At 37.0% G+C, this 144,179-nt stretch overlaps 10 protein-coding genes, 1 long non-coding RNA gene, 1 other non-coding gene and 3 pseudogenes across 18 annotated transcripts in view; 6 read left to right on the top strand and 9 right to left on the bottom strand.

Moving 5' to 3' along the window:
* Positions 1 to 340, bottom strand: part of LOC110760800 (uncharacterized) — a 9,027-nt gene extending 8,687 nt beyond the window's left edge. The window contains exon 1 of the mRNA XM_021963124.2: positions 1 to 340. This exon is cut by the window's left edge and continues 111 nt beyond it. Coding sequence (XP_021818816.2) covers positions 1 to 112 — 112 coding nt within the window. The 5' untranslated portion in view covers positions 113 to 340.
* Positions 341 to 10,888: 10,548 nt separating this feature from the next.
* Positions 10,889 to 22,564, bottom strand: LOC110760817 (pyruvate kinase 1, cytosolic). The gene is made up of 16 exons (XM_021963145.2): positions 22,378 to 22,564; positions 21,814 to 21,910; positions 21,261 to 21,358; positions 20,833 to 20,988; positions 18,852 to 18,929; positions 18,052 to 18,183; positions 17,019 to 17,099; positions 16,724 to 16,795; positions 16,397 to 16,486; positions 15,741 to 15,885; positions 15,342 to 15,430; positions 13,910 to 14,005; positions 13,685 to 13,752; positions 13,341 to 13,440; positions 12,423 to 12,482; positions 10,889 to 11,281 (listed from the first exon to the last, which is right to left on the bottom strand). The coding sequence occupies exons 1-16, from the start codon at positions 22,444 to 22,446 to the stop codon at positions 11,129 to 11,131; spliced, it is 1,584 nt and encodes a 527-aa protein (XP_021818837.1). The 5' UTR covers positions 22,447 to 22,564; the 3' UTR covers positions 10,889 to 11,128.
* A 16,322-nt stretch (positions 22,565 to 38,886) lies between these two features.
* Positions 38,887 to 42,558, bottom strand: LOC148296741 (uncharacterized). The gene is made up of 3 exons (XR_015833565.1): positions 42,436 to 42,558; positions 42,241 to 42,327; positions 38,887 to 39,351 (listed from the first exon to the last, which is right to left on the bottom strand). It is a non-coding gene; the product is annotated as an uncharacterized LOC148296741 (long non-coding RNA).
* Positions 42,559 to 43,078: 520 nt separating this feature from the next.
* On the top strand, positions 43,079 to 47,130 carry LOC110760820 (BRAP2 RING ZnF UBP domain-containing protein 1-like). Its single transcript, XM_088249547.1, has 11 exons — positions 43,079 to 43,753; positions 44,183 to 44,291; positions 44,390 to 44,504; positions 44,623 to 44,720; positions 45,097 to 45,203; positions 45,369 to 45,621; positions 45,731 to 45,784; positions 45,886 to 46,029; positions 46,165 to 46,229; positions 46,560 to 46,614; positions 46,704 to 47,130. Exons 1-11 carry the CDS (start codon positions 43,440 to 43,442, stop codon positions 46,863 to 46,865), a joined length of 1,476 nt encoding a protein of 491 aa, XP_088105673.1. The 5' UTR covers positions 43,079 to 43,439; the 3' UTR covers positions 46,866 to 47,130.
* A 2,487-nt stretch (positions 47,131 to 49,617) lies between these two features.
* On the bottom strand, positions 49,618 to 51,546 carry LOC110760821 (cytochrome P450 86A8 pseudogene; annotated as a pseudogene).
* A 6,578-nt stretch (positions 51,547 to 58,124) lies between these two features.
* Positions 58,125 to 80,960, bottom strand: LOC110760818 (origin of replication complex subunit 5-like). Of its 6 annotated transcripts, none has more exons than XM_021963146.2 (5): positions 80,820 to 80,960; positions 60,213 to 61,057; positions 59,713 to 60,126; positions 58,845 to 59,157; positions 58,125 to 58,737 (listed from the first exon to the last, which is right to left on the bottom strand). In XM_021963146.2, exons 1-5 carry the CDS (start codon positions 80,877 to 80,879, stop codon positions 58,690 to 58,692), a joined length of 1,680 nt encoding a protein of 559 aa, XP_021818838.2. In that variant the 5' UTR covers positions 80,880 to 80,960; the 3' UTR covers positions 58,125 to 58,689. The 6 variants fall into 6 exon arrangements, with proteins under 6 accessions (XP_021818838.2, XP_088104485.1, XP_088104482.1 ...); XM_088248359.1 differs by having other exon boundaries at positions 60,213 to 61,050; positions 80,820 to 80,959; XM_088248356.1 differs by lacking the exon at positions 80,820 to 80,960 and adding an exon at positions 80,048 to 80,188.
* On the top strand, positions 64,300 to 68,143 carry LOC148296740 (uncharacterized). Its single transcript, XM_088249603.1, has 7 exons — positions 64,300 to 64,326; positions 64,412 to 64,609; positions 64,722 to 65,593; positions 67,097 to 67,181; positions 67,292 to 67,387; positions 67,472 to 67,920; positions 68,002 to 68,143. The coding sequence occupies exons 1-7, from the start codon at positions 64,300 to 64,302 to the stop codon at positions 68,141 to 68,143; spliced, it is 1,869 nt and encodes a 622-aa protein (XP_088105729.1).
* Positions 71,768 to 72,367, bottom strand: LOC148296739 (uncharacterized). Its single transcript, XM_088248202.1, has one exon. It carries the CDS (start codon positions 72,365 to 72,367, stop codon positions 71,768 to 71,770), a length of 600 nt encoding a protein of 199 aa, XP_088104328.1.
* Positions 75,066 to 76,132, top strand: LOC148296738 (DNA repair protein XRCC3 homolog pseudogene; annotated as a pseudogene).
* On the bottom strand, positions 76,246 to 80,961 carry LOC148296737 (uncharacterized). Of its 2 annotated transcripts, none has more exons than XM_088248355.1 (2): positions 80,820 to 80,961; positions 76,246 to 78,880 (listed from the first exon to the last, which is right to left on the bottom strand). In XM_088248355.1, the coding sequence occupies exon 2, from the start codon at positions 78,876 to 78,878 to the stop codon at positions 76,413 to 76,415; it is 2,466 nt and encodes an 821-aa protein (XP_088104481.1). In that variant the 5' UTR covers positions 78,879 to 78,880; positions 80,820 to 80,961; the 3' UTR covers positions 76,246 to 76,412. The 2 variants fall into 2 exon arrangements, with proteins under 2 accessions (XP_088104481.1, XP_088104480.1); XM_088248354.1 differs by lacking the exon at positions 80,820 to 80,961 and adding an exon at positions 80,048 to 80,189.
* Positions 80,962 to 82,999: 2,038 nt separating this feature from the next.
* Positions 83,000 to 85,075, top strand: LOC148296736 (uncharacterized). Its single transcript, XM_088248613.1, has one exon. The coding sequence runs from the start codon at positions 83,000 to 83,002 to the stop codon at positions 85,073 to 85,075; it is 2,076 nt and encodes a 691-aa protein (XP_088104739.1).
* A 281-nt stretch (positions 85,076 to 85,356) lies between these two features.
* On the bottom strand, positions 85,357 to 86,239 carry LOC148296735 (DNA repair protein XRCC3 homolog pseudogene; annotated as a pseudogene).
* Positions 86,240 to 89,092: 2,853 nt separating this feature from the next.
* LOC148296734 (uncharacterized) lies at positions 89,093 to 89,692 on the top strand. The gene has a single exon (XM_088248211.1). The coding sequence runs from the start codon at positions 89,093 to 89,095 to the stop codon at positions 89,690 to 89,692; it is 600 nt and encodes a 199-aa protein (XP_088104337.1).
* A 3,792-nt stretch (positions 89,693 to 93,484) lies between these two features.
* LOC148296733 (uncharacterized) lies at positions 93,485 to 120,641 on the bottom strand. Its single transcript, XM_088248612.1, has 9 exons — positions 120,313 to 120,641; positions 95,230 to 95,314; positions 95,024 to 95,119; positions 94,491 to 94,939; positions 94,267 to 94,409; positions 94,115 to 94,186; positions 93,787 to 93,875; positions 93,681 to 93,689; positions 93,485 to 93,604 (listed from the first exon to the last, which is right to left on the bottom strand). The coding sequence occupies exons 1-9, from the start codon at positions 120,639 to 120,641 to the stop codon at positions 93,485 to 93,487; spliced, it is 1,392 nt and encodes a 463-aa protein (XP_088104738.1).
* Positions 120,642 to 138,439: 17,798 nt separating this feature from the next.
* Positions 138,440 to 138,546, top strand: LOC148296732 (small nucleolar RNA R71). The gene has a single exon (XR_015834178.1). It is a non-coding gene; the product is annotated as a small nucleolar RNA R71 (small nucleolar RNA).
* Positions 138,547 to 144,179: the final 5,633 nt, after the last annotated feature.

Here is a 144,179-nt window from a genome sequence, read left to right as displayed (position 1 = left end):
CTGTTGGGTGGAACCTGAAGCCTGGAGCCAAAGCCGTTGGCGCTGGCGGCGGCGTGGCTGGGGCTGTGGCTGCGAGTACTATTGCTTTTGGTTGCTCTGCTTCGCGACCCATGAGTCCAAAAGCCCAGAGACGGGTCTGGTTTTTGGTCTGGTCCTTGATATGGAGGCTTCTGGGGATTTGGTGGACGGGAAAAGCAAGCGATAGGGCTTTGATTGGTGTCGAAGAAATGATGGGAATGCCTTAGTTTACAAGAAACTGTTTTCGATTTAATTTTTATTCTGATCTGTTCCCTTTTATTTGTGTCATGGCTTTTGGGTTTGGTTTGAGTGAAATGGCAGAAAATTGTGCCTACTTATACAACAAGTTCCTCAGATGGAAATATCAGCCCCAATAAAGTGATATAATATTCTAGTAATTTTTATTTCTTTTTTACTTCTATTTTTATGTTTTATTTTCTCCTTCATTGCTATTATTTATAAAGAGAAAATTGTTAAGAATTGGTGAAATTTTTGAAGTTTTAACATCCTAAAATGTCATTTGCTAAAGAAACTGTTCAAACAAAACTGTGACTATGGAGGTGAAACTTATCTCTCTTTTTTTCTAATTTCTTAATTTAATTATTTTTATTTTATTTAAAAACTTTTATGAACGTGTATCAAGAGGCTAGTATGTTTTTTCGAAAAGAAAATGTTATTTGTATTAATTCTTTTAGAATTAATATAATAGTGTAAGTTAGCATGTACCACTGTGACGTTATTCTACGTTAATAATACTCTATAATTTTTAGACCATCAAAGTTTTCTATAAATAAATTAAAATAAAGAAAAAACAACTACAAGTAGATAATAGTTACAAATACAATGAGTTATTCTTGCTAAGTAGTTACCCATAGTTGCTGCGTGTACTTTTCTTCAATTTTAAAAAGTCGTTATACACCAAAAGTGCAGTTTTCCGTCATCACGTTGAGATAGTAGTTATCGTTATTTTCCGAGCATTCTTTGTCCATAACTAATTTTAATTCACCTATTCGAGCTACAATCGTACACTTTACTCAAAATTTTGAATATTATCATTTATATATCTCCTATAAATAAATAAAAGAATTAGAATGCGGGATTTATAAGAGAAATAAAAATAAAAATAAAAATTCCTAAGCCCAACCAAGCAAATCCTACTCGTCATATATGTCAGTTAACTTAAGAGTGAAAACAAATTTAGTAAAACTTATTTCCATATCTGTATAGATGCTAAATAAAAAAAATTATCCATTTATGAAATTTATACTATTCTAGATTTATAAAATACTAATTCTGAAAGTTTAAAATTTATGTGATTTATTTTAAAATGGATAAATTCCATATTTACTTTTGAAAAGAATTACATTTTATCTTTGCAAGGTAATTGGGGTCACAAAAGCTGTGACTCAAAACCCAGCTGGTGTACTGGTCCTTTCACCATTTGCCACCACACACAGCATAGAAACCCGCGTCAGTTGCATAAAACCTTGTGCACATTGTCAAAAATTATAAACCTTTACCCAAAGAGAAAAAGAAAACAATAGTTTAAAAAAAACCAAAAAACAAAAAAGGGGGTAAGACTGGGTTGCAATTTCAATTCCGTATAAAAAATTAATAGTATTATGTTTACTTATCAGAAATGGGTATTAAAATATTTCGATTTTTGAGTTTTATGTGTTTACTAACACATGGGTATTGAAACGATTTCAATTTGAATTATTCCTATTCATGATTTTAACACACTAAGAACCAAAAATTATGTGAGTTCCACGTTAAAATTCGTAATCAAATACTCTGAAAATCATGAATGGAATCTGAATAAGGGAGTGGTTGATCCAATTCCAATTCCTTAAGTCCTCATCTAAGTTTCCCGACTCATGGTTTCCCCATTCCTGATAAGTAAACATACAATAATTATATTTATATCTTTTTCAAGTGACAGTAAAAAGATATTTCTTAACCATTTTTATAACACATATCACTCATATTTTCTCTTAAACAGCATTCAAATCTTACTGCAATTGAGGTAAGAAATCTAAACACATCAATCCTTATAAGCAAAATTAATCCAAAATAGGACTGGTCAACAATTTATGCTATGGAAAGTGCATGTATGCCAAGTATCAACTGGATTTATAAATTTACACATTTTTTTTTTTTACTAATTAGAAATTAAATTGCAGAATCAAAAGCTGGAAAAAAAAAACATCTAGATTTTTCCAATTTGTCCTATTAAACATAAATATAGATAAAGCTTGCACTTCAAATTCTAACGTCACAAAAACCCTTTGCCATATTGGAGAAGGCGGTCCTGTAAGAAGAGTTGTCGTCTGGAAGTAAAAAAAGTAAAAGTAAAAAAACAACAAAAGATTTTTACTTATTAAATCATGCAAGTGGAGCAGGAAATATTTTGGCAAAACAAAAAAGAATTACAGTACAGATAAGGAAATAAAGATAGAGTGAAGAATACGTTACTGTCACATACTTCACCCACAAGGCAAGTAAGCGTAGCGAGTTTGGTCAATTGAGGCTGCACATTAATAACAAATAACAAAATTAAAATAACAAAAGCATAATTGGGATTTTTATTATCTCCCAAGCTAGACGGTAAACGGTCAGATTTGAGGACGGCCGTTTGACCCTTCGCTTGCAAGGCATAAAAAGTTAGGGTTTTTATTTATTTATTTATTTATTGTAATTTATATTTTTAAATTTAAATTTTTTTTAAAACTTTTTTTTATTTAAAAAAATATTTTTGGGCTTTTTGGGCTTTGAGCCGAAGTGGGGCTCTAGTACAAACCAGACTTCAGCTTCTGTTTTGTTTATGAATGTTATGAACATCCATTAGTTAAGCTAATTGATATTTAGTGTCATGAACTAAACTTCGACTGCATTAGGTAATCATTCAAAAAAAACTTTTTTGAAGTAAGAATAGTTGGTAGAAATTGATTCAACGAAGTAAATTGTGGTAGAAGAATATAAGCTCTACATTGGAAACTTGACTAAATAAAATACAACATAGAATAAATGACACCACTTCTAATAACACTGATGCCTTTTGTAATAAAACTTCATACCTATTTGGCTTTGTAGGTGATTAAGTTGGGGACAATATCGATGTTGTTAGTAGTGGGCCGATGACCCGTCTATCTAAAAGTTAACATGGTATCAAAGCGAGTTGATTGACTGGGCCTGAATTACTAGGCTTTTACCTTTGCCACTTACCTAACATGTGGTGTTCATATGTTGGGCTTGAATGTTTTACTCCGATGTGGACTTAGCTCCACATGTGGTGGTCTCACGTGAGAGGCCTGTTGAAGAATATCCCACATTGGAAACTTGACTAAATGAAATGCAATATATAATAAATGACACAACTCCTAATAATATTGAGGCCTTTTGTGATAAAATCTCACATATACTGGGTTTTGTAGGTGGTTAAATTGGAGAAAATATCGATGTTGTTAGTAGTGGGCCGTTAACTCGTATCTAAAATTTAACAAATTACTCTTGATTCATAAGGTTTTTCATGATCATATTTAAATGGATAACTTTTTGCACAAGCGATGGATTGTCTTTGATTATGCATGTACGTTGGGTAAATTTTTTATAAATTATTGGGCCCTTTTGTTGTCTTCCCATGGAACAAAGTGTTTATATGCTGAAAAAGTAGCTTGGTTGCCAAATTATTTGTCTCTTCCATTGACTAGACTGGATTAGACTAGACTAGACTAGACTGGATTAGTAAAATGTCTATATTTCATGTGCAATCGAAGCATAATATGGATATTGTTGTCTAACTTAGACGATGAATGAGGGCTATTTATAAAAGGTCGATGACTAAAACTTATCACTCATAATCCTACCAATTGGAAAGGGATTAAGGGGGTATAAGTTTTAGTCATCGATATCTTATAGATTGTCTCCATTCTTCCTCCAAGTTAGGCAACATATCCATATTATGCCTTCAATGCATTGAAAATATGGGCATTTTTCTAGTCTAGTTTAATCCTCCCTACCGAAGTCTGACACTACCTAATACTACACAAGTTCATCAAGCATTACTTTTTAGTTTTCTTCATGATTTGGGCACGAACAATTGGGCATATTGTTACAAGTTATGCACCTATTATTATCGACTTATAATTAGTTTACTGGCATATATGCATGCCAAATATGAAAATAAAGCAATTTCTTCCCTTAATTTCTAGTTTGTTGTCTCCAACTTCTTTGATAAAATGCCTCAAAGAGACAAATTTGCTACTGAGAAAATTTTGGAACTTTCGTCTTGATCTCATGGGGAGAAATTCTTAGACCGACCACTGCTTAAAATGGAGGACACTCTACTATCATAATCTCCAATGATAAATTCCTATATTTTTCCCTAAGCCTAGCTCTCTCTCCCTGTGAAAGAAAACCTAGGTTTGGAGTTTTAGCCGCCACCCCCTTTGGGGGTGGGTGAGTTCCTTTTGCCCTCCCCCCTCCCTTCCTCCCTCCCCTGTCTCTTCCTCACCCCTCCCTTCTCCTCTCGCCCCCTTCTCCTTTCCTTCACTTGCTTTCCGTCCACTCCGTCCCCCCCTCCCTGAGTTTTCTGCCCCTCTCCCTTTTCTTTGCTCTGTCTTTGGGCTTTAGGGTGGTTTCGTTGCTCCTCTGCTTGGCATCTCCAGTAGATCTTTCCTGGATCTAGCTTTTCCGGGGATTGTTTTGGTGATTCGGTGGCTTGGGTGTCTTTCCCCTGCGGCCGCCGCGCTTGCTTTGTTCTCTTGGGCATTTAGTGTCCCCATTTTGCTGGGTCCGATGCTCTCTCCTTGGATGAGGGCGGGTGACGTCGTTCAAGCATACCCTGCTTGTATCGTGGGCTTCATGCCTCCTATTGTGGGCTTCATGCCTCCTATCGTGGGCTTCATGCCTCCTATCTGCTCAGATCCCTCATATCTCCACCATTCCATCCTTCACAGAGCTGTCCTTTGGCCGTCGTCACTTCGGTTGCTGGGCTTTCCTTGGTGCTTCGGTCTTTCAAACCGACTTCATCACCCGGATTCTCTGGCTAACCCTAAACGCGAGCTCTCGCGTCCCCCTCGGAAGGTGTGTAGAGCCGCGAAAACGCTCCGACTCTGGTGCCTGCACCACCTCCTTCCTGTTACTTGGTTACATTTCCTTTGCCTTTGGACTGCTCTGAGAGTTACTGGTTTTTGTGGTAGATCTGTGATGTGGGTCTGTACTTTATGTAATTTTTCTTGTTTCAACTTGTTGTTGCTACCACATGTTAGGTGTGGCTTTAGTTTTACTGCTGGCCTTATGCCCGTTTAATTTTCTTCCGGCGGGTTATGATCTTCATGCTATGCCTGTGTTGGGTTTTAGTTAGATCTGGTCCTGCTTTTGTTCTGTTGCCCTTGTTCTGTTCCTTGCCCTTTGTGGGTTTTCAATGAATTGCCTTTCGACCAAAAAAAAAAAAAAAATCTCCAATGATAATAACAAGCCTGGATAAAAAAGAAAATCTTTCCTTACTAAATCATCACTATTTAATTTAATGTACTTTTTCTTCGGTTGTTATGTCACTCTTTTCTTGTCAACTATTTCCATTTAAACTCCTCATTGGGTATTCTAGTGTGCAGTTTTATAATTCATACGAATATAAGCTGCTAGAGTTATAGCTTGAATTGAAATTAACTCTTTATCCAGGAAACCACTTTTTTTCTTCTTCTTTCAAATCAATATGTTCTCTACATCAAATTTATCATAAGCAGAATTCCAATAATTTATTTTTTGGGAGATTCACTATTATACCCAATATAGGAGCTCAAATTATAAAAAAAAAAAACCATATATGAAATGGACTTTAGAAACACATCCAAAGCTCATTTACAACATAAAAAAAAGGTTTTTAACTTCTTTTAAATTACAAAACTGCCATTGATTTCTTAAAACAAACCCAACCCCAAAATCCCATAAAAAAGCCCAAAACACTCAATAGGGCATCAAAGTAATTTAATAATCAAAATTAAATTCAATAGCGCTAGCTATCATTTTTTGGGTTTTTTTTTTGTTTGTTTATAGAAATCAAATGGTGTAGGGTTTATTTATAGTTTTAGTGCTAAGAACGGGTATATGACTAAATATCTCTTTTTTTTTTTTCCAAACCTACTAAAACCAATCTGATTTTTATTTTTGGGACAATGTTAGGTAACCCAACTTTCTTTTCCCAATCTAGGACTTCAAAGTTTTTATTATTTGGAGACAATATTGTAGAGTGAATATCATTTTCCACCTAATTTAGGAAAGAAAAATTGAGACGTTAAGGGTTCATTTGATAATTATTTTATTTTTTAGTTTTCTATCTTTTAAAAAAAAAATTGAAAACTGAAAATATGTTTGGTAATGGTTTTCATTTTCTATTTTCTTCTATTTTTATGCTCCTTTCTCATTTACCAATTTTGCATCACCACACATACATTGCACTCCAACCCCATAACTTGTGTATGGAACATCGCAATTTGGACTCGGCCGCCTGACTATTGTGTTTGTATGCTGACCCAGCTCGGGACCTCTAGATCCAAAATTCACCAAAAATTCATCCCAAATCCAAAAAATTCAACGAAAAATGCCACAGACTCTTTTTTATTATATATGTACTTTTAGTCTATGACCTCAAATTAACAATTTGATCCTAAGAAAAATCTCATTTCCAAATTCCATATAAAACTGAAAAATAAAAAGTGAAAACAATTACCAAACAACTTTTAAACAGAGTTACCAAACAAGTTTATTGTTTTCAGTTTTTTCCAAATAAAAACTAAAAATTGAAATTAAAATATGAAAACTGAAAACTGAAAATTGAAACGGTTATCAAACGAGTCCTAAGCATTTTCCTTCTTTTAAAATGATGATTAATGTCTTTGACAGCATCGTGACAAAAATAACATGTTGAATAATTCTTTATGATGAAAAAAATAATTTAGTTTGTAATCCTTTCTGGGGGAAAGCATACTTAAAAAACATTAGTACTGCAAAGGACCCACTAGTGTAGTGGTTTGAAGTATTTACTCCCTCAGGCAAGGTCCTGGGTTCGAGTCCTAGCATCAGTGTAGTGTGTGTGAGTTTAGTATGCCATCGCCCCTCTAAAAAAAAAAAAAAAAACATTAGTACTAAATACAGGCACAAACTCATATTCAAATACGGGACATGCCAACTTTTAGGCCAATTTTCCCAATTGAAAAATTTGTCTTGAAAATCAACAGAGTCTGTTTTGTTTTTATGACATTTCTCAAATTTTATATAATATGTTAACATTCCATTATTTATTTCCACATCTTCAACTACATCTTGCAAACCAGCCAAATTGAAATTTATACCATTCATTTGTATCAAAGTTCTTTGTATACTCATCTAATTTGGGTTGACATGGTCAAGTTGTACATATTTTCTTCTAAAAATATCATATTTATTTAAAGGGTAAGTCAATATTGCATCACCATAATTGGTATGACCTTCTGTACATACTCGACTCTTAATTTAGAAGATTGTTGCTCATCATGAATTCGATTATTAGTCACACATGGAAAAAAATGTTGTGTAGATGACTGGCTCTCAATATTAACTAAATTAGACAACATTTAGTTAAGTATATGTGATTAAATAAGCATGAAAACAAGATAATTCCTATAAACAATAAAAATATTAATTTCTTGTAGAGATCTTCCTTTGTATGATGACTTAAAAATAAGTTTTGATAATCAAATGATATTGTAAAGTGAGTCCAAATGAGTGATTAGCATCATATTAATTTAATAACCAGTCAACGCTTGAGTTCTAAAGACATATATCACCTGAATGCAAGGGACCATAGTGGTCCCGAAAAACACCCCCACCTCTCACTTCTCTTTTTATTTTCGTTATATATATATATATATATATATATATATATATATATATCAACAAAATAATATTATGTATATTAATATAGTTTATGAGTCTCATTTTCATGCCTATCTCTTTCTTAAACTGACTATACCTATTATCAAGTTTTCCAAATAACATATTATCAAGTTTTAATTGAGTTAACTCATTTAATTAAATTTTTTTCAAAAAAAAAAAAACTTGGTTTGTGAGATTTTTTATTGTGTTGTTTGGATTTGTGAAAATTTGATTTATTCTCTATATTGAGTTTAACGGGTCTTCCAATTTATGTGTAGATTATTACCAAAGCAAAAAAGATGTAAATATTTTTTTATATATGCAATATAAATGATGTTTTGGTCCTCTTGGTTATTTTGGCATGTATTGTAAGTTTGAATTTTTTTAATATATGTTTTATGAGATGCCCCCCTACATATGAAATCATGGCTCCATCACTGCATATAGTCACAACTAGGGGTGGGCACAATTTCGGATCTACCTGATCAAACCGCTCAATCCGATCATATTGGGTTGAATTGAGTTGGTTTAGCCTAAAAATTAACAGGTCTTGGGTTCAAAAAATCATAAATCGTTATGTACGGGTTGAGTTACGGGTTGGACCAAAACTTAAAAGTATGCTTAATTTTGAGTAAATCCGACCAAACCGCCCAGCTCGATCACAAAATGTTTGGGTTGAGTTGAATTGACATAATAATGAGCGTGTATTAGGTCCAAAAAATCATAAACCGCTATATATAAGGTTGAGTCATAATACTGAAAAGAATCACAACAACCATTGCAACCATTAAATACAAACAATTAAAGAGAAAATTTACAGTAAATATTACACCCAAAATAAATTTTCAACTTGGTAAGTGCCTCTTCCGGTGTAATAATCTTGAGGATGTTTTCATTTATCTATCAAATTATATGTAAAGATCATTGTAGCGGTTAGATGGAGAGGGTTCATAGAGAGCAATATAAAACCATTGCAGGCTATTTATTCCAAGCCGCACGCTTTGCCTTTGCAACAAAACGCAAGTCAGCTGTCAGCAAAAAGCAAATTGATGGATTGTTGACTTTCTCTGTTTTTATATAGAGCGGCACTGGCCCCTGGCAAAAAGCGTCTTGCTCTAATTTTGCTAGGTGCAGAGAAAATGTCTTAGGGGCGCTTCCTCTTGAGCTATTTCCACTCCGGTCCCTAAATCTTTGTTAGTTTACTACTTGCCCACAACTCAGAGCTACTCAGTCAATGACTTGACATGACTAGCACAAGTAAGAAGAATAAGATAAAGCTCTTTGTCTTTGATAACGACGACTTGGGCCCCACACCATTGACAGAATTCAGCTTCGACAAGTGTGTTGAGCGTGAACAAAACTCCCACGTGCCTTTCATTCCATCTATACGAAACTTTAATAAAAATCTAGGCCTACCTTTCAAGTGCAAAAAGATGAAATCTCGTTACCACAGTAAAAAACAAAAAGAAATCCCTTTTTTATTTTTTGAGAAAAGGGGATAATATTTTATTGATGAGACGGATTAAAACAATTACAAAAAAATCAGGGTGTAATCAAGAGAGATTAGATGAGCTATCTCTATATATAAGGATTCAGTCGTTAGATTAACTGCGTAGTCTACCCTCAATTACAAGCTGGAGAAGGAACCTTGACCTAAAGGTGTCAAATAGACCAGGCTAGCTTGAGTACGATACGAACACAGCCTGTTTAAGTAAGGCCTAGCACAGTACGGCCTGTATCTTTGGATGGGCCAAGATAAGGTAATTAGGCCCAATGGGTGGGCTGGCCCGTAGCCCGTTGTGAGATGTACTAGCCCAAAACCCAACATGCCGGCCTGTTTAAAACCCATTTATTAAATTATATTTATTTCAGAGAAAAATACAACATAATATTATTACATTTATATCTTAAATTGAAGTCTCTTTCTTTTCTCTAATAATATATATTGAAATTTAATGTTTTCTTTATATATTTCAAGTTTCAATTTTAAAAATCCAAATAATAATATAGTCATTTTCTATTTAAATGTACTTTAAATGAATTTATTGGCCTCTTCTTGCAACAAATAATAAATCTTGTTTGTATATACATAATTGTTAAATTTTTTTTTAAAGGAAGTTGTAAAAAAATTACAAAAAATAAAATAAAATGCAAAACATAAGTTAAATTTGGTGTGGGCCCATCTTGGCCCGATACGAGCACAAGTGTCCTTTCTCTCTCCTAAGATTTAAGAGCTTTTAGAGCATCTCCACCCACAAGGGCTAAGTCTAGGGCAAGGGCAAGCAAGGGCTGCCACTATTCACGTGAATAGTGTTAGCCTTGCCATTTGTGGTTCCACCCATAAGGGCTAAGTCTAGGGCAAGTCTAAGGCAAGAAAGGAAAAAAATATTATGCAACAAAATATAAACAATTTAGAAAGTGAATAAAATTGTTATGTATTTATAGAGAAAGCATCTATAATTTTTTGGTATTTAAAAAAAAAAAATTGAAATTTTTTTGGATTTTTTAAATAATTTTTTTGAATTTTTTAAATATTTTTTTGCTCGCTGACGTTAGCGTGACATCAGCGCTGACGTTAGCGTGACGTCAGCGCTGACATCACAAAACTCGGGCTGAAGCCCAGGCGAAACCTGCCCTTGGGCTTGCCCGGGCTGGTGGGACCCATGCGAAACTGGGCTGCAGGCTGCAGCGCTGAAGGGCCAAACCTTGCCCTGGGGGGCCTTTTGCCCGGTTTGGTGGGCTGCGCTGGAGATGCTCTTAGAGATATCCCTATTTTAGGAGCTGGATAGGAACCATGGTTGGAGATAGGTTTTTTCAATTCCTCCCTAAATTTTAGCTAAGGACCATCCATTTTTTTAAAACTATACTTAACAATTTTGAAGCCATTGGACTAAAAAGTAGTGACAGTATCAATCATCTTCTTGTTCGTAAAATGGTAAAGCTTAATTAGATCCTCTGCCTTGAAATGAGACTGACGTTAGATTTAATAAAATATTTTACATATTATAATATTTACGTTTTGAGAACTGTTATTTTTGGAAAGACAATAGAGCAAAAGTTTACAGTAATTTAACTACAAAGTCAGAAACTCCGTTGTGCATCTTTGCTTATTTTTGGAACAGAGGGGTGGTAGGCCATGGAGAACTTACAAGAAAAACTAGTAAAATATACTCAGAAATATGTTGCAATGTTGACATCAATCTTCAAGCTCAATGATCTTCACCACGGAAGCATCACCGATTTTCTGGCAAATCACAAGACGGTCATGTGACTTTATGACACCAGAGGATTTACCATAATCCAAAGCGACCTTCAAAATCGATTCATTTGTTGCACCGGTAGATTCAGCCTGCAGGAGCAAAAAGATAGAAATGCAAAAGAAAATGTCTCAGTCTGATCCAATGGGAAATGAAGCATGCAAAGTATATGCATTATTGAGATGAATGTAACCTACTCATGTCCCTACCCAGATTTTTTCCTACCATAAGGGTATTTTGTTTTAATCATTTTGACATCAAGTAATCTAGAATTGTGCTAATATTACGATATAAGTCTTCCGTGCTGCAAGCAATCTTCCATTCTTCCCTAACCAAGAAAAAACTTTTAATAACTGCTCACCTAGATTTTCGAAATACATATCTGATGTGAGTGTGGAAAAAATTCTTTCTGACTATATTATTCACTAGGGCTGCATAAGATGATTATAAGAAGTTCAAGGCCAACAAGAAACCATCAATTTTAACAGAAGGAAAGATCTGGAAACCATGTGATATGAATTCATCATTTGTTTCTCCTACGTAATCAACAGGATATATCTTGCTTTCAAAATTTCCTTTGTAAATAATAAAAATCAAATCAAAACACCAGATTTGATTCTCACTGCTTGAGTGAAAGCATCTCAACCCTAAATTATGCTCACATTTCCACATTGTTTCAACAAAGAGACTCCTAGGCTAGGGAAAGAAAGAAAACTACTTCCGAAAGAGATTGTCTAGCAATAACCGCAAATTGATGCCTCATACAATTAATTTCTCAATTCATACTAAAATATTTACTTTCTTTCCTCTTTCCAGTATAACAACCCTTTAAATCATACTCACTCGAGGTTTCAAATTAATACCAAACTTGTGAGATGGAAAGATATTTTGGTAAAGCTAAAATGTTTTATCCTTCCGAGTTTTAAAATGAGGCAAGTATCAAAACCAGAAGAAAATCAATATCCCTATTGTGGAGAGAACACAACACAATGAAGGCGAGCATCTTCCCTCATTGCAAATGACACACAAACACATATCATGTCAGAAGGTGGAAGGAATATAGAAAGGTCCATTTGCAAAACTTCTATTATTATTTTTTCTATGTATAAAATATTTGAAGAAAAAAAAAAGGGCTTGCAAGATGAAATATGCTCTTAGAAAGAGACAATATTTTTGCCTCTCCAAGTATATGGGACTGAAATAATCTAAAAAATGATACAGAATAATTCTTACTGGATGTCGAGGATCTGCTAGCATGGGAAAAAGGCCTCTAACAATGAGTGATTGCCTCGCCTGCCAGACATTCATCATAAGAAAAAGATACACATGATGAGCATCAAATTCAGTTGGAGAATGTAATGCATAATGAAAAAGCGTTAAGTCCAATAACAAGATTGTCTTCTAATCATTGTTCTGTTCTCAAATTTAAAATGAGAGGTCCATAAGAGATATATGTTCATCCAAAACCAATGGGCAATGGGTGTAGAGGGTCAAGATATTTAGATATTGTCAGCCAGGCTTAGAATTCCTGATGTGCAATTTCTATTTTCAATTGGCAATGCGTGGCAGAATTGAGCCATGCATGTGGATCAGTTATACTGGGTGATGTGGAGCACGTGTGACCATTGGCCTTGACATGTAGATGAATTATGTGCTCTGATACCATGCTAAAGTTAGAGCATCCAACACAAAAAGAATCCGCTCTGATACCATGCTAAAGTTATATTGGGTGAAGAGGCTCAAGATATTATCTATTGACATGCAACGCTTACAATTGCCAATGTGGGATTTATATTCCAACACCATATTTTACCACTCTCCCAAATCAACCCTCAATCCACATGTTCAACAATATGATTTGAAAGAATTAGTTACGGACTCCGTTGACAGAAAATTATGAGTGGGACAAAAGGAGTAGGAAAAAAAATCAACATAGGAACTGAGATAAGTTGAAGGTATCTTAAGAACAGTACTCCATTTTTTCTTCTTCTTAAAATGATACTTAGTAAACCTTCTAGAATCAAAGGAAATGGACTGACAGAACTGCTCTGGGATTATGTTTCAACAGGATAAAACCATTAGTAGCCACATTCTAGCATCTAGCAGAAACCTGCAAATGTAACCTTGCCCCAAATCAGGTCAGTAACAAACCTCAAAAGCACCAGAAAATTTCCATCGGAGTTGATTTGTCTTGACCCGAGGAATTACAACAGAAAGCACAGGCATTGTTGGTCTGTACTTTGCAATCAACCTACAACAATGCCCAAGTATCAAAACCAATAAACGCAAGAGTGAGCATGACAATTACAACAGATTCGTATATAACATCATAAAGGAAAACTATTTCTTAATTAAAGTATGAACCATCTAACTGAAGTTCAATAGGGAAATTAAAAATTTACATGAAATCAATTCCCATAAGCTATAGCTACCCACTCCTTAAGCATTTGAATCTAATACAAATGAAGATAGAAGAAGAGATAAGAGAAAATCACCTTGCAGCTCGTCCAGATGAAGTGAAGCAAATAATTACAGAAGCCTTCACCTTGATGGCTGCCCGTACCTAGAACAAGCGGCTTTTTTTATATATAATATTTCACTATCCCAAAAAACTTATCCTTCATACCATGCTTCAGTTAGCAAACATCTCTTCAGGGTTCAGGCCAATGGTACAATAAAAAAAGAAAAGAATTTGAAAAACACTGAAAGCAAAAAACTACCGCAGAGGAAGCAATAGATTCCAAGTGGGTCATTGGTTCTCCAACATATTTGACAGCCCTCTTAAAGTACAGATCTTGATTGAAAACTTTCTCAGCCTGCATGCAGCATTTTGATAAAAATAATTAAAATTCAGCTCACGATAACTGATGTAAAAGAACTAATGTAATAAATGTGAACTGAGAACTTTGCCTTGCCATGTACTTTAATATCTAACAATCTTTTGATAACCCATCCTACGACACATGCATCCTAACAAGAATAAAGAATGGTCCCACCCTCCAAAAGAGAAACTGTTTGATCATAAGACAAAATTTCTGCACATCAAATGACTACCAGCTAGACCAACATATCACTGTATAAAGAAAGAAATAAGTATGCTTTAAAAATAAAAGCTGGCGTAACAAAACACATAAAGAAATTCTATAGCCAACTTCAAACTGTTGTAGCTTGAATGAGAGGGAGTGAACAGAATAACCATGACACATTTTCCAACTTACCAAAACTATATATAATTAATACAACAATTCAACAAAAAGCGAAATCCTAACCCTTAGTACGGGTAGAAACTAGGCTAGAGATCATCAATTCTAGATCAGAAAAGATAAGACGGCAGAACATCATAAGCAGTACTCAGTGTGCAAACAGAAGTCAGTTCTTCACAAAACTGAAAAAGAGGAGACTGACAACAATTTAAAAGAATAACAGGAGTTTGTTATAGTGTACATCAACACATGGAAAATTAATCCACAGTGAGGCAAAAGGTATAGGATGGCAAAATCAAGCTACTCCAACAGTAAGTTTGAAACTGCACGTCCATAAAGACCTCTACTGATGCAGGACAATAACAAAGAAATGAAGAAAGAAAGACATTGGCTCAATCCGGCCTTTGGCATCACACTGACGTTTTCCTGAATCACCCCAAGTCAACCCATGCTTCAAACACAAGCGGCAAATCACAACTTCTTTCACCATTAACTAAATTTCAAAGCTCACAAAGTAGCCCTTTTATAGAGCCATTGGCACATGACTCCTTGAAAGACTCAAATTAATACACTTAAATGCTAAAAGATATGTTCATGACATCTAATGCATTCATCATGTGACATACAACACATAGGGAGACTCAAAGACAATGACTATAACACTCCTAAACAGTGAACCGAAAATATATGTTCAAATTGCATTTATTGCTTCATTTGTACTTGTACAGGCGCTATACAGTATAATTTGAACTTTGCTGTTGCATCATCCAGTCAAGGGAAGATGTTATCCAGAAAATTCAGGGATGCTAAAGCCGGAAGGTTTCTCACTTGCTCATCCCCCATTGGGTTTTTTTTTTTTTTTTGGGGGAGGGGGCGGCGGGGTGGGGTTGGGGGGAGAGAGAGAGAGTCAATACTAAATTTCTTTACAACAATATGAAAATGGAGTTACCTCAGCGCAGATCTTTCCAACAATGGAGATGGTCTCAACAGGGTACAAACCCCGTAGGGTCTCCGCACCTAGAAGAATTGCATCACTTCCTGCACAAATAGAATTGAAAAGTAGATAAATAAGATCCCAATTGGCACATGTCATACTTGTATCCTATGATAGCACTAATTTGTAAAAGAAAGCTCAAGAAACAGTGGGAGCGTCAAAGCTCAATCAACAGGAATATTACAATAATGACGGTTACTAACACCAGCAGAGCAACAATCTATGTGAATCTGTGATGACATGAAAAAGTAATACACGTCATCCAGATCAGCAATAAGATGCTGACACCCACTAAAAGTATTTTTTTTAATTTAAAAAAACAACCATATTTAATGTCAAAAGACAAAAATTTACCATCCAGTATGGCATTGGCAACATCAGTTGCTTCAGCACGAGTAGGTCTTAGGTTGTCTGTCATACTATCCACAACCCGAGTCACCACTGCTGGCTTTCCAGCCATATTGCACTTGTAAACAGCTGCCTTTTGAAATAAAAATACCTGGAAAATCCAAGGAGTGTGTACCAACATATTCAAGTTTCACTGTACAAAATAACTTCCAACTAAAAGTAAATGTAGATGCACATCCACCCAAGCATGCACACAAACACACACACCCCAAAAAGCACGTGGTAACCAATCCTCGTTACTGTATGTACCCCAATTTTTGGGTTGACATCACAGGAAATCTACATTTGATAAGTACTATTTCTTATAGTTGACATCATGGAATATAACTCATTCAAGTATACCATTATGTATTCAAACATCAACAAACCATGGATTTGACAGTGACACACATACAGTATGATGGCGCCACATACAAGTGCGACTTGGTTCTCATGTCATACAACTATCATGTCACTGTTTGAATTTTGACAATGATTTTCTCATATACTTGTAAAGCTATGTGCAGTTTATGCAAAGACATATAGAAAGTATGCCCACCAAAGTGTTTATATAATAATAATAAAATACTAATATTACTTATTTCTGAGATTTGAAAGCTTACCTTCTCTGGTGGGAGATCTATCCCCAAATTTCCACGAGAGAGGATAATACCATCAGCTTCTTGTAAGATTTCATCAAAATGATTTAATCCCTACAAAAATAGAGGAGAAAAATAAACTAATTTATCCAAGCAAAAGTATGAAATTGAAAAATCTGGTCACTACGAATGATCTTTTTCTGGCAACCATTCCTTACTACCATTACTGCCTAGATACTGAGGACTTTCAACAAATGTCAAACCCATATGTCTAGGTGGTAACTGTGATATGAAGGAGATGGTGGCAAAATTTGTAACTTTCATTTATTGTTTTCTTAAAACACAACTCACCTCTACATTTTCAATTTTTGCAAAAATTTGAGTTTGGTTCAGGTCACCTAACTTTGAAAGAAATTCGCGGGCCTGCATAAAAGCAAGAACAAACAATGTTAAAATAAAATAATAATATGAGAATACTTAGTTTCTCCTTAAATTATGAAAAGTATAAACAGAATTATATTACCCAGTAAATTAAGCCCTAACTACAAGCTACCATGTCATAAACTAAGGATGAATAGGGAGAAAAAGAAGTCTTTTAAAATTTTATTTAACATCAGAAAATCATAACAGGAAGAACAGTCCTTACGAGGCGAACATCTTCAGCATGACGGGTATATGACAATGAGAGGAAGTCAATGTTGTTACGAACGCCCCAAGTGCTTATGACCTGATAAATTATTAAAATGTTCAAAAAGGAAATGCGTTAAATAAACAAACTTTGTAAGAACAAGATCTCCTTGGAATTACAATAATTTCATACATAAAGTTTGCTCGAAATTGATTTTAAACAACTAAAATTTACCACATCAATCTAGGAAATGTAAATTACTATCTATAGAGAACAAAATTTAATAAACTTTCAACTACAAAAACCATTTCTATCACAAGCCAAATAAACTAGGATTTACCGTCACTATAAAAAAAAAATTAGGAACACAAGCCAATGAGTGACGACACTTGAAGATTGAATCCACAAGTTTTTGTTTTGTTTATAAGAAACACAAGCTTTGTTACTGTAAAGTGAAGAAGGATACAAATAAATTGGACAAGAAATCCATCACCCGCAAGGTACACACGTAAAGCAAAACAAACATTACACTCATGCCAAAACTGTCTCCAATCAAGATGAATTATACCAAATGTTGTATGTCCAAAATACTTTAACAAAAATCCACAAAAAGAGTTGGAAATCTGATCTTATTCCAAAGAAGATGCACTTCATCTTCCTTGTCAAAAGAGGAAAAAACACCAATTGTTTATTTCCAACCAAACAATCTACCAAAGCAACAAAATCCCACTCCACCAAAGAGCGACCACCTTTTGTTAGCCTCTGCAACAATCTTTCAACCAAGAAGGAACGACAACTCCAAGAAAAACCCACACCACCCCAAACGCATCTAATAACCAGGTCCAAATTTGCCTTGTCAAAGTGCAATGCAAAAACATATGACACAAGTTAATGAATCCATGGATGGCCATTAAAAACTGTAGGCACTCCATTGGAAGTACTCAAAAAACAATCAGACAATTTGGTTTTCGGCATTGTAGACAGACATATAACTATGTTAGCATCTAATACTGTGAAGAAAAAAGTATTCCATTCCAACAGATAAACTGACCTCCTTATCTTTATCTGTAAGTGTAGGCAGATCAATACGAATCTGAGAGACATGCAAAGTATACAATGGCCCTGACAAGGTAGCAGAATTCTTTATGAGACAAACCACCTCTTCACCATTCACCTCGGTGACCTGCATTGTGAAAGAAAAACTTTACATCAATATGCAAATTACCACTTTATTTTCCTGAGAATATTCCATAAAGAGAACAAAAAAACAAGAGGAAAAGAACGAGGGCACTTCTCAAAAGACATCTGCAAACAGAACACAAGGAGACACTGAACGGAGGGACTCAAAACAATAGTCTCATAAGAGAAGGCTTGCAGGACCATACTGTAGGCTTGAGTTCCTAGAGGTTCTAATTATAGAGTTTTTGGAAGCCAGTGACTTATTGAATTAATAACTTCTGATAGTCCCCTTTTAATATCATAGTTGAAAGAACAACTAGTGGGGCTTGAGACACTGCAGGTTCCACTGCCAAATATTCTATCAAGTTATAGTTCTCTTTTTTCTGCCACCAAAGCTTCTCCTACTTCCAAATATACGTCTAAATTGGAATTTTAATTTTCAGTTAAATGTCAGCATTCCTCATCTCTTGCTTGTATAAACAAGATTGCTTTGAAATAGGCACATAAGAAATGAGTAAAGTGGCTGTTGCGTTGTTTTAATTTCAAACTAAGTGACAAAAGACTGGGCAAGGAGTTGAATTTGACATGCCTAGATGTTTATTATATAATTATATTAAATCGGCAGAGACAAACCAACTTCATATGGAACTCATATCTCAGATATTTCCTTACCTCCAGCCACACGGAAGTAGTTTCACTTCCTGTAAAGAGGTATTGACCAATAAAAATAGTATCTCCCTTCTTCACTACCTGCAAAGACCAAATTTGATTAATCATTGCAAGAATGCCAGCATAAGGTGAGAATGTGAGACATGTTGTAAGACAGATATAAATAACTAAATATGCTCCGACATGCTCCCATGAAAGTTAGGAGTATAGGCAAGAGCACAAAGTCAAAATCAAACTCTATAAAGAAGGCGGATTCCTGAACCTACAAGAAGAATTGGTTCCACCAAACTCTTGTGAAATTTTTGTCCTGTGTGTATAGTAATTCTATACCAGAAGTGAAAAGTCTAAAATAGAGCAAAAATTCAAGACTGAAAGAAGCAAAAGAATAACCACAAACTTTTTAACTGAGTGTAAAATGCTTACTCCTCTCTCTCCCAACAAAGTCAATGGAGACAAAAATTTGAAAATGTTTGGTCATTTAATTGTGGTCAAATAAATAGATGAACACAGGATTTCTAATAAAATAAAAATGATCATGATAATAATCAAATGACTAAAGGATTTCCTATTTGATTATTCTTCCAATGGTGATCCTTGAATGTGATGCATGTGTAGGAAAAATGGGTTGGGTTAGGTGGGTTGAATGTATAACATGGTTGCAGTGCTAGGAGAATTAACATGTGAGAGAAAATCCTGTTTTTTTAACGTGTTTTTAACAAAGGATGAAAATGTCGGCCGTGCAAATAGTATCAGCCCTCCAATTTACCTGGATATTTCGGGGGATATATCAATATCCATTTTAGTATCAGTGAAAATTGAGAAAAAAGCCAGATATTGGCTTTAAAACGTGAAATTTTGAAATAGAACTTGCGTAGATTTTAGTTCCATTATCAATGCATGCATTAAACAAATAAATTTCAAAATATACTAAGTATATGATTTCATATGTAGGTTAATGAAAAGCATAAAAATAAAACTTTGATTAGAATGGATAATTTATGCATAATTGCATAGTTGCCTTCAACCTTGGAGTACGAATAAAAACGAGGTCCATCTAGATAAACGAAGAGCTCCTATGAGGCTCAAACAATGAGGAGCAACCATCTACATCCATACAATAGTCATACCAAGTCATATAATCTAAGCAGTTCGAAAGCCATGTTTGAACTTGGTGCACATATGTCTCTAAGCTCCTTACTGTCCTCACATACATGGGGTACTTAGGATTAACCCAACTAGTCAGTCACTAATCTGGTTCCTCATAAGGAGCTCCATAAGTTGTTTCAGGTGAACAAGGCTTGATTGGATATTTAGTTTGATTCAGTGGCTGGGTTAGTAGATGGGAATTCAATTAAGGTTTAATTTGATTCATATTTGACTTGATTAGATATTTTTGTTTGTTTTGAATTTGCATCTTCTTCCTCCAATTACCTTCAAAAATCAAGAAACTTTTCCGAGTTTTTGGGCATTTATAAGGAAATATCGGGGAAATCGGGGAATATCTGTGTTGACACTCCCAAAATCAGATATATCAGCTGATATATCAACCGATATTTCCATCCTTGTTTTTACCGTAATCATCTATATTTATTAAAGTTGTATAAAGATTTGTTTCAAATTTCAATTTACAAAGAAGGTTCTCTTAATAATAGTGTACCTAATGGGTGTATAGAAATATACATATATATACATATCCCTATTTATCCACCAAATAGTAAAACTCCATCGGACAAATAACCAATGCTTGATAAACCTCAGCCCTCATTGATGCAAGGATAAGCCAGCCTCTTTCCGGGTTAGCAGAGTTTGGTAAATGCAAAAACAGTTACTTCATAATCACTCAAGGAAGTAGATTGGTGCAGCAAATTTCATAGCTATAGATCCAATCAAACCAAAGATCCCAAAATAGCAAGATAATATCAAGGAAACCCAACATATGTCTTTCATAGAGATAAGCCAGACAGTATATTTCAATCATACATACCTTTGAGAGCCCACTAAAATTTATGGGTAATAGATTTGAAGTGGCCTCTTTGTCTTGATCAGGTGTTAGGACAACCAGGGTCTCTTCCTGAAGAGATACAGGGCGCTCAGATTTATTCACTACCTGCAACTCAGGACCAACTGTATCTAGCATAACCTGAGAAAAAAGGGTAAAAAACTGACTTGTAGGCGTACATGTCCAAAGGTTGACAAGGCATGTAACTCAGAATGTATACAAAACCAAGTCAGAAAAATACTTATTATGAACTAAATGAAGACAGCATGCAGTTAAGATGCTTTAGTGAAAGGGGCATAACAAAGTAAATAATGCACAGAATGCACAGTTATTAAACCCATGAATAAAAGGGTCATTATAAAGTCAAATAAAATAGAGATCAAATGCAGAACACATAAGAATAACCGGCTTACTGCACAGAGTTTCTTGGTTCTCTTGATTGCGATCTTCAGATTTTCCAACGTCTTTTGATGAAACTCAGCATCGCCCCATGAAAAATCAAATCGTGCCACTATTTTTTTCCGGGGGTGGGGAGTGGAAGAAATTATATACTGAAGTTAGTAAAACCAACAGCATGTCATATCCAAATTTAATCTTGCCAAAAACAAGCATGCTCACATTTATTACCTTCACAAAGAAAATGTAAACTAGATGGAGAGGAGGACAGAAGAAACTATATGCTTAAGTTAGTAAAATCAATAGCATATAAAATTCAAATTCAAACTTTCTGAAAATGAAAATAGGCTTTGCTAAAAACAAAGAAGCACACATTTATTACTTTCACAACTAAGAAAATGTAAAAGGCGCCTAAAAACACTGCCAGAAAAGAGGTACATAGCCGGTACAATGTTCATTATCCTTTTATTACTTAACTATAATAGATGAAGGGAGACAGCAATAATGAGAATTTGTAACTCGTAATTAGACAAAGAATAATGAAAATCAAACATAAAAGGTGGGTAATACCAGACATTCCTGCCTTCAAACACGCAGATATTGTCTCAACGGATTGTGAATTTATACCAAGTGTTCCAACAATCCTTGACATTGCAGGAAAGAATGTCTGCAAAATTTAGTATTTAACATCAAAGCTAAAATCAGGCATTCAAATTCTTCGACATCAATATGACCGCAAATTCAACAAATGACAAATATCCACCAGCCAACACTGTAATTCCTATTCTCGCATTTTCTCAGCTATCAAGCACATCATAAGAAAAAGCAAACAAGGGCATACAGCAGCACATTTATTGAAACTCCACTAACGCATAGTTGATTCATACTAGTAACTCACAAAAACCCTTGCTCCAATTTCTGCTGCTTTAATTTAGTTTACGAAACAAAAGAACGCCAAATAAGTAGCGCTAAGTTCAGTTCAGCGAAAACTGAGGCATTGTTTTCCGTTAATCCCTTCATTTTTCTCAGGAACCAAACAACACTACAACTTTGTTACTTGTTGAAGAAACAAAAGCAAATAATTAGACAAAATAACAATAACAACTTCAAAAATGAGAGATTAGAGTGACTTACAGACTTAGAAGACTCCAGAATTGAGGCCATTCTGATAGGCTCCTCCAGAAGCAAGTGATTCGAATGCATTTTCTCCGACGAAGAAAGACAAGAAGAAGAAGAAGAAGAAGAAGAAGAAGAAGAGCAACTGTAAGGCCACTGTTGTGAATGTGATCAGAGAAAGAGTGAGATGAGCTGCTCTTGTACGCTTTAGAAATTTTTTAATATTTTTTTTGGGTCTGCGTTGATTGAGTTTCGTAGTGATTAGTTTCTGAACAGTAATTAATTAAATTAAACTAAGTTAATTACGGTGTTAATTGGTGAAAAAATAAAATGAAGATTTTTGTTTGGTGGGCGGGTGATGTTAGGAGGCCACGCGGCGGTTGGACCCGAGGACAGGGAAAAAGGAAAGAACCAGAAGGATATAGTCCATGTGTCCCTGTTTGTGAGACTTATCCCATACCAAAAAATTACAAATTAAAAGAAAAAAGAAGTCATTGTAGTTCTCTTTTTCTTTTCTTTTTTTCTTAGACGGTCAAAATGCTTCTTCTATTTTATTTCTTTGCCATTTACACTTGGATATTTGTGTCCCACTTCGTTACTCGAGCCAATTTAGTTAAAATTAAAAACATTTCACAAACATGTTTTCAAATTAATAAAAAAAATTAATAACTATTGGTAAGGGGTTTCTTGCTCAAGTGCTTAAGAGTTCTTATCCCTACACTTGAGGTCCTGTATGCGAATCCCCTCTCTCAATATCTCTTCTATCCGTGTGTTGTGAGCCAAAAGGCCTTTGATGCCCAAGTAAGATTTAAAGTATGAATGTGCAAGACTTGTATACATCCACTAGGTGGTTAGTTTCATTGTGTTGTTAAGCTACGTGACATTTGCCTGTTGGGTCAGTCGAGACTTGTTATTCCATCCATTATGTCAATTAGCTATTTGACTTGGGACAGTTAATGGGGTTTAATGCGAATAATGCTCGGTCATTCATTACGTAACATTCATTCTCAGAACTCACCCCATATTCCCTTTTAAAACCCTAGAGAGAGTCTTGAGCATGTCCAACTAGGTGTCAACCCTAGAGAGAGTCTTGAGCAAGTCCAACTAGGTGTCAAGTCACAGCAACAACTGGTGTAGCTGCAGCAACAACAAGAAGTACAGCTACTGGATCGGGTTCATGAGCCGAATATGGTTTTGGAGTCGGTGACTCTCGTCTCTCTCTCTCTCTCTCTCTCTCTCTCTCTCTCTCTCTCTCTCTTGTTAATTTCAATTTGAGAATCTAGGGTTTTTTATTTTTTTTAAAATTTCACTTGACGAGCTTGACGCTAGCAAATCGGGAAATTTTTAGAATAATTGAGGAATCATCACTAAAGGGAGAGGCTCAGGATCTCATCAGGTAAACACCCACATATTGAAAACAAAATATGTTTAATACTTATCAAGTTGATTGGTGGTGATAATTAGGGTTTTCTATTCTTTCACTAAGGATTTAGTTTTCAGTTACATTATAGATTAAAAAAGGTTTATGTCTTGTTGATAAGGAGATTGACGAGAAGGGCGGAAAATAAATAAATATTGAGCATGCATTATCTTTTAATCTAATGTTGTATTCAATTACTTGGAGCGTCATAGAATACAGTGTGAAATACGAAGCTGCTAAAGAACTTGCCCACATCAAAGCCATCATCAAATGGGGCACATATTACTTTCAATGGTACGTACTTTAGAGTCGCTGAGTAAGCCTACATGCAAATTGCAATACCAAAAATGGCGCTCCTGAACTTGGTCATATTAATAGTCATGCTATTAATGGATATCCCAGTACTAATTATGCTCATCCTCGTCTACCACCACCACCGCTACCATTACCACCAACACCACCACCATCACCCACCACCTCCACTACCATCACTACCACCACGACCCCCACCTCCACCTCCACCACCACCACCACCACCACCACCACCACCACCACTAACTCCACCTCCACATCATCCACCATCACCAACTCCACCTCAAAATCGTTGGAGAAAACCAAAACGTAGAAATATGATTTTGATATCTATTTATTATAAGTTGAATACAATTTTTTGTAATAACTAATAAGCGCTCACCTTTTGAAGTCAAAGGGAAACCAAAAAGTTAGGTGCTATTGAAATGTTCAGTTTTAATTTTAGTTTTAAATTAGCAAAAGGTGCCCGCGCGATGCTACGGGTTTTAAAATTGTGTGAAATCTGTATAAAACGATGAAAATAGGCAGGGAACATCGTTCTATTTATATATACATGAAAATGTAAATAGTGCCATCGCGGTTAGTTTTCCAAGTTTTAGTTACAAAAGATAAACTAATAACATGTTTTATATGCTGTTTGATATCTTAAAATATTGTGCATATTTTAATAGATCAAGCAACTATAAAAACATCAAAATATGAGAAGTTTTGAGTTGTGCATTGTTCAAAATAGCTTGTACAGCTGTTTATCTATAAGCTATTGGGTCGTGGAAGAGGATTTTTCCTTTTTGATGTATGTTCGAAGGGGATCTAGATGTTTCTGCAGAGCCGACTTATGCTTCTTTTCCTCAGCAGATGTTTTAACTCTGTTCCCATAAAGTTAGAAAATGCCATGTGTTAATGTTGATGAATGAAAAAATTTTGAGTGAGGGCAAGAACTAATATGATAGAATTAAGTTTAAAAAAATCAAATATAACAAATAACAATGTAGATATATCAAACATTGTATTAACTTGACGGACAAAAGTATAAGTTCAATATGTCAAATCAATTGAAAAACAAATTGGGGACAATTGTGAACCCCTCCTCTTTGGTTGGTCGAATCCTTCGAGCTTGTTATTTTTCGAATGGTGATTTTATTACAGCTGGGTATGGTCAGCCACCTTCTTTAATCTGGTGCTCAATTTTGTGGGGAAGACAAGTTATTGAACATGGCCTTATTGGCACATTGGTGGTGGAACTTCTGTGAGGGTATTTCATGATAAATGGATTCCAAAGCTTTATACCTTTTTGCCTCTATTAAATAGAGGTCTTTTTGTAGAGGCCAAAGTTTCTGATCTAATTACGGCGTCGGGTGGGTGGAATAGGACTCTCCTGGATCATTCTTTTTGTGACAAGGACTGTTCGGCAATTTTGAGCATTCCATTGCCATCGGTTGGACATCTTAAAGATAAGTGTTTTTGGTTTTTCTCAAAAAATGGTAAATATTCTGTGAAGACTGGATATCGCCTTGCATTACGACTTTGTGATAGAGAGGTCAATGGGGAGATTGGAGATTCCAACTCTGGAACTCAGTGCGCTTTTTGAAAAAAAACTTTGGCATTTGGAGGTTCCAAATAAAGTTAAAATCCTGCTTTAGAGGGCAAGTTTAAATATTTTGCCTACAACACTAAACCTTGTTCAAAGAAAGGGACTGGTCTCAACTTATTGTTCTGGTTGTGGGACGGCGACGGAAGATGTTATCCATGCTTTTTGGGGGTATAAACGCAGAAGACGGTTTTGGGCGCTAACTTCCTTCAACATCGATTCAGCAGTCAGACAATGCTCTTTTGCTGATTTTTTGGAGGTTATGTTTCATACTCTGTCAGACTGTGAATTGGAACGTTTTGTGTGTTGTTGTTGGAGAGTTTGGAAGCTTCACAATGAGGTGTTCTACGGAAAGACCACTGTTGGAGAATTTGGTAAACGGGAGGTGTTAGTGTAGAGAAATGAGAAAATTTTAGTGAAAACAATGACCTTCGTTAAAGAATTAAGGCCAACAACATAAATTTTAAATAATCTATATACACCTAATGATCTACAAACAGAAATAAGATAACTTAATGATCTAATGAGCAAATTTGTTACATAATTAAGATAATATAATGGATAAGTAAGTTATAGAAGCAGTAACAATCTATAAACAAACATATGGGAAAAAAAGTGCACATAATAGAAATGCTATCAAATTTATGTTATAATTGAAAGAGAAAAAAAACAACTACATGAGGCACCAAATGAACAGAAGGGAAAGCTTTTCGAAATTTACGGTTAAACCACGTATCATTATAGTAAAACTTCGAATAGAAAAGTTTAAAATTTGGGGGAAAAAAACCAATGGAGTAATAGACAAATGCACATCCAAGTTAAAAGACAAATGCACAATCTGGACTACATAACTACCTTTTTCTAAAAGTGCTTATGACAAAGTTAGGCGAAAAAGTGTAGAAGTGCTTTTAGGCCATAAAAGCGTTTTTTTTTTGGGAAGAACTTGTTTATAAAAAAACCATTTTGTTAGAAACGGTTATGAGCGTAAGTGCTTGCTAGAGAAATAAAAAAAATGATGTTGTAAACTCAGAGTGCACAAACACAGATAACCAAACAGTCAAATTTTACATGAAAAATTCAAAAAAAAGAAAAAAAAGAAGGGAAAAGTATTGATATGTTCTGAATTTGAGTTAAATAAAGGAAATTCGAGTGAAACAATGCATACTCATTTTTTGGGACAGAAATGGTGATTCCCACATTGCCTGATGCAATCTTGGTTTTGAGAGAGATGAGTGGGGCATCATCACAATCTGATACATCTTTCTCCAGAGCTTTTGTAGCATGAATCGTGTCAGTTTTCTTCTCATTTGAAACGTCACTTCGATACATGCAAAATAAAGGAATTGTTTGACAGCATATGAGTTTGGCAATTGTTTTATGATTGGTTTCGGAATTTTTTTTGGCTTGATGCTTATGCTCAGTATTAGTGCAACAAACATTTTCATGGCAGATTTGTGTACCACTTGAAGTGGCAGAAATATGGGTTTCTTGTGTCCTCATGCTTTTTCTGGTTTTTGTAATTCTTTTAGACATGATATTCAAAAATTACAAATTCCAACCAACAGATCGATAGGTAGAAAGAAAAAAAAAACATGTATGAGTTAAATTATAAATATTTTTATTACATCTATAGCCTAATCAAACAAAATGGACGCACACCAACAATACTGCTGTTGTGTGGATACAGCTGCACCAAAATGGATTCAGTTGCATCCTCAACTTGTGATACTCGCAAGTGCACGAGCCGTTCGGTAGTATAGCGTATGTAAGTGCGAGGTCGATCCCACGAGGATTGGTGATTGAATGATTCAATTCATTTTCCCTACACAAAACAGAAATGAAAAAGAAAGGAAATAAATAAAACAAGGAAGAAAGAAAATAACTAACTCAAGTAGATAAGTTCCCCACTTCAATTTAGATTAATGGATTGATTCTAGCCAAAGTATGATTAAGCCATGGTGTGTGGTCATAACCTTGTGTTCCTAATTCCCTAATTTGATCATTTGTTGTCTAACCTAAAATTAAGCATTAGGAACCCATTAAGCATAGAAGAACATTTTAAACAACCAAGTATGTATCTAATCCCTGTTGTCGAATGTCCATACATACTCTTCCTATTCATAGTTCAATTCGAATTAAAGCATGGTGTATACTCTTAATTCAAACCAAGATAGCTAACATGCAAGCCTAAATGGTGATCAATCATTCAAACTAGCATATTAACTTATAAGCATAATGAATAAGAACAAAAACCATAATTGAAACTTGGAAACTAATTAAACTTGAAAACTTAAGAAAAGAATTTACATTACAAAGAAAAATAAATTACAACTAAGAAGCAAAAGGAAAGCTAGAATTGAGAACTAGAAAGCAAAATTAAGAGAATTTGAGGGAGAGAAGGGAAGGGAGCTCTAGAGAAGTGTTTGAGAGCTCCCCCCCTTGGGGTGTGTTTACAAGCTTAGAGAACCTCCCTATTTATAGGCCTAGGGGAAGTGAAAATCTGAATTCAATATGGCTAATGCATACAACACTTGTTTTATAAAATCTGAAATGGTTGATGCACTTGTATTAGAAAATCTAAATTGGGTGATGCACTTGTATTAGAAAATCTTGAATTGGTTGATGCACTTCACCAATAGATCCCACCAGCAGCCCTAGCTCATCTTCATGTCACCATGACCAAGCTTCCAACCAGAAATGATAGCTCATACCTAGCTCACCATGACCAAGCATCCAACCAGCACATGCTGAGGTCAGCATGACTAGCAACTTCAAGGGCTTACAACTTGGGCTTCTCTTAATCAAATTAGGACTTTAAGCACTCGAAATTGAAGTTCAGAATGTCTTATTTCCAGCCATATATCATTTGGGCCAATCCAAGGTCGGAGGAGGAAGTTAAGGCCAAAACAAATTGCTAACTCATTTTGCGCGCTGATAAACTCCATCCTGAGCATGGCTCTGTGTTTGCTAGGTAACAGACTCCATATTTATCCAATGGGGCTGACATTTGGATATGTTATAGTACACACCCATTGGAACAACTTTCATGAAGAATGCTGCCTCATCCGAGCTGTGTAGGTTGCTGAAACAAAGCTTGCAATATGACCTACGGAACTGGACTGGCAGGGGGCTGTAGCCAAAATGAGTTTGTCTTTTAAGCTCTTCATCCATTCATCCAAATTAGGCCTTAACATGCTTGAATTGCATGAATTATGCTCTCTTGCTCTATTTGCCTACAAAACACACAAAGGGAGGCAAATAACTTAGAAATCTAAGAAACTAAGCAAAAGAAGTAAGTAATTAGGGCATGTATATGTATGAAATTATGAGCTTAACAACTGCAACTATAGAAATAAGAATTTTCAAACAACACAACATATGAAAATGAATTAAATACAATTTCTATAGCCAAACCAAGCAAACCAGATATAAGCAATAACATCACAACCACAGAAATAACAATTTTCGAATGACACAATATCCAAAAACCAATTTTCCATAGTTGATATGCATGACCTCTTCAAAAGATGAATAGAAAACTGACATGTTGCCTAACAGCAATGGGAAAAGCTATCAAACAGTCCAAAAAGCAGTTAGACAGAACCTATAACAAACGCAAAAACCGAAAATGAAATGAAGCAACAATCAAAAGAGCAAAAAATAAAAACATATAGATTCTGTTTTTGATAATAGTCTAAAAGCACATGACTTATGATAATTAATGATTTTCAAAAGGAAATTATAGAAAAAAAAGGAGCTACTATAATATACATAAATAAGATAATCATCTATAAGCATATGACTTACGATGATTAATGATTTTCAAAAGGAAATGAAGAAAAAAAGGAGCTACTAATGGTAAAAACTCATACATGTGTTGCCATTTATAGGCTAAGTTAATCTAATGGAGAAGTAGGCTATAAAAGCAGAAATAACCTATAAACACATAAAGGTTATGGAAGCAAAATAAAGGAGAAATAACAGGCTATAGGTTATAGTTTTGTTCATTACACCTAAAGTATCTTATAAGGGTTGTGAATCTTAAGTTTTGCTCAAATTGAACAAAGACATAAAGACATCCAGGTTCTATCTTTGGAGCAACTAAGTCATAGTTGATCTCTCTATCTCATACATGTTCATTCATATTCATATACTGCCAACAAACCAAATCAAATGGGTAATGAGGTATCACAAAAACCGAAATTGAAATAATTCAGCAAACACAAATCAAACGAACACAGTTCAACCAAGTATAGTTTATAACCATATGCAAAAGTGAAGTCTATGTTCCAAGATTTTGAAATATTAAGTAGATTAGCCTTCTAAAATTATACATCAAGCAATTGTCTGGACAAACCTATGAAGCACGTACACTCCTATAAGGTGGCCATAGTTGTGTTGGATACACGCAGACATCAAGACAATTAGATAAACCGACCTATAGTTAGTGATTCTAACTTTTTTTGATAAATAATCCTTTGCTCCCATCTTACCCTAAGACTTCTATTTGTTCTCCTTCTCTTAAAAGCAAGTATTAACAAAATTCAAAAAATTTCCCACACACGGGTTCTAGAGAATATTTATACATACATATACATTCCTATTAATACATATATATATACACTCTAAATAAAATGTAAGAAAAACCGAAGTAATAACACATTAAAAGCAACAACTTCTAAGCTAATTACTTTTTAAAGTTTCAAACTTTCATATATATATATATGTGTGTGTGTGTGCGCGCGCGTGCATACATACATACATATATAACATATATATAGAGAGAGAGAGAGAGAGAGAGAGAGAGAGAGATTACTCATGCAAAAGCCAAGATCCTCGACTAGATCACCAGTAAAAATTGTATATGTCAATTACAACCAAGATCAGAAAAATGTAGGCCACACATGGTGTATCCTTAATTATATAACTGATCAATTATATTTGAGTATCTTATTAATCCTAAAAAGTAGGTGATTTAGTTTGTTAGATCATAGATTTCTTTATTGCTAAGAATGAGTAGCCTGAGACTATGAATTACATATAGTCCCAGCTAGTTTTCATAAAATCTTTAAGAGAAGGTATCACTCAGCCAAAAAAAAAAAAGATACCTTTAATCAACAGTGAGCAATGAAATTATGCCTTTTTCTTCTAGACCCAAGATTGTCTGCAACTTTGAATTAAGAATTTAAGCTTCAAGTTCTCACAGCAGATTAATCACAATCTTAAACATTTAATATTCTAATTCAACAACTATGTCTTCTCAAAGTCTCTTTTAACAATCTAAAGATCAAGTTTCAATTTTGTGCTAAACATATATGTTTGAATCTCAACCCAAAACATTAATCAAATGAAACAAAAGGCCGTTTATAACTACTCCATGTCCTTTTTCATATATAATCAAAAGCAATGTCATGTTCCTATGTCAATTGTCAATTGATACGATTAGCTAATTCCTAGGCTCTATTCACAAAACTTAAAACAATTAATTGGAATTTCAACCTAGAAACTCACCTATTGCTTAACAGAACCGAAAACACCAACCAAACTGCTCTATTCAAAGCAACAAAAGATCAAAAGAAAACATAGTTTTAAAAAAAAGAGAAGAAAAAGGAAGAAAAAACTAAAAATTGGATAAGAAAACAACATAGGGAAAACACATATATCCATATATAAATCAACGAAAACGAAAACAACATGAATCAACGAAAGAGAAATTACCTGAACAACAAAAACCATAAATCAATTAGCTTTCATAAAATCTTTAAGAAAAGGCATCACTTAGCCAAAACAAAAAATAGATACCTTTAATCAACAGTGAGCAATGAAATTATGTTTTTTTCTTCTAGACCCAAGATTGTCTGCAACTTTGAATTAAGAAAATATTAAATGAAATCAAAGGGATATGAATATATACCTTTGGGAATAGCAACACAAACAGTTGTAAGCCTAATTCTAAGCAACATCAACAACATTCGAAGCCCCAGTCACAAATGGAAAAAATATTAGAATCAACATACTGAACAAAATTCCAGAGAGACACTGCCAAACCACATGCTACTCTTCATAAAAATAAACAGAGCAATTTGCATGTGAATAATTGAACACAAACAACAACAAAAATCTTACAAACAATCCAAATATAGAGCAAAATGATAAACCTTACAAATTGCCCCCTCCGTTAGCTAAACTGTTAGTAAGTATGTTAAGTGCTTACATGGAAACTTTGGGTCCCACTTTTATGCTTATGTACAGTCCATGTAGACAAAATAATATTTAAAAATTTAAAGATTCATTTAAAAGATTAGAATAATAATAAACCTAAAATCTAAAGAAAAAAGAAAAAAAAAGGCAACAACCCCCAATGCCACTTCTTTCTCTCTCTCCCACCCCACAACCACCATCCACCTCTTTTTCTCTCTCCCACCCCACAACCACCATCGTCCCCAATCAACCTGCACCAACCTCTCCCACCCTGCATCAATATTCAAAGCTTGCTCATTTACCCATTTTTTAATTTATAACCTTCAAACTTTGGTAAATATCCAAAGGTTCAATGGCTAAAATTTTGAAGAACTGAAAGAGACCTTTTAATTTGAAAAATAAAAAAAAAAGAACAAAAAGACCGTTCAAGTTTTCGGCGTTGTTAAAGCGGACATGTCTCTAGTGAACCCAGTCGCCACCTTGATCCCAATCTATCTCTCTCTCTCTCTGTCTCTCTTGCATCCAGACTCAGTGGGGTTTGGTGTCGCCGTTGCAGTGACCAAAGAACTTGGCGATGAAGACCTTTAGCTTCGGTGGTTGGATATGTGATTGCAATTAGGGCTGGATCTTTGACGGATCTGGAGTTTTGGACTCGCCGGATCTGTGTCGGATCTATGTCATATAGGGGTTGGTTTGGACTGGAGGAGCGGGTTGGGGGGGGGGGGGGAGAGATCTGGGGTAACGATGGGGTGGGGGCTTCGATGGTGGTTGGAAGGATGTTACAACTGGATGGAGGTGGCAGTTGTAATTGGGTAGCTAGGGTCTCCAAAAAAAACAAAGTTCTTGCATTCTTTCACAGAGAGAGAGAGAGAGAGAGAGAGAGAGAGAGAGAGAGAGAGAGAGAGAGAGAGAGAGAGAGAGAGAGATGATGGTTCTGGCAGGGAAGCATTGAAGGGCTGGGTGTTTTGACGGTGGTGTTGGGTTTGGTACGGTAGTAAGTTGGGCTGAGGGGTTGGGAGGAGGAGAGGGATAATGATTTTTCTTTTTCTTTTGATTTTAAATGAAAATTAATTATTTACTATAATTTTACTTGTTTTGTATAATAGTTTATTAGTTTTTTGTCCACGTGGAACCCCACGTCAATTAAAAATAATTCTCACAAATGCTACATCAACATTTAACAGATTAACTAACGGTTTGGCTAACGAATGGGGTAAATTGTAGGGTTTCCGAGAGTTTGATTATGTACTAGTAAATGTCTCTAAAATTAGGTATGAACTTGAAAATGACCCTATAATTTGGGGGGTTTTATGTAGTTTGTCCTCTTTTTTTGTAAAACACTCTATCATAACAACATTGCTGGTGCTATATTTGATAATAATAATATTCTTTAATCACTATAGGTTAATGCTTAATGACAACCCTCAATGAGGAGAGATTACTTGCCTTTTTTGGAGCTACAATAGGGGAAGAGAAGCTTTTAAGAAGTCTGGTGCCTATGAGGTAAGTACTAATAATGAGATTGCTGCAAAACTTGATGCTATGTGTGGTTTGCTTCAACAGGCATCAAACGACAGAATTTCACCAAACCGAGCACATTGTCATACTCTAGACGACGTGGGGATAATTCTAAGTCTGAGACAGATCACTGACACATGGCCCACATGCCTTGAACAAAAGGTGATAAGGGGCAATACAATGGCAATACCAAGGCAATAAGAGGGCAATAAACAAACTGCATACTCCTACTATAATGAGTGGCGGATCGAGGAATCTTACATCAAAGGGTGATAGTGTAAAACTTCCAAAAAAAAAATTGAGAATGAAAAAAACATTGAAAATGAAACAATATCAGTGTCATTCATGTCAAAAACAACATTACAAGCTAGAATTGTCCGCGACGAGGTTTCATATTTTGAAAACGTAGCATTATAGCTTCATTTTCAATACAAGAGAAAACATCTTTCTCAATGTAAACCAACAAGCTATCATTCAACCATTGATATCTTATTTTGTTCTAAAGTGGACCCTTAATAATATTCATGACGGAAAATTTCCTTTCCAATGAAGCTGTTGCAACCGGTAAAACTAAAGCCAATGTAATAAGCAAGTACACATAATTGAATGCTAGAAGCATCCTTGTCTCCACTATTTTTTTTAGCAAGACCACTAATCCCTTGCAAGTGATAGAAATCACTACTTGAACGTACATGATGAATATAAAGCTCAAGTTGATCTTGAAGTGCCAAAAGATCCACACCCGAAAAGTCTTGAGGATAAAATTGAGCAAGGTGAAATAACTTTTGTTTAACAAAAGCCACAAATGAATCATTTGGGCTCAAACATGCCAAACAAATAAGCAACTCGGTATTTACCACAGCAAAATGATCATCTAACTCCGTAATTTGCTCATCAATGACATAAATAAAAAGCTACACACGATAATGATGATGGTTTGTCTTAATTGGAGCATTATGCCTTGACCTCCCTGGAAGCACAAATGTCTCATCCATGTTAGGGAACTTCAATATGATGTTTGTCACAAAACAAAGATACTTCATGAACCAATACATCAAACCCATTATTCATCATCCAATGTAGCTTTTCCTTACATAATTTCACTAAAGCCATCGCATTCACAATTTCTTGATCTTTCTTTCGCAATGATTGTGACACATCATTTGTGAGTCATAATATAGCTTTCATCAAGAATAGGTGAAACACAAACTCAAAAGTAAGTATTTCTCTCATGAACTTATTTGCTTCATTGGCACTATCATTTGGATTATCATTAATAATGTTTTGAAGGACATGATCCACAGATGAAAACATAGAAGTGATGCTAAGTAAAGTATCATAATGTGAGTATAGGTGAAACACAAACTCAAAAGTAAGTATTTCTCTCATGAACTTATTTGCTTCATTGGCACTATCATTTGGATTATCATTAATAATGTTTTGAAGGACATGATCCACAGATGAAAACATAGAAGTGATGCTAAGTAAAGTATCATAATGTGAGTTCCATCGTGTGTGACCCGCACGCTTGAGATTTGTTTCATGATTTAAGTTTCGCCTCATTATAAGACAATCATTTTCAAAAGTTATCACAATCTCTTCTTGAAGTTATGCTCTAAGTACCCGTTTGGCGTTGCTTATTTGGGGCCATAAGGTATTTTTGGAAATTTTTTGAAGTCCAAGCCTGTTTGGTAAAAGGGTTAAAAATCACTTTTGTCAAAGAATTGTTGTGAGCCAAAGCCATTAGGAGAAGCGGGTGTGGACTTGCTTTCAATTTATGATTTTGTGAAAATCAAATTGAGGAGGCGCTGGGTGTTTAATGAAACTTTCATATTCCAAAAATACCCTAATCTAATTTCACGCTCTCTCATTCTTCTCACTTAGGCCTCTCTATTCAGTCATGCTCTTCAGTCTTCATGCCCTCTCTTTCCATAGCTCTTCTCTTCCATTCGTTTTTTTTTCTTGGATCAATCGAAGCAAAGGCACAAGACTCAGGTAAGAGACACAGTAGATATATTTATTCCCAATTTTACTATTCCCCTTCCCTTTAATTTATCGGGTTTTAATTGTTACTTTGGGATGAATTTTGTGCTTGTATTTGTGATGAAGTTTTGTTTATATTGTTAAGCCAAAATTGAAATTAATCTCTGTTTTTTGTTGCTTTTACTACCATGTTTTCGTGTTTGTTGTTTGGGGTTAAGGATGTTTAGATTTTAGGGCTTTGGTGGTTTGATTAGGGAGTTCGATGAAAGGTGCACACCAGGTGTTTGACTAAAGGTTTGAACGACCTTTCATAGCTGTTGTTGCGCACAACAAAAGGTGGTCAATTAGTGAGAGTAGTTCCAGTGGAAACTCGTGGGAAATCTGTTTGTGGGCTACTAAAGTTTCCCTCATGGCCTCAGATCAAGGTGCACATTTTGATCTGTGTGGTAATGTTGGTTGAGTTTGAAATTATGCTTCATATAGCTTGTTTTCAAATTGCAAGGGAGCTAGCCTGGATTATTTAGTGTTACGTGGGGATTAAAGTAGATAAATATGATAAATTACTAGGTTGTTTTCAAATTGCAAAGGGCCAACTCTACCACTTGCCCACCCCCCACCCCTCACCCCCAACCAATATATACATATATATGATCTGTTCGTTAAGTATTAATGTTGTCTTACTTCTGTCGTTCAACAATATAAAATACAAAAAAGAATGTAATAGATTTTTTTTTCCTCTTATATGTGCATATGTTTATTTTGTTCTCTATGACTGTATCATTACTCTTTCAGATCCTTGCTTTAGCATATCTAAAAGGTGTAGATTGTTTCTCCTGCATTTTAGGTTTCTTTCTCTCTCAACGCCAAACTTGAAACGTCTATCTCTTCTTCTCCATTGTCACATAAATTTTTTCTTCTTCACTTTTCTTTTTAGCTTCAGATTACATAAATCTTTTCTCTCACAAAATAACTCTTCATATCCATATTGACCTTATTTGTGGCTAGAAAACAGTATCCATAGCAAGGGAAAGAAGGAATAGTCAATTTTTGCTAAAGCCGTAGCCAAGAAACCTTAGTGGCTTCCAATTTTCATGATTTTTGAAGTTTTCTAACCGATGCTATGTTGCAAAATAATGAAAGGCATTGGGATTAGGATTGTGGTGTCGATTTTCATATTTTAGATGGATTTTAAATTATATGTCATCTTTCTAATAAATAAAAGGGTCATTATATAATAGGCCCTTGCAACTCTAATAGTCTATACAAAAATTCATCTACATATTTACTTCCAACCAAAATCCAATTTTGAAAACGGATGCCATGAAGGATAAAAGTTGCCCATTTCTTATTACTTATTTACAAAACCCTGCCATTTTTGTTATCCAATGATTTTTCCTAAACAATCTCTAATATCTAGCCTTTCCATTATTATGGTGTTGCTTGACTCAACAAATCAAAACATTCTCATAATACATATAATATATGTTCGTTCATAAATAATATGTATGTATAGCTATACATATAAACCATAATTACATATAATGTAGGTATATTGGATGTCGTATAATGTAGGTAATTTACCTATACATATTTTCGTAGTAGGTATATTATTCATGTAGGTATATTGGATGTCGTATAATGTAGTAGGTATATTGGAATAGATAATTATGTACACTTTTTTATAAATTAAAAACAGGTACACTATTCATACTAGGTAAATTATATTTTTCATAAAACAAACAATAAAAAGATTATTAGTTATTTTTCATAGAACAAGTAATAGGTACATTATTTTTTCAACATAATTAGTATGTACAGTATTATTCATAAACAATTATAAAGTAGATTATTAGTCATGTATAATTCATAAAAAGAAAATAACATAAATATTTTTATTAAACAAACTGATTACCTAAATCTGTATTTATTGTTAAATTTAAAAAAATGTTTCCAAATTAATTTCTATATCCATTACAACCATTTGGAGATCTTTCCAATTTCAACGTCTGTCATTATATAAAATCCAATTAAAAACTGTTTCCATATTGATTCCTACATTAATATACAAAATGCAATAATGGCTTAGTTGGGGGTATTTTTGGAATCTGAAAAGTACAATAAATCAGCTTTTATGCTTAATTAGGTAACTTGCTGAGTTGGATCCTAGTCATGGGTTTTTACTTATACAAATTGGGTATTATTTATAGGAACAAAAAGTGAAGGGTTGTAGGTACGGCAAATTGAATTTGAAGGATGTAAGCCAAATTTACTATAAATAAAAATACTATACCCGTTGCAAGAGAGTTTCTCTCCCCAACAAGAGAATCTGAATGTTTTATTTATTGTTAGTCACACAAATTTAACTTATAACTATACATCTATCACACAAATTTTACATATCATATGTTTCACATTTATTGCAGTTATAATTACTTCACCCACCATTTTCTACTTTGTTGTAATAGGACATTGATTTGTAAGAGTTTACTCTAATCGAAATACATAAATTATTAATTGTATTGCCATCATATGATATGTTTCAAGCAAAAGTAGGTGCAAAGGTTATAAACAATGAAGATGTTAGAGGAAATCAAAATAAACAAGTGTCCTATCAGAAATGGCTTGTTTGGGTCGACACAAATTTGACCATTATCAAGCCATCATCAAACTTTCGACGCCTAATATCAAAATTTCACATTTTGGCTTGGGTTCCTTCTCCAACCATTGTATGCAGCCGGTCCAAACATCAATCTATGCAAAAACCCAGGCCAAATAGTAGTACGGATATTTGCCCATACAGAAAATTGGTGGAGTACAAGCGCAAGTCACTTTCCAGCCCACATGATTTTGCAGACCATTGCCCAATTGATGTCGTAGTTGAGGCCCACCAATTCAAGGACGAGTGTGTGCCTTCTGGCTTTTGTGCGTTGAACTCTAACGGTTAAGTCTGAACAACTTGTTCTTTTATTTTTTTGAATTCCAACCGACGACTATGAGATCTAACAATTATTAGATTTTTTTTTAATATAGGTCATTTGGTACTTGTTATTACTTTCAAAGTTTTTGAAATAAAATGTCATTGTACTTGTTTTTATTTTTAAGTAAAATTATATGATGTTTTAGGTTAAAATATTCAAAAAATGAAATCACGAAAGAAAAATAATGTCAAGAAAAATAAATGATAAATAAGAAGAAGGGATTAACCGTTTTTAAATAATTTAATGCAGTTGCGGACTCAAATAATGAGTCTGCATGGTTGAAGGAAAAAACAATTTGAGTCCGGTCCATAAATAAATAGTTGTATTTTGGAGGGTGAAATTTTGAATTAAGCCCTAACATGGTTTTTTTTTTTTTTGGGTCAGAATCAAATTTTATAAGATAGAAGGCAAAAGCCGGTTACAACAAAGTGAGCTCCACAAAGGAATTCGACCAACTGCAACACAAGAAGGCATAAAACCTACTACATCATAAAACTTGAAGAGGACATAAAGCCCAGAAAAGCAAAGTGCACACAAAAGGTAGTGAATACAGAATAGGGAAATGCCACACCACCCATAACCAAACAGCAGCATAATCAACAAAGCCCACACCCACCAGAGAGGAACCAGTAACCAATGCTCGAGACAGAAAATGGTGGTGGACAAGCCACCAAAGCTACAAAGAGCGCTACCATAATCCAAGCAATAAGTGACATAAGCACTTTAAAAGCAACCTCAACTGCATAAGAGTCACCAAGGAGAGGAGACCCTCGTGTGGTCGAGGCGCTGAAGATGGTGGTGAAGGGAAGGTGCCGAGAAATAGCCGCCATTGGTAGGAAGAGAAAATGCATATCAAGCACTATAGGCTCTTACAAGTAAAAACTACAAGAGAAGATCAACACCACAAACGGGTTGAAAACAAAAGCAGCACAAAAGGCTGAAGAGAATCGCACAGCACGCTTGGTCACCTTGTTTGCCACCAAATCACAGATCTGAAATAGTTTTCCAGCATGAATCAAATCTCACATATGCAAAAGAAACAAACAGAGCAAAAAAATGGTCGCGCGACACAACAATGGAAACAATAAACCAACTGAGGCGGCCACAGGGGAAACCACCCAAGCCACCGAAACACAGAGGCAATCCTCGGACAAAGTAGATCCAGAATAGGAGCAGAACAACAAACCCACCCACACACTCCCTGCAAAATAACAGAAAATCCCAAAGTCACAGCAAAAGAAAAGGGTGAGGAAGAAAACTCAAGGAGGGAGGGAAAGAGAGGACGGGAAACAAAGGAAGGAAAGGAGAGAGGGGCGAGAGGAGAGGAGAGGGGCAAGATAGAGGCAGGGGAGAGGGGGAGGGAGGGGGGAGAGCAAAAGGAGGTCACCCACCCCCAAAGGGGGGTGGCGGCTAGTCTACAAGCCTTGGGTTTTCTTTCCTAGGAAGAGAGAGCGGCTAGGTAAAAAAAAAATTAAAGAACGAATGTCAATTGCATTGCGCACCAATATCATATGGGTGGTATGTGTGTAGCCCTAACATGTTTAGAGATGGTCCAAGTACATCTAAGAGAGTGAGTGACTCTCGACACTAGTAAGTAGGGATGCAAGTTGGATTGGAAATTCCGATTTCGACCCGAAAATTTTCGATTTTGGCGAGTCCAAATCAATTCTGACATCTGAAAGTTCTGAAATCTGAGAATTCTAAAGAAAAAAAATTGGATTGGAATTTGAATGTATTTCAAGATTTTGAAAATTCCAAATTCCGAAATATATTGAGGTTTTAAGCTTAGACTACACATAATGACTAGTTTTATGTTAAATTTGATATGACTTAATGACCAAATAAACATAGATAGCTATTTTATAAAGGATAATCTATATATATAAAGCAAAAGGAAGAGAATGGTGAAACATTCAAAATACCAGAAAATGTCCTTGATTAATGCAAACATTAAGGGCCAGTTTGGCATTGCTGTGCTGTGAAAATAATCGCTTTCAAATTTGCTGTGAGAGAAATCAGCTGTGAGAGAAAGCATCAACAGTATTCTTAGCGACATTCCACCCAAGACCAGTTTCCTTCCCTTTTAGATCTTTCCATAATTTCCATTCTTTTTTCAGTAAATCCCACTTGTTTTTCAATTGTAATTTTTCATATGGTCTTCCTATCTCTTTACTAATATTTGTAACCAATCTTGCCCATCCAACTTTATTAAAGTGAGTACCGGGACGATTGCCTAGATCCACCTCCTTGATACAAAGGTCAATGAAGATGGCTATAGTTTGAGCATTCCATAATGCTGATAATTTTCGGGATCCACTTGCAACATTTTCAGTTGTGGTGAAGTTACTATTCTTCTTTGTCATCTTATTGCAACAAAGACATTACATATAAGCACAAAAGAAAATAATAGGTATACAAGCGAATTACAAACAAACCAAACTATGGATAAGCGGCATAGAGATAGGGAAAAGAAAAACCAAAAGGCAAGACAACAATGAAACATAAATGTACAACTAAGAAGAGTAAAATAGAACTGCAGAAACAATCTGCCCTTTTAAGATATGCTAGAGCAAGAATCTCAAAGAGTAATCATATAGTCACAGAGAACAAAATAAACACCTACAGGATCTCTTTTGTTTATACGCTATTTCCCAAATTATATAGAAATTCATATTTTGCTCTCTTCACCTTCATGAAATTGGAATCCTACACATGATCGGTAAATTCATATAATGAAGTAATCCCAAGCGACTGGTTGACATGACCATTTATAGAAGGATAAAACCCTTCTCCCATGTTAACTAATGTAATATCCTCCCACTAAAACAACAATTAAGTTTCTAACTACGGCACTTCAAATTGCTCACAGAATACCCATACCTTGTTGGTAGCCGGGCACCAAAAACCAGAAAAATAAGGAGGCAACTGAATAGGATTGTCTCTAAGATGAGGCCACAAGGAACTCTATAGTTAAGCTTCCACACAGTGCTGGGAAAGGTGGAAAACAAAAAACTAAAGGAGTTATCCTACTCTAATGCAAATACATAATTGAAGCGATTTTCATATAGGATCAATTTCCTTAGCCATCCTGTTAAACCTAAAAGTGTTTAAATATGACCGATTTGTTCCAGTAGATTGTTTTTTGTGAAACAAAATTCACAAAATGAAAATAATACACTTCACCAATGAAGGACACCTTAAACGTACTTTCAATGAATGATATGTGCAAATAATTGTATATGAATTTACGGATCATATGAAATAAAACAATGACTCAAATTCAATTAAAAACATATATGTTTTTGATCTAGTTCACTATGATCTCAAGACAAGAGGCAAAAGGAGAGGGGTTATATGACCTGACTTTACACTATCAAGCCTAGAGCAATAATATCAGATACACACACACACACAAATAGGTTATAGCATTGCCGTTGAGGACATCCGTCTTTGGGTTGTTTAAGATATGTGTTTCCTTCATGGTGCTACGCCAAACTTCTATTGTGAGACTTGTGTACTAGCTATTCGTTCAATTTGAGTAATCATAAAAGTTGGCTTGCTTTTGATCTAGTTCACTGTGATCTTCGGGAACAAGGAATAATGCTTTGGAGGTTGACCCTATTTGCCTCGAAATCTATTTTGCCTGTTTCCAAGTAGAAAATTCCAAGAAGTTAATTATGACCTCCTCGAAGTCTATTTGACTATTTCCCTTTTCTATACCAATTCAATCAATTTATAGGAACTTGCCCTAAAACCCAAATAGAAAAATGCCATTCTCATGCCAATACGTAATATAGAAAACAAACAGCAGCTACAATTGAAAGTTAAAACCCTAGAAATCAAAGAGAAAGAGGGAACAAGGAAATTGAAAAGAAATATACCTGAGTCTTGTAGCTTAACAGTGCGATTCAATTGATCCAACCAGAAAAAATCGTAGGTAGTATGGAAGAGAAGGAGATGAGTGATCTCTGTGAAGAGATGGCGTGAAGAAGAACCAAGATAGTTAAAACCCTAAAAATTAAAGAAAAAGAGGGAAGAATGAAATTGAGAAGAAATAAACACAATATGCCCCTTACTTGAGTCTTGTGGCTTCTTAGGAATGCGCTTCAATTGATCCAACAAGAAAAAAAATGGAGGAAGAATGCAAGAGAAGGAGAAGGTGCTCTGTGGCTTGGGATAGAGAAGACGCACGAAGAAGATGAAAGCGTGAAATCATATTGGGGTATTTTTGGAATGTTATAATTTTCATTAAACCCAGCGCTTCCTCAAATCTGATTATCGTATAATCAGAAATTGAAAGCAGCTCATTAGCTGCTTTCCTTTATTACTTTCTCCCACAGTCATTTTTAATAATAAGTGATTTTATTATAGGTTACCAAACGGGCTGGTGTTCTCAAAATTTTTAAAAAATCACTTATCACTCCAAATAAGCAATGCCAAACGGGTACTAAGAATTGAAATTATTAATTAAATGAGGATAATATGGTAAATTCACACTTTTTCATATTAAAAAAATTTTAAATTACAAAAAAAATCAGATAATGGATCCTCCTTCTAAGGAACACAACTACCCATTATCTTTTTTTCAATTCTAAAATAATTATAAAAAAAAAAAAAAAAAAACCTCTCGCAAGCGCGGAAGCGCATGCAGAGAGGCTAGTATCATATAATTGATAGCATATAACAGGTTTTCGAGCTTTTCTGTATAATTTTTCAATTTTGAGCTAAATTTAATCTTTTGAATTGTTAGACATGTTTAAAATTTTCAATGATTTTCTGAAACTTGCCAAAAAGATTCCAAAATATGTAAGTTAAGAAATTTTCCAATAATTTCGAAAATTCTGAGTTTTCCGAATTATAATGAATGTTGAAATTCCGAAAGTTTTTAGAAAATAATTTTCATTCCGAACTTTTGCGGAATGGAATTGAATCCCCTAATTCCGATCCGATATGATCCTTCTGAAAATCAGCCATACTAGTAAGCTTTGGAGCATAAATAGCTTTGCCTCTCAAATTTGTCAATTCTATTTTGTTTTTCTCTTTTCTCTTTCCCCCAACCAAGTCGACTCAGAAAAACACAATGTTCTTCCTCCGAGTCCACTCAGTGGACACCAATCACCCCCTCAGCCTCGAAGACGCCGAGTTCACCACTATCACAACTTCCAAGATCACCAGTGCTACTGAATCAAACCCTAACACCAGCCCCAAATTCAGCGAGCGAAGAGGCATAGCTCACCTGTTCCGAAGCATAGGGCACTCGTCGCTGCCAAACAGTCCTGCCTCTCGATCCACTCTCCTCTTCGTCATTGCTGTTCCCAACTATCTCTCCTTCGACGACTTCATCCGCTTCTGTGGGTCCCGAATCGACCATGTCCTCGAACTCGTCTTCATCAGGTACCGCTTCTAGATTTTCTTTGTTTACCGAGAAATTAAGAACTTTTGAATTGAGGAAATCTTCGGTTGGTTGGTTGCTTGATCAAAACCCTGAAATGGGTTTCTGACGAAATTGAGGAAATAGCAAAATTTGTTTTTTTTTTCTTCTTTAAAATAAAAAAAAACGCGGGTAGGATTTTACTTCAATTGAGCCACTGAGTTGTGCCAGGCTTACATTGATAATTTTCATAAATATAATAAATCACATTTAAAAGATAAACTTGAGCTGACAATCTAAAAAAGCAATGCTGTGAAGTAAAGGGAAAAAAAAGGGTCTATTTATCAGTTCAGTGAATATCTTTGTTTGAAATTCAGGTTTCATTTTATCTATGTTTTTGTTTCCTTAGTGATCAAACAAAGTCCAATTTAGTATTTGCTTAATTGGATTAGGAATGATGGGATGGAAGATCGGTACAGTGTTTTAGTTGAGCTGAAGAATCAGATGACCGCCGACGGATTTTATCACACTTTAAATGGGAAGAAGTATTCGCCTGGGGAGGTAATGAGTTTTTCTTATTATCGTTTATATTCATGTATGATGTATATTGTACATCTTATGTGTGCGATTTTCTTTCTTTCTTTGTTTTTTTTTTTCAGGCTGAGGTGTGCCACATTCTGTTTCTGCTTTCTGTGGACTACACAGATTCAGATGAAATAGCTGGGACTCCACCACAAGGATGTACTGAATTACCTACTTGCCCAGTTTGCCTTGGTGAGTCACAATTTTGTTTGGTGGGATGGGGGTTCTTCTGTTTATATTTTTTCAGAGATTTGATATTCTTGTGCCCAGTATTTATATGATTTTGGTTTAACTTTTGTTTCAATGTCAGAGAGATTGGATGCAGACACTAGTGGAATAGCAAGTACACTTTGTGACCATTCATTTCAATGTCCATGCATTTCAAAATGGACTTATTTATCTTGTCAGGTGAGTTGGTTTTCTGTTCCAAAATTTTGTCTTATGTGTTTAAGTTTATTAGAGATCTTGGTTGAGAGCATTGTTGACTGCACTACTGATATCAATTGCTACTTGCAGGTACTGAGGGACTCAAAATCCATTAAACTGGACCGACCACTGATGGGTTCAGTAGTTAGAAAAAATAAATAAATTTCTTTTGTGGATTATAATGAAATATTTCTATGTAACGATTGTGGTCTTAATTGGGTTTATCAATTTCAGCTTGAGTTTCCCTTGAGTTGGCATTGAGCCCTTTATAACTCTGATATGTATTAGGACTCAAGCAAAGTTTGAGAGTCCAGCTATATAGAAGAAAGTTGCTGATTTAATATTTGTGTGCCACTAGGTTTGCCGATTTTGTCAGCAGCAGGATGAAAAGCCAGCTTGCTCTGTATGTGGAATATCTGTGAATCCCTGGGTTTGTGTAATATGTGGTTTTGTAGGATGTGGAAGGTAAACATGATGCACTCTTTTTTCTTCTTATATCTTTGGTTATTTCTGTCCCCAAAGCAAGAAAACAATATAGCCTACGCATCATTTACTTGATGAGCTATGGCGTTGTCTTAATTAAATTTGTCCAGCACGGAAAATTATTGATATTATTTGTTCTTCAAAAAGATATACAGAAGGCCATGCTGTTAGGCACTGGAAGGATACACAACATTGCTATTCTCTTGAGTTGAACAGGCAGCAGATCTGGGATTACGTTGGTGATGCTTATGTTCACCGCCTGAACCAATCGAAAATTGATGGCAAGCTAATAACTGATACGGATTCTCAATGTTTGTCAGTGGAAAGGGATTGTGACAGGTGTGAATGCAGTGACGATTCTGGAATTAGTGGAGCCCTCTATAGCAGCAAAGTTGAAACTGTATGTATTTATTTTAAGAAATTTTTTTACTTTTACTCTACCTTGCACTATCCATTATTTGATGTTTTCTTATTCACATAACTGATCTTTAGATATTGTGCTACAACAGATTGTAGACGAGTATAACCGACTTCTTGCAAGTCAGCTTGAGACTCAAAGACAAGTAGGTTGTCACCAAACACACTTCTTCTTTGTGTTCTTATTTTTCCCTCTACCTAATGGCTGTTGATCAAGTAATATCCTTTTCTTTTTCTTGAAATTCAGTATTATGAAGCTCTACTTATGGAGGCCAAAAGTAAAAAGGAAAGTTCAACTTTAGAAGCAGTGGAGAAGGCTGTAAATTCCAAGATGCTGGATATTCAAGCGAAACTAGAGAAATGTCTTGAGGAAAGAAATGCTGTTGAAGATGTGAGTTTGTAATGTGCTCGTCTTTATTTTGGGGTTTGGCATTGGAGTACTGTGTTTATGTGAAATCAAAATTTTTTTTTCTTTCTGAAATTTCATTTTATTTTATTGTGCCTATTTTTTGTGTTTGTTTCTTAGATCAACAGTAATCTCATCAAGGACCAAGAAACCCGGCGCGGGAAGTTGAAGGAAATTGAAGTGAGGTACATATTGTTTTCTCTCCTTCATTGATAGATGTCAAGTCTCCCTTTGTTTAGATACTAACACTTCGGATAGGACCATGACGGTAATAAGGGGTTGTCCAAAATCTGAAAGTGAAATATGGAGAGCCATTTAGTATTTGCCAAAACTTCTGTTAGTTTCTTTCTTCCCATCCTGTCCCCTCCTCTCCCACACAACAGATAGTGATCATTTCAGGACCCATGTGCCAGTGCTAGATCTATAGGATAAGGCATAGAGGCAAGTCTGTGATTATTAATAGCGGCACTGGATTCTTTGGTTTTTATATCCTCCATGATTTAAACTCCTTTTAGGGAAGCTGCATTACTGAGGTTAAGAGAGGAGAAGATGGTTGATCTGGAAGAACAGGTATTGATGTTACGAGTTTCTGCATGTTAGCCACTATTTAGAGGTTGCTGGTTTCTCATCTTAACAAGTCTAAATGATGGTGGTGACAGATTAGAGATCTTACAGTCTACATCGAAGCCCAAAAAACACTTAATCACATGACGGATTCAGATGGCATCAAAGGGGGAACACTCTTGCCTGTACCTTCTTCAAAGCAATCTTCTCCTGCCAACTCTAGAAGACAAACAAAATCTGGCCGAAGACGGAACTAAAAGATGGGCACTCAACATGTCGTGTATAGTAATAATTGTGTGTCCAGTTGATTTTGGATCATGTAGCGATTTCAGCGAGTCTGAATCAACCAGTTGGCTAGGATATGGGTCCCTAGCCATTGTATCTTTTTCTTTTCTTCTAGCGAGTTCATTACATTGGAGATACTTCTTCCAACCTCCATAGTTCCTATAAACATTTGTACTACCATATCTTTGGTCAGTTGAACCACCATCAACCTGGCACAATAAATCTACAGATTTCCTATACCTAAACAACATAATTATTTTAAATTATTTAAATTATTATAATTTATTGAGTACAAGTACGGATTTTGTGTCTAGTGTGTCACATCTATTAGATTAAAAAGCAGTGTTTTTTTTTCTGTACTTCCACAGTTAATTTAGCTGATTTCTTATGTTAGATGTAAAATTGTGTTCCATATCTGACACTTATTTAAGTTTTATAGGATGTTGAATTTCACATAATTATTTATGTTTGATAGAATTGTTGGGATGTTGAATTTCATTGAAAGTTATGAGTACAAATATATATATATATATATATTTTTTTGACACAAATTTTGACACAAGCTTTAAACCCTTGGATTAGCCCACTATCAAAGGATGTGATTAAACAAATTAATTATTTTATTCTTTAAATAAGGACACAAGGCACTTCTTCTTCGTGCCTTCTCATTTACACCACCTCCCTTCTTCTTCTTCTTGCTTTTTTTTTTTTTTGGGGTCTAAATCATGAGATGGTCCTGGATGGGCCCCAACTATGGGTGGCACCTTAAAGCCTTAACCACAACCCAGACTAATCCCCACTCACATCGGGTCGGCTCGTAAGGGGTAAAGTGTTGGCCAAAGTGGTGACTCCGTACGAGAGCAGGGATCGAACCCCTGACCTCTCTTAAGGAATGAGAGTGCCGAACCACTCACACCAACCACCTTGGTTTCTTCTTCTTGCTTTTTCAGTAACCCTGAAATCACAAACTAGCCATCCAATTTCAGCAAACCATTCCATCCAAATCACAAACTAGCAATTAATCCTTAGAGTTAAGATTTATATTGATAAATCATTGTTTTAATAATCTACACAACAAGTTGCATAGTAAATCACATAAATCTAGCCAATTTGTGGGCGTTGGAGAGAAACTGGGTCTTTGTTTCTGTTCAATCAAAATTACTTCAGAGTTAGGGAAATAACGCGCCTTAGTTTTCATTCTCTTTATTTCCTATTTGGCTCTTTCCCTTCGTCGCTCTACATCTCTTTGTCTCTCTCTTCTTCTCCATTCATTCATCTCCCCTCTACGTCTTACAATTTCCCACCAATAATTTTTACTTTAAAAAAAAATAATAATAATGTTATATTTTAATCTATAGTATCGTACAATCTAGTTTCTTCTTCGTAATATTTTATTTTTATCACATAATAAATTTTTTCAATAAATATTGGTTATTTAGATGTTGAATATAAGTTAAAGCTAAAACATAGCATAGCATATGAGAAACTCGAAGAAAATCCAAATTAGTAGAGAAAATATGGAAGATTTCTTTGTTCCAACAGACCATATAGAAGATATAGCTACTTTTTTTCCCCCTCTCATTTGCTTCAAGCCACAAATTAATTAGTAGAGAAGAGAAGATCGCAGGTGGATGATGAATGTAGAAGAAAGAGAGAGCAAAAAATGCAGAGGCTGCGATGGAACAAAAGAGTCTAGTGGGAAAGGGAAAGAACTAAATAAAAATAATTAATGAGATGAGAGAGAGAATGAATTCTTAATTAATATAGTATCAGAATTTTAATCCCAATGTATAAATATTAATTGAAGAAAATTTATTGTTTTGAGAAATGAAAATACATCACAACCATTAAAAGTTTATAGATCTAAAGGCCTAAAACTTGTGTCAAAACTTGTGTCAAAAATATGGTGCCACGGATCCGCAGTTGTGATATAATACGACGGCTCTTGGCCCTCGAGACCAAGCAACATATATAAGTAAGTTATAACACACGGCTAAATTATAGGAAGGAAACCAACAAGAATTAAATGGCTAACAACTTCGATAGCAAGTAAGAAACTTGCATTGCGGGTAAACCTAGAAATCCTATAGACTGATAGGGTATAGCCGGGCGGCTGTACTTAAAAAAAAATTCAATTTATAGCATATTTCATAAGTATTGCCGCACGGCTATACAATTAATTAAAAACATTTAAAAAACATCGGAGTATAGCCGCGCGGCAATACATTTTATTTTTTTAAAAAAAGAATCCCCGTATAGCCGAGCGGCTATACTGTTAATTAAATTAAAAAAGGGCCCCCAGTATAGCCAGGCGGCCATACTATTAATTTTAATAAAAAAGGACCCAATATTGCCACGCAACTGTACTACTCGCCACGATAGACATGTGCCGGTGAACTTTCGTCGAGACAGAATTTAAAAAATAATAATAATAAAAACTTAGTATGTTTAGGTTAATTAATTTTGTTTTTAGTAATTGAATAATATCTTTGCCTTATTTAATTAGTTAAATTAGTAATTATATTTCAATTATTATTTCTTTAGTGAATAATTAGTATTAAATATTTTAATTAACTTCATAAATTATATTACTCAATAAATAGTAATTAAAATATTATTTTTTTTCTCGAATAAAATATTTAAATACTAATTATTCACTAAGTAAATAATAACTAAAACATAACTACTAATTAAAGTAATTAAAAAAGAGAAATCCATATTATGCTACTTAAAGGGTTTAGCCGCACGGCTATACGCTTAAAACATTCCATTTTTATAAATTTATAAATAAACCCAATTCTAGACATCTATTTATAAAAAAACCCAAACACTATTTAAACATAGAAACACACCCAAAATCAACCCCAAAATCAACAATTGTATATTTTTAGGGTGTGTTTATAAATGGGTTTTGAGTGTGTGTAATGATGGATTTTGGGTGTGTTTATAAAGTGTTTTGGGTGTTGGGTTTTTTTATAATTTCAGCCCCTATTTTGGGTGTTTTAGTGAAACTCCCTTCTATTTTTTGGTATAGCCGCGCGTCTATACTGTTAACATATTCTATTTGTAGGGTATAGCCGCGCGGCTATACGCTTTAGATATTATATTTTTGGAGCATAGCCGTTCGGCTAGACCTTTAAAATATTATATTTTTTAGATTTTTTCGTATAGCCGGTCGGCTATACTTCAAAATCCCATAGAAAACAACAACAGTAAGTTTCTGCTTCAACAATGAACAGCGACTCATCGTCATTCTCCGCACTCGTATACCCAGAACTCAAAACCACCCACCAACTCGACTGCACCACCAACTTCCAAACCTGGAGAAGCAAGCTCGACTTCGTCCTCGCTGACAACAATGTCGCTTACGTCTTCCCGACCCAAAATCCCCAACCCCCGACACCCCACCAGACGACGTCGTTCTCCACCAGAAATGGCTGCGCGACGACTTCACGGCGCGCCACATCATCCTCGGAGCGCTGCACAAGCACGTCCAGATGTCCTACAACCGCCACGAGACCACCAAGTCCCTCAAGGACCCGCTCTCGGCCTTCTTCACCCGACCCTCCATGGCCAAGCGGATGGTCAAGCTCCGGCAGTACGTCGACCACAAGATGCACGAGGGCAAATCGGTAAATCAGGACATCCTGGAGATGGGTTCGATGGCTTATGAGCTGGAATGCGAGGGGCTGAAGGTTCATCGGATAAATACTCCTCAATGTGCACAAGGCTTCGGCTCAGCGTGACTTCCATTCCAAGCCCAAGCCACTTCTTCAGCTTCCACAGCACTTCGGGCAAAATAAAACGCTGTAGCGAGGCTTCGGTGGCTCGGTCGAAAGCCGAGGCGAAGCCGTTGTCTGGGAACCCCGGCGCGCAAGTCTGTGGGTCCTTCCCGAAAGTCAAGCCGCATATGTTGTCGAAAGTGAGCCGAAGCAACAAGTCTTGAAGATCAACAGGCTCGGATTCAAGCTCAGCCGATTTAAGAATCGGGGAGAACCTCAGCTTGATGGATCGGCTGACCCACCGAGCCATGGCTTGGCGGAGCGTCCGGGTTGTGAATTCCAGTGCGGCCGTCTTCCTCTGAAATAGCCACGTGTCGCCATCTGAGTTGAAGATGCCTTCGCCCAAAAGATCATGAAACACGGATTGCCAAGTGGGGCCCTTAGGGTAATTGTCGAACCGGGTTTTCAGTATGTGCTCCAGATTCTTCGGGTCGCACGTGACGGTCACGAGGCCCTGCTTTCTGGCGAGGAAGGGGATGGCGCAGATGCATGTTTGATACGTGCCGCCGCAGGCGCGTAGGTTGTCACAGATCCAGTCGTGCAAGCGGTCGGAATTTTCTATGAGGCCCGGGAGGCTGCCCAATAAGGGCCAGACACGTGGGCCAGGGACCGTGAGATGAAGGTGAACCAAAGTAAATAAGCTGTGATGGCCGTCAAAACCAGAAAGGCCGTACCAATATCCATGCTTACTTGTTTGCCACGTATTGACCAAATCGCCCAAAACCCAAAAAGAATGCAACGCAACAACCACACTCAATCTCACTGGGCCAGCTACCAGCAAGCAAACCCAAAACCTGTTTTTCCTGGAAAGTATTTTCCCGAGAAAAAGTTTTCTGGGAAAGTACTTGTCTCGTAAAGAAGTGGGAAGAAGTTACTATAAAACGTATGTCATAGGAATATGGGTCTGAAATGTGAGAAATAGATGAAAAGAAGGAAAACCCAGGTTGTGTTTTTCATGCATATGAAATGTTTGTGGGATTGATTGAGAAAAGGAGAGAGCTTTAATGGATCTAAAAAATATGGAAGGTTAACAGTAAGGTGGTGCTTCTCAAGTAGAAGAACAAGAGAGGAGTAAATATTTGATGAAGCAGAGAGATGGAAGAGTGACTGATATAAAGTGGAGTGGAGTGTTAATTGAGAGAGGGATTTATAGTTGAGAATTGTATTGAGAAGCAATTATTAAGGCCAGACTGGTCCTTGAAATCGCTCTCTAACTCTGTCTGTCTCTCTGTTTCTTTTTTTGTTTTCTCTCACTAAAATTAAGCTTCACAGCAGCACAGCAGGCGCCATAAATGTCTTCAGAGGTCGTTGAACTTTTTAAAGCTTGCCCGAAACCTCTCTCTCTCTCTCTAGAGCTCTTTTTCCACAAAAACCACTGGCTCTAGCAAATTAAGATGATCTACTCTCTCTCTCTCTCTCTCTCTCTCTCTCTCTCTCTCATCTGCAACTCTTACACCTAATTTTACTGGAAATGGAAGAGGAGATTTAATTCAAGAGCATTGAATGAAGAGGAAATTTAATGAGATTAGTTGAGGAACTATATATATAAAGGAAGTAGAGAGACCCCAAAAAGAAAAAAAACACAAATAAAAAACAATGATAATTATATTGGAAAAAAAGAAAGAAAAATAGGTCACCCACATACACACATACACACTGTCTGTTTTAATTGGATCAATTATGGGTTGTTTATGATCATTATCTTAACCCTAATAAGCCCCCTTCCCCTTTCTCTTTCTTTCTTTCTTTCTTTATAAGTTATACCTTTAAGTATTAAAATTAAATGAAAATTGGGTTCTTCATGTGGTTCTTTTTGGTTAGGGTTGGGTGAGCAACCTACCCACAATTTAAGACCCTTTTTTGCTTCTCTTTCCTTTGCTTTGCTTGTGTGACTTTTTTTTCTTATCTTTTTTCTCAGCTAGTAAAACCAATTCTGGGATTCTTCACAGGTTTGACCCTCTCACTTTTAATGCATTATAATCAATGAAATTATCAAAAAATGCGCGCCTCTCTACCTGTAACATGAAAAAAGTCAAAACCCCATGTACAATATCTGTATATATATATATACTGTTCACCTCAATGCAGGTATGGCCTAAATTTTTGCACATTGGCAGGCTGCAGACGCTTCATCAGGATTCATATGAAACCTGGCATTGAAATTGAAGAGCTTTGACAAATTTGGGATAATGTTATCTCGTCAAACTGTGAATCTAAACTGTTAATTCTCGTCACATTCTAGCAACGTAAGTATTTATTCAATAAATAAATAAAGTCTAAGAAGAATTAGATTCTCGTCACATTCTAGCAACGTAAGTATTTACTCGATAAATACATAAAGTCTGATAAGAATTAGATTCTTGTCACATTCTAGCAACGTAAGTATTTATTTGATAAATACATAAAGTTTGATAACAAAACATAACGCTAATGAATGAATTATAACATCCATGAATGAGAACGTGATTGTGATTGTGATTAAGCCCCTACGTGAGATCCCATGTGATGGTGGAAATGAGTTCGTGAGAGTGCCTAACAATTGTTGAACCATTCCACGGTTTAGGTGTGCTTGGCTAAGCACCATCTCTATCAGTGTCATCAAATTAATCACATCATGTGCATCTGACAAGGCTTCATTCATTCTATAATAATGTGATTATCATTATTATAGGATGAAATTATATAAGTTTCATTCATTCTAATTTCCATATTAGTGCTAAGGTAAGCCAATCCAATTTATGTAATTACCTGGATAATATTACATATGTTTGGGTGGATCCTATCATTGTTAGGCTAGTTAACTTTAGGTTTTCTTTGACAAGAAAAAAACATAAAAAGCTTTAGGTTTTCTTATCCGACATAATATTTTTCGCAGAATTCCAATTAAATAAGTTTGTTATCGATTCATTTATAATTTGTGTTAGCGAGTCATGTCATTTGGTGTTGGATCATGCTGTGCTAAAAAATTATAGAGATATTTATTTAAAAATTCATTTTTGTTGTTGGAATAGATGCTTTATTAAAAAAGACTAAGCACCATAAGAGTGTACAAAGATAGTACTGAAACAATCAATACTATCCAAAACCCAACACTACTACAAAATTGAGCAAAAACCACGAACTTAAGAGCACAAATACATGTATGGTGCCCTCATCTTTAACATTGAGCGCAAATAGATTTTATTCGTCCTCTTCTTGCATAAAACACAAATAATTATGTCAAATTAATTTACATAAAGCACAAATTTATACTGGACACAAAGAATTGTGTCAAATGTCAATTGAATGAAAACAATAAGCATTATCTGATAAGTTGTTCAAAAAAAGTAAAATTATTTATTTGTGTAGACACAAATAGTTGTGTCTATATCCTCAGATGTGACACCCTTATAACACAAAACTACATTTGTGCCCAATAATTTTTATGTGACACCCTTATAACACACACAAAAAAAAAAAAGAGGGACAAATACGTACGTTTTATTATTATTATTTTATAATAGTATAAAAAACACACGGATCTTTTCCAATCCTAGAAAATATCTACTTCAATCTCGTAGTGGTGTCAATTCTATTTAACTGGGTGGGAAGCTCAGTATTGATTAAGTTTAGGAGGGCCCATTTGTTGAGACCAAAAGTTGGTAAGCATGTATCCCAATTTGGGGTTTAAACTTTATATTTCTATGACAGGTTTTAGAATATATTATGCACCAAAATATTATAGTGGCTTATCCCAAGTTTTCTTTTCATGTTCGCATTTTTTTTTTTTTTTTGCTCAGGCATGTTTGCATTTAGGGTGTAAAAAAAAAGTGGAAGCTTAGGCGCGTGAGCACCTGGGTTGTAATATTTTTTTTAAAATAAAATATATAGCATTGAGCACAATTTTATAATTGTGTCTGTACATATGTCTAATTAATTGATAAAGTCACTGAAGTAACTTGTCATAATACAAACACAAATATTATTTTTCATCCTTTATATTTTCTGACACGAATTTTTCTTTCGTGTCCTATAGCAATGGAAACTCCTATAGGCTATAGACAACACCGTCAGCCTAATAGTGGTTGCATCATGGCCTTTGAACATAGAGCATAATTATTTGTGTCTTTTGCAGCTAAGAGCATGTCCACCCATAAGGGCTAAGTCTAAGGCAAGGGCAAGCAAGGGCTGTCACTATTCACATGAATAGTGTCAGCCTTGCCATTTGTGGTTCCACCCATGAGGGCTAAGTCTAGGGCAAGAATCTATCCCAAAAGGCTAAGGCAAGGGTAAGAAAGGAAAAAAAGATTATGCAACAAAATATAAACAATTTAGAAAGTGAATAAAATTGTTATGTATTTATAGGGAAAGCATCTATAATTTTTTGGTATTTTTTAAAAAAAAATTGAAATTTTTTTGGATTTTTTTTGAATTTTTTTGGATTTTTTAAATATTTTTTTGCTCGCTGACATCATTGACGTCACAGCCCTCGGGCTGAAGCCCAGGCGAAACCTGACCTTGGGCTTGCCCGAGCTGGTGGGACCCACACCAAACCAGGCTGCAGCGCTGGAGCTGCCTTGGGCTTGCGAGGGGGGCCTTTTGCCCGGTTCTGTTGCTGCGCTGGAGATGCTCTAAGAGCACAAACGAAAATGGTGCTGAAACCCAAATATTCTAGTAGTGCAAGCATGACAGACATGAACAAATGCGTAATCTTTCAAAAAAGACTCGCGCCTAAACAACTCAAGGGTAAACAACAAGAAAAGAGAAGAAAGAATAGGAAGCCTATACATCCCTTCAATATGCACATCAACAAAACATTGGCAGCACCATAAACTTGCAACCAAAAGAGCATTGCCAATGTCAACATGGATCTGAAACAGAAGAAAAAAAAATGAGTAAAAAAACCAAAAGACACTTGGGCTAAAGCCAAAATCAAGGCTCATTACACAATAAATCAAATGAAGGAATACTAAGGGCTAGTTTGGCATTGCTGTGTTGTGAAAATAATCGCTGTCATATTTGCTGTGAGAGAAATCAGCTGTGAGATAAAGCAGTTTGGCGTTTGGTAAACTTTTTGTTAAAAGTGTTGTTGGTACGGATTCCCATATAATCAAAAAATAATTGCCGCATAATCATTAAACCCAACGCCTCTTCGAAACTGATTCCTGCATAATCAGAAAATGAAAGCACCTTATTAGCTGCTTTCCCTTATAGCTTTCTCCCACAACAATTTTTAACAATAAGTGATTTTCTCATAGTTTATCAAACAGGTTGGGTTTCACAAATTTTTTAAAAAATCACTTATCACCCCAAATAAGCAAATACCGAACGGGCACTAAGAAAGAAAAACTACTCCCTGAGCTAAAGAAGGACGTGGCCGTGAAAGCCAACAACTCAAACACAATTGCACCATTCAACAACGAAATCTACAATATGCGACAGCCACTGGACGAAAGAGAGAAAAAAGAGAAGTAGAGAGAAACAAACAAGGAGGAAAACATATTATATAAAAACTCATATTGAAGAGAAAAATCCAAAACTAACCACTTGCCATTTTCTAATTGGTTCTTAGTGTGTTAAAATTTTATAAGAACCAATTAGAAAATAACAATTAGCTAGTTTTGGATTTTCACTCTAAATAGGTTTTATAAGAGCTTTTGTATATTATATTATGCTAAAATGAAATTATTAGTGAAATCCTCAAAATTATATGTACCACGCCTAATATACATTGGTAATTATTGTACGACCTTTTGAGAACTAATTTTTAAATGGATGGCATAATTAACACTTAAACGAGTAAATTAAGCGAAGGTGGATCCTTTTATTGGTATCCTTAGGACTAGAGAAGAAGATAAAGACAAAGGGAATGAATTTTACAACTCAAAACTTTATGTACACCGACAGTTTGTGCACAAAATTACATTCTATTGATTTTTTTTTTTTCTTTCGCATCACCTCATGGTGCACATTGCATGAGAAAAATCATGAGGATAATGTTTTTTTCTCACCGACAGCATGCAATCACTATGAACATTACCATCCAGTCACATGCTTTATATGTATAGCATTAACCCTATGACCCATAAGATAATCTGTCAGATGACTACATGCAGAACTTGAAGCAAATTCCAAATCTTGAGTTGACTCATTCTAATTGCTATAAGAAGCTGTGTTTTTTCTTTTTTGGATACAAACGATATTGGCCGAGGTGGAAGCGAAAGCAAAACTTCGGATGCACGGGTAAATGCTATTATCACTTAAGGGTGTTTGTGAGAATTAATTCAAGTTCATGCATTAGTATAAGTGGAAAAAATAAGAATAGTGTAACTGATCAAACCATAAAATCTTGGATCCCAAACTTATTTGATGCGAACCTCTTTGTTTTCTTGTTTTCTATAGTTTGAATCACATCACAATCATCATGTTAATTAAGGAAAACAGAGCATTACCCCAAAAACAAACATTGCAAACAAGTTTGTTTTGCTGTCACTATATCAAATATATATAAAAAAAACTACTTAAAGACCCATCTCATCCGAAACCCATCTAATCCACATCTGACAAGCTTTTATTTGTTGAACTAATGACATCCCTAATTTTATATATAAATACAAACGGTTTACAATAACATAAATTTTGGAGTGAATGGCTTGGATTGAGACATTCCACAAGAAGGCCTACAGTTCCCCATTTGTTTAGATGGGGATTTTGGCACCTAATAAGTTAAAATTAAGTAGTTCAACCAAAAAAGAAAAAAAATTAAGTCCAACATGATATAGGTTGGGTAGCTACAATTCCTGGGACTTGCCAAACCTCTCATAGTTGATAGTTTACAGATGCACAGATCAGGCGGCTCCTATCAATTCCACATATTGCATCATGAAGCAAAATGTTCAAAACCCAAATAAAATTAGGTCTCCAACTGTCTATTGATGACCAAGAAATATACATGTGGATGATCCAACTCCCATGCTGGACCATTAAGTATAGTCCTCTGGGGACCCCATAAAAACTAAAGTCAACGTTCTGAGTCTCACACATTTCTACCATTTCAACCACATATAGCATTTATCCACACAAAAAAAAAAGGTCATATAGCATCAAACGAGTCATTGCTCTAAATTGCATTTCAGATGGGATTTCAGGCCAGCTGAGACATTGGCAAGTCCTCCCACCACATTGCTGTCATATTCAACAAATCAAAATTGCAGACAAAATAATCTCACGATTGAACAGCATAGACTATTTTGGAGAGCCAGTGAGTCACCTTGCATAGCAACCATACACTGTTCTGTGATGGGCGTCTCTTGCAGCTGTGAGAAATTTGCCCCCAACAACTATTTTATGTAATGCAGCCATGTGATATAACAGAGTGAGGTTAACCCCAGTTCGTTCCTGCCCTTCTCTGCAAATAGCACTTACAATACATCTAACCAAACCTAAAGAGAGAATCAACTCAGGCGTAACTTAGCAAAAAGGAAGCAAAACTCAATAAACAATTCTCGAATCGCGATAGACGCATACACTGCATAACAAACGGCATTTACTTGAGAGTATCTCAAAAAAGAATAGTTACCACTGGCATTTTAAGTGTTTACACTAGATTTGAACATCGAGCAAGTTCTGTGCCCTGGGACTTACTAGACTATTGACAAGGTTTGGTTAAGGTCTCTGGTTAACTACAATTGTTAGATAGCAGGCCTGCAGAAACTTGACACCAAGATACTGTCAGAAACTTCCAGAAACTGTTCAAATTGCTAGAGTACTGAAGACATTTTTCTTATCCAGCTCCTTTAATGGTGCAATCCCCATCTATCACAAAACCGCAACAATCAGTTGTATCCACTCAATACCAGTCATTTGAAGTTGCTCAACAAATATGAGGATCAGAGAATTTGGAGTGATGGTTTAACACGGTAGAGGCTATGTTAGTTGAAAACCAGAGGCAATCTGACCCTCCTGCTTGAGAATTTTCTTTATCCTGGAGAATGAATCGGCAACCATATCACAAATACCTCACCAAAAAAGCAAATTATCTGTATATATACTTTGAGAGAGGAAACTTAATGCTCCTTGCTACCTGTAATCCATGTATAAACAAGATGTTATATTTCCAAAAGAATTACTTAATCTTACACGACATAAAATTTTGGTATAATTTCAATTTGAGAAAAGTGTTAAGGTTACCTTCAGAACCATATCTTCACTCACTGTAGATCGATATCGAGTTGAGCCCTCTAGTGGGCAGCTTCCACCGGTGACAATAAAATTAGCACTGCAGAGACTGGACAGTTGTAAGAGAACATCGGACATGAGCCCACCATTCCCATTTCGAATGCCTAACCCATCGTATCCTTCTTCCTCCTCATCAAGAGAACCTTCCCCTACAGATGTAATACACTGAAATATGGCTAATAACCTCTCCATTGGAAATGTTCCAGGATTCAGAAGTAATTCCTGTTCTGCAGTTTCCTTCTGTTCCATTGACTTCTCGGAGGCCCTAGTCATGAAGAAACATTATTAAGAGGAAATCAGTGTTTACAAGTGGTGCATTGCAGCATACCAACAAGTGAAAGAAAAGCAAAAGGTGCAAAGGTAGTCAATTGGCAAATCTTAATAAGATCTTTCAGAGATTTTTGTTTGAAGACAATTTGTAAAGAGAATCTTAAGAATTTCCCACCACTCCACTGCAAAAGTGCAGTAAAACAATATTCGTAATTGATGTCAGAAATTTTAATTACAGGTCTTTCCAAACAACATAATAGAAAGAGCAACTCAAGTATTCGTTATCAATATAGTGAGGTGAAGGTAAAACAGAAGCAGGTGTTTGGACATATAGTTATCTTCATTCTTTAGAAAGTACTTAAGTTTTACCTTGGTTTCCTGCCGGAATTTGGAATTTCAGATCTTATATTGACAATATTAATGCGGTATTAACTTTTATGATAGCATGGAATACAAAGCTAGAGTTTGTATACAAAGCCCGAATTTCACCAACTAAACCTATAGAGTATAAACTACATTAAAACAAGAATTATTCTTGATATACACTTACTTCCTCCTTCGTTTTCGACTATTAGAACCTCCTGTGGAATCGAACAATGATGCATCAAGGGTAGCTGGGTTTCTTGAAGCAAGGAATGCTGAAATAAGGAGATACTTGGCAGAAGTAGGCATATGGAAATCTAATTGATCAACCTCGCAATCTCCAAATTTCCTTGTGCTGCCCTTTCCTTTTGTCTCCCTAACTTCAACTTCAGTGGATGGATGAGATGAAACCTTAAATATCTCATTCAGTGAAGGAGCAACATGGGGCCGAAAATAATGAAACAGCCTTTGGTTCAACTCTTTATTGGGAACAACACCCAGATTTGTTACAGGCTCACAATATTTTGTGAATAATAGTGAGAAGGCAGGAGACAATTCATCCACCCGTCTGGTAATTCTACAGAAAGGCCTTAGCACGACACTAACAGAAAGAAAAGGGAATTCATCAACATAAACACAAAAGGCAAAACATGAGTGCAGAGAGAAAAGACTAACTATTATTCTTACCTGAGAAAAGAGGCATAAAGCTTTTTGTTTGCTTGGTTTCTCAAGAAGATTTGCTGAAGATCATCTTGAGTATAATCAGGAAGATATATAGGGATAGGCTCCACATAACCCATACTTGAGTAATATGTATCCGGTGAGGCACTGCTAATAAAGATAAGAGCAACCTCAGGCATTTTCAGAATGTCATAGAGATTAAATAGTAAAGGTAATATGGTAGAACCTTTTTCCCATCCTCTGACACGCTCCAAATTGTCAAATATCAAGTAGATCATATTTCCATTAGCCTTTCCGGACATTTTGCAGCTTAATTTCCCCGAGTTTCCCTCAAGATTACCAAGAATGCTAACCAAGGCTTCGCGAAGAAAATTAACAAAATCAGATGGGCTTTCACAGTGCTTTGCACTTGAATAACCATTTACAGCATTCTTTCGGTGAAGAAACAGTTTATTCAAAACAGACTCGAACAAGATTCGGGGATTATAACAGCTAAGGCAGCTTGAATAAACAAAAGGACGTTTAAGATGCCTAAATGTCTCTAGTACCATACTAGTTTTCCCGGTAGAAGTGACTCCATATACAAAGATAGGAAGCATGGGAGAGTTCCGTGGGCCCAGAAGTTGTAGAAGCTCCTGGATCTGATTACATCTACCAGGAAAACTAGACAACAGATCATCCAAGCTAAAGGATTCTCCTTCTTCTCCAAGCACAAGGTCACTGAGAGTTGGCGGCTGAGAACTACTTGCATTAGTTTCGTCAACTACATTCTTTGAAGGGGTAGCTGCAGCGGAGGATCTGGTTGTTCTCCTTGTGGTTTTTGGGCCTTCCTCTTTACCCATGTCTGAATTCTAGCAGAAAAAGAAAAACAATAACATTAAAGATACGAATTTGAGTAGAGCCAACATTTAAGACAAACAATAACACCTAGGAATTACAATGCAAACCAACAACAAAAAGTGGATTCAAAATGAAGAAGTATTGAATCAGCTAATCAAACACAAAGTTGCAGGGAAATTGCACACAAAAAATTGCAAACATCAAAATAAAACAAGGAAATGACAACCAAGGTTAATTATCAATTCAATACAGAAAATTAATCAAAACAGGAAATAAAATTTATAAAAAGAAAATAGCCCCCCTCAACGAGCATTATAACTCACTCTCCTCAAATGTTGCCCCTAAACGTATAAAAATCTAGTATATATGTAAATACATTAATATCTAATCATATAGAAATCAGTGTTTTTAAAGGCATGCCTTCGCGCGCGTCGGCGAGCCCGTCGGAGCGAGGCGGCAGGAAATCGCTCGAGGCGGTCAGCTGTTTCGAGAGTTGCACGTTTAGCGCTGGGAAGGCGTAAGGAGGCGTTGCAAGGCGTGGCCAGGCGGAGCGAGCCAGATCTGGACACTTCTGAACCGGAAGAAATTTTGCAAATTAGCAGCGACTCTGTGAGGAAGACGACTCGCGTGTTTTCTTTTGGGAAATAGCGGTATATACCACCAAAATTATAATCTCAATTAAAAATACCACCGGCTCCCAATTTTTTTACAACTAACATCTATAAATATACAATTATTGTACACTTATTGCTCAGCTAACACTTTTTCTGTAAATCACCTCTCGCGATCAGGTCTCTCTTTGGCTCCGTCTCGCTCCGTCTCTGTTTGGCTCCGTCTCTCGCGCTCTCAGTCTCTGGTCGCTGAGGTCTCACTCTCTCTTCTCTCTTCCTCTGCCAGCGGAATCCGTTAATTGAAGATGCATGCCATCGATTACCTGAACCAAGTACTGTTGATCGAGATTTTATTACGGCTTAGGGTTTATGGGTTTGTTTGAAATTGGTTTAGGGTTTAGGGCTTTCTCTGAAATTGGTTTAGTGAGTTCTCTGAAATGGGTATAGGGTTTAGGGGTTTTTCAGGGTTCAGGGTTGCATATTGGATATGGATAAGTTATCTTTGTTTTTCATATTCTGTTGTGATTATTTGGAATTTCAGTTTGGGGATGAATATTGAATGTGTAAACAAAGGGCAAAGAACCATATGCGGGGATGTATATTAGTTTTTGGTGCACAATGGGCTAGTTTAGAAGTTACAGTACCTGCAGATGTGTTGCTTGTGCTATCTTTTAAATGGATTTGAAGAGCCTATACTGAAATAGCAGCTCCTTCCCATTTCCCTTCTCATTCGGGAAGCAGTTTCGTGTTAGGCCGTTGGTTTATCAGTGACTTATTTGTTCAAACAATATTGGATGTAACTAGTGTTTCGTATCTAATTGTAGAAACGAATTTGCAGGTTTCTAGTGAGCAGAAGTCACCATAACTTTATCTTTTGGAGACTATTGTAAAGAATAGCGGACGGGACTACATAAAATATTTTGTTGTCAGACTCCCTGAGGTTAGATTTCTGTTTTTTGTGATGCCTCTCATTTCTCAGCATGTTTTTTGTGGTTACGTAATGCAACTTCTTGATTTATTGACATGTAACAATGTCTGAATCAACCTGGAATACACAACATATTTAGTTTGAGGTTTAACTAATGGCAATTGGGATTAAATTATCTTTGATATCCACACTGTTCACTGCTTATGAATTACATTGTTTGTTTCAAATAAAATGATGTTTTTCTGCACAATGTGTCATTATTACCCCCCTGTGTCAAATTGGACGATAGGCTTCACTTCACTTCACTCCGTAGTTACTTTGTAGTCAAAAGTTTTTCCCATTTTTTGCACTTGTAGGTGTATGAAATGGGAAAAACTTTTGTAGGAAGCCTTTTGAAGATAAAATATAAGAGAAGGACGTGGGAAAATATAAGAGCACGGCTTGTGGACAGAAAATGTAACATAAGGAAATTGGAAAATATAAGAGAAGGAAATGGGAAAATATAAGAGCAAGACTTGTGGAGAGAAAAGATAAGGGTTGATTCCACAATGAATGTGTATTTTTTCTGTCATGGGCCATTGGTGAACAAACATGAATGCATATAAAGTTCTATTGGGGCTGTATTGTAGGTTTATCACTGATATATCTAGTGCATATTGCCATGAGATGCATCTGTATTGTGTGTTTATTGCTTGTAATTGTGTATATTTAAAAGGCTTGAAATTATTTGTATAATGGTGGTGTGTAGGGAAATATGGTCTCGAAAGCAAAGTTGATGATTGCTGCGGATGAAAAAATCCAGGGAAAGGCGTTGACCCTTTCCCATACAAAAACAGCGATCTGTACAATTAAGGACAAATTTAGTGGGCAACAGTTACAAAGGTTCAAGGACAGTTGTTTTGGCCATTTGTTAGTAATTGAGGACCTGAAGTGGACAACACAAATTATCCATGGCTTGTTGTTGAGAAAGGCAGACCCGAGGACAGTTTCTCAAGTCAATGGGATCAAATTCATCGTTGGCAACAAGGTCATACAGTTCACAGCGCAGCAGTTTTGCGTCATCACAGGGTTGCAGTTTGGAAAGCTTCCCTTCATTCCGACTGCAACTAATGACAACTGCTCATTGAAGAAGAAGTATTTCTGCAACAATAAAACGGTCAGCCTTTTCGAACTCAAACAAGCCTTCATCGACTGCAGTGATGAGGAGGACGTCTTCAAGTTTGGGCTGTTATATTTCGCTGTTTTTGTGCTGTTGGGCAGTGAAAAGCATGTCAACATTGACATGCGCTACTTGAAATTGGCCGAAGATGTTGAAGACTTCCAGAAGTATCCGTGGGGTGCTGTGTCATATGCCAAGACAAATTCGTCATTGTTGAGGGCACTGTGCGCAGAGTACCAGCGAGTCAAAGTGCCCCAGAAAGCCTTAAAAACCCAAAAATCAGCAAAGCAATCCAAGACAATGGCAAGTGGTAGACCAAGGGAGTACCACATAAAAGGATTTGGCTTTGCACTTCAGGTGAGGAAATATCCGTTTATGTATAAGTTCCATTTACTTTGTTTACAGTGATTGATATATTTTTCTTGAAAACAGATATGGACTTTTGAGGTGTTTCCAGCATTCGCTGCATTGCATATCGTTGTGTGCGAACAGAATGCCCAAGTCCCTCGTATAGTACAATGGAGAATCAATAGTTTGCCTCGTTTTCACGAAGTAATGAGTCAAGTCTTTGAAAATGCAGAGGTTAGTTCTGTTTATAATACTAATGTTATGCTTCTGATTCAAATTATAGGTTTAATAATATGTTTTTTGTCTCTCTAAATTGCAGGTTGATGTGCAACCTCTCCGCCCATCTGTAATTGAGAAGCAGCAGCCGTATTGGAGTTGGGGTGACGATGTCGACGACACTGAAGAAGTTGTTGAGTTGTTTGGCGATGACGAAGAACCGAAAACCAGCACTTCTCCCTCTGTGCAAGAAAAAGACGAGGACATTGCTGAAACTGCTAGCCGTCCATCGTCTTCTAAGGCAAGCATTACATTTTTTCCAATATATACGTCATAATACAATAGGAAAAACACTGCTGTTGATGGGAAATATTTTCGAAATATTGTAACATTTGCGTTATAACTTAATGCAGGGTAAAATCGCGTCCACTGATTTACGCTTTTTGAAGCGTGAGTTTGAAAGGACAAAGGATGAATTGGCCAAAGTAGCCGATTCGAATCGAGGACTTCGCAAGAGAGTGCATCAGTTGGAAGAAATTGTACGGACGGAGTCCTTGAAACGTGAAACAGAGTCTGCAAAATATAAAAAGTCAGTGGAGGCTTTTGGCAAGACCCTAGCTTCCATGGAACAGTATTTCAAGGGGGAGATAGAGCAGCTGAAAAAAATGAATAGTGGGTTGAATGAGGGTGGGGAAGGACATGAGGACCTCCGTAGTCCTCATATGAATGAAGGACCATTACATGACTATGGTAGTCCGCATATAGAACCGGCAGCAATGGAAACAAAAAGCCCCGGTGATGGAGCCGAACCATCCGCAGCCTTGGTAGTCGAAGAGGCACAAATGGTGACTTCCGTTCCTCACTTAGAAGTGCATGAAGCAGCTGAGCATGCACTTCTCGAGAAGCTGCCTACCCCGGAAGATGTGGCCGGGTGTGACGAAATTTGCAAAAGACTGATGTTGTTGTTAGAAGATTGGAAAATAAGTGATAGTATGGCATCGGGAGGTCCGATCAATCCTCCAAGTATACCCAAAGTGAGTATGGCTGGTGATGGAGAAGGGTCTAAAAGTGTTGAAACAAAAGAAGAGAAAGGTAAAGGCTGTAGACAGAAGCGTCCGTCCCACACTTTGTGTAGTCCATTTACTGATCCGTTGAGGAAGAAGAGGACGATGAGTGTGTCGGATGCGACTGAAACCCCGCCATGTTTTGATCCATCAAAACCCCTTCCCATTGAACATGTGAAGGCAGTAATGGAGTTTTGCATTGGGTGGAAAAATGAGATCAGGTTAGGATTCTTTACCTTCAAAATCCAATCTTCATGTTATGCTAGTATGTGCTGATATAGAAATGAGAGAATTACCAAGTTCGCTTTAATATACATGTGTATATTTGTGATGAACAAAATTCACACTTTGTTAAAGCAAACAAATATTGACTGCTGCTGTTAAATGTATTTTGTTAAATATAGGTACTAAGAAATGTTGAATTGTAGTTTATTATTATAACATTTAGACTCAAAAGAAGACAATAAAAGAGATTTAGAAGGGGTTGTAATAGCGGCTCCTTCCGCCCATGGCATCTGGTCTTCTCCTCCATGTTATGTTCCTCATGTTCCTCGACTCTGCTAGTGTCTTTCCTCAGTGATATTAATGCAGTCGAGGATCTGGAACATTTGGATGGAGCGCAATCGAAGATTTTGTCAGGGTCAGTTAGGAGTAAGGGCTGAGGAGTTATGGGATAGAGTTAAATTCCGGGCTTCTCTTTGGGCATCGGGTTCTAGGCAGTTGAAGGATTATAATTACTCTATAATCTTGAGAGACATGGCTGCTGTCTTAAGATGATGTTACCTAAAGTCTTGTTTTCTTCCTATAGTTTTATCTTCAGTCATAGCTGCCTAGATTTTCTTTAGTTGTTCTGGAGTTTTCCTTTTCATTATTTAATCGATGTTTTTTCCTCTTGATTATCAATAAAACGTTTCTATTGATAACAAAAAATATTAATGCAGTCGAGGATGTTTTTAAACTGTATATGGCAGTTACCTCTTGGATTATGGTTATGTGTTCAAAGAGTTTCTTAATCTGAAACAAATTATTACTCGAACAAAGAATTGAACTTATGGTCACATTTGAAGTGAAGAAAAACAGAGTTGAAATAGAAGACAAATACAATTGCTTGGTTGTCGTTACAATTTCAAGTGGAGAAACAAATAGAGATAAGTAGTTTACCTAAGAATTCTCAATTGGTGCTCAAGGGGACAAAAATGGAGACAAATAAAGTCAAGATGATTGGCATGGAGATAAAATCTAACAAGTTTTTTGTTTCCTGTTTTATCATGTTTCTTCATATTTATATGTAGAATTGGAAAGTTTTGTTACAATTGAGGCAAAATTATTCCACTCCCCAGTGAAGTAGCTTCCTACTTAGCAACAATTCTATATTTGTCTCACCTAATTGCTACATATAAGTAAATTCTATATTTGTCTGACGTAAGGGCCATATATAACTCCCTCATTGTAGCCGGACTGTAGCCGGATTTCAACTTATGCCCGTAGGGCCTCCGCATGACGGCCACGTTATTGATTGCTCACGGCCGAATGTGCTTATAGTATAATTTGACAGCATGTATACGCCTATTATTTACAATATAAACGATTTGAAATGGGAATTTACGTATTTGCCTAAGTTCTGAAAACTGTTATTTTAAATGGGACAATATTATTTTATATATGTTGTGAAAACTGTTACCACCTAAGTTCTGATCGGGAATTTACGTTTTTGCCTCTTGTAGTGCGGAGGTGCAGTTGGAGTCATGTTCGGTGGGCGCTGATTTTTTCTACAAACTGATCGATGATACGGAATGGATTAGCTCAAGGGTAAGAATACACAATTCTCTACTTTATTACGAGACTTCAATTGTTTTCTAACCTTTATTAAGTGTAAAGTTGTATGAAATTGGGCTGATATTATATACGTGAACTTTCAGCACTTGGACATGGCAACCTTTCTGATCCGGAAAAGGCAACTCGCGCATCCGTTGGTATTTGGAACTCAGTGGACAACGGCAGATTGTTGCTTGCAGGTAAACATGTTACCATTTAACATTCACTGCTTCATTTTCTTTTGATTGTCATTATGTAATATGGCTTCATTTCAATGTGTGCAGCAATTTCTAGAGCCGGTCAAAGCGACTGGCAAGACACGTCGAGCGAAGAAGGCAGCTGCTGAAAACGTCAGTGACCTTACACCCAGCAAGCTGAACAATATACATCACTATGTGCGCGGTACGTGGCAACACGGGTATGGCCAAGCTTGGACAAAAGTTAGGAAGGTATATTTTCCATATAATCTGCAATTGTCCCACTGGGTTGCAATCGAACTTGATTTCGTCAATCATACTGCAACTGTGTATGACTCGTACTCTGATTTTACCACCACAAAGAAGCTGGTTGGACTGCTTCGCCCTATTTCCGAGACGCTGGCACAAGTGCTGTACAATATGAAGTTTTATGAAGCTTCTGAGCTTGAAGAGGTGAAGCAAAGGGGGCTGCAGATGTCAAGCTTTACGGCATTCTCACTTTGCACCATTGGAGATGTGCCACAACAACGAGATGGGTAAGGTTTGTTAATTTAGTGGAGTTTAGAAACTATTTTACATAAATGCAGTTCTAATTTCCCAGCTTATTGGCTTGACAGTGCGTCTTGCGGAATCCTGACCGTAAAATTCTTGGAGCATCTGAGTGCTGGGATTTCGTTGCATACAATTGACCCTTTGAAGACCAAATATTACAGACTGAAGCTTGCAATAGAGGGTTTAAGGGGGGAGGCATATGTATGAGGTATATGTCTTCATGTTTGTGAATTTAGTTCAGTGTGGACTTAGGACTTGGGAATTCACTGTGCTCATTAATTATGTCAGGAACTCGTTTATATGAAGATGCAGACGTCGATGCTTTGCTGGAAATTCCTGCCTTTTTGCTACAGCTACTAGGTGTAGTTTTTATGTGTAGCAACCCGGGTCTTTGGCCCTGCTGTATATTGTGAGGTGTAATATTGTACAGTCTAGAAGCAGTGGCTAATTGCCTTACATGGCACACACACTGTTTCGATTTTGAAGGTTACCTATTTTGTACACCTCCATATATAAATATTGTTGCTCTTTATGGATGCTTTTGTAGCCATTGTTCACATTTTGTGTCTGTGGTTTTGTTTGCAATTTATGTGATATAGGTCAATTTCATTTCCTGCACTGGGAATCTGTTAGTGGACTTACTGAAGCATACAGCTTTCTTAAGATTTCGCAATTTAGTTTTGACTTAGTTCGTTTTCAATAATGTCGGCAGCAATTCTACTTTTCTGCTTAGCATTATGTTGTTATTGGAATTTGGAACCTCATACTGTGTTTGCTGATCTTAGCTGGAGCAGGTACCAATCACTCGTCGTTCCTCTTGCATATTGGATTAGTTTCCTTCTGTATTTAGCTGTATTCGATCTGAGTGATTGTTCTCTGTGTACAGGGTATACTAGCACCATCCTGCTTAAGATTGGTAAATTATCTGACTTCAGGTACTATTTTCATAATTTTTACTCTGCTTTGCTAGTGGAACTCGTACCAAATTTTTATTTCGGTTTTTTTTTTTATGACTTTGTAAATTTGTAATGCATTTCGTAAACTAGGGTTTTGATCAGTTAGATAGTTTATTTATTTAGGAGCTTGTGTGTTGTTGCTGAAAAATTGATGGATTTGTGTTTATTTGTGTTTTGTTTGCAGTCTTTGTTGAATGGAACCGGAGAACAATCACAAGGTGACTTTGATGCGATCGCATGACAGGTATTGAAAAAACTGCTATACATTTAGTGTCGAAGGATGCTTTATCGTGTTCAATTTATGTTTTTTTGTAATGGATATAAATTTTCCTGTGTTACTTTCTTTTAGGTGTGCCGTCTGGCAGCTGAAGGGGAATGACAGCCAAATTGGTATCTTACTTTCTCTTATGTGTTCAAATGAATTATTTGCATGCTTTGTGCTTTTTCCTCTTGCTTATAACCACTAAATTAATGCATGGTCCTGCCCTTAGTTTTTGGTTTAGTTCTAAAACTTCTATTCCTTACACGTATGTTTTTCATAATGCAATAGAAACTTTTTATAATTGGTTATCTTTTTTCATTGATTTCTGTAGGCATACGTATGAGATGCCTTAGCTTTAATTGGTTACGTTGTTCCAAATTTTATGTACACAATCTCACAGTCACTGCCGAGTTGTTTTTCATTTCATGTATTTCTCCGTGCTTTTTTTCCCCCATTATTCTGATTATAGAGATGAAGTCAATATTACTGTGGAGCTTATAGCATGTTTACTTTATTTTGTGGGCTTAATTGTGTGAGACATGCCCTTATAATGTCAAACAAACAGTATTGACATCAATATTTTGAAATAATTGAAATCACACCGTTTATTATTATGATTATTTTTGTTTCTTCCTCCGATAACAAGCAAAGTGGTTACAAATATGAAAGATTCTGAATAAGTTTTCTTCTATCAAATTCCGCATGGACCTAGAGTTGTACGGTACCATCCGAGGATACTTCACACTGGTCTTCGAAGGACATGTAAAACGGTTATTGTGCGTTCCATTGTACAAGGTTGAATGGATATTTTTTTCTGTTGTATTTGGCCCAAGCATGCCAAAAATCATCCTGGTTTTGAACGAAGTGGAGACTTATTTGCGCAAATGCCATTGACATACGATATAATAGCAATATGAGGCCAATATACGTACACTATAGAAGCAATATTAGGGCAATATAAGGATAATACGATAGCAATAGTATGACAATATACATGTAATAGTGTGCCATTATACATACACTAGCAATACAATACAAAGGCAATATTAAGCAATATATATGCAATATAACAGCAATATTAAGTGATTCTACATACGATACATACACATCCATTACAGACTACATTTGACACATGCAAAACAAATCGCCACCGAAGCTTTAACAATACTATCCCGCGAAGGGAAAACGAAGGGAACAAAAGATCTATGTACTTCGGTATTTTGTTGGTGCATTAAATTGATGGGATTGCAAACTACACCATTAACTCCTTGGCTGTAATTTACAGCAGTAGAGCATTACATTAACAACAATAAATTTGGCTTCCAAATGAAATAACCAAACCTTAATGGGAAATTGGAATTTGTGGATTTCAACCCAAAATAGGACTATGTAACTAAGCATTTATTGGGAATTTCAGAAAATAAAATAGGAAAATAGGAAAATAGGAAAATAGGAAAATAGCAAAACTGCAAACTTGGAAAATGGGAAATAAGGAAACGTGGAAAATTCAAACTTTGGAAATATAGAAGAAAATGAAAATTGGAAAATTGGAAATTCGGAAAAACCAAAAAATGGAAACTTGGAAAATTGGAAAATTGGAAAATTGGAAAGAGGAAAGTAGGAAATAGGATAAAAGGACACTTGGAAAATTGGAAAATTGGAAAAAGGAAAAAAGGACACTTGGAAAATAGGAAAATAGGAAATTGGAAATTGAACAAAAGGAAACTTGGATAATTGGAAAAAGGAAAAAAAGGAAACTCTGAAAACATGAAAATTGGAAAAAAGGAAAATTGGAAAATTGTAAAAAGGAAATAGGAAATAGGAAATAGAACAAAAGGAAAGTTAGCAAATTGGAAAATTGGAAAATTGGAAATAGGAAAAAAAGGAAACTTAGAAAATAGGGCAATTGGAAAAAAGAAAATTGGTTAATAGAACAATTGGATAATTGGACAAAAACTGAAAATTGGATAAATGGAAATAGGAAACAGGGACACATGGAAAAGAGGAAAATTGGAAACGAATTGAAATTGTGGAAATGGGAAATAAGACAATTACCATATTGGACAATATTAATTACTTTCTCAATTAGCCAAAGCACGCAACTTTTTTTCATTACATAATGGGAAAATAGGAACATTGAAAAATTGGAAAACTGGAAATAGAACAAAAGGAAACTTGGGAAATATAAGGATGGATAACAATTGTCGTGTCCGTGATATTTGAAATTAGGATTACTTTGAACGAAGTGGAGTGTTATTAGACCAAATGCCATTGACATACGATCTAATAGCAATATCAGACCAATATACATGCACTATAGAGCCAATACGGAAGCAATATATGGTTGATACGGTAGCAATAGTTTAACACTATACATCCAATATTCATACACTATCTATACAATACAAAGTCATTATTAAGCAATATACATGCAATATAACAGCAATATTAAGTAAATGTACATACAATACACACACATCCATTACAGTACATTTCACAGATGCAAAACAAATCGCCCCCGAACCTTAACAATACTATCCCGCGAAGGGAAAACGAAGGCAACAAAAGATCCATGTACTCGGGTCAGATGAACTGAAGCAGCACTCACCCTTACTACAGGTCCATCAAAAGATCCATGTCTTTGTTCTTTGTCCTCGCTGCACGCACGAGACTATGATGACCCATTCCCTCACCACCTATATTCAGCACCTCCCACACACCACCTACATCAATTTCACTCCAATTGTAGTTTGGTGAGATGACTGAAGCATAATCTCGGAACATTTCGAAGCCGTTGTTGAAACATTCAACCATTTCATGGTTATATTCTTCAGATTTTTTGAATTTTTCGACGGCATCTTTCTTTCGCTGTTCCAGTTTCAACTTCAACGACTCTAACTTTTTGCTTCGACTTTTTGCTTTTAGAGTTTGCTTCACTTCTCCAGCAAATGCTTTGTTCAACTTGTTGGCCAAGTTTGCCATCACTTGGCCATCAAGATCACATTTGGTCTCCCACCAAGCTGTTGCCTTAGAGAAATATTGGAGCTCCTGCTTCACGGCACAGATTTTGTCAAGGGGATCAGTGCTGTCGGCCTCACTTCCAGATGAAGTGGGATCATCATTGGGAGTCAGCGGTGGAGATGGAAATGGCACATGCCACGGCATGTCCCCCGGGTAACTCACTTGCTCGTTTGGAGGCCGTACATCAGACATCTTCAAGTATTGAAGTATTGAAGTACTACAATTCACAGCTGCCGACTGCAACAAAACAAATAAACGTAGATTCTGTCTGAAGTTGTAAAGGACAATATGGTTAGCTTTAGTGGAGAATGTTTGCGTTTGAGTAAGACTGATATGAAGTACTGATATGAATGTGGAGAATGCTTGCCTTTGAGTAAGACTGATATGAAGTACTGATATGAATGTTTGCCTTTGCCTTTGAGTTAGACTGATATGAATGTTTGCCTTTGCCTTTGAGTTAGACTGATATGAATGTTTACCTTTCCCGTTAATTAAGCTGCCTATGTTGCAGTTATATATACCAAGGTTCATATATTGGGTATTTTGTTGGTGCATTAAATTGATGGGATTGCAAACTACACCATTAACTCCTTGGCTGTAATTTACAGCAGTACAGCATTAGATTAACAACAATAAAATTGGCTTACAAACGAAAAAAAGCAAACCTTAATGGGAAATTCCAAAATTGCAAAATAGCAAAAGTGCAAAAGTGCAAACTTGGAAATTGGGAAATAAGGAAACTTGGAAAATTGGAAAATCGGAAATACGAAAAAATGGAAACTTTGAAAATTGGAAAATTGGAAAATTGGAAAGAGGAAACTAGGAAATAGGATAAAAGGACACTTGGAAAATTTGGAAAATTGGAAAAAGGAAAAAAGGACAGTTGGAAAATAGGAAATTGGAAAATTGGGTAATTGGAAAATAAAGCAACTTGGAAAATTGGAAAATTCGAAATTCGAAATTGAACAAAAGGAAACTTGGAAAATAGGAAAAAGGAAAAAAAGGAAACTCTGAAAACATGAAAATTGGAAAAAAGGAAAATTGGAAAATTGGAAATAGGAAATAGGAAATAGGAAAAAAGGACACTTGGAAAATAGGAAAATTCGAAAATTGGAAAATTGGAAAATTGGACTATTCGATACCTGGATAATTGAAAAATAGCAAATAAGGCAACTTGGAAAATAGCAAAATAGGAAATAGAACAAAAGGAAAGTTAGCAAATTGGAAAATTGGAAAATTGGAAATAGGATAAAAAGAAAACTTAGAAAATAGGGCAATTGGAAAAAAGAAAATTGGTTAATAGAACAATTGGATAATTGGACAAAAACTGAAAATTGGATAAATGGAAATAGGAAACAGGGACACATGGAAAAAAGAAAAATTGGAAACGAATTGAAATTGTGGAAATGGGAAATAAGACAATTACCATATTGGACCATTTTAATTACTTTCTCAATTAGGCAAAGTAGGCAACTTTTTTTAATTACATAATGGGAAAATAGGAACATTGAAAAATTGGAAAACTGGAAATAGAAGAAAAGGAAACTTGGGAAATTGCAAAATAGGCACAAATAATGAAAAAATGGATAATTTGATAATTGCATAATTTGATGACACATGGAAAATAGGAAAATATGAATAATGGAAAAATGGAAACGAATTGAGATTGCTGAAATGAGAAATAAGACAATAACCATATTGGTCAATTTGAATGAGTTGATCAATTATGCAAATAGGCAAATCCCTTATTTGGATTACATAATGGGAAAATTACCAACTTCGGAACATCCAAAATAGAAATATATTACAAAAAGGCATACAATCAACTGGGTAATAACTCCCGCCCAATACTATCCCGCCTAAGACTCCCGCCAATCCCTCCCGCCAATGACTCCCCCTAATCCCTCCCGCCACTAACTGTCTCTGTTACTCTAGGTCATTAAAACCTGCCTATATTAATAAACCCAGCTGTTTGAAATGAAAGCTTCCATCACATTAACTCTTGCTTGCAGCCATTACCTTCCCCACTGATTTCACTCCCATCACATTTAGTCCCCCTTTTTTCCAATTAAGTCATACACCAGCCTACAATAAATATCGAAGACCATGGACCATAACCTCACACCAAACCCAACGCTTTCAATTACTGAAGGAGGGGAGACTGAAACAGAAGCCAAGTCACCCAATTCACTCACTGTAGACTTGGTCCATGGCATGCAGCAATGTCGAGGCAATACCATGTTTTGGAAAAATCTCCATGCAGACATAGTATCAAAAATTGTGGAGGGCCAAGCTAGATGGGATGTCATAAAAAAGCGCACAATTCGCTCTCGTTATCATGCCCGCATGCATCTCGTACATATAAAGGCAATCAAAGGAAAAATTGAAATTGCCCCTACCACTGCAATTATGGTATTCAAGGATTCAGAAGAAATGGCCAAGTTGAAGCAAGAACAAGTGGAAAGGGGATTTGAACTATTTCGTAAGTTTGCAAAAATAGTGGATCCGGCAGGAAACTGGGCCAACATCACTGTGGGCGGGGTCATGAATTTCATGGGTCGTGGTCGCCGCACTTGAAGAGTATGCAAACTTCGAATGTGTCAACAGTAGGGAAATGGAACTATGAGGTGGCCTCTTTTTGTATTATGTAACCATGGGGTGGCCTGTTGTTGTATTATGTAAGTTTGGAAATAGGATTTTATGGAATGATCATGCCTCTTTTTGTATTTGTGCGTATACAGTTTATCGGTGTCCAGTTGAGTGGCGATATAGCAGCAATAACTATACAATAAACAAGCGCATAATGGCAATATTATGTCAATAAGAGTACAATAGAGAGATGATAGAGTTACAATATGATCCTATTACAGTACGTACTGCATCAGAATGTTTTTCAAATTATTTGGTCCTCAACAATTTGGTGAAAAAAAAATAATAATAATTACAACTTGGAAAAAGGATGAAGTATACATCCCTTAAAAGACATATGGCCTACATTACAGACCTTCAAAATGAACTCTATATATATAATGCATGCCTTGTGGCACCATCACATCCCCCCCTAAATTACAGAAACATGACACCCCAAAACCTCATGCTCTTTCCTTTTTCAACCCCTAAATTATCCATTGGATGCCCAATACTAGATCACTGCTTGGGGGGTGGGATACCCTGCAACTCCATAACAGAATTGGTAGGGGAGAGTGGTTCCGGGAAGACGCAGCTTTGTCTCCAACTTACGGTACGAGCTCAGCTCCCACCCTCACATGGCGGACTAGGGGGCTCCTCCGTCTACATATTCACAGAATTTAGCTTCTCATTTCGTCGATTGCAACAACTAGGCAACCTTTATCATGCATCATACCCCAACTTAATAAGGTTGGAGCCATTGGAAGACATATATGTTCGTGGTGTTCATGATGCTCAAGAACTCATCCATGTCCTTGGAGACATAGAAGCATTTATTGTCATTGTTCACACCCGCCTACCTGTCAAACTCATTGTCATTGATTCCATTGCTGCATTGTTCCGATCACAGTATCAGACAACACCGGCCGATTTGAAACGGCGGTCTGAAATGTTCTTCAACATATCTGGGACATTGAAGGGTTTAGCAAATAAGTTTGGGTTGGCGGTGGTTGTCACCAACCAAGTGGTGGATTTTATTGTCCACATGATGGAGTGAATGGGGTGAGGTTGGGAAACTTGGAGTCCCTGGACACATCAGGCAGACGGGTGAGTCCAGCTTTGGGACTGGCTTGGGCACATTGCATAAATTCAAGAGTGTTCTTGGCAAGACATGAGCAATCTATTGGGGTTAACATTCGTAATGCTCCTTCAACAACTATATGTAGTCAAACACATAGGACATTTCACCTTGTATTTGCCCCACATCTGGCCTATGCATCCGCCGAATTTGTAATCAGAAAAGAAGGTTTAGTCGGAGTATCAGGGTAACTGTGTAATAAAGGAATTCTAAGAACTTTAATGTTTTGGATCCTTTTGGAATTACATTCCAGGCCCTTCAATTTCGCACTCAAATTATAATAGCAATCTGGAAGCAATACCAGTGAAATAAAAGTACAATAAAATAGCAATCTGGAAGCAATACAGCATGCTGTAGCAATGCAACCCAAATTATGCAAATTTAAAACAATTCCCATTCAACATAACACGAAACCACCACAAATAAAAGTAAAGTTTACATGACCTACCAAAGCAACACAAATCATATTGTCTAAGATACATTGCGCAATGGAATATTGTTTTTACATGTGCTTTTATTGTGGCCTCCGGAACCACACCTTGAGCACTTTCTTGTAATGGTGCCCTCTCCGTGCGAGGGAATTCTTAACTTCTTTCGTCTGCCTGGCATGACCCTTGCCATGGGAGGCAGCACAACTTGACTTCCAACATCTTCAGGAATATCCCACCTTCCGTGAGGCTGTACCGGGTAGATGCTATCCGAATAAGCATCCATCCAAGTTTTCCGAGTGTAATACCGAGAAGCCTTTGAGTATACATTTACTTTCAAGAAGCGGCAAACTGCAACTACATGCTTGCAAGGTAGCTGCTCAAGCTGAAACTTTCTACAACTACAACTGTTGTTCGTCAAATCTACGAGGCCGTCCATATAACCGTCCAAAACATTATACTGTGCATTATTTACTTTAACCACATTCATCCTTGCAGCATCCTCCAACCTGTTCCTCAACTTCTTCTCTCCAAAATTGGGGCACAATGTTGTTGTGCAATTCAAAGCCAAGTCACGATGTTCGGTGAACCATGTCACAAGGAGATTTATAATTTCCCCTATCAAATGAACCACTGGCATCATCCTTGCAAACCTAAGGACTGAGTTGATTGACTCCGCAATATTTGTTGTCATTACATTGTAGCGGCGTCCATCCATGTGAGCTCTAGACCACTTATGTAACCCTGCGTCTTCAAGATATTGAGCAACATGTTCCTTTCGCTTGATCTTGCCAAAATGACAATCAAATTCAGCAATGGAATAAGATTTCGCAGCCTTCTCAAAGTGCATAAGTATGTGATCATGCTTTTTCAACTTGCAAGTGCGTTTCATGTTCCCCTTCATATGATAAAAGCATATGCCATGTTGCGCCGTTGGAAAAACTTTGTTCCACACATTCTCTATGCTAACATTGCGATCAGAAATCATAACAAAATTGGGACACTCACTAATGGCTTCATGAAGTTTAGTGAAAAACCAATGCCATGATGCATCCGTCTCCAAATCCCCGATCCCAAAAGCAAGAGGATATATATTTCGATTACCATCAAATGCATTTGCTACAAACATAACACCCTTGTACTTGGATTTTAGATGAGTGGCATCCACGGCTATCACTGGGCGCATGGAAGAACGAAACCCTCTAATACATGCGCCAACCGCCATAAAGAAATACACAAAGTGATTGTTCTCATCAGTTTGGATGTGTGTTTTTGTGCCGGGATTCATACGCTCCAATTCATAGCAATAAGCTGGAAGGATATAATATGCCTCCTCCGCTGATCCTCTAATGGACAATAGAGCTAACTCCCTTGCTTTCCAAGCTTTCGAATAATGGATGCTGAAACCAAAGTTGTGTTTCACATCTCTCATAATGTCACTTGGTGTGTATATTGTCCGAGAATCCTTAAACTTCCTTTTAAATGAAGTGGCTACAAGTGCTGCAGTTGCTTGACGATGGTTGTCACTTACAACCCTCAAATCACATTCATGGATAGTTGTACACCTCACAATCATGAAGCTGTTATCTCCAAATCTCGATGCTCGGACTCGCCATGGGCATGGACGTTGACAACAAACCACAACCAACCTCTTAGTGCAAGACGATTGCACCTTAAATTCAAAGTGGCCTCTTAATGCCATCAACTGTAACTCCGTCAACAATGCTTTCTTAGTAGAGAAAATTTGCCCAACTGTAATTTTCGGATTCCAATCACTTCGCGAAAACCCCCCATCCAAATATACTTCTCCATCATTTACACCGGCTTCATTGTACCGGTTCTGTTTACCTATTTCATTCGAATAATATTCACGAATGGGTTCAGATTCTCCTCCTAAACGCATTATTGGCAGTTGGGCAGATGTGTTCAAGCAGCCCAAAATAGGAGGGGCAGAGTACACTGACACTTCATTTCTTTCAGTACCATTGTCACCACCATGCATCTGATCCACCTCGCTAAAATCAATCATATCCATAAAATCTGTCCCTACTTCACCTCCCACATCAGTGCCATTTGTATTATTCCAAGTTACTTCATTGCTTTCAACAATGGCAACTGAAGAACGACCCATCTGACTACTATCTGTCGTGATATGCATACTATCAACTACATCATTTCTCAGTCCTTTATCTTCTATACTCACGAGTAAGGGAGCTAGTTTTGAAGGTGTTACCTCAGAATTGTACTTCATAAAAAATTTTACATCATCATCGTCCTCAATCTTTATGTGCTTCCACTCATTCGAGGCCACCAGAACTGAGAATTTTAAGCTAACCTTGTCTTCGCTGCTGTTTGTATTACCAATCTGATGCACACGGTCCAACAGTTCAGCAAATTTGATGGTCCGTGGAACTATTAAGCCTTTTGACTCACCCCCTTTGTATTTGCACATCTTCTTCGAGGTGACCCATTTTCCATTGTAGCACACGAGAATAACAATTGTCTCCATTTCTGACCATGACAAAACAACATTTCATTACCACAATATAACCACAATAAACATACAATACAATAGCAATATAACCACAATATAAAAACAATATAATAGCAATATAAAGTCAACACAACAGCAATACGACAGTGAAATAAGAGGAACGCAACAGCAGTACACCAGTAACACATCAGCAATCACACTATACAGATATACTACATCAAATGGAAAATCCCAAGTTTCAAGATTCACATATCCAGACCAATCTAAGTGCAATTGGTACAAACCCAGATGACTGAGCATGAATATTCAACAAAACCTAACCCAAACCAATTAAAGCCAAAACGAATTTAACACAAACCCAAACAATCAAAATATAACCCATTTCACATAATCCCACTAATTTTAAGAAAATAACCATCAACACTACCTTTTCGAGGTCGCCAATCCACTAAAGCTTCAAGGTTGCAAGCAGCTATTCAGAAGACATACCTAAAGGGAGGGGTTCCGATTCCAAACAGAGAGCAAGAGACCGAATACAGGGAGAAAGAGAGAGACAAACAGCTGCGCTATGAGAAAGAGAGCAAAGAGAGAGACACAGAGTTGCGCTAGAGAGAGAGAGAGCCAAGAGAGACACAGAGAGCTGCGTTAGACAGAAACCAAAGAGAAAGAGAGCTGTGCCAGAGAGAGAGAGAGAGCTGAGTAGTGCGAAGAGAGAACAAACTTTCTGAACTTGTGAAAATTCAGCAATAAGTGGACAATAATTTTATATTTATAGATGTTAGTTGTAAAAAAATTGGGAGCCGGTGGTATTTTTAATTGAGATTATAATTTTGGTGGTATATACCGCTATTTCCCTTTTCTTTTTAGGTTTATTGTAATGAAACGACGTCGTTTCGATTTCGGCGATAATATCGGTTTTTTTGACTGCCGATATTTTGGGAACAAACCAGTTACATTTCGTCAAAATGTCGAAAATATCGCCCAAATATCGGGATCGATATTATCGTGCAAATTCAACATGAACTGAAGCAAAAATTGCTGCTTCCGTCAAACGAAGTTGTTTAGTTAGCCACTACAGATCGAGCCATGAAGTCTACAATAATCAATCTTGTTTCTAATTACTTTCAACAAAAAAAAATGGTCCCCCAATTGAGACCCGATTACAAGCAAAATGTGAGGCTTACCGTTAACCAAGCTCGGGAACTTAGAGTGTATGTGGTGTTGTGGTTGATCTCGGTCTGGATCCGCTCATCCGGGTCTTTGGGGTCGGAACGGTTCTCGGCAAGGATCCGATTGGTCTCTTAGACGAAGCCGCAGAGGATGGTGATTTTGTTGAGGGTTTTCTGGATCTGGCGCCTTTACACAGATGAACCCACATGAATGTGTTGAAAGAGAGACAAGGCTCTTGAATTCTTGAGAGAAATGAAGAAGGGAGAGGGCGGAGATGGATGAGTTTTGTACTGAGATGACAGAATAGAGCTGTTTGGCTCTGGGCGCGGGGCTAGTGGAAGGGATCTACAGTATGTTCAAGAATAGCTAGCTTTTATTTGTTTCAAATGACAGATGCAGCGGCTACATCAGGTTATATTGTAGATGTCGCTCATATTTGACACACAAGTGTGGACTTGGTGGTGGTGGTGGTGGTGGTGGGTTAGTTGAAACAGGGTTTCAGATTCTCCTTCCATAAAATTAATAATACCCTACGAAAATGAAAATATTTAATGCTTCAATAACCAAAAACAATAAGCCAAAATACAACAGCAACCAAAATACAAATATTGCAAATAAAGCAGCAACCAAAATACATATAGCAACTGAAACAGCAACAAAAATAAAAGTACAAAACAGCAACAAATACAAGTATAAACCAACAACAATTCTGTCCAGAAAATGATTTGGACATCTAACTACTAAATTAGTGATTTAATTAGCAAATAATTAATAAGACCATGTTACCTGAACCACACTCCTCAAAAGGAGTTTTTCTCCATGCTGGACCTGGTAGGATGATAGCATGTGTACTCTCCTTTTTATCGTACTTTTATCAGACACTGCTGTTCCAAAATTAATCCATTTTCATCCCCCACTTGTTCACATGCTAATCCTTGGTTTTCAACCTGTTAATTAGTAATTAATTCAGTTCATTAATGCATACCCTGAATTTGTTTACTATAGATTCTTGTTGCAGACAAACTTGAAAAGCTAGAAATAGAACAACCTTTTTGTTTCCTCAAGGTTCTTATATGCTCATAATTCATGATTCTTATAGCAACTGAAACAACAACAAAAATAAAAGTACAAAACAGCAACAAATACAAGTATAAACCAACAACAATTTTCAACGGTAATGCAGCTCTTATTCAAACAGCAACCAAAAATAAATATAGCAACCAAAACAACAACCAATCATACAAATTAAATTATTACTCAATATCTGCAACAATTCCATACCAGAAATAAACACAGCCAGCAAGCCAATCTGGAAAAACTTTGCCTTCAAATCAATTTTGTCCAGAAAAAAATATATATGCAAAGTCAGAATATATAAATAGAATTAACAAAAATCAACAAAAATCCTTAAATTTTGAAATAGGGTTTCAAAATATTATTACCTCAAACCAACAAAAATCTAGAGAGGGAGACCTTTGATGACTAAGAGAGAGCGATAGTGGCTGAGCGAGAGACAGAGAGCGAGAGAGGCAGAGGCGAGCGAGAGCGATTGAGAGAGAGACTGAGTCACTTAGAGAGAGCGGGTGAGAGAGAGAGAGAGAGTGATAGTGGTTGAGATCGTGATTCGTGTGAAATCTGGAGAGAGTCTGAGAGAGTGAGAGGCTCAGAGGCTAGAGACTGAGAGAGGAAGAACGAAGAAGAAACAGGAAAGCAAGAGGCGGATTGAAATTTTTTTTGAAACCCTTGAAAATGTTGGGAAATAGCGGTATATACCCCAATTTTATAATCTTAACTAAAAATACCACCCCCCAATATTTGTACAACTATCACCTATAAATATAAAATTATTGTCCACTTATTGCTGAATTTTCACAAATTCAGAAATTTTGTTCTCTCTTAGGTCACTCAGCTCTCTCTCTCTCTCTGGCACAGCTCTCTTTCTGTTTGGTTTCTGTCTAAAGCAGCTCGCTGTGTCTCTCTTGGCTCTCTCTCTCTTGGCTCTCTCTGTGTCTAGTGCAACTCTGTGTCTCTCTCTTTGCTCTCTTTCTCATAGCGCAGCTCTTTCTCTCTCTAGCTTTGTTATGTATCTTTCTCCCTCTATTCGGTCTCTTGCTCCCTGTTTGGAATCGCGAACCCCTCCCTTTAGGTATAGCTGCTTGCAACCTTGAATCTTTAGTGGATTGCCAACCTCGAAAAGGTAGTGTTGATGGTTATTTTCTTAAAATTAGTGGGATTATGTGAAATGGGTTATATTTTGATTGTTTGGGTTTGTGATAAATTCGTTTTGGCTTTAATTGCTTTGGGTTAGGTTTTGTTGAATATTCATGCTCAGTCATCTGGGTTTGTACCAATTGCACTTAGATTGGTCTGGATATGTGAATCTTGAAACTTGGGATTTTCCATTTGATGTAGTATATCTGTATAGTGTGATTGCTGATGTGTTACTGTTGTACTGCTGTTGCGTTCCTCTTATTTCACTGTCGTATTGCTGTTATGTTGATGTTATATTGCTATTATATTGCTTTTATATTGTTGTTATATTGCTATTGTATTGTATGGTTATTGTGGTTATATTGTGTTAATGAAATGTTGTTTTTTCATGGTCAGAAATGGAGACAATTGTTATTCTCGTGTGCTACAATGGAAAATGTGTCACCTCGAAGAAGATGTGCAAATACGAAGGGGGTGAGTCAAAAGGCTTAATAGTTCCACGGACCATCAAATTTGCTGAACTGTTGGACCGTGTGCATCAGATTCGTAATACAAACGGCAGGGAAGACAAGGTTAGCTTAAAATTCTCAGTTTTGGTGGCCTCGAATGAGTGGAAGCACATAAAGATTGAGGACGATGATGATGTCAAATTTTTTATGAAGTACAATTGTGAGGTAACACCTTCAAAACTAGCTCCCTTACTCGTGAGTATAGAAGATAAAGGACTGAGAAATGATGTAGTTGATAGTATGCATATGACGATAGATAGTAGTCGGATGGGTCGTTCTTCAGTTGGCATTGTTGAAAGCAATCAAGTAACTTGGAATAATACAAATGGCACTGATGTGGGAGGTGAAATAGGGACAGATTTTATGGATATGATTGATTTTAGCAAGGTGGATCAGATGCATGGTGGTGATAATGGTACTGAAAGAAATGAAGTGTCAGTGTACTCTGCCCCTCCTATTTTGGGCTGCTTGAACACATCTGCCCAACTGCCAATAATGCGTTTAGGAGGAGAATCTGAACCCATTCGTGAACATTATTTGAATGAAATAGGTGAACAGAACCGGTACAATGAAGCCGGTGTAAATGATGGAGAAGCATATTTGGATGGGGGGTTTTCGCGAAGTCATTGGAATCCGAAAATTACAGTTGGGCAAATTTTCTCTACTAAGAAAGCATTGTTGACGGAGTTACAGTTGATGGCATTAAGAGGCCACTTTGAATTTAAGGTGCAATCGTCTTGCACTAAGAGGTTGGTTGTGGTTTGTTGTCAACGTCCATGCCCATGGCGAGTCCGAGCATCGAGATTTGGAGATAATAGCTTCATGATTGTGAGGTGTACAACTGTCCATAAATGTGATTTGAGGGTTGTAAGTGACAACCATCGTCAAGCAACTGCAGCACTTGTAGCCACTTCATTTAAAAGGAAGTTTAAGGATTCTCGGACAATATACACACCAAGTGACATTATGAGAGATGTGAAAGCTTGGAAAGCAAGGGAGTTAGCTCTATTGTCCATTAGAGGATCAGCGGAGGAGGCATATTATATCCTTCCAGCTTATTGCTATGAATTGGAGCGTATGAATCCCGGCACAAAAACACACATCCAAACTGATGAGAACAATCACTTTGTGTATTTATTTATGGCGGTTGGCGCATGTATTAGAGGGTTTCGTTCTTCCATGCGCCCAGTGATAGCCGTGGATGCCACTTATTTAAAATCCAAGTACAAGGGTGTTATGTTTGTAGCAAATGCATTTGATGGTAATCGAAATATATATCCTCTTGCTTTTGGGATCGGGGATTTGGAGACGGATGCATCATGGCATTGGTTTTTCACTAAACTTCATGAAGCCATTGGTGAGTGTCCCAATCTTGTTATTATTTCTGATCGCAATGTTAGCATAGAGAATGTGTGGAACAAAGTTTTTCCAACGGCGCAACATGGCATATGCTTTTATCATATGAAGGGGAACATGAAACGCACTTGCAAGTTGAAAAAGCATGATCACATACTTATGCACTTTGAGAAGGCTGCGAAATCTTATTCCATTGCTGAATTTGATTGTCATTTTGGCAAGATCAAGCGAAAGGAACATGTTGCTCAATATCTTGAAGACGCAGGGTTACATAAGTGGTCTAGAGCTCACATGGATGGACGCCGCTACAATGTAATGACAACAAATATTGCGGAGTCAATCAACTCAGTCCTTAGGTTTGCAAGGATGATGCCAGTGGTTCATTTGATAGGGGAAATTATAAATCTCCTTGTGACATGGTTCACCGAACATCGTGACTTGGCTTTGAATTGCACAACAACATTGTGCCCCAATTTTGGAGAGAAGAAGTTGAGGAACAGGTTGGAGGATGCTGCAAGGATGAATGTGGTTAAAGTAAATAATGCACAGTATAATGTTTTGGACGGTTATATGGACGGCCTCGTAGATTTGACGAACAACAGTTGTAGTTGTAGAAAGTTTCAGCTTGAGCAGCTACCTTGCAAGCATGTAGTTGCAGTTTGCCGCTTCTTGAAAGTAAATGTATACTCAAAGGCTTCTCGGTATTACACTCGGAAAACTTGGATGGATGCTTATTCGGATAGCATCTACCCGGTACAGCCTCACGGAAGGTGGGATATTCCTGAAGATGTTGGAAGTCAAGTTGTGCTGCCTCCCATGGCAAGGGTCATGCCAGGCAGACGAAAGAAGTTAAGAATTCCCTCGCACGGAGAGGGCACCATTACAAGAAAGTGCTCAAGGTGTGGTTCCGGAGGCCACAATAAAAGCACCTGTAAAAACAATATTCCGTTGCGCAATGTATCTTAGACAATATGATTTGTGTTGCTTTGGTAGGTCATGTAAACTTTACTTTTATTTGTGGTGGGTTTCGTGTTATGTTGAATGGGAATTGTTTTAAATTTGCATAATTTGGGTTGCATTGCTACAGCATGCTGTATTGCTTCCAGATTGCTATTTTATTGTACTTTTATTGCACTGGTATTGCTTCCAGATTGCTATTATAATTTGAGTGCGAAATTAAAGGGCCTGGAATGTAATTCCAAAAGGATCAAAAACATTAAAGTTCTTAGAATTCCTTTATTACACAGTTACCCTGATACTCCGACTAAACCTTCTTTTCTGATTACAAATTCGGCGGATGCATAGGCCAGATGTGGGGCAAATACAAGGTGAAATGTCCTATGTGTTTGACTACATATAGTTGTTGAAGGAGCATTACGAATGTTAACCCCAATAGATTGCTCATGTCTTGCCAAGAACACTCTTGAATTTATGCAATGTGCCCAAGCTAGTCCCAAAGCTGGACTCACCCGTCTGCCTGATGTGTCCAGGGACTCCAAGTTTCCCAACCTCACCCCATTCACTCCATCATGTGGCCCAATAAAATCCACCACTTGGTTGGTGACAACCACCGCCAACCCAAACTTATTTGCTAAACCCTTCAATGTCCCAGATATGTTGAAGAACAATTCAGACCGCCGTTTCAAATCTGCCGATGTTGTCTGATACTGTGATCGGAACAATGCACCAATGGAATCAATGACAATGAGTTTGACAGGTAGGCGGGTGTGATCAATGGCAATATATGCTTCTATGTCTCCAAGGACATGGATGAGTTCTTGAGCATCATGAACACCACGAACATATATGTCTTCCAATGGCTCCAACCTTATTAAGTTGGGGTATGATGCATGATAAAGGTTGCCTAGTTGTTGCAATCGATGAAATGAGAAGCTAAATTATGTGAATATGTAGACGGAGGAGCCCCCTAGTCCGCCATGTGAGGGTGGGAGCTGAGCTCGTACCGTAAGTTGGAGACAAAGCTGCGTCTTCCCGGAACCACTCTCCCCTACCAATTCTGTTATGGAGTTGCAGGGTATCCCACCCCCCCAAGCAGTGATCTAGTATTGGGCATCCAATGGATAATTTAGGGGTTGAAAGAGGAAGGAGCATGAGGTTTTGGGGTGTCATGTTTCTGTAATTTAGGGGGGGATGTGATGGTACCACAAGGCATGCATTATATATATAGAGTTCATTTTGAAGGTCTATAATGTAGGCCATATGTCTTTTAAGGGATGTATACTTCATCCTTTTTCCAGGTTGTAATTACTTTTTTTTTTGTTTTTCACCAAATTGTTGAGGACCAAATAATTTGAAAAACATTCTGATGCAGTACGTACTGTAATAGGATCATATTGTAACTCTATCATCTCTCTATTGTACTCTTATTGACATAATATTGCCATTATAGCTTGTTTATTGTATAGTTATTGCTGCTATATCGCCACTCAACTGGACACCGATAAACTGTATACGCACAAATACAAAAAGAGGCATGATCATTCCATAAAATCCTATTTCCAAACTTACATAATACAACAACAGGCCACCCCATGGTTACATAATACAAAAAGACGCCACCTCATAGTTCCATTTCCCTGCTGTTGACAAATTCGAAGTTTGCATACTGTTCAAGTGCGGCGACCACGACCCATGAAATTCATGACCCCGCCCACAGTGATGTTGGCCCAGTTTCCTGCCGGATCCACTATTTTTGCAAACTTACGAAATAGTTCAAATCCCCTTTCCACTTGTTCTTGCTTCAACTTGGCCATTTCTTCTGAATCCTTGAATACCATAATTGCAGTGGTAGGGGCAATTTCAATTTTTCCTTTGATTGCCTTTATATGTACGAGATGCATGCGGGCATGATAACGAGAGCGAATTGTGCGCTTTTTTATGACATCCCATCTAGCTTGGCCCTCCACAATTTTTGATACTATGTCTGCATGGAGATTTTTCCAAAACATGGTATTGCCTCGACACTGCTGCATGCCATGGACCAAGTCTGCAGTGAGTGAATTGGGTGACTTGGCTTCTGTTTCAGTCTCCCCTCCTTCAGTAATTGAAAGCGTTGGGTTTGGTGTGAGGTTATGGTCCATGGTCTTCGATATTTATTGTAGGCTGGTGTATGACTTAATTGGAAAAAAGGGGGACTAAATGTGATGGGAGTGAAATCAGTGGGGAAGGTAATGGCTGCAAGCAGGAGTTAATGTGATGGAAGCTTTGATTTCAAACAGCTGGGTTTATTAATATAGGCAGGTTTTAATGACCTGGAGTAACAGAGACAGTTAGTGGCGGGAGGGATTAGGGGGAGTCATTGGCGGGAGGGATTGGCGGGAGTCTTAGGCGGGATAGTATTGGGCGGGACTTATTACCCAGTTGACTGTATGCCTTTTTGTAATATATTTCTATTTTGGATGTTCCGAAGTTGGTAATTTTCCCATTATGTAATTCAAATAAGGGATTTGCCTATTTGCCTAATTGATCAACTCATTCAAATTGACCAATATGGTTATTGTCTTATTTCTCATTTCAGCAATCTCAATTCGTTTCCATTTTTCCATTATTCATATTTTCCTATTTTCCATGTGTCATCCAATTATGCAATTATCAAATTATCCATTTTTTCATTATTTGTGCCTATTTTTTCCTATTTTGCAATTTCCCAAGTTTCCTTTTGTTCTATTTCCAGTTTTCCAATTTTTCAATGTTCCTATTTTCCCATTATGTAACTAAAAAAAGTTGCCTACTTTGCCTAATTGAGAAAGTAATTAAAATTGTCCAATATGGTAATTGTAATTCGTTTCCAATTTTCCTTTTTTCCATGTGTCCCTGTTTCCTATTTCCATTTATCCAATTTTCAGTTTTTGTCCAATTATCCAATTGTTCTATTAACCAATTTTCTTTTTTCCAATTGCCCTATTTTCTAAGTTTTCTATTTTTCCTATTTCCAATTTTCCAATTTTCCAATTTGCTAACTTTCCTTTTGTTCTATTTCCTATTTTGCTATTTTCCAAGTTGCCTTATTTGCTATTTTTCAATTATCCAGGTATCCAATAGTCCAATTTTCCAATATTCCAATTTGCGAATTTGCCTATTTTCCAAGTGTCCTTTTTTCCTATTTCCTATTTTCCAATTTTCCTTTTTTCCAATTTTCATGTTTTCAGAGTTTCCTTTTTTTCCTTTTTCCTATTTTCCAAGTTTCCTTTTCTTCAATTTCGAATTTCGAATTTTCCAATTTTCCAAGTTGCTTTATTTTCCAATTTCCTATTTTCCAACTGTCCTTTTTTCCTTTTTCCAATTTTCCAATTTTCCAAGTGTCCTTTTATCCTATTTCCTAGTTTCCTCTTTCCAATTTTCCAATTTTCCAATTTTCAAAGTTTCCATTTTTTCGTATTTCCGATTTTCCAATTTTCCAATTTTCCTTTTCTTCTATTTTCAATTTTTCAATTTTCCAATTTTCCTTATTTCCCAATTTCCAAGTTTGCACTTTTGCACTATTGCTATTTTGCTATTTTGCAATTTTGCAATTTCCCATTAAGGTTTGCTTTTTTTCGTTTGTAAGCCAATTTTATTGTTGTTAATGTAATGCTGTACTGCTGTAAATTACAGCCAAGGAGTTAATGGTGTAGTTTGCAATCCCATCAATTTAATGCACCAACAAAATACCCAATATATGAACCTTGGTATATATAACTGCAACATAGGCAGCTTAATTAACGGGAAAGGTAAACATTCATATCAGTCTGACTCAAAGGCAAAGGCAAACATTCATATAAGTACTTCATATCAGTCTTACTCAAAGGCAATCATTCTCCACATTCATATTAGTACTTCATATCAGTCTTACTCAAACGCAAACATTCTCCACTAAAGCTAACCATATTGTCGTTTACAACTTCAGACAGAAATCTACGTTTATTTGTTTTGTTGCAGTCGGCAGCTGTGAATTGTAGTACTTCAATACTTCAATACTTGAAGATGTCGGATGTACGGCCTCCAAACGAGCAAGTGAGTTACCCGGGGGACATGCCGTGGCATGTGCCATTCCCATCTCCACCGCTGACTCCCAATGATGATCCCACTTCATCTGGAAGTGAGCCCGACAGCACTGATCCCCTTGACAAAATCTGTGCCGTGAAGCAGGAGCTCCAATATTTCTCTAAGGCAACAGATTGGTGGGAGAGCAAATGTGATCTTGATGGGCAAGTGATGGGAAACTTGGCCAACAAGTTGAACAAAGCATTTGCTGGAGAAGTGAAGCAAACTCTAAAAGCAAAAAGTCGGAGCAAAAAGTTAGAGTCGTTGAAGTTGAAATTGGAACAGCGAAAGAAAGATGCCGTCGAAAAATTCACAAAATCTGAAGAATATAACCATGAAATGGTTGAATGTTTCAACAACGGCTTTGAAATGTTCCGAGATTATGCTTCGGTCATCTCACCAAACTACAATTGGAGTGAAATTGATGTAGCTGGTATGTGGGATGTGCTGAATATGGGTGCTGAGGGAATGCCTCATCATAGTCTCGTGCGTGCAGCGAGGACAAAGAACAAAGACATGGATCTTTTGATGGACCTGTAGTAAGGGTGAGTGTTGCTCTATCTCCCTGACCCGAGTACATGGATCTTTTGTTGCCTTCGTTTTCCCTTCGCGGGATAGTATTGTTAAGGTTCGGGGGCGATTTGTTTTGCATCTGTGAAATGTACTGTAATGGATGTGTGTGTATTGTATGTACATTTACTTAATATTGCTGTTATATTGCGTGTATATTGCTTAATATTGACTTTGTATTGCATATATAGTGATGAATATTGCCACTTATTGGATGTATAGTGTTAAACTATTGCTACCGTATCATCCATATATTGCTCCCGTATTGGCTCTATAGTGGATGTAAATTGGTCTGATATTGCTATTATATCGTATGTGAATGGCATTTGGTCTAATAACACTCCACTTCGTTCAAAGTAATCCTGATTTCAAATATCACGAACACGACAATTGTTATCCATCCTTATATTTCCCAAGTTTCCTTTTGTTCTATTTCCAGTTTTCCAATTTTTCAATGTTCCTATTTTCCCATTATGTAATGAAAAAAAGTTGCCTGCTTTGGCTAATTGAGAAAGTAATTAATATTGTCCAATATGGTAATTGTCTTATTTCCCATTTCCACAATTTCAATTCGTTTCCAATTTTCCTTTTTTCCATGTGTCCCTGTTTCCTATTTCCATTTATCCAATTTTCAGTTTTTGTCCAATTATCCAATTGTTCTATTAACCAATTTTCTTTTTTCCAATTGCCCTATTTTCTAAGTTTCCTTTTTTTTCCTTTTTCCAATTTGCTAACTTTCCTTTTGTTCTATTTCCTATTTCCTATTTCCTTTTTCCAATTTTCCAATTTTCCATTTTTCCAATTTTCATGTTTTCAGAGTTTCCTTTTTTTCCTTTTTCCAATTATCCAAGTTGCCTTTTGTTCAATTTCCAATTTCCAATTTCCCAATTACCCAATTTTCCAATTTCCTATTTTCCTATTTTCCAAGTGTCCTTTTTTCCTTTTTCCAATTTTCTTTTATCCTATTTCCTACTTTCCTCTTTCCAATTTTCCAATTTTCCAAGTTTCCATTTTTTGGTTTTTCCGATTTTCCAATTTTCCAATTTTCATTTTCTTCTATATTTCCAATTTTTGAATTTTCCACGTTTCCTTATTTCCCATTTTCCAAGTTTGCAGTTTTGCTATTTTCCTATTTTCCAATTTTATTTTATGAAATTCCCAATAAATGCTTAGTTACATAGTCCTATTTTGGGTTGAAATCCACAAATTCCAATTTCCCATTAAGGTTTGGTTTTTTCGTTTGTAAGCCAAATTTATTGTTGTTAATGTAATGCTCTACTGCTGTAAATTACAGCCAAGGAGTTAATGGTGTAGTTTGCAATCCCATCAATTTAATGCACCAACTAAATACTGAAGTACATGGATCTTTTGTTGCCTTCGTTTTCCCTTCGCGGGATAGTATTGTTAAAGCTTCGGTGGCGATTTGTTTTGCATGTGTAAAATGTAGTCTGTAATGGATGTGTATGTATCGTATGTAGAATCACTTCATATTGCTGTTAGATTGCATGTATATTGCTTAATATTGCCTTTGTATTGTATTGCTAGTGTATGCATATTGCCACCCTATTAGATGTATATTGTCATACTATTGCTATCGTATTATCCTTATATTGCCCTAATATTGTGTCTATAGTGTATGTATATTGGCCTCATATTGCTATTATATCGTATGTCAATGGCATTTGCTCAAATAAGTCTCCACTTCATTCAAAACCAGGATGATTTTTGGCATGCTTGGGCCAAATACAACAGAAAAAAAAATCTGTTTGTGCCTGATAAACCACGGCCATGAGCTGGCCGAAGGAGCCCTTTCTCTCGGCCCTGGCATTTGTTCGCAGAAGATGAAACGCAGCGTTTTGCCAGGGTACTTCGCCTTCCCAAAGATAAAAGAAGAAATGCTAAGGCATTATCATCTCGGCCTCAAGCGCAGGCCGAGGCCGAGGCCGAACAAAATTGCGGCCAAGGCATTAAAGGCAAATCATCACGTGACAGCAGGGTCCCAGACTTCATTTAATGAAGTAGTGCCTGTTTAATGCAGCGAACCCATTGGCCACAAAGGGGCATTTAATGCATGAGGGAAGGTGGGAAGTGACTGAAGTCAGGATTTGGTGATTGAGATCAGAGTGATTAAACGTGGACATTCTCACAAGGATTATGACAGCTTGAGATGTTGGTTCACCAGCTATCCATGCCATAAATGCGTCTCCACGGCCAGAGGTTCAGAACCCACGATCGAGAGCGGCGGCCGAGATTCACCGGGATTTCTGAGGTCACACCACCATACTTCACGATCCCAAATGTCGATTGGACTGCCCACTTGCGCTAATCAGACTCCACTATGCGTAAATTCAGCCTCGATTGCTCATCCAGGGACTCTTCCTATAAATACAAGACTCGAGCTACATTCAAAGGGTTCAACACCAAAACAAAGCCTCCCACGGAGCAACTTATTTTTTCCTGTAATGCACTTTCAATATCTTTACTTGCTTTCCTAGGAGTAGTGGTAGATTGTAAGGAAAATCCATTCATCAAATATATCATACGACCCTTGATTTTCAAGGCGCCGGAGCACCATCCTTGTTGTTCGTTCACTCACCCCATATATCATACGACCGTCGCTCCCTGAGCAGCGCGCCGGAGCACCGCCCAAAACCCACCACCAACACCATCACTCAACGGCCTTGTAGTTCAGGCCGTGAACCTAACAGCCGAGACCAGTTTCTCTCTCGGCTACAATCGTTTGACTAAGAAGACAGATCAAACAGGCGCACCACTTATCCATCCAACACTCATCAACACATCAACGCACGGTAAACCGTGCTGGCATGCCCGCGCACAACCGCACCGCACCCAAAAGCAGGAAACCCCGTGTTAACGCACATCCCCTCGGCCCGGAACTCCAGGCCGTGAGATTTGCGCGGCAGACAAAATCCATTCGAGCTTCTACAGTGGAACGCACAATAACCGTTTTACATGTCCTTCCAAGACCAGTGTGAAGTATCATCGGATGGTACCGTAGAACTCTAGGTCCATCCGGAATTTGATAGAAGAAAACTTATTCAGAATCTTTCATATTTGTAACCACTTTGCTTGTTCTCGGAGGAAGAAACAAAAATAATCATAATAATAAACGGTGTGATTTCAATTATTTCAAAAGATTGATGTCAATACGGTTTGTTTGACATTATAAGGGCATGTCTCACACAATTAAGCCCACAAAATAAAGTAAACATGCTATAAGCTCCACAGTAATATTTACTTCATCTCTATAATCAGAATAATGGGGGAAAAAAAGCACGGAGAAATACATGAAATGAAAAACAACTCGGCAGTGACTGTGAGATTGTGTACATAAAACTTGGAACAACGTAACCAATTAAAGCTAAGGCATCTCATACTTATGCCTACAGAAAATAACAGTGTATGGTCATCTTCTTTAGAATATTGCAATCAACACTTGGTTGAGACCGACCTGCAAAAACAACTGGGTTAAGTACAGAGATAGAGTTTATGAATGGCAGTTCCAGAATTAAGACCTATGTTGATTTGTAACTCCCACCGAGTCAGTTCATAGTGCCAAATGTAGCTATCTGGCACACAGATATGACAAGCCAAAAGATCCCAAGAAAAAAAGCAAACTAAACAAGAAAAAAGAGGCATGCCATAAATGGGAACCTGAGCAGAAAGCATCACATAAGCATAGAAGCAGATTGGCTCCATTACAATGTTCAAGAATGATGTAAATACTAGATAAAAGAGTTCTTATTCAAACCTCAACAGGTTTCTCGGTTTCATTCCTGGACCTTCAATATCGTCTTGCACAATAGCATCATTTGACTTCGTCAAACTTCCAGACAAAGACTCCGCAATTTCTTTTAGACCCTGCAACAAAGTGGCAGGACTTAAATACAGAAGGAAACTAATCCAATATGCAAGATGAAAGACGAGTGATTGGTACCTGCTCCAGCTAAGATCAGCAAACACAGTATGAGGTTCCAAATTCCAATAACAACATAATGCTAAGCAGAAAAGTAGAATTGCTGCCGACATTATTTAAAACGAACTAAGTCAAAACTAAATTGAGAAATCTTAAGAAAGCTGTATGCTTCAGTAAGTCCACTAACAGATTCCCAGTGCAGGAAATGAAATTTACCTATATCACATAAATTGCAAACAAAACCACAGACACAAAATGTGAACAATGGCTACAAAAGCATCCATAAAGAGCAACAATATTTATATATGGAGGTGTACAAAATAGGTAACCTTCAAAATTGAAACAGTGTGTGTGCCATGTAAGGCAATTAGCCACTGCTTATAGACTGTACAATATTACACCTCACAATATACAGCAGGGCCAAAGACCCGGGTTGCTACACATAATAACTAAACCTAGTAGCTCTAGCAAAAAGGCAGGAATTTCCAGCAAAGCATCCACGTCTGCATCTTCATATAAACGAGTTCCTGACATAATTAATGAGCACAGTGAATTCCCAAGTCCTAAGTCCACACTCAACTAAATTCACAGACATGAAGACATATACCTCTTACATATGCCTCCCCCCTTAAACCCTCTATTGCAAGCTTCAGTCTGTAATATTTGGTCTTCAAAGGGTCAATTGTATGCAACGAAATCCCAGCACTGAGATGCTCCAAGAATTTTACGGTCATGATTCCGCAAGACGCACTGTCAAGCCAATAAGTTGGGAAATTAGAACTGCATTTATGTAAAATAGTTTCTAAACTCCACTAAATTCACAAACCTTACCCATCTTGTTGTTGTGGCACATCTCCAATGGTGCAAATTGAGAATGGCGTAAAGCTTGACATCTGCAGCCCCCTTTGCTTAACCTCTTCAAGCTCAGAAGCTTCATAAAAGTGCATATTGTACAGCACTTGTGGCAGCGTCTCGGCAATAGGGCGAAGCAGTCCAACCAGGTTCTTTGTGGCGGTAAAATCAGAGTATGAGTCATACACAGTTGCAGTATGATTGACGAAATCAAGTTCGATTGCAACCCAGTGGGACAATTTCAGATTATATGGAAAATAGACCTTCCTAACTTTTGTCCAAGCTTGGCCATACCTGTGTTGCCACGTACCGCGCACATAGTGATGTATATTGTTCAGCTTGCTGGGTGTAAGGTCACTGATGTTTGAAGCAGCTGCCTTCTTCGCTCCACGTGTCTTGCCAGTCGCTTTGACCGGCTCTAGAAATTGCTGCACACATTGAAATGAAGCCATATTACATAATGACAACCAAAAGCAAATGAAGCAGTGAATGTTAAATGGTAACATGTTTACCTGCAAGCAACAATCTGCCGTTGTCCACTGAGTTCCAAATACCAACGGATGCGCGAGTTGCCTTTTCCGGATGAGAAAGGTTGCCATGTCCAAGTGCTGAAAGTTCACGTATATAATATCAGCACAATTTCATACAACTGTACACTTAATAAAGGTTAGAAAACAATTGAAGTATCGTAATAAAGTAGAGAATTGTGTATTCTTACCCTTGAGCTAATCCATTCCGTATCATCGATCAGTTTGTAGAAAAAATCAGCGCCCACCGAACATGATTCCAGCTGCACCTCCGCACTACAAGAGGCAAAAACGTAAATTCCCGATCAAAACTTAGGTGGTAACAGTTTTCACAACATATATAAATTATATTGTCCCATTTAAAATAACAGTTTTCAGAACTTAGGCAAAAACGTAAATTCCCATTTAAAATCGTTTATATTGTAAAATAATAGTCGTATACATGCTGTCAAATTATACTATAAGCACATTGGGCCGTGAGCAATCAATAACGTGGCCGTCATGCGGAGGCCCTACGGGCATAAGTTGAAATCCGGCTACAGTCCGGCTACAATGAGGGAGTTATATATGGCCCTTACGTCAGACAAATATAGAATTGACTTATATGTAGCAATTAGGTGAGACAAATATAGAATTCTTGCTAAGTAGGAAGCTACTTCACTGGGGAGTGGAATAATTTTGCCTCAATTGTAACAAAACTTTCAAATTCTATATATACATATGAAGAAACATGATAAAACAGGAAACAAAAAACTTGTTAGATTTTATCTCCATGTTTTAGTGGCCAATCATCTTGACTTTATTTGTCTCCATTTTTGTCCCCTTGAGCACCAATTGAGAATTCTTAGGTAAACTACTTATCTCTATTTGTTTCTCCACTTGAAATTGTAACGACAACCAAGCAATTGTATTTGTCTTCTATTTCAACTCTGTTTTTCTTCACTTCAAATGTGACCATAAGTTCAATTCTTTGTTCGAGTAATAATTTGTTTTAGATTAAGAAACTCTTTGAACACATAACCATAATCCAAGAGGTAACTGCCATATACACTTTAAACACATCCTCGACTGCATTAATATTTTTTGTTATGAATAGAAACGTTTTATTGATAATCAAGAGGAAAAAACACTACTACAAAAAAGGCAAAAGACGACGGGAATTCACCGTCGTGAATTTGGTTTTCAAACCGTCGTAAAATCGATCGACGTCTTTTCCAAAGTAAAACCACGACGCGAAATCACCGTCGTTGTTATAACAAACAACGTCATTAACAAAAAAACAACCGACGTCTATATACTGAAAAATGAACCAAAAAATTGTCCTGGAGAAGAATAGACGACATATTTTATACAACCTCCGTCGTGTAAAAGAATACAATACGTCTTTAAATAAATAAAATATGACGTTATTAAATCATACGACGTCTAATATATTTATATAACCGTCGTGCAATAGTAATGCCACTTCGTTTTTTCCATTAATATTGACGTGGAAATAGCGGTTAGGGTAAATCACCGTCGTTGTTGTAACAAACAACGTCAATTACAAAACAAAATCGACGTCTGTACACTGAAAAATGAACCAAAAAATTGTCCTGTAGAAGAATAGACGACCTATTTTATACAACATACGTCGTGTAAAATAATATAATACGTCTTTAAATAAATAAAATATGACGTTATTAAATCATACGACGTCCAATATATTTATATAACCGCCGTGCAATAGTAATGCCACTTCGTTTTTTCCATTAATATTGACGTGGAAATAGCGGTTAGGGTAAATCACCGTCGTTGTTGTAACAAATAACGTCATTTTAAAAAAAAACCGACGTCTGTACACTGAAAAATGAACCAAAAAATTGTCATGGAGAAGAATAGACGACCTATTTTATACAACATTCGTCGTGTAAAAGAAAACACTACGTCTTTAAATAAATAAAATATGACGTTATTAAATCATACGACGTCCAATATATTTATATAACCGTCGTGAAATAGTATTGTTACTTCAGTTTTTCCATTAATATTGACGTGGAAATAGCGGTTAAGGTAAATCACCGTCGTTGTTGTAATAAACAACGTCATTTACAAAAACAACCAACGTCTGTATACTGAAAAATGAACAAAAAAATTTTCATTTAGAAGAATAGACGACCTATTTTATACAAAAACAGTCGTGTGTATGTATATACTACGTCTTTAAATAAATAAAATACGACGTTATTAATATTTACTACGTCTTATATATTTACATAACCGACGTGGAAAATATGTTAGGCTCATGACTTACGACATATTTATTTCTATAAACGACGTAGTATGTGATATACAACGTCGTGATCATGTAAAAGACAGCCGTGTTTCTCTATTTATACGTCGTCTTTAGTAAAATAATAGTTGTCTAATCCATCCAAGACGTCGTCTTTTGTAACGTTCAGGTTCGATATCTGTCCTTTTAGACGTCGGTATTATTGTACTGAAGTCGTGTTATTTGTAATTACATGTGGGCTCTTTATCCTTCTCCGACGTGATATCGTTAATAACTGTTTCACAATAACGTCGTCGTTTTTCACTTTTAGTTCGCTTTTAGACGTCGGTAAATTCAATGCCGTCGTTGAATGCTCCAAAACGTCATTTTTTATTGACAATTTTATGACAACAGACGTCTGTTTTTCACAGTTTTATAAGGACCGTCGTTTTATAATACTGAACCAGTATTTTATGTACTGATTGTTTTGTGTCCAAAACCTGCATAATGAAAGTGAAGAAAACACATTACAATTTATTACAAAATTAATGTCATACAGTAGTGCTGTTTAGGGCATAAATAATTTCATAAATTACAAGAGCATCATTCAATCCATATATCTTCACACCCATCTCGAATACTTTGACTCCCAAACTCACCCACTAGTTCATCAAATGTGTCAACATTTGGCATCCCTCTAGTAAATGGCTCACACTCAATTCTCACATCACCTAAGACATCATCACCAATAACATCATCATTATATTCTCTATTAGGCGCTGATAACACTACCGACCAACCATGATGCATCGGGTCGTCAACAAAAAATACTTGTTTGACTTGAGAAGCCAAAACAAATTGGTCATTCCTATGTCCAATTTTACTCAAATCTACAAGGGTAAATCCAAGTTCGTCGACTACAAGGCCGGAAGTACTATCTATCCAATCACACCTAAAGACTGGGATTGTAAACTTTGGGTAGTCAAGGTCCCAAATTTCTTGAATGACACCATAAAAACCCATATTTGAGAGAATTGGGTTTTTATCCTTGGCACTAGCAACTTGCATGGTATGTGCAAGTAAATAAACTCCACTATTTTGAACTGTCCGCACATCATCTTGTGCCTTGATGTTAAATTTAACACCTTTAATAAGATAGCTCCTATATAATGGCACTGCCATGTTTGGACCAGCTGCTAGCCACCTTAAATTTTCTGATACCCCATGATTGCCTCCCTCATCAAGTTCACTTTGAACCTGAAAATTAATCATATCTTAATTCAATCTAACATTGAAAGAAGAAAATTAAAAGTCCAATATGTTATTGAATAACATATACCTTGAAGTGTAGCCATTGAATGAAAGTGCTATTGTGCTTATCTTGCAGCCACTTTGTTCTCTTTCTAAATTTTGGATAAGCGGCCTTGATGTGGATCATATGTTCCCTACATGACACGAAAAATTCAAGCATTACGGTCCCAAACATATAAGATAAACATAAGGAATAATTTAAAATGGAAACTTAAGGAATAAAACTCATACTCGATATAAGGTAGAACTTCCTCCGTATTCTCCAAGACATATAGATGTGCTTGGTTCAACAGGTCCCGATCAACTAAGCTCACTGTGCAACCTGATAATGGCTTTGAAACTCCTATCTTCTGACTTGATGGCACTCCAATTGTACTAATATCAGATAAATGTTCAGTGCAATATTCTACAGCTTCTTCAGCTATATAACGCTCCGCAATGCAACCTTCGGGATGAGTACGGTTCTGAACATACCCCTTTAGAACTTTCATATATCTTTCGAACGGATACATCCATCTAAAATAAACTGGCCCACATAGACGAACTTCTCTGACAAGATGTACTACTAGATGAACCATGATATCGAAGAATGAAGGTGGAAAGTATTTTTCAAGCAAACACAAAGTAACTACTACATCTTCTTCCAACTTATCTAGCTTGGAAACATCAACCATCTTTGCACATATAGCATTGAAGAAGAAGCACAAACGAGTTATTGCATACCTTGCAGGCTTCTCCAAAACAGAACGAATTACCACAGGGAGCAATTGTTGCATTAAGGTATGACAATCATGTGATTTAAGGCCAAGAAGTCTTGAATCTTGTAAAGATACAAGATTTTTTATATTTGAAGAATAACCTTCAGGGACCTTCATACCATAGAAAGAATTGCAAACCGCTCTCTTCTCTGCTCTTGACAAATTCCAAGGCCCTGGAGGCAAACGAGTACTTCTTTCTCCATACTCGGGTTGCAAATCAGTTTTGACCCCCATGTTCAATAAATCTAACCGAGCAGCAATCCCATCTTTATTTTTTCCAGGGATCTCCAGCAATGTACCAATGATACTATCACAAACATTCTTCTCAATGTGCATAACATCGAGGACATGCCTCACTGGAAGGTATTTCCAATACTCAAGATCAAAGAATTTTGACTTCTTCTTCCAACAAACTCTGTCACCATCATTTTCACCTCCTCCTCCCCCTTTTTTCGATCCCCATATGTAATTAATATCTTCAACCATATGCAGCACTTCTTCTCCCCTTAATGGCTCCAAAGGCGTGCCATATTCAGGTTTCCCATTAAAAGCTGCACGTTGCCTTCTGTATGGATGATTAATTGGTAACCATTTTCTATGCCCAATGTAACAAATTTTGTGGCCATTTTTCAACCTGTGACTAGGTGTATCATCGCCGCATATTGGACAAGCTTTATATCCTTTAACAACACAACCAGATAAGTTTCCATAGGCGGGAAAATCATTAATGGTCCACAGTAATGCAGCTCTGAGTGTAAAATATTCTCCTATGTGTGCATCATACACTCCTCTAATCCCATCCCACAAAGATTTTAAATCATCAATCAAAGGCTCCAAGTAGACGTCTATATCATTTCCGGGTTGTTTAGGACTGGAAATCAATAAAGTCAACATCATGAACTTTCGTTTCATGCACAGCCATGGTGGGAGATTATATGTAACTAAGATAACTGGCCAGCAACTATATCTGCTACTTAGAGAACTGTGGGGATTGAATCCATCAGATGAAAGAGCCAATCTCAAGTTTCTCGGCTCATTACCAAACTCGGGCCATTTATCATCAACAAGTTTCCAAGACGGGGAATCCGCCGGATGAGACATCTGACCGTCAATTGATTTTCTAGCAGCATGCCAAGTCAAATTCTTAGCTGTCTCATGTGATTGAAACATCCTTTTAAACCTTGGAATTGGAGGAAAATACCACAACACCTTCGCTGCCACACCCTCTTTCAAGAATCCATCTTTGGTTTCCTTCCACCTTGAGATACCACAAGTAGGACAATTAGTTGAATCTTCATACTCCTTCCTATACAAGATGCAATCATTGGGGCATGCGTGGATTTTCTCATAACTCAGCCCCAATGCACACAAAGTCTTTTTTGCCTCATACAAAGAGGCCGGTATTGTATTTCCTTCTGGAAGCAACTCGCCCTGAAGTATCAATAATTCTGTAAAACATACATCACTCATCCCATGTTTTGCCTTCAAATTATACAACTTCACTAATGCCGATAACTTGGTGTACTTTCTACAACCAGGGTACAATGGTTGATCTCCATCCCCAATCACATCAGCAAACTCATAAGGATCGGATCCAAAATCACCAAAATCATTATCATCCATCTCTATTTCCTCAGACACAAGACTGTACCTACTATGGTCATCATCTTCTTCAACATTTCTATTAGCATTACTAGTTGCAATTGGTTCCCAAGGTTCTCCATGAAATGTCCAATTCTTATAGCTTTGGTCAACTCCATTAAAGTATAAGTGATCCCTTATAATTCCAACCCCAAACAATTTCAAATTCGCACATTTAACACATGGACAACGGATATGCGTTGTAGTTAGAAGATTTTCTATAGAAAATTGCAAAAATGCTTCCACCCCTAACTCATATGCCTTCGATCTTCTATCTGAGTGCATCCATGACTTATCCATCTCCGACACTATATCCTATTATCTATAATAAGGTGAAAAGACAAGCAATGACTATCACTATAGCAGATTATATAAGGTTTTAATAGCAAATAATATAGTAAACAGACGACGGTTTTTAAACAACAACAGACGTATTACACATATATAGACGACGGGTTTTAAAAGAAACGTCATCTAATGCTAGCAAGAAACAGACGCCAGCGAACTTGAACCACGACGGTAGTTAAAAACTGCATCGTGGTATATATTTACAAACGACGGTTTGTTAAAAAAACCGTCGTCGTATGCATAAAAAGATATCGAAATCCCAGTTTATTTTCAAGAACCCAAAATATATTCAGAACACAACATATATAAGGTGAAAAGACAAGCAATGACTATCACTATAGCAGATTATATAAGGTTTTAATAGTAGATAATATAGTAAACAGACGATGGTTTTTAAACAACAACAGACGTATTACACATATATAGACGACGGGTTTTAAAAAAACGTCGTCTAATGCTAGCAAGAAACAGACGCCAGCGAACTTGAACCACGACGGTAGTTAAAACAAGCGTCGTGGTATATTTTTATAGACGGCGGTTTTTTAAAACAAGCGTCGTCGTATGCATAAAAAAGATTTCGAAATCCCAGTTTATTTTCAAGAACCCAGAATATATTCAGAACACAACATATACATTAATACTAAGCACGAAACCAATATATACTAAGCATGAAAACATTAAATCCATTCCCGATTCATAATAACAGAGAGTATTAAAAGATTCGACAACATTAAACCCTAAACCCGATTCATGAAAACATTAAACATTAAATCCATTAACCCATACCGTCGACAACATTAAAACATCTCAAAACCCTTTACCACAGAACTGAATATCATTCAATGAATTTACAAGCATGAGATTAGGGTTTGCACTTACAGGTAGGCAGAGCTCACAGCTTATGGCCAACTTGGATTCGACGGAGTTGTAAACTTGGCCAACTTGGATTCGACGGAGAGACCAACTTTGAATTAGAGTTGAAGTGAGAGAGCGGAGCGAAATGTTTTAGGACACAGAAATTTTGGCAACTTGTATAAGAGTTAGAGCGAAATCTGAAAATTTTAGGTCGAGGTGAAATTTTTAGAAAGCGCGCTTTTTAAAAAACATCGATGAAAACAAAAACACAATCGTCGTTAAAAGTTCAACCTAAACATGACGCTTATTTTAAAAATGACGTCGTTGTAAATATCCTTACGACGCAAAACCAAACTACCGTCATTAAACCCTAATAGACAAATATAACCTAAACCCTAAACCCTAATAAATAAAACCACAATTATATATATATATATTTTTAAAAAATAATTTCTCCAAAGGGATTAGGGTTTTATGTCCTATAATATCTCGTCCATAAAACCCTAAGCCCTAATCCCTTTTCTAAATTTATATAAACCCTAAACCATGAAAGTATAAGTGATGTTGTGACTCATGAAAACATTTCTCTTTTTGGTTTTAATTTAAAATTTGTATAACTCAAACTTAATTTTTTAAAGCTTAAGGGGGAAGAAAATATCTCAATGACTTCATAGGAGTTGACGTTGCATTTTTTGGATTTATTTTCAATTTATTATGAATATTTCGAATTAAATAGAATAAAATATTATTAATAAAACCCACAAACCATGTCGGCGTTAATAAATTAACGACGTTTTAAATTATAATAAACGACGTAATTTTTAAACAAACGTCGTTTAAAGTTAAAACCATGGCCATTTTTACACAGAAAATGACGTACAAACCATTTTCCACGACCTAAACGTGTATAATGTAATTAATACACGTCGGTATATTACAAAAAACGACGTGTTAAATAATATACCATGACGCGAGAGATTAATTTATCGACTTATTATTTTGGAGCATACTACGACGGTACCTACAACACTACTGTCGTGTTTATTTACCACGTCCTAAGTTCAAATTACCGTCGTATTTTTTCAATTTATACGTCTGCCTTCTCTGTAAACCGCTGTCTTATTTTTATAGCTTTTTAAAATTAATTAATTATTCTTTTATTTTGGTAATATCTTTCTTAACACAAAACAAAATTTAATTCTCAATCCTCAACAACATTTTCATCTTAAAAGGCAAATCTCTTCGTGTTAAATATTGATCAATATTTACACAATATATGTACACAAATTTGGCAAATACATCGTGGTTTCTTTTCTGCCTTCACCCTCAGCTTGTTCAACTGTTTCTTCCTCTCATATGCAAGCTGGGCCCTCTCCTTCCTCTTGTTCTCAAGCTCCTGCACAGCCACAGATGAATATCTAATAATTTCAGAAAATCAAAATCAACAAAGTGTGAAAAGCTCACTCCTCGATTCCTGGTTACATTGTAGTCCCCTTTTCCACAGTGATCAACTTCAATCCTCCTGTGTAGCAGGGGGGAACCAGCCTTAGAACCTATTGTGGGTTGTGCGTCTGCAAACCCATGCAGGTTCTAAAGCTGGTTCCACCCTTGCTACACAGGAGGATGTAGCAAACCCATGCTTGGTCTTGTGAGGAATCATTCTGCAAACCCATTTGCTTTCAGAAAGACAATTTCTTGTGAGATTCTGCAACCCTAATTGAAAACTGAGAGTTAAAAAACGCGTGAAAAAATCATATTTAAACAAATTATCGAAGTACAACGTCGGTTCTAATATACATAGCGACATCATATTTTAATAATCAACGTCCGTTTAGATAAACAAGCGCCGTCATAACTACATCGGAAATCCAAAAGTCATTTGGCGAGTATTAAAAAGAGAACGACGTCGTTTTCAGAACCCCAAAGTAACCACGTCGGTTTATTAAAATACACAGTCGTTCGGCAGTTGTGATAACTACGTCAGTTATGAATTATTTACCGTCGTTATAAATTTATAATACGACGGTTCGTAAACCATTTTACGTCGCTTGGTAAAAACTATGACGTTGTTATGTGTGTACAACGTCATTTTAAAGAAACCACGGTTTAGAAATGCGACCTTCGATAATCATCGACGGAAAACAAAAAAACCGTCGTTAACAATATAAATAAACATGATGCTTATTACATCTATACCCTAAACCCTAAACCCTAAACCCTAAACCATAAACCCTAAATTATATATATATATGTTTAAATAATTTTAGAAAAGGGTTTATGGTTTTACTGCCTAATATATATTAACCATAAACCCTAAACCCCAAAAATAAACCTTTATCCCCCTAAACCCTAAACCCTAAACTATTAAAGTATAAGTGATGTTGTGACTCATGAAAACATTTTTCTTTTTGGTGGTAATTTTAAATTTGTATAACTCAAACTTAATTTTTTAAAGCTTAAGGGGGAAGAAAATATCGCAATAACTTCATAGGAGTTGACGTTGCATTTTTTGGATTTATTTTAAATTTATTATGAATATTTCGAATTAAATGGAATAAAATATTATTAATAAAACCCAAAAACCACGTCGGCGTTAATAAATTAACGACGTTGTAACTAATAATAAACGACTACATTTTAACAACAAACGTCGTTTAAAGCTCAAACCATGGCCATTTTTACAAAGACAACGACGTACAAACCATTTTCCATGACCTAAACTCTTAACCTCTCGCCGTCTAATGTCAAGAACACAATGTCGTCTATATAACCAATAGCGTCGTTTTAATAATAATTTACGTCACTTTTTAAAAAAATATGACGTTGTTATATGTGTACAACGTCATTTTAAAGAAACCAAGGTTTAGAAATGCGCTCTTCGTAAATCATCGACGGAAAACAATAAAACCGTCGTTAAATATGACATATATACCCTAAACCCTAAACCATAAAATATAAACCATAAATTATATATATATTTAAATAATTATAGAAAAGGATTTATGGTTTTAGGGCCTAATATATATTAACCATAAACCCTAAACCCCAAAAATAAACCTTCATCCCCCTAAACCCTAAACCCTAAACCATTAAAGTATAAGTGATGTTGTGACTCATGAAAACATTTTTCTTTTTGGTGGTAATTTTAAATTTGTATAACTCAAACTTAATTTTTTAAAGCTTAAGGGGGAAGAAAATATCTCAATGACTTCATAGGAGTTGACGTTGCATTTTTTGGATTTATTTTAAATTTATTATGAATATTTGAATGAAATGGAATAAAATATTATTAATAAAACCCACAAACCACGTCGGCATTAATAAATTAACGACGTTTTGAATTATTATAAACGACTTAATTTTAAAACAAAACGTCGTTTAAATTCTAAACCATGACCATTTTTGCACATAAAACGACGTACAAAACATTTTCCACGACCACAACTCTTAACTTCTCGCCGTCTAATATCAAGAAAACAACGTCGTCTATAGAACCAAGAGCGTCGTTTGAACAACCTTTTACGTCGCTGTTTTAAAAACTGTGACGTTGTTATGTGTCTACAACATCTTTTTGAACAAACTACGGTTTTTCACAACATGAAAACCTCAACAAATTTACAGGGACATTGATTTCAACAAAAACTTGCGAATTCTAACCAATTTTGTACAAAAACTTGTCTAATTCTAACAAAATTTGTACATTTTATAAAAATGTTTAAGTATGCTAAAATTCCTCTACTCCATATGAACACACACAAACTCTGCCCATTCTTTCCTAACTTCTTCAATGGCAGCTTGGGGGTATGGCGCTTGATCCTTTCCTTTGGCAAACTGCAGTCCATAAACAAAGATTAATCTCACAGACGACGCTATTATTCATTTACCGACGTAGTATACATATTCAACGACGGTATTTTTAATTTACCGTCGTTGATAATATAAAAACCCACATAAAAATAAATCTGAAAATTTTCTTCTTACCATCTTCTCAAATTCCAGGGAAGTATCCTTTATGATGTCTCTCATAAAGCGCATGACATAATACCCGCATTCTACACTGCTTGGTTGCTTTGGAGTGCCGGGCAGAGTTTTCCAGAGAGGTGTTTTACGGCCTACTCTGCCTATGTGTGTATTATACATTTTTAGAGCAGAGTTCACAATGTTTTTCCCGTCCTCATCCACAACCCGATTTCCAGGCAGTGGATCCAGAAAATAGACGGTTTCCTTCTTTGCTCTCACAATGATCAAGACCCAATGACGGCTGCACAAAATAAATATAAAGGTTAAATAGTGTTATATGCAGAGCATCATACAAACAAAATCCTGTTTTTTGTTTGGAGACTAACCCTGGATTGTAAGGCATTAGGAAAATCTGTTCACCATCTGTTTTTTGAAGACGATTGGCTACGAGACGTGATCTTTCAGTTAATGAACCAGCGTCGGCACTAACTAGAGCAGGGTCTATAAAGCCAACCATATTCACCATATTTGCAGCTTTCAGATGATCAAACAGGCACCTAAATATATGAATTGAAACCATGAGTGTTTTTTTTTTTAAACATAAAGGAGAGTGTCAAATGAATATTTGATAAGGACAAACCTCATATATACTGCAACGACAGTAGCCCCAATTTCTTCCATGCCAGCAAATTGGGTAATATCTTCATGCAAGACGAAGGTGTTACGATCTATGCCAAACACCTCCTTCTCAATCATAAAGCTCATAGCCTTCTCCTGAGGCTTTAGTGTCGATTCAACATAACTACAAAGGGATTGTAAAGAAGATGGCAACTCCAGCTTTGAATAATCTGGTACTTCAGTACTCTGTTTGAACAAATAAAGCAACATAAAGTGACGTGGTAAATAGATAACAACGACGGTTTAAATAACAAAACGTCGTCTTAAAATGAGTTACACGAAGGTAAAACAATACCGTCGTAATGAATACTTTATTACGTCGTTTAAATAAAACCGACGTCTAATTCAAGTGCAAAATTCATAATTAATGAATTTACCTTTTCAATTTTCTTTTCTCCAACACTGGATTGCTGTTTTAATAAATAAAGAGATATATATATATATAAGAAAGATTGTACAATAATTTAAACATTCAACTAAATAAAAAATGGCGTGGAAATTTAAAACAAACGACGGTTGAAAGAAAATATAGACGTCTGAAAATTGAAGAAGAAATGAAAAAGGCAAAGTTAAGAGAATTTACCTTTTCATCTTTCTTTTCTTCAATCTTTTCACGATCCCCAGATTTCTGTTATAAGAAATAAAGAAATATATATAAGACATAGTACAAAAAGGGCAAAAAAAAAAAAGTAAAAAAATTAAATTAAACCGTCGTGGTAATAATAACAAACGACGGTATTTAAGAATTACAGACGTTTATATTTAATCAAACGACGGTAAATAATAAACGTCGTGGTATTTCATATACTACGACGGTATCTAAGCTTGTACAACAATTTAAACATTCAATTAAATAATTGCAGACGTGTAACATTCATTAAACATCGTGGTAATTCCTTTATTGAAAAAAAAAAATTGAAAAAAGCAAAGTTATGAGAATTTACCTGTTCAACTATCTCAAGTATCTTTCCTTCTACTCTCTTTTCAACTTCCCCTGATTTCTGTTTTAAGAAATAAAGAAATATATAAATGACATTGTAGAAAAATTAAAACAAATAAATAAACCGTCGTGGTAAACATTAACAGAAGACGGTATGAAATAATTACAGACGTCTGAATAACATCAAACGACGGTTTAATAAAAAGCGTCGTGGTATAACTTTAACACGGCGGTAAATGTAAACAAAGAAACAGAGAATTCAAAGTTCAAAGACGTTACCATTTCCTCCTGCTGTTCCCCATTCTTGGCAGTATCCTCCTCAAATTGTAGGGCTCTAACATCAAGTGCCCCAGAGCAGCTTGCTTTGTCCGACATTGGATTTTTGGGACTTTGCCCTTGGATTTGGGACAATGTATTCAGTTTCAGCACGCTTGGATCAAAATTGGGGATGATTTTTGAAAGCTGACTCAGCAAATTTTCCCTCTCAGCTTCTACCAATTGCTTCGTCCTAGCCTCCATCTTTAAACTCTCTTCCCTTGATCTAGCCTCCATTTTCAAAGTCTCTTCTTGAAGGACAAGTCTTACACTTTCCTTCAATTGATCAGCAAACCTAACCTTCTGTTGTCTAGGTAAATTGAAGTATTGCTTAGGGGAAACCCCAGCCCCTACACCTCTAACTCTTCCTGGATGCTCGGGACCCAAAGCCAATGTCAAAACATCATTGGATCCTGACAGAGAAATTGTGCCTTCAGAGACTTGCTTTTGCAAATCATCCTAACAAAAAGACATAATAAAAAGTCAGAATAAGGAAACAAACGACGGTTATTTATAAAAAATAGACGTAATATAATATTTCACACGACTCAATAACATAACAATCGACGTAATATAATATTTAAGACGACGCTAACTAAATACCGACGTTATTAATATATTAACACGACGTCAATAATAATCCACCGACGTCTTATGATATAATTACAAAAAACAGAGCATGGATTCCAGATTCAGACCTTTAACGACGCCTTTTAAAATATTTCGACGTAGTAAAACTTTTCACACGACGGACAAATATAACAGCAGACGTAATAAAATTTTTAAAACAGAGTGAGTAGGCTTACAATTAATTTTGCTTTCTCTGCAGTCTTTGGATCCGGGATGTTACCATGTTTGTCTTCTCTTGCTTTTTTCCATAAGGTAGATCGATCAATATCTACCCCAGGCATGATTTCCTTCAAGTCCTCCTTAAAACCAACATATCCTTTTCGAGACAATCGATGATTGTACTCGAGTTTCTCCCTCCTCTGTGATTGTTCTTCATGCACAGCCTCAAATTCTTTAGATAACCTTGAAGCTACAAAGGCATCCCATTGAGCTTTCTCTATGAATTTGTATGTTTCAGGGGGCTGCCTTAATCTATCCTGCTCCTTGATGAATGGAAGGATATGAAACCTCATTAGTGTAGACTTGAAATCTTTCCATTTCTTGGCGGCAGAAGATAGCACCATTTGCTTGCCCCCTTTACCAACCACAAAAGCCATGTCAACGGCTTCCCAAATCTGCTCTTTTATATCCTTGGATATTTGAACCCATTTCTTGTCCACAAGTGGGACTCTGGAGCGTGCCAACACACCAATGTAGGACTGCATCTCATTATGTGCACGGCCATAAGGTTTCCCTTCTTCATTGTACTCAACAACAGGCTTGATTTTCTGAATTTTTCTCTGCACAACACGGGGCATTGTGCTCATACCCCGACCTGACTTTGCCTCCTCAGAAATAGTTGCCGTGCTGGCTGGTTCTGTCTCAGAAGATGAAACAAACTTCATCTTCTTCGAGGCCTTGGTTTGAGGATTTACAACTCTAAGCTCCTTCTTCGAGGATTCATTTTTTTTCAAGCCAGACTCTTTACTTTGGGATTGAGAAACCATGGTTACAGACAAATTAAACCTGCAAGTGAAAATATATCAGTGAAATTAAGAAAAACCACGACGATTATTTATAAACTACGACGTATTATAATATTTCAAACGACGTAAGAACAAAACAAACGACGTAATAATAAATTTACACGACGGTAATTAATCACCGACGTGATAAAATATTACAACGACGTCAATAATAAACAACCGACGTCTTATGATATAATAAAAACAGAGTATTAAATATTACAACGACGTTAATAATAAACATTCGCCGTGGTATTGAAAATAAAACGACGTAAATATTAATATACCGTCGTCTATACCACAAAAACAAATTAGGAACAACTTAAAATATTTTCAGCAGAAAAATAATTAAAAAGATTTTTGAAACAAAAACCATGGTTCAGAGAAATCAAACATGCGATGAATATATCCTTAAAAATCAAAAACAAAAAAAGGATATCATTTTAAAAAACAACGACGAACACTTTCACACGACGCTAGGGTGACTGACGAACCGTCGTGGTCTATAAATCTAACCACGTAAATAACAAGCCACCGTCGTCTTATTTAGTTGAAGTAAAAGAACCAGAGTAGTGTTCAAACTTGGAAACTTTTCATCTTTGTCTGCAAATTTTATCAAACTTGGAAAGAAAAAATGTATAAAGATTTAAAAAAACGAAAATGATATGCGCATGCAAAACAGGAACAAAAATCCTTCCAGAAATGCTTACCCTTTGCTTGCGATGAAAGCTTTCTTCTGGAGTTTGGTGTTTCGGTTCAAAGATGAAGATGAAGAGGAGATAAGCTTGAAAGTTTGAAACAGTTCTTGGAGAATGAAAAATGAGAAAAGCTTGAAAGTTTTTCTCGGGTTTGGAACCAATGCAAGTATGGGTCAGGAAGGAGAAAAGTTTAAAATAATAAAAAACCTTTTCATAACAACGACGCTATTAATAGTATGCGCCCTAGTATGATACATTATACGGCGCTATTGTTAACACTGCCCTATAATATTACTTTAAACGACGGTATGTTTTAATGAAACGACGTTTTGAAATCGAATTACACGACGCATGTTTCTTCAAAAAAGATGAATCGTCATTTTCCAATTTACCCAACGACCTTATATTCAATAATATCGACGTTAAAAATTAATAGCACGTCGTTTTAATTACTCATACCGACGTGTAATTTTTTTAATTACACAATAAATTAATTTTCCAAAAAATTACAACGTCAATTTTATATATCGTCGTTGTTAAATAATTTATACGACCTTATTTTAAATTTAAACGACGTGTATGTTATATATAAACGTCGATATTTTAAAAAACCGACGTGGTATATAAGCTTTGTTTATAAATAATGGGTTTTCTGTCTTTCTGTCGTCTTCATTTTTCAATTAGGGTTTCAACTTTTTCTCAATTCTCTGGAGGCACATCACCTCTCTGTCTCATCTCGCTTTCATTTTTCAGTTTGGATGTTGATGTGTGTGCGCGTTTGTGTATCTGAAAGACACAAACACGCACACATCATCTAAAAAATTGTCTTTCTGCACAGAAGGAGAACAAGGTCTACATCAGCCCTCTTTCTCAGCTCCTCCATGATGGGGTTCTCTGGGTTGATCTCCATGGTCTTCTTGCTCGACATGTACCTGTTGCGTAGATTTAGCTCCACCAAAATGGATTAAGCTGCATCCTCAACTTGTGATACTCGCAAGTGCACGAACCGTTGGTAGTATAGCATATGTAAGTGCGAGGTCGATTCCACAGGGATTGGTGATTGAATGATCCAATTTAGTTTCCCTACACAAAATAGAAACAAAAACAAAGAACATAAAACAAGGAAGAAAGAAATAAGTAACTCAAGCAAATAAGTTCCCAAGTTCAATTTAGATTAATGGATTGATTCTAGCTAAAGTATGATTAAGCCATGGTGTGTGGTCATAACCTTGTGTTCCTAATTCCCTAATTTGATCATTTGTTGTCTAACCTAAAATTAAGCATTAGGAACCCATTAAGCATAGAAGAACATTTTAAACAACCAAGTATGTATCTAATCCCTATTGTCGAATGTCCATACATACTCTTCCTATTCATAGTTCAATTCGAATTAAAGCATGGTGTATACTCTTAATTCGAACCAAGATAGCTAACATGCAAGCCTAAATGGTGATCAATCATTCAAACTAGCATATTAACTTATAAGCATAATGAATAAGAACAAAAACCATAATTGAAACTTGGAAACTAATTCAACTTGAAAACTTAAGAAAAGAATTTACATAACAAAGAAAAATAAATTACAACTAAGAAAACATTAAGGAAACTAAGAGAACTTTGAGGAAGAAAGGAAGTGTTTGAGAACTTTGAGGAGGGAGAAGAAAGTGTTTGGGAACTTTAGAGAATTTTGGAAGAACATGTGTTTGAGAGCTTTGAGGATTTTGGAAGGGAATGTGTTTAAGACATGGGGAATTTGGAAGAGAGTGTTTGAGAACTTGGAGGATTTGGAGAAGAAAGTAGAGAGGTGTTTTGAGAGCTCCCCCCCTTGGGGTGTGTTTACAAGCTTGGGAAACCTCACTATATATAGGCCTAAGGAAGCTGAAAATCTGAATTAAGTATGGCTAATGCATACAACACTTGTTTTATAAAATCTGAAATGGTTGATGCACTTCACTAATGCATACAACACTTCCATTATAAAATCTGAAATGGTTGATGCACTTCACTAATGCATCCCACCAGCAGCCCTAGCTCATCTTCATGTCACCATGACCAAGCTTCCAACCAGAAATAATAGCTCATCCTGAGGTCAGCATGACCAGCAACTTCAAGGGCTTACGAATTGGGCTTCCCTTAAGCAAATTAAGACTTTAAGCACTCAAACTTGAAGTTCAGAATGTCTTCTTTCCAGCCATATATCATTTGGGCCAATCCAAGGTCGGAGGAGGAAGTTAAGGCCAAAACAAATTGCTAACTCATTTTGCGCGCTGATAAAATCCATCCTGAGCATGGCTCTGTGTTTGCTAGATAACAGACTCCATATTTATCCAATGGGGCTGAATTTTGGATATGTTATATTACACACCCATTGGAACAACTTTCATGAAGAATGTGGCCTCATCCGAGCTATGTAGGTTGCTGAAACAAAGCTTGCAATATGACCTACGAAACTGGGCTGGCAGGGGACTGTAGCCAAAATTGAGTTTGTCTTTAAGCTCTTCATCCATTCATCCAAATTAGGCCCTAACATGCATGGATTGCATGAATTATGTTCTCCAAAGCCATCATTGTTACCTAAAACTCAATTAACTGAAAGATAAACACAAAAAGGATTAAAAGCACAAGTTTAACTCAAAAACATAACCAAATCATAAGCTAGAAGGGTAAGAAATAATATACAATTATGAACCGATCAAATACCCCCAAACCTTGATTTTGCTAGTCCTCGAGCAAAACAACACAAAACAAAGTTAAAAACAAAACTAGAAGTTAACTAAACCACTTTCGTAGGTAACTCGATTGCATTTAGCATATGCAACAAGCCTTTAAACCTCTAGGCATCCCTAGTAGGAGGAGTTGTGTCTCCTGAGGGTTTAACAGATACGATACCCACAAACATTTTACTGACTCTGTAAAACAAAGTAATTAGAAAACTTAAAGATTGTTAGTCCTTAAGCAAAACCAAAAACAAAAACAAACACAAAAACACAAAGAACTTAAAACAATTTTTCCGAACATTTTCTGAAGAGAAATGACTCATGCACATGACTTAAACGTTTTAACAATAAAAGCTCAATTTTTAGACATTATTTACAAAGCGGCAAAGTTCTAAACACAATATGCTCAAAGTGTAGTAGTGTGATAGCCAAATGCAACAAATTCCCCAATCTTAGTTTTCACACAATTTCAAAAATCATACAAAGCATAAGTTCAACTTCAAATCTCACCAAAGTTGTCCTCTCACAAATGAATCACTCAGAAGAGGGCTATAATGCACACTCAGTTATAAACATGAGAATAGAGTTAAACCATAAGGGACTTAACTCGCAATAGAAATATGAAGAACTTGCATTAATATGATCTCAATAAGGATGTCAAACACTTAAAAGTAGAAAAATGAATGCAATTCAACCACATGACATTTAAGATCAATTTAGGTCTTTAACATGGGTTGTAATGGGGCCAAGGGTGTAAGGTGAGTAAGAAATGAAGGATATGGATAATACAAAGTCCAAGGAACTCGCAATGCAAGAGCATAAAATAATTGTTTACAAGACTTCGAATCATCACGATTAGATTTTTTTCTTTTACCTGATCAAAACTCCTTATACCCTTCATTTACATTGATTCACTCCTTTCCTGAACAACCACCAATTTATTTTGAAGGCCCAAAAATGAAATTTCATTCAACCACCACTTAATCACAACTTTTGTCTTTTCTTTCACCAATTGTGTGATTTTTTTTTTTCTTCGAAATTCCCAAACTTAGTATGAAAAACACATCCCAATTAAAGCTCATGAGTTCTTTAGAAAGGTAAATATTTGTTTTTCAGGCTAAGGCGAGGAAATATAATTGGTTAAATGAAAGAAAAGGTTTACATGTAGGCTCAAAATGGTTAACAATGGAAAATCATGCTTAAGCATGCATAAGGTTAGCTTGAAAGGCACAAACGATCCAAAGAGGGCTTTAATATCACTTCTTAAATGTCGTGAAGTCAAATTGCATAAGAATGAATGACTTTTAAGTGTTCAACCAAATCAATAAATAATGAGATCAAACAACAACTTTGATGACAAGAAAATAAGAGTATGTATATAACACTCATGAATTGAAGTACAAGGCTCAAAAGCTCACTTTATATGGTTATATAAGTCTAATTTGTGTTTGATACAATTCTTTGGGTCATGCAAATCCTTTAATTGGAAAATTATGAAACAAATGGCAAGTGTAAAGAAGGTTTCAAACATATCATGCTAGAACAATGCCAAATTTTTTTTTATTTTTTAATAAAGAAAAAAAAACACTAAAATAAAATGAAATCCAATTTTTATTTAAGTCATGCAAACATTTATCACTATCTCATCATAAGTGTTCGGAAAGTGACTCAAAACAAAAACAAAACAAAACAATACTTAAAATAAAAACAAGCAAAAAAATAAATAATTTTTTTTTTCAATTATTATTTTTTTTAATTTTAAGAAAAACCAAATTTACTTGCTAAACTCCAATACCCCCAAACCTAGAAATGAACATTGTCCTCAATGTTTAAAAATTAGCCACAACCAATGTCATAACAACAAATGAAGGGTATTAAAGCAAATAAAAATCACAAAACATACAAAAATAAAATAAAACAATTACAAAATAAAAATTACAAAACAAACAATCAAATAAAATAAAATAAAATAAATAAATAAAAAAACACGAAACAGTAAAACACTCAAAACAGTAAGCCCTAACAGATAGTCTTACACAAACTGAAACCCAAACAATTGAAAGCCCAACCCAAAATGAAATTAACCCAACAACGGTAAAACCTGACCCAACATGAAATCTGAAGCCCACACGTTTAAATTTAATTTTTTTCTTAAAAAGATAAAACGTGAATTATGAGCGCAAAGCGGGATTTCTAAAAAGAGGGAATGTGGTCCCTGATGTCGTTTCATGGATAGTCACGGGCAGAAAGCAGGAGCCACGTGTCGACGCATAGAGGCGCCGCAGATCCACAAGCGAAAATTACGGGCTCATGGAAAGGCGCGACAACTTTGCTGAACGCGTCCGTTTAGACAAAGCAAGTCGTGACAAATGTGTTGGAAACGGTTGGAAAGTGAGAAGGTTGTGGGACTCGAGGAACGCTGGATATTCAGAAAACGCTTAGACGCTGCAACGGCTAGGGTTTGTTTGTCAAAGACTACATCTATAAGAAGGAAAAAGAAGGGAAAAAAACAAAAAACAAAAAACACACAAACTCAGAAACACAAGCAAGAAAAAGAAAAAAAAAGTGAGAAATCAAATGGCTTCTTCCTACCCCTTTTCGTTAGATCTCAACCTAGCTCCACCGACTCAGACACGAGGCCAAGCAGTAGCACCAGTATGGATGCCCTACTTTGCCTCCGCACGGGGGCCTGTGACTGTCAATGACTCAATACTCCTGGACAACGATGTTGCCATTGGAGTTTGCAGAAATTTAGTGACTCCCAAAGATATACGTGTGTTCGGGACAAGGGATGACAACCGGGTCGTGAGCGATGCCCTGGCACTGAGCGTGCAGAGTACAGCAACAGTCGCAAGTTTGGGTCATCGCCTACTTGCGAAGTCCCATGAGGTAGAGGTGCTGAAAGGTCAGTTGGCGGCGGAGCGAAGTATGGTTGAGGAGTGTCAGACTGCTATAAAAAGCTTGAAAAGGGAGAGGTCAAGGATAGTGGAGGTGAATCGACACCAGCTAGAAGTATTGCGGGATGAGAATAAAAACCTATCAAAAATGGTAGAGTTGTACTCTCGCGACATGCGAAAACAGCTGGAGGACCTAGACAGACCGGGTAAACGCAAACAAGCAGATCGCGAGAGTAGTTACGCTCAAGCTAAGATTGCGATCTTTGGGAGCTCAAGTGATGAGCCCCAAGAAGCTGTGCGTGAAGCCCCGGAAGAGGACAGCCAGAGGGCCAAACTCAAAGCTCCAATGGTCGAGACACCAAGCACCGAGAAGAAATGATTTCCTACTACATTATTGTTGTTTTTATTTTATTTTGTTGTTTTTGTATTTTCGTTATTTTGTTTCGGAAATAAAAGAGTAAGGTTGCAGAAAGAAAAAGAAAAAGAAAAAGAAAACACACTTCCCAACTAAAATAAAACAAAGACGACAAACGGAAAAGAAAACACATTTCCCTAACTAAAATAAGATAAAGATGATAGCCGAAAGGGAAAAGCAAAAACACAAAGCTCTAGAAAATGAAAGTAACGGGAAAAAAAACATTAAACACCAGAAAACACGGAAAAAAGAAAAGTAAAGTAAAAGTAAAGGTGCTCCCCCTTGAAGCGATTAGGTCGAGCATGCCCGGGAAATCCGAAATGGTGTTGGCTCTCTCTCATCAACATATGTCTATTTAAACCACACCTCTGCAAGCGGATGATATCCAGCATTTCTTCCTGCAAACTCAAGGAAAAACATCAAAAAATTCAGAAGCAAAACAAATGGCATCCTCATGCACTCACCTTGATGATCTCAACCTTGAGCTCTCACTTGCACCACCGAATGCCCAGACAAGGGCTCCTCCAACTCCTGTCTTCCCAAACTCCACATATCATCACGGCACGGCCTCAAACTTTGCTGAGGCAATACCGAACTTTTCTGAGGCACTGTCGAACAGAGCAGTGCGGCTAGGAGGCATGATTAGCAGCAAGCTCACTCCGACAGATCATCTGCATGTGGCACAGAGGTCTGATAAGGCAGCGGTAGAGGAGTCCCACAATTTGACTGTGCTCCATGCGGTCTCCGCTACCAATTTGGGCATGCGATTACTTGTTGCGTAGATTTAGCTCCACCAAAATGGATTAAGCTGCATCCTCAACTTGTGATACTCGCAAGTGCACGAACCGTTGGTAGTATAGCATATGTAAGTGCGAGGTCGATTCCACAGGGATTGGTGATTGAATGATCCAATTTAGTTTCCCTACACGAAATAGAAACAAAAACAAAGAACATAAAACAAGGAAGAAAGAAATAAGTAACTCAAGCAAATAAGTTCCCAAGTTCAATTTAGATTAATGGATTGATTCTAGCTAAAGTATGATTAAGCCATGGTGTGTGGTCATAACCTTGTGTTCCTAATTCCCTAATTTGATCATTTGTTGTCTAACCTAAAATTAAGCATTAGGAACCCATTAAGCATAGAAGAACATTTTAAACAACCAAGTATGTATCTAATCCCTGTTGTCGAATGTCCATACATACTCTTCCTATTCATAGTTCAATTCGAATTAAAGCATGGTGTATACTCTTAATTCAAACCAAGATAGCTAACATGCAAGCCTAAATGGTGATCAATCATTCAAACTAGCATATTAACTTATAAGCATAATGAATAAGAACAAAAACCATAATTGAAACTTGGAAACTAATTCAACTTGAAAACTTAAGAAAAGAATTTACATAACAAAGAAAAATAAATTACAACTAAGAAAACATTAAGGAAACTAAGAGAACTTTGAGGAAGAAAGGAAGTGTTTGAGAACTTTGAGGAGGGAGAAGAAAGTGTTTGGGAACTTTAGAGAATTTTGGAAGAACATGTGTTTGAGAGCTTTGAGGATTTTGGAAGGGAATGTGTTTAAGACATGGGGAATTTGGAAGAGAGTGTTTGAGAACTTGGAGGATTTGGAGAAGAAAGTAGAGAGGTGTTTTGAGAGCTCCCCCCCTTGGGGTGTGTTTACAAGCTTGGGAAACCTCACTATATATAGGCCTAAGGAAGCTGAAAATCTGAATTAAGTATGGCTAATGCATACAACACTTGTTTTATAAAATCTGAAATGGTTGATGCACTTCACTAATGCATACAACACTTCCATTATAAAATCTGAAATGGTTGATGCACTTCACTAATGCATCCCACCAGCAGCCCTAGCTCATCTTCATGTCACCATGACCAAGCTTCCAACCAGAAATAATAGCTCATCCTGAGGTCAGCATGACCAGCAACTTCAAGGGCTTACGAATTGGGCTTCCCTTAAGCAAATTAAGACTTTAAGCACTCAAACTTGAAGTTCAGAATGTCTTCTTTCCAGCCATATATCATTTGGGCCAATCCAAGGTCGGAGGAGGAAGTTAAGGCCAAAACAAATTGCTAACTCATTTTGCGCGCTGATAAAATCCATCCTGAGCATGGCTCTGTGTTTGCTAGGTAACAGACTCCATATTTATCCAATGGGGCTGAATTTTGGATATGTTATATTACACACCCATTGGAACAACTTTCATGAAGAATGTGGCCTCATCCGAGCTATGTAGGTTGCTGAAACAAAGCTTGCAATATGACCTACGAAACTGGGCTGGCAGGGGACTGTAGCCAAAATTGAGTTTGTCTTTAAGCTCTTCATCCATTCATCCAAATTAGGCCCTAACATGCATGGATTGCATGAATTATGTTCTCCAAAGCCATCATTGTTACCTAAAACTCAATTAACTGAAAGATAAACACAAAAAGGATTAAAAGCACAAGTTTAACTCAAAAACATAACCAAATCATAAGCTAGAAGGGTAAGAAATAATATACAATTATGAACCGATCAGTACCCAGCCGCTCTGTTATCCCTCAAGGCCTGAGCCTTCATGATTCTTTCCATGTTGGCAGTCCAGCACGGTCAGACGGTCAGACACCACAACCTTCTCCACTCTGTCACCCAAAACATCCTTCACAACCTTGCAGAGTCCCTCAAACTTCTCCTTCAACTGTTCCTTCTTCTTTGCCTCGTCTTCACTCTCATCAAGCTTGAGACCTTCCTTGGCGGCTGAGACAAGCTTCTTGCCCTCAAACTCCTTGTGAGAGTAATTGGCACATCATCCACTTCTAAAACATTGCCTTTGTTCATTCTGGTTCGATTATGATGAGGAACAGAGTTCATTCTGGTAATGATAGACGAATAATGGCATAAAATTTGTACGTCGTTAATTTAACAAACCGTCGTGGTTAGTACAATTATGCGACAGTAGAGTTATGGATACCGTCGTAGTATATTATAATTAAAAAGTCGATAAATTTATATTTACAGTCGTGGTAACTTAATTTAATGCGGCGATTTTTTTTGTAATTAACCGTCGTAGATTCCTTTGAATTTATGCGTCGCTGACTAAGAAAATTGGGTCGTGTTTATTAATTAATTAACACGGCGTCTTATTTTTATATCGTCGTCTTTGCTTTCTACGGCGGTGATTTCATAGATGCAGTCGTTGTTTTTAGGTTCAGATTTTAACTCTGAAAATGCCTTTGTAATAAGACGACGCTTTTTTAATTTGGTGCGTCGTGGTTTCAAAATATCTATACGTGTGCCGTTTTTTAGGTGTTTAAAGTATGTTTCTACGACGGGTTTCTATTACCGTCGTCTTTTAAAAAACAACGACGGTTTTTTGATCTACCGTCGTTGTTTACTGGTCGTCTTTTGCCCTTTTTGTAGTAGTGAAACATCGATTAAACAATGAAAAGGAAAACTCCAGAACAACTAAAGAAAATCTAGGCAGCTATGACTGAAGATAAAACACTGAGGAAAGACACTAGCAGAGTCGAGGAACATGAGGAACATAACATGGAGGAGAAGACCAGATGCCATGGGCGGAAGGAGCCGCTATTACAACCCCTTCTAAATCTCTGTTATTGTCTTCTTTTGAGTCTAAATGTTATAATAATAAACTACAATTCAAAATTTCTTACTACCTATATTTAACAAAATACATTTAACAGCAGCAGTCAATATTTTTTTGCTTTAACAAAGTCTGAATTTTGTTCATCACAAATATACACATGTATATTAAAGCGAACTTGGTAATTCTCTCATTTCTATATCAGCACATACTAGCATAACATGAAGATTGGATTTTGAAGGTAAAGAATCCTAACCTGATCTCGTTTTTCCAGCCAATGCAAAACTCCATTACTGCCTTCACATCTTCAATGGGAAGGGGTTTTGATGGATCAAAACATGGCAGGGTTTCAGTTGCATCCGACACACTCATCGCCCTCTTTTTCCTCAACGGATCAGTAAATGGACTACACAAAGTGTGGGATGGACGCTTCTGTCTATAGCCTTTACCTTTCTCTTCTTTTGTTTCAACACTTTTAGACCCTTCTCCATCACCAGCCATACTCACTTTCGGTATACTTGGAGGATTGATCGGACCTCCCGATGCCATACTATCACTTATTTTCCAATCTTCTAACAAAAACATCAGTCTTTTGCAGATTTCGTCACACCCAGCCACATCTTCCGGGGGTAGGCAGCTTCTCGACTTGTGCATGCTCAGCTACTTCATGCACTTCTAAGTGAGGAACGGAAGTGACAATTTCTGGCTCTTCGACTAGCAAGGCTGCGGATGGTTCGGCTCCATCACCGGGGCTTTTTGTTTCCATTGCTGCCGGTTCTATATGCGGACTACCATAGTCATGTAATGGTCCTTCATTCATATGAGGACTACGGAGGTCCTCATGTCCTTCCCCACCCTCATTCAACCCACTATTTATTTTTTTCAGCTTCTCTATCTCCCCCTTGAAATAATGTTCCATGGAAGCTAGGGTCTTGCCAAAATCCTCCACTGACTGTTTATATTTTGCAGACTCTGTTTCACGTTTCAAGGACTCCGTCCGTACAATTTCTTCCAACTGATGCACTCTCTTGCGAAGTCCTCGATTCTAAGCGGCTAAATTGGCCAATTCATCCTTTGTCCTTTCAAAGTCACGCTTCAAAGTGCGTAAATGAGTGGACGCGACTTTACCCTGCATTAAGTTATAATGCAAATGTTACAATATTTCGAAAATATTTCCCATTAACAGCAGTTTGTTTCCTATGGTATTATGACGTATATATTGAAAAAAAAGTAATGCTTGCCTTAGAAGACGATGGAAGGCTAGCAATTTCAGCAATGTCCTCATCTTTTTCTTGCACAGAGGCAGAAGTGCTGGTTTTTGGTTCTTCGTCATCGCCAATCAACTCAACAACTTCTTTAGTGTCATCAACATCGTCACCCCAACTCCAATACGGCTGCTGCTTCTCAATTACAGATGGGCGGAGAGGTTGCACATCAACCTGCAATTTACAGAGACAAAAAACATATTATTAAACCTATAATTTGAATCAGAAGCATAACATTAGTATTATTAACAGAACTAACCTCTGCATTTTCAAAGACTTGGCTCATTACTTCGTGAAAACGAGGCAAACTATTGATTCTCCATTGTAGTATACGAGGGACTTGGGCATTCTGTTCGCGCACAACGATATGCAATGCAGCGAATGCTGGAAACACCTCAAAAGCCCATATCTGTTTTCAAGAAAAATATATCAATCACTGTAAACAAAGTAAATGGAACTTATACATAAACGGATATTTCCTCACCTGAAGTGCAAAGCCAAATCCTTTTATGTGGTACTCCCTTGGTCTACCACTTGCCATTGTCTTGGATTGCTTTGCTGATTTTTTGGTTTTTAAGGCTTTCTGGGGCACTTTGACTCGCTGGTACTCTGCGCACAGTGCCCTCAACAATGACGAATTTGTCTTGGCATATGACACAGCACCCCACGGATACTTCTGGAAGTCTTCAACATCTTCGGCCAATTTCAAGTAGCGCATGTCAATGTTGACATGCTTTTCACTGCCCAACAGCACAAACACAGCGAAATATAAAAGCCCAAACTTGAAGACGTCCTCCTCATCACTGCAGTCGATGAAGGCTTGTTCGAGTTCGGAAAGGCTGACCGTTTTATTGTTGCAGAAATACTTCTTCTTCAATGTCAGTTGTCATTAGTTGCAGTCGGAATGAAGGGAAGCTTTCCAAACTGCAGCCCTGTGATGACTGTTGCGTAGATACAGCTGCACCAAAATGGATTCAGTTGCATCCTCAACTTTTGATACTCGCAAGTGCACGAGCCGTTTGGTAGTATAGCATATGTAAGTGCGAGGTCGATCCCACGAGGATTGGTGATTGAATGATCCAATTCATTTTTCCTACACAAAACAGAAATGAAAAAGAAAGGAAATAAATAAAACAAGGAAGAACGAAATAACTAACTCAAGCAGATAAGTTCCCAAGTTCAATTTAGATTAATGGATTGATTCTAGCTAAAGTATGATTAAGCCATGGTGTGTGGTCATAACCTTGTGTTCCTAATTCCCTAATTTGATCATTTGTTGTCTAACCTAAAATTAAGCATTAGGAACCCATTAAGCATAGAAGAACAATTTAAACAACCAAGCATGTATCTAATCCCTGTTGTCGAATGTCCATACATACTCTTCCTATTCATAGTTCAATTCGAATTAAAGCATGGTGTCTACTCTTAATTCAAACCAAGATAGCTAACATGCAAGCCTAAATGGTGATCAATCATTCAAACTAGCATATTAACTTATAAGCATAATGAATAAGAACAAAAACCATAATTGAAACTTGGAAACTAATCAAACTTGAAACTAAAGAAAAGAATTTACATAATGAAAAGTAAAGTGGAACTAAGAAAAACTTAAGGAGAATTTCAGCACAAATATTTCATTACAACAATTGAAAACTAGAAAATGAAACTAAGAGAATTTGAGGGAGAGAAGGGAAGGGAGCTCTAGAGAAGTGTTTGAGAGCTCCCCCCCTTGGGGTGTGTTTACAAGCTTGGGAAACCTCACTATATATAGGCCTAAGGAAGCTGAAAATCTGAATTAAGTATGGCTAATGCATACAACACTTGTTTTATAAAATCTGAAATGGTTGATGCACTTCACTAATGCATACAACACTTCCATTATAAAATCTGAAATGGTTGATGCACTTCACTAATAAATCCCACCAGCAGCCCTAGCTCATCTTCATGTCACCATGACCAAGCTTCCAACCAGAAATAATAGCTCATCCTGAGGTCAGCATGACCAGCAACTTCAAGGGCTTACGAATTGGGCTTCCCTTAAGAAAATTAAGACTTTAAGCACTCAAACTTGAAGTTCAGAATGTCTTCTTTCCAGCCATATATCATTTGGGCCAATCCAACGTCGGAGGAGGAAGTTAAGGCCAAAACAAATTGCTAACTCATTTTGCGCGCTGATAAAATCCATCCTGAGCATGGCTTTGTGTTTGCTAGGTAACAGACTCCATATTTATCCAATGGGGCTGAATTTTGGATATGTTATATTACACACCCATTGGAACAACTTTCATGAAGAATGTGGCCTCATCCGAGCTATGTAGGTTGCTGAAACAAAGCTTGCAATATGACCTACGAAACTGGGCTGGCAGGGGACTGTAGCCAAAATTGAGTTTGTCTTTAAGCTCTTCATCCATTCATCCAAATTAGGCCCTAACATGCATGGATTGCATCATTTACTATCCAAAGCCCTCATTATTACCTAAAGCTCAATGAACTGAAAGATAAACACAAAAAGGATTAAAAGCACAAGTTTAACTCAAAAACATAACCAAATCATAAGCTAGAAGGGTACAAAATGATATGTAAATATGCACCGATCAATGACGCAAAACTGCTGCGCTGTGAATTGTATGACCTTGTTGCCAACGATGAATTTGATCCCGTTGACTTGAGAAACTGTCCTCGGGTCTGCCTTTCTCAACAACAAGCCATGGATAATTTGTGTTGTCCACTTCAGGTCCTCAATTACTAACAAATGGCCAAAACAAATGTCCTTGAACCTTTGTAACTGTTGCCCACTAAATTTGTCCTTAATTGTACAGATCGCTGTTTTTGTATGGGAAAAGGTCAACGCCTTTCCCTGGATTTTTTCATCCGCAGCAATCATCAACTTTGCTTTCGAGACCATATTTCCCTACACACCACCATTATACAAATAATTTCAAGCCTTTTAAATATACACAATTACAAGCAATAAACACACAATACAGATGCATCTCATGGTAATATGCACAAGATATATCAATGATAAAACTACAATACAGCCCCAATAGAACTTTATATGCATTTCATGTTTGTTCACCAATGGCCCATGACAGAAAAAATAAAAATTCATTGTACCTTCAACCCTTATCTTTTCTCTCCACAAGTCTTGCTCTTATATTTTCCCATTTCCTTCTCTTATATTTTCCAATTTCCTTATGTCATATTTTTTGTCCACAAGCCGTGCTCTTATATTTTCCCACGTCCTTCTCTTATATTTTATCTTCAAAAGGCTTCCTACAAAAGTTTTTCCCATTTCATACACCTACAAGTGCAAAAAATGGGAAAAACTTTTGACTACAAAGTAACTACGGAGTGAAGTGAAGTGAAGCCTATCGTCGGATTTGACACAAGGGGGTAATAATGACACATTGTGCAGAAAAACATCATTTTATTTGAAAGAAACAATGTAATTCGTAAGCAGTGAACAGTGTGGATATCAAAGATAATTTAATCCCAATTGCCATTATTTAAACCTCAAACTAAATATGTTGTGTATTCCAGGTTGATTCAGACATTGTTACATGTCAATAAATCAAGAAGCTGCGTTACGTAACCACAAAAAGCATGCTGAGAAATGAGAGGCATCACAAAAAACAGAAATCTAACCTCAGGGAGTCTGACAACAAAATATTTTATGTAGTCTCGTCCGCTATTCTTTACAATATGCTCCAAAAGATAAAGTTATGGTGACTTCTGCTCACTAGAAACCTGCAAATTAGTTTCTACAATTAGATACTAAACACTAGTTACATCCAATATTGTTTGAACAAATAAGTGACTGATAAACCAAAGGCCTAACACGAAAATGCTTCCCGAATGAGAAGGGAAATGGGAAGGAGAAGCTATTTCAGTATAGGCTCTTCAAATCCATTTAAAAGATAGCACAAGCAACACATCTGCAGGTACTGTAACTTCAAAACTAGCCCATTGTGCACCCAAAACTAATATACATCCCCGCATATGGTTCTTTGCCCTTTGTTTACACATTCAATATTCATCCCCAAAATGAAATTCCAAATAATCACAACAGAACATGAAAAACAAGGATAACTTATCCATATCCAATATGCAAGCCCTAAACTTATCAATGACGTGTTTGTTTCACTGCCGTACAATGTATAGCCCAAATTACTTTCAAAGATGTACATTTAAAACAAGTCATAAAGGTGTGTCATTGAACTACATTTGTTGTTGTGGAACATGAATAAAACCATAATAAACCATTACAACCATAACAAACTAGCAATACAACAGCACTAAAATGAATATACAATGTCACTACATCAGCAATAACCCGGCAACAACAGAGCAATACAACATCAATACCAACAGCAAAACAACACCAGTGCAAGCATCATTCCACAAACAACAAACTCATTCACTGTTTCAAACAATGAATCATCGGAATCACAACATTTCAGACCTAAACCAATTTCAGTGAAACCCCTAAACCAATTTCTGAAAAACCCCTAAACCCTATACCCATTTCAGAGAACTCACTAAACCAATTTCAGAGAAAGCCCTAAACCTAAACCCTAAACAAATTTCAAACAAACCCATAAACGATTTTCATACAAACCCATAAAACCTTCGTTTTCCGTAAGAAAATTTCGATGAACAGTACCTGGTTCATGTAATCGATGGCATTGATCTTCAATTAACGGATTCCGCTGGGAGAGGAAGAGAGAAGAGAGAGTGAGACCTGAGCCACCAGAGACTGAGAGCGTGAGAGCTCAGCCACGAGCGACGACAGAGTGAGAGCTGAGTGACCAGAGAGTGGAGACTGTGAGAGACGGAGCCAAAGAGAGAGCTGATTCGCGAGAGGTGATTTTCAGAAAAAGTGTTAGGTGAGCAATAAGTGTACAATAATTTTATATTTATAGGTGTTAGTTGTAAAAAAATTTGGGGGGGGGGGGGGGGGTGGTATTTTTAGTTAAGATTATAAAATTGGGGGTATATACCGCTATTTCCCGAAAATGTTTAGGGTTTCTCTACGGATCCGGTGTAGCAAGGAGTATGGAATGGCTTAAAATCGACGAATAATATGCTGACAAGTGTATTTTTAAAATAAAATAAATAAAAATAATAATAGGCGGTCCGGTCCGGTTTTTACCGGTTTTCGGTAATAATGCCCATCCCTAGATTTAAGTTTGGGGATGGGAGAGTAACTTTTAGTTTTTTTTTATGTTTTGAGTCTTGTCTAAAAATTTCGTTTCTCGTGATATTTTGACCCAAAAATACTTGAAAAATGCTGAAAATTATCCTTGTTGAGCATGGAGGGATTCGAACGTTGCCTCTGTGAGAAACAGCCCAGCGCTTTATCCAACTCAGCTGCGTACGTGTTTGTGATTATATTTTCAGCGTATAATATTTATAACGTCTTTAAAATGTCTGTAAGCTAATATTCATTATATAGGATAAATTTCTATATTAAAAAAGACACCAAGGGGATTCGAACCCCTCCCATTTTACTCCTTCAACACCTTAACCACCATATCACTTATGTTTTTTGTGAAAATATTATAAAATATTTATATATATACATGGTTTTGTTTTGAATTTTTTTTGCAAGAAACAAATTGTTTTGAATTCTTTTGACCATTCCTTTTCAAGTTTCTACTTTTGATTATAGTGTGTTTAATCTTTTTTCATTAATTACTACATATTTTCTACACTCACAGTGTTTGCCAGCTCGCTATATAATCAACTTAAATCAGTTAAATCCATCATGCAATGCATTTCCTTCAAATTTTTTTTGATAAACTAATAGATAGACTAAATAAACATCCTACAAAGTTTCAATAAAAATTTTCAAGTTTTTCTTACAATTTCCGTGGTTTTTATTCAATTTTTATCGATATCGATAATATCCTGATATTTCCATCGAAATTTCCGTATTTTTGGCCTACCGATATTTCCGATATCACCGATATTTTAGACCTTGATTGTAATAAACACAAGGCAAGAAGAATTAATATCTTTCTTGTCTTTTCTAAATCCAAGAAGAATTAATAAACATAAGTCTGTAGCTTTATTCTACTTACTTTTTTTTTTCTTTTCGAAATTAATATATTAATACATGGACTTATCTATCTATATATATAAAGCAAAAGGCAGAGAATGGTGAAACATTTAAAATACCAGAAAACGCCCTTGGTTAATTCAAACATTACGAATTGAAATTATTAATTAAATGAGGATAATATGGTAAATTCACATTTGTTATAATAAAAAAAATTAAGATTAAAAACGAAATCAGATAATAACTACCCATGTTATCTTTTCTTAATATTAAAAATAAATAAATAAACCAATTGGCACATGCGTGCCAAGGAGCTAGTACATATATATTGTATAGTACAACCCTAATTTCTACCATTACCAGATAATCTCCATCAATTTCACGAATTCTCTTCATCTTTTGACTGCAAGTAAGCCATTTTATTTTTCTCTCTAATTCTTCGCAACTGTAATTTGAAGTTCCGTATAATTTTTTTTCAATTTTTTTTCTTCAATATATTAGTTATCTTATTCGTTTATGTGATATAGTAGAAATTTGACATACATGCATCATCCTTGTATCTTAGAAATATTAATGGTGTTGTTTTATAGCTATGAATCGAAAAGCTCCTACGTGGAAGTATGCAAAAGAAATAAAGGGGAAAAAAAATACTTGAGATGCACATTTTGTGATCAAAGATGTAGTGGAGAAATTTCTAGACTTAAGCATCATTTGGGTCAAACTCATCATGGTATGCAACCATGTAAGAAAGTTCCTGAGCATGTGAAAAAAAAGTGTGCCGCAACTTTGAAAAATTTTCATCTTGAAAAAAGAAAGAAAAATGAAATGCTTAGAGAGATTGGGGATGGTCCACGAGGAGGGGCTCAGAGTATGGAAACTTCATTGGATAAAGAATATGGAATTCCCGGTACTAGGAGTGTTGCAGTTGATAAGGCTCTTAGAGCAAAACCTAAATCAAGGGGACCAATGGATAGATTTGTCACTTTAGAAGCTCGGCAAAGTACATTAAATTCACCATACAAACAAGAAGGAAGAAATGAAGTTTGTCGAAAGATTGGTCATTTTTCTTCTCTAGAGCACTCCTATTTAATATTGTAAATGATCCATTTTGGTTACATATGGTGAAAGGGATTGCCACATATGGTGTAGGATTTAAGCCTCTATCAATGCATGAGATGAGGACTTAGATCCTTAAGGAAGAAGTTGGATGCATCACGTAGGGAAATATTGTTAGACGGCGACATTGAAGCTACACTCACCTACATCAAAGCGGAAGCGTCAGTGTATCTTGAATTTTTTTGTAAGTTCAGTGCAGATGAGGAGAATAGGTTTGCTAACTTGTTTTGGAGAAATGGCCAACCGTGAAGCTACATTCACTTACATCCAAGATTGGAATGTTGTCAGGCCGCAGCAGCAATGGCCAACCGTGACCCCGGATTGGGAGAAATGGCTGCCGAGGATGGAGCACTTCTTCGGCTAGCAATGGAAGGATCAAGGCATCTAGCACTTGATCAAGCTATTTGATCGGCCGCTCGTCATGGATCGGTCGCTCTTGGCCGCGGCCCAGTGCTTTTGGTCGTCAGCTACCAACACCATGAATTTTCGGTTCGGCATGATGACGCCGATCATTCTAGACATGGCCGCCCTTTTCGGCCTCTCTCCTCTCGGCGTGGAAGTGAACGCCGCACTCGTTGCTCCTGAGGCAAAAGGGAGCTTCAAGGCTGCCTGGCCTACTCTTACGAGAGTCGCCGGGGCCAAGGCGAAGAACATGCTCAACTACTCCAGTTTTTACAGGAACTTTGGGGTAGAAGACATCGACGAAGACGATGCCATCGGCCCCCTCGGCGAAGTTGAGCATGCCGCATTCCTGCTGTACTGGCTGTGCAAGTTTGTGTTCTGCACCTAGGCGAACAAGGTTATCCTGGAGTTTGCCCACCTGGCCGATTACCTTGCCCAGGGCGGAAGGTTAGCACTCGGCCCATTCCTGCTCGGCCACATCTACTGCACGCTTCGCGACATCGTCACCGATGGGATGAAGCCGAAGCACGGCGGTCCGCTCTGGGCTTTCCAGTTCTGGCTGCAAGCCTACTTCCCAGAGCTGAGAGGGGCGGTCAATATTGCCGAAACCGAGCCGCTGGCCAACGCCTTCGCTCGAGCCCCCAGGAAGCACAATGCTGTTGTTAATATTATGTTAACTCGCAATTGTACGGGGCAATTAGTAGTATAGCAAGACAAGTACGAGGTCGTACCCACGAAGACTGAGAAGTTAAAACAAGTTATGTACTTAGATTACCAAATTCAAGAAAGTAGGAGGTTATGTCTAAAACAGAATTTAAAACAAGAGTGGTTGTGATTGTTGAACAAAAGAAGCAAAATGAAATTGCAAACAAAAACAAGTAAACAAATGTAACAAAGAGTGGTTTTAAGAGTTGGAAAACAGATTTTGAGACTAGGGCATTCGAATCACCATAACAATTCAATTCTGGGTTATAAAGATTCAAGTAACAAGTCTAATTCAGATTCAAAGATTGATTCTAGCTAAAGTATGATTAGGCCATGGTGTTTGGTCCTAACCTTGTGTTCCTAATTCCCTAATTTGATCATTTGTTGTCTAACCTAAAATTAAGCATTAGGAACCCATTAAGCATAGAAGAACATTTTAAACAACCAAGTATGTATCTAATCCCTGTTGTCGAATGTCCATACATACTCTTCCTATTCATAGTTCAATTCGAATTAAAGCATGGTGTATACTCTTAATTCAAACCAAGATAGTTAACAAACAAGTTCTAATGGTGATCAATCATTCAAACAAGCATGTTAACTTATAAGCATAATGAATAAGAACATGAATCATGAATCAAACTTGAAACTCCAAACTTATAAACCCAGAATATTCATGTTAGGTTACATCGAAGCCCTAGTTATGGATTTAGCTACTCATAATGGAAAAGAGACTTGAACAGAAATGAGAAAACATAATGAATACAATAAGAGTAGAAAAACCCTTTTTCTGAAGTTCTTGTGGTGTCCAAGGCTTCTCCAAGTGCTTCTCCACTTCTAATGCTTCTCCAAGAGCTTCCCCACTTCTAGAAAGATGTATGAAGGATATGGAGGTGATTTGGGATGAGTTTGAGTGAGTGGTGATGGCTAAGGAAGATGAAATTCGTAGGGAAATGGAAGAGAGGTTTGCTGGAGTTGTTTTGGTGATTGTTGGAGTGTTTGGGATTTTGAGAGTGTTTGAGGATGGTTGGAGTGAATTGTGGGGGTTGTGAATCTCAGGATTTGTTGTCTTGAATGTGGAATGGATGTGGTATTTATAGGGAGAGGGGAGTGACAAATCTGAATTCAATATGGCTAATGCATACAACACTTGCATTATAAAAGATGAATTGGTTGATGCACTTCACTAATGCATACAACACTTGCATTATAAAATCTGAATTGGTTGATGCACTTCACCAATAGATCCCACCAGCAGCCCTAGCTCATCTTCATGTCACCATGACCAAGCTTCCAACCAGAAATGATAGCTCATACCTAGCTCACCATGACCAAGCATCCAACCAGCACATGTTGAGGTCAGCATAACCAGCAACTTCAAGGGCTTACAACTTGGGCTTCTCTTAATCAAATTAGGACTTTAAGCACTCGAAATTGAAGTTCAGAATGTCTTCTTTCCAGCCATATATCATTTGGGCCAATCCAAGGTCGGAGGAGGAAGTTAAGGCCAAAACAAATTTCTAACGCATTTTGCGCGCTGATAAAATCCATCCTGAGCATGGCTCTGTGTTTGCTAGGTAACAGACTCCATATTTATCCAATGGGGCTGAATTTTGGATATGTTATAGTACACACCCATTGGAACAACTTTCATGAAGAATTCTACCTCATCCGAGCTGTGTAGGTTGCTGAAACAAAGCTTGCAATATGACCTACGGAACTGGACTGGCAGGGGGCTGTAGCCAAAATGAGTTTGTCTTTTAAGCTCTTCTTCCATTCATCCAAATTAGGCCTTAACATGCTTGAATTGCATGAATTATGCTCTCTTGCTCTATTGGCCTACAAAACACACAAAGGGAGGGAAATAACTTAGAATTATAGGAACTAAGCAAAAGAAGTAAGTAAATTGGGCATGTATATGTATGAAATTATGAGCTTAACACACCCCCAAACTTAGATTTTGCTAGTCCTCGAGCAAAACAAAAGAAAAACAAAGCTAAAAACAAAACAAAATAAGAAGTTAACTAGACCACTTTCGTAGGTAACTCGATTGCATTGAGCGTATGCAACAAGCCTTTAAACCTCTAGGCATCCCTAGTAGGAGGAGTTGTGTCTCCTGAGGGTTTAACAGATACGATACCCACAAACGTTTTTCTAACTCTACAAAACAAAATGGTTAGAAAACTTACTTTGAAATCAACTAATGAAAATGAAAGAAAGTTTTAGTCATACCTCCAACACCATAGAGTTGCCAAGATAGGTCATCAATCAGTGTGTACAAGTGGAAGCTATAGCTCAAAGGCACACAGTTTCAAAGCAAGCACACTCAAACCTTGAATAGAGAACATGCTTCGACTCTAATTCTCACAGATAACACTCAATCACTCAGAACCTATGTTTTAATTCTCTCAAGAAAGCATAAGTGAGTGTATGAAATAGAAGCACAAATTTGGTTAGATCTCATGAAAGGAATTAAATACTAAGAATAGAGATACACACATACTTACCAGCACCCATGAATACATCCTCAAAGATCAGCTAGGTCTTTCACAATGTTGTAATGAAAGGCTAAGGTTTAGGGGAAATGGAAGAATTGGAAGGAAAAACAAATAACTTAAGAACATACCAAGGTTGCATGCTTCATTAATCTGCAAGGCATCATTGATTTAGATTGGCATGGCAGCAAACTTCATGGTATCTCCTGGCATAGACTTTATTTTTCACACTTAGATCAAATCGAAACACTTTCATCTTCGTTGATTTGATCTGCATCTTCATTAACTTCATTGCACAGATTCACATCATCTTTATTTAGGTACATGGCTGCAACTTCCTTGCTTCAAACTTTATCTTGGCACACCTTGGTATATTTCTAAGCTATAGGGTATGGCTACAATAGGTCAAGTATCTCAGATTGAGATACAAAGGTAGGGAAATGATGAGGGTGATAGAAGAAAAAGCTTTAAGTGTTTGGCTTCAAGAGGGTTGATGGAACACACATATAGGTAGGGTGAAAAGAAAGCACATAGAATGGTTATGCACACATAGCCTAGCATCACTTCAATGAGTTCATTCATGAATGAGAGCAAGCACATGATATCTGCAAAAGAGAATCATCCTTAGTATTCAATCAAAATGGAATAATGAGATCAATTAGAGTGAATTGAAGAAAATAAGTATGGATGAGAAATAGAACACTTTAAACCCTCTCAAGAAAGCAATTAGGCTCGATATAGCTCACTAGGGTAGTCTCCACTATTTTCCTTCAAGAATTTGAGCATGGTACTTTAGCCACCAGAATTCTAAGAGCAAAAGCTTTGTGAAGTGCAAAATTCTGATATGAAAACCTCAAATAGCAGCTCCATAGCATTGATTGTATGACATTCTTAAAAAAATTAAAAAATTAAAAATAAAAAAAAATAAAAAAAAAAAAAAAAAAAAAAGTGACAAGAGAACGAAAATTGAAAACACAAATGGATAAGAAAATTGAAATTGAAAACCTTCCCCCCAGACCTGAATTGAACATTGTCCTCAATGTGAAAGCATACAAAAGATGATTGAGAACAAACAAATGATAAAGGGAAAAGTTTAGAAGAAGGTTTAGGAAAAATAAAAAAATAAAAAAAATGAATATATAAGCAACTCACGGATGACCAGTTAAGGGCCTCAGAAAACACAGCCAGGGGATCCGGGAAGGTTGGAGGGGTCACAATGGTCCCGCTTAAAACCCAAACTTCTTAGACACCGAAGGTGTCGCCTAAAGAACTCCTAGACACTGTATTGACGGAAGTGCTCACTGGAGTTACCATAAGTTAGCTCATATGAAAAATCTTTTTAAATTTTTAAATTTTTTTATTTTTTTTAAATTTTTATAAATTAAAAAAACAGAAATTTAAAATAATAACAAGTAAAGAGAAAGGATTGAAATGCTCCCCCTTGATGCGATTAGGTCGATTGCTACCAAGCACCTTCTTCTTGAACACATGGGTTGCCTCCCAAGAAGCGCCTTAGTTACTGTCTTGGCAAGACATTGTGCAATCAGCTAAGTTGATGGTACGAAGGGAAGTTGATCTACCACATGGCCAGTTTGGATGCCAGCTGAAACTCCCTCATAGAATGGCTTTAAACGTTGTCCATTTACTTTGAAAGTCGAGCCATCTTTAGGGTTTTGAATCTCCACAGCTCCATAGGGAGAAACATTGACCACGGTGAATGGGCCTTGCCATCTAGACTTCAATTTTCCTGGAAAGAGACGCAAACGTGAGTTAAACAAAAGAACTGACATACCTTTGGAGAACTCTTTCCGTTGAATGTTTCTGTCATGGTAACTCTTGGTTCGTTCTTTGTAAAGCTTTGCATTCTCATAAGACTCATGTCTAATTTCTTCCAATTCATTCAGCTGAAACTTTCTTGCATGGCCTGCCTTGTCTAGATCAAAATTTAACTTCTTGATGGCCCAAAAAGCATTGTGTTCAAGCTCCATTGGCAGGTGACAAGCTTTCCCAAACACAAGACGATAAGGGCTCATTCCAATGGGAGTCTTATATGCTGTCCTATAAGCCCATAATGCATCATTGAGCTTGGCTGCCCAATCTTTCCTTGTATTGTTCACCACCTTCTCCAGGATGTGCTTAATTTCTCTATTGCTTATTTCCACTTGACCAGAAGTTTGCGGATGATATGGTGTAGAGACTCGATGGGTGATGTTGTACTTCTTCATGAGTGCTTCGAATGGCTTGTTACAGAAGTGGCTGCCTCCATCACTAATGACAGCCCTTGGAGTACCAAACCTTGTGAAAATATTATCCTTCAAGAACTTCAGCACCACCTTATAATCATTGGTTTTGGTGGCTATGGCTTCCACCCATTTAGACACATAATCAACAGCAACAAGTATGTAAGTATAACCAAAGGAAGATGGGAATGGTCCCATGAAATCAATACCCCACACATCAAAGAGCTCCACAACAAGTATGTTATTCAATGGCATTTCATTCCTGCGACTTATGTTCCCCATCCTTTGGCACCTATCACACTTAACACAAAAATTAAATGCATCTTTAAATAGAGTGGGCCAAAAGAAACCAGATTGCAGAATTTTAAGTGCTGTTTTCTTAGCTCCAAAGTGACCTCCACAGGCCAATTCGTGGCTATGCCTAAGTATGCTTTCTTGCTCTTCTTCTGGAACACATCTTCTGATGAGTTGATCCGGGCAATGCTTGAATAAGAAAGGTTCATCCCATACATAATGTTTCACCATGGAAAAGAACTTCTTCTTATCCTGAGAAGTTAGATCATTTCTAAGAACACCACAAGCAAGATAATTAACAAAATCAGCATACCATGGCTCTTTGACTTGGGCAGCATATAGTTGTTCATCAGGGAAAGTCTCATTCAAGGGTAGCACAGCTCCTCCTTTTTCTTCAACCACAATTCTGCTCAAATGATCAGCTACCACATTCTCACATCCCTTCTTATCTCGAATCTCCAAATCGAATTCTTGCAGCAAGAGAATCCATCTAATCAAGCGTGGTTTGGCATCCTTCTTAGTGAGCAAGTATCTAAGGGCTGCATGGTCAGAATAAACAATTACTTTAGAACCAACAAGGTAAGAACGAAATTTTTCTAAAGCAAAAACCACAGCAAGCAACTCCTTCTCTGTTGTGGAGTAGTTGATTTGAGCATCATTCAAGGTCCGGCTAGCATAATGAATCACATGGGGCAGCTTGTTCTTCTTTTGACCTAAAACTGCACCAATAGCAAAGTCAGAGGCATCACACATTATTTCAAATGGTAAAGACCAATCCGGAGCTATGATAATAGGGGCTGAAGTTAGCTCCCTCTTCAAGGTAGAAAAAGCTTCCATGCAAGCTTCATTAAACTCAAAAACAGCATCCTTAGCAAGGAGATTACACAATGGCCTTGTAATGCTTGAGAAATTTTTGATGAACCTTCTATAGAATCCAGCATGACCTAGAAAGCTTCTAATTCCTTTAACAGAGGTAGGGGGTGGAAGATTTGAGATGAGGTCGATCTTGGCTTTATCCACTTCGATTCCCTTGCTTGAAATCACATGGCCTAGTACAATGCCTTGTCTCACCATGAAGTGACACTTCTCCCAATTCAAAATCAGATTTGTTTCCTGGCATCTTTTAAGCACTAGAGACAAGTGGTGAAGACAATTATCAAAAGAGGAACCAAAAACTGAAAAATCATCCATAAATACCTCAATGAATCGTTCCACCATATCTGAAAAGATTGACATCATGCATCTTTGGAAAGTTGCTGGGGCATTGCACAAACCGAATGGCATCCTTCTATAAGCAAACGTACCAAATGGGCATGTGAATGTGGTTTTCTCTTGGTCTTCCGGAGCAATGGGAATTTGATTATAACCTGAAAAACCATCAAGAAAACAATAGTAAGCATGGCCAGATAAACGTTCAAGCATTTGATCAATAAAAGGTAAGGGGAAATGATCTTTTCTAGTGGATGTGTTCAACTTCCTGTAATCAATGCAAACTCTCCAACCAGTGACAGTTCGTGTAGGAACTAGCTCATTCTTCTCATTCTTCACAACGGTGATTCCGGACTTCTTTGGAACAACTTGCACAGGGCTCACCCACTTAGAATCTGAAATTGGGTAGATGATTCCTACATCGAGTAGCTTTAAAACTTCAGCTCTAACCACCTCTTTCATGTTGGGATTTAGCCTCCTTTGGGCATCACGAGATGGTTTGCTGTCTTCTTCCATTAAAATCCGGTGCATGCACATGCTTGGACTAATTCCTTTGATGTCTGCTATGGTCCACCCAATGGCTGTTTTATGCTCTTTTAGAACTTTAATTAAGCTCTCTTCTTCATGTGAGGAGAGACCTGCAGCAATTATAACAGGGAGAGTTTCGTTAGCACCCAAATATGTATATTTAAGATTATTGGGAAGAGGTTTAAGTTCTAGCTTTGGTGGGATGACAATGGATGGCTCCAATTTCGTGGATGATGGTCCAAGAGGCTCGATTGGTGGCCTAAAGGATGGTGGGTATGGCGGAAACACTTCTAAGGCAGCCACCACTTCTTGGAACTCCGGTTCACAAAGATCTTCCTCTTCTTGTGTTAAGACAGCTTCTAGAGCATCATTAGACTTTCTCTGCAAAATTTTGGAAGAAACCTCATGATCCACAACATCAATTGAAAAGCAAGAATCAAGAGAGATAGAAGGTTGAGATAGAGCATTAAGCATTTTAAATTCAACAGTTTCACCCAAAACAGTCATGGAGAGAGTGCTATCTTTCACTTTGATGATTGTGTCTGCAGTGGCCATGAATGGCCTGCCTAGGAGAATGGGATCAACACGATCTCCATTTGGATTGTCTTCCATGTCCATCACTACAAAATCAGCAGGGAGAATTAGTGTATTAACTTGAACTAGAATATCTTCTACAATACCTTTTGGATATTTTATAGAATGATCAGCTAGTTCAAGTCGCATTGAAGTCTTCTTCATCCCTTCTAAGCCAAGCTCTTGATAAACTGAATATGGCAAAACATTGATGCTTGCTCCCAAGTCCAACATGGCTCTTCCAACCTTCTTGCCTCCAATGTTAATGGGAATGTCAAAGCTGCCAGGATCATCTAGTTTTGGTGGAAGCTTCCTTTGCAATACAGCACTTACATTCTGGTCGAGCTTTACTCCTTCATTTGGAGCGAAATTGAGCTTGTGAGTTTTCAAGTCCTTGATGAATTTTCCATATGCAGGAATCTGTTCAATAAGATCAAGCAAAGGCAAATTGATATTAACTTTACTCAAAATATCATAAATCTCTTTAAAAGCCTTATCTTGCTTTGCTTTCTTAAGACGGCCTGGAAATGGAATCTGTGGAACATATGGAGCGGGTGGCACGTATCTATCTTCTTGAAGATGTGGTGGCACAAATTTGTCATCCCTTTTATGCAATTGGAATTGATCGGATTTCTGAGAATCTGATTTGGCCTTAGGAGCAGATTGAGAAGTTTTGAGTTGTTCTCCTTCCGTGGCCATGGTCTCCTCCTCTTCATTTTCTACAATCACAACATCATTTGAAAGATTAGAATCATCTTTATTATCAATGATCTTACCTGATCTGAGCACATGAATGGCCTTGGCTTCTGGGTTCTTTGGATTGATCTCAGTTTGGCTTGGCCATTTCCCAGGCACTCTTTGAGTTATTTCAGCAGCTATTTGGCCTAATTGGACTTCCAATTTGGAGATGGCAGCTTGTGTAGTTTGCTGAAAATTGGATTGGTTGATTGCCATCTGCTTCACTATATCTTCCAATGATGATGATGATTGTTGTGGCCTTTGGAATGAATGGGGATTTGCTTGATTCTGGGTATTTCTCCATGAAAAGTTTGGATGATTCCTCCAACCTGGATTATAACTTTGAGAGTATGGATCATTTCTTGGACCTTGGTTGTAGGAATTTACCAACTTAGCTTGCTCTTGCACAAATTCTGGATATCCAGCCCCAAGTGGACAAGCTGTGGTAGCATGGTCATGAGATTCACAAATGCTACACACTTCCTTCGGAGGGCTTCTTGAGTTTAATGCAAGAAGAGCATCTAGCTTTTGTTCCAGTTTTGAAATCTGCACACTAGAAGCATCATTAGAACCACTAATAACACGTTTACCTCTTGTATCCGTATGTTGGGTCTCCATTGCTATCTCCTCAAAGAGTTCGTACGTTTCTTCTGGAGTTTTGGTTTTAAAAGAACCACCTGCAAAATTGGTGACTATATTATGACTAGAAGGGGTTAGTCCTTTATAAAACATACGCATTTGAAGCTTCAATGGAATCCCATGATGAGGACATTGGTTGAGCAACCCATTGAATTTCTCCCATGCTTCACAAAACGATTCATCATCTTGCTGTGCAAATAACAAGATCTTGTCCCTAAGCATGTCGGTCTTTTGCGTGGAGAAGTATTTTTCCAGGAACTTCTTTTGAATGGCAGACCATGTAGTGAGTGAACCAGGCTTCAAAGAATTCAACCAATACTTCGCCTTATCCTTTAAAGTGTATGGAAACACTCTCATTCGAAGTTGATCTTCTGTCACACCTGTCAAGGGAAAAGAACTCACAACATTAAAAATATCCTTTATATGAGTCAATGGATCTTCATTAGGTAAACCATAAAAGGAAGGCAGCATATTAAGATGAGAAGATTTAAGCTCATAATTTCGAGCTACAGTGGGCAGCAAAATGCTTGAAGGAGATGCTGGAATTGTTGGGATATCAAGTTCTCCCATGAACTCAATGGCAGCCATCATTTCTTCTTCTTCTTGGTCTGAACTTGCTTCCGAATTTGAAAGTGAAGAACCGGGAAGTTCAGTGTGGAGAGCAAGACTTGTAAATGTAGCAAGAGCTTGCTCTTTTGCAGTTGACAACTCCCTTTCTAGACGATTCTGAATTTCAGAGGTCACTCGTCTGGGTTGCAATGATGGTCCTGCGTTCAAAGATCTAGAACGTTGGAACGAAGACCTAACTTGTTCAAGTAATGGATTTTTAGACATAAACTACCTGAAACAGAAAATTAGATTAATTAGAAACACTAAAAAGAATAGGGTAACCTTGGGCACATAACCAGGGAAGAACTTTCGTTCAGTCCCCGGCAACGGCGCCAAAATTTGTTGTTAATATTATGTTAACTCGCAATTGTACGGGGCAATTAGTAGTATAGCAAGACAAGTACGAGGTCGTACCCACGAAGACTGAGAAGTTAAAACAAGTTATGTACTTAGATTACCAAATTCAAGAAAGTAGGAGGTTATGTCTAAAACAGAATTTAAAACAAGAGTGGTTGTGATTGTTGAACAAAAGAAGCAAAATGAAATTGCAAACAAAAACAAGTAAACAAATGTAACAAAGAGTGGTTTTAAGAGTTGGAAAACAGATTTTGAGACTAGGGCATTCGAATCACCATAACAATTCAATTCTGGGTTATAAAGATTCAAGTAACAAGTCTAATTCAGATTCAAAGATTGATTCTAGCTAAAGTATGATTAGGCCATGGTGTTTGGTCCTAACCTTGTGTTCCTAATTCCCTAATTTGATCATTTGTTGTCTAACCTAAAATTAAGCATTAGGAACCCATTAAGCATAGAAGAACATTTTAAACAACCAAGTATGTATCTAATCCCTGTTGTCGAATGTCCATACATACTCTTCCTATTCATAGTTCAATTCGAATTAAAGCATGGTGTATACTCTTAATTCAAACCAAGATAGTTAACAAACAAGTTCTAATGGTGATCAATCATTCAAACAAGCATGTTAACTTATAAGCATAATGAATAAGAACATGAATCATGAATCAAACTTGAAACTCCAAACTTATAAACCCAGAATATTCATGTTAGGTTACATCGAAGCCCTAGTTATGGATTTAGCTACTCATAATGGAAAAGAGACTTGAACAGAAATGAGAAAACATAATGAATACAATAAGAGTAGAAAAACCCTTTTTCTGAAGTTCTTGTGGTGTCCAAGGCTTCTCCAAGTGCTTCTCCACTTCTAATGCTTCTCCAAGAGCTTCCCCACTTCTAGAAAGATGTATGAAGGATATGGAGGTGATTTGGGATGAGTTTGAGTGAGTGGTGATGGCTAAGGAAGATGAAATTCGTAGGGAAATGGAAGAGAGGTTTGCTGGAGTTGTTTTGGTGATTGTTGGAGTGTTTGGGATTTTGAGAGTGTTTGAGGATGGTTGGAGTGAATTGTGGGGGTTGTGAATCTCAGGATTTGTTGTCTTGAATGTGGAATGGATGTGGTATTTATAGGGAGAGGGGAGTGACAAATCTGAATTCAATATGGCTAATGCATACAACACTTGCATTATAAAAGATGAATTGGTTGATGCACTTCACTAATGCATACAACACTTGCATTATAAAATCTGAATTGGTTGATGCACTTCACCAATAGATCCCACCAGCAGCCCTAGCTCATCTTCATGTCACCATGACCAAGCTTCCAACCAGAAATGATAGCTCATACCTAGCTCACCATGACCAAGCATCCAACCAGCACATGTTGAGGTCAGCATAACCAGCAACTTCAAGGGCTTACAACTTGGGCTTCTCTTAATCAAATTAGGACTTTAAGCACTCGAAATTGAAGTTCAGAATGTCTTCTTTCCAGCCATATATCATTTGGGCCAATCCAAGGTCGGAGGAGGAAGTTAAGGCCAAAACAAATTTCTAACGCATTTTGCGCGCTGATAAAATCCATCCTGAGCATGGCTCTGTGTTGGCTAGGTAACAGACTCCATATTTATCCAATGGGGCTGAATTTTGGATATGTTATAGTACACACCCATTGGAACAACGTTCATGAAGAATGCTGCCTCATCCGAGCTGTGTAGGTTGCTGAAACAAAGCTTGCAATATGACCTACGGAACTGGACTGGCAGGGGGCTGTAGCCAAAATGAGTTTGTCTTTTAAGCTCTTCTTCCATTCATCCAAATTAGGCCTTAACATGCTTGAATTGCATGAATTATGCTCTCTTGCTCTATTGGCCTACAAAACACACAAAGGGAGGGAAATAACTTAGAATTATAGGAACTAAGCAAAAGAAGTAAGTAAATTGGGCATGTATATGTATGAAATTATGAGCTTAACAAATGCCACGGCCTTCTGCTACAAGTTCTTCTACGGCTTGACCAAGAGGACTGGTACGCAGTTTCGAGTCTACCTTGCTCGGCCATTCCCCCTGTTCCTAACTCACGACCTCTTCGTCATTCCTGATGGCGAGACGGAGAATGATCTTAAAGAGATCTGGGGTTCCTTCCTGGTTTCGCGCGACCTTCACTGTGGCCTGTCCAAGGCCGGGGCCGAGGTTTATCTGCCAAACTTCTTGGCGCGGCAGTTCGGCCTGATTCAGACGGCCCCACTTCCCCCTCTGTCAACGAACCGGCTCTCGTCCTGGAGGGCCGACGTCGCCCAGCAGCACGGCGTGGCTGGCATTTCCTTCCAACTTCAACAGGGGATGACCTTCCTTACTCTGACGCCTTGGCTGCGTCGTAATGCCTATGACGAGGATGGAAGGGTTTGGTACGAGGAGTGTATCTCGGCCAGATTCACTCGACCTGTTGAAGAGGCTATGAGGGGGGCCTTGAAGAATGCAGATTGGGACCCTCTCACCCCCAAGGGTAGTAAGGTGAAGAAGGTATCAACCGGGCCTCCTCGCTCGAGTACCCCGGCCGTGGCCGCACCTAAGGTGACGCCCTCTCCCTCGGCTGGAACGACGGCTGCGGCTTTGACCACGGTCCCAACTCCCAAGGCGCCAGTCGTGGTGGGGGCGCGGAAGACCCTGGCGCATAGGACCGTGCCGTCCTCCCCGCCGGCTCGACCGATAGCTGCCGCCGGTAAGCCCTCTATCATTATTTTTCGCCGGCCTTTCTAAACCACTTTCGTCCTTGGTCATCTCACCTCTCTCTTTTTCTTTGTATACATAGCCCCGGGTCGTAAGAGGGGGCGAGAAGCTTCAAGTACTGAGGCCACACCGGTTGAGGCTGCGCCGGCCAGAAGCGCCGTGATTAAGACGGCGACGGTGGAGCGGCCGAGGAAAAGGACCCTCTTTGCTTCCTCGGAGGGCAGGGACGAGGAGGACGTCCCTCCTGTGATTGTGAGTGAAGCTCCCTCTGTGGCTGTGAGTATTCCTTGATTTCTTCCCTTTTCTTCCAGGTCACTGATCGGTTCATAATTGTATATCATTTTGTACCCTTCTAGCTTATGATTTGGTTATGTTTTTGAGTTAAACTTGTGCTTTTAATCCTTTTTGTGTTTATCTTTCAGTTCATTGAGCTTTAGGTAATAATGATGGCTTTAGAGAGCATAATTCATGCAATTCAAGCATGTTAAGGCCTAATTTGGATGAATGGATGAAGAGCTTAAAGACAAACTCATTTTGGCTACAGCCCCTTGCCAGTCCAGTTCCGTAGGTCACATTGCAATATTTGTTTCAGCAACCTACACAGCTCGGATGAGGCCGCATTCTTCATGAACGTTGTTCCAATAGGTGTGTACTATAACATATCCAAAATTCAGCCTCATTGGATAAATATGGAGTCTGTTACCTAGCAAACACAGAGCCATGCTCAGGATGGATTTTATCAGCGCGCAAAATGAGTTAGAAATTTGTTTTGGCCTTAACTTCCTCCTCCGACCTTGGATTGGCCCAAATGATATATGGCTGGAAAGAAGACATTCTGAACTTCAAGTTTGAGTGCTTAAAGTCCTAATTTGATTAAGAGAAGCCCAAGTTGTAAGCCCTTGACGTTTCTGGTCATGCTGACCTCAGCATGTGCTGGTTGGATGCTTGGTCATGGTGAGCTAGGTATGAGCTATCATTTCTGGTTGGAAGCTTGGTCATGGTGACATGAAGATGAGCTAGGTCTGCTGGTGGGATCTATTGGTGAAGTGCATCAACCAATTCAAGATTTTCTAATACAAGTGCATCACCCAATTTAGATTTTCTAATACAAGTGCATCAACCATTTCAGATTTTATAAAACAAGTGTTGTATGCATTAGCCATATTGAATTCAGATTTTCACTTCCCCTAGGCCTATAAATAGGGAAGTTCTCTAAGCTTGTAATCACACCCCAAGGGGGGGAGCTCTCAAGCACTTCTCTAGAGCTCCCTTCCCTTTTCTCCCTCAAATTCTCTTAGTTTCCCTTTGTAGTTCTCAATTGTTGTAATGAGATCATTCTACTAAATTTTCTTTCTTCTAAATTCTCAAACACTTCTCCCATCCTTCATCAAATTCTCTAAACTACTCAAACACTTTCTCCTCCCTTCTCCAAATTTCCCAAACACATTTCCCTTCTCTTCCAAACATCTCCATGTCTCAAACACTTCACAAACACCTTTCTTTCCGTTCCAAAGTTCTCAAACATTCTCCAATTTTCCAAACACTTTCTCTTCCAAAATCCACAAAGTTCCCAAACACCACTTTCCTTACTCTTCCAATATTCTCTTCTTCAAGTCTCCATGTTCTTCAAACACTTCTCCACATTCCTTCATCAAATTCTCCAAATTTCTCAAACACATCTCCCTTCTCTTCTTCTAAATTCTCCAAACACTTCTCTATTCTCCTTCAAAGTTCTTCCAAAATTCTCTAAAGTTCCCAAACACTTTCTTCTCCCTCCTCAAAGTTCTCAAAGACTTCCTTTCTTCCTCAAAGTTCTCTTAGTTTCCTTAATGTTTTCTTAGTTGTAATTTATTTTTCTTTGTTATGTAAATTCTTTTCTTAAGTTTTCAAGTTGAATTAGTTTCCAAGTTTCAATTATGGTTTTTGTTCTTATTCATTATGCTTATAAGTTAATATGCTAGTTTGAATGATTGATCACCATTTAGGCTTGCATGTTAGCTATCTTGGTTTGAATTAAGAGTATACACCATGCTTTAATTCGAATTGAACTATGAATAGGAAGAGTATGTATGGACATTCGACAACAGGGATTAGATACATACTTGGTTGTTTAAAATGTTCTTCTATGCTTAATGGGTTCCTAATGCTTAATTTTAGGTTAGA

This window comes from Prunus avium, chromosome 2 (genome assembly GCF_965620075.1).
Source record: "Prunus avium chromosome 2, drPruAviu1.hap1.1, whole genome shotgun sequence".
Taxonomy (NCBI): domain Eukaryota; kingdom Viridiplantae; phylum Streptophyta; class Magnoliopsida; order Rosales; family Rosaceae; genus Prunus; species Prunus avium.
Note: the sequence above shows the minus strand (reverse complement) of the source record. Positions and strands in the feature narration are given on the sequence as shown.

Coding starts and splice junctions, on each gene's coding strand:
- LOC148296739 (XM_088248202.1), bottom strand. CDS start 72,367: ATGTCTGATGTACGGCCTCCAAACGAGCAAGTGAGTTACCCGGGGGAC.
- LOC148296733 (XM_088248612.1), bottom strand. CDS start 120,641: ATGTTTTTGTTAGAAGATTGGAAAATAAGTGATAGTATGGCATCGGGA. Junction 95,315..120,312: donor GGCTGGAAAAACGAGATCAG/GTTAGGATTCTT, acceptor TGCCTCTTGTAG/TGCGGAGGTGCAGCTGGAAT. Junction 93,876..94,114: donor CTTTTTGCTAGAGCTACTAG/GTTTAGTTATTA, acceptor TATGTGATATAG/GTAAATTTCATTTCCTGCAC.
- LOC110760817 (XM_021963145.2), bottom strand. CDS start 22,446: ATGCATTCGAATCACTTGCTTCTGGAGGAGCCTATCAGAATGGCCTCA. Junction 17,100..18,051: donor TTACAGATAAAGATAAGGAG/GTCAGTTTATCT, acceptor ATAATTTATCAG/GTCATAAGCACTTGGGGCGT. Junction 16,796..17,018: donor ATGCTGAAGATGTTCGCCTC/GTAAGGACTGTT, acceptor GCTTTTATGCAG/GCCCGCGAATTTCTTTCAAA.
- LOC148296740 (XM_088249603.1), top strand. CDS start 64,300: ATGAGTCAAGTCTTTGAAAATGCAGAG. Junction 64,610..64,721: donor GCCGTCCATCGTCTTCTAAG/GCAAGCATTACA, acceptor AACTTAATGCAG/GGTAAAATCGCGTCCACTGA. Junction 65,594..67,096: donor GGGTGGAAAAATGAGATCAG/GTTAGGATTCTT, acceptor TGCCTCTTGTAG/TGCGGAGGTGCAGTTGGAGT.
- LOC148296737 (XM_088248355.1), bottom strand. CDS start 78,878: ATGGAGACAATTGTTATTCTCGTGTGCTACAATGGAAAATGGGTCACC.
- LOC110760818 (XM_021963146.2), bottom strand. CDS start 80,879: ATGCTATCATCCTACCAGGTCCAGCATGGAGAAAAACTCCTTTTGAGG. Junction 60,127..60,212: donor CTTTATGCCTCTTTTCTCAG/GTAAGAATAATA, acceptor TCTTTCTGTTAG/TGTCGTGCTAAGGCCTTTCT. Junction 59,158..59,712: donor AGTCGAAAACGAAGGAGGAA/GTAAGTGTATAT, acceptor CTTCATGACTAG/GGCCTCCGAGAAGTCAATGG.
- LOC148296734 (XM_088248211.1), top strand. CDS start 89,093: ATGTCGGATGTACGGCCTCCAAACGAGCAAGTGAGTTACCCGGGGGAC.
- LOC148296736 (XM_088248613.1), top strand. CDS start 83,000: ATGACGATAGATAGTAGTCGGATGGGTCGTTCTTCAGTTGGCATTGTT.
- LOC110760820 (XM_088249547.1), top strand. CDS start 43,440: ATGTTCTTCCTCCGAGTCCACTCAGTGGACACCAATCACCCCCTCAGC. Junction 45,204..45,368: donor GGTTTTGTAGGATGTGGAAG/GTAAACATGATG, acceptor TTCTTCAAAAAG/ATATACAGAAGGCCATGCTG. Junction 46,615..46,703: donor TGGTTGATCTGGAAGAACAG/GTATTGATGTTA, acceptor TGGTGGTGACAG/ATTAGAGATCTTACAGTCTA.